General features: G+C 40.3%; 5 protein-coding genes across 11 annotated transcripts; 4 read left to right on the top strand and 1 right to left on the bottom strand.

Annotated features, from left to right (window-relative positions):
• Positions 1 to 37,488: 37,488 nt before the first annotated feature.
• RMI1 (RecQ mediated genome instability 1) lies at positions 37,489 to 42,432 on the bottom strand. Of its 2 annotated transcripts, none has more exons than XM_059833878.1 (2): positions 42,365 to 42,432; positions 37,489 to 40,260 (listed from the first exon to the last, which is right to left on the bottom strand). In XM_059833878.1, exon 2 carries the CDS (start codon positions 40,230 to 40,232, stop codon positions 38,349 to 38,351), a length of 1,884 nt encoding a protein of 627 aa, XP_059689861.1. In that variant the 5' UTR covers positions 40,233 to 40,260; positions 42,365 to 42,432; the 3' UTR covers positions 37,489 to 38,348. The 2 variants fall into 2 exon arrangements, with proteins under 2 accessions (XP_059689861.1, XP_059689862.1); XM_059833879.1 differs by lacking the exon at positions 42,365 to 42,432 and adding an exon at positions 41,334 to 41,370.
• A 169-nt stretch (positions 42,433 to 42,601) lies between these two features.
• Positions 42,602 to 62,879, top strand: HNRNPK (heterogeneous nuclear ribonucleoprotein K). 4 transcript variants are annotated; one of them, XM_059833780.1, is made up of 16 exons: positions 42,602 to 42,689; positions 45,478 to 45,556; positions 45,661 to 45,740; positions 46,536 to 46,633; positions 48,043 to 48,099; positions 49,577 to 49,620; positions 50,526 to 50,598; positions 51,191 to 51,304; positions 52,309 to 52,437; positions 52,931 to 53,238; positions 53,574 to 53,628; positions 57,312 to 57,362; positions 60,026 to 60,047; positions 60,125 to 60,207; positions 60,688 to 60,857; positions 61,648 to 61,747. In XM_059833780.1, exons 3-16 carry the CDS (start codon positions 45,692 to 45,694, stop codon positions 61,679 to 61,681), a joined length of 1,287 nt encoding a protein of 428 aa, XP_059689763.1. In that variant the 5' UTR covers positions 42,602 to 42,689; positions 45,478 to 45,556; positions 45,661 to 45,691; the 3' UTR covers positions 61,682 to 61,747. The 4 variants fall into 4 exon arrangements, with proteins under 4 accessions (XP_059689763.1, XP_059689765.1, XP_059689762.1 ...); XM_059833782.1 differs by lacking the exon at positions 42,602 to 42,689 and adding an exon at positions 42,936 to 42,974 and having other exon boundaries at positions 61,709 to 62,879; XM_059833779.1 differs by lacking the exon at positions 42,602 to 42,689 and adding an exon at positions 42,936 to 42,974.
• A 1,313-nt stretch (positions 62,880 to 64,192) lies between these two features.
• Positions 64,193 to 72,214, top strand: QNG1 (Q-nucleotide N-glycosylase 1). 2 transcript variants are annotated; one of them, XM_059833937.1, is made up of 4 exons: positions 64,193 to 64,530; positions 65,541 to 65,800; positions 70,075 to 70,270; positions 71,528 to 72,214. In XM_059833937.1, the coding sequence occupies exons 1-4, from the start codon at positions 64,194 to 64,196 to the stop codon at positions 71,758 to 71,760; spliced, it is 1,026 nt and encodes a 341-aa protein (XP_059689920.1). In that variant the 5' UTR covers position 64,193; the 3' UTR covers positions 71,761 to 72,214. The 2 variants fall into 2 exon arrangements, with proteins under 2 accessions (XP_059689920.1, XP_059689921.1); XM_059833938.1 differs by having other exon boundaries at positions 64,465 to 64,470.
• Positions 72,215 to 74,324: 2,110 nt separating this feature from the next.
• KIF27 (kinesin family member 27) lies at positions 74,325 to 103,787 on the top strand. Its single transcript, XM_059833862.1, has 17 exons — positions 74,325 to 74,634; positions 76,689 to 76,889; positions 78,225 to 79,183; positions 87,009 to 87,152; positions 89,526 to 89,732; positions 90,287 to 90,462; positions 90,842 to 90,975; positions 91,526 to 91,681; positions 93,882 to 94,087; positions 94,961 to 95,158; positions 95,516 to 95,629; positions 96,613 to 96,789; positions 97,305 to 97,520; positions 98,557 to 98,763; positions 99,554 to 99,752; positions 100,203 to 100,367; positions 103,324 to 103,787. The coding sequence occupies exons 1-17, from the start codon at positions 74,325 to 74,327 to the stop codon at positions 103,785 to 103,787; spliced, it is 4,233 nt and encodes a 1,410-aa protein (XP_059689845.1).
• A 4,109-nt stretch (positions 103,788 to 107,896) lies between these two features.
• On the top strand, positions 107,897 to 137,659 carry GKAP1 (G kinase anchoring protein 1). Of its 2 annotated transcripts, none has more exons than XM_059833813.1 (12): positions 107,897 to 107,927; positions 114,158 to 114,422; positions 116,596 to 116,739; positions 127,076 to 127,153; positions 128,761 to 128,890; positions 129,942 to 129,964; positions 130,422 to 130,574; positions 130,975 to 131,076; positions 133,059 to 133,122; positions 134,623 to 134,693; positions 135,465 to 135,542; positions 137,356 to 137,659. In XM_059833813.1, exons 2-12 carry the CDS (start codon positions 114,210 to 114,212, stop codon positions 137,401 to 137,403), a joined length of 1,104 nt encoding a protein of 367 aa, XP_059689796.1. In that variant the 5' UTR covers positions 107,897 to 107,927; positions 114,158 to 114,209; the 3' UTR covers positions 137,404 to 137,659. The 2 variants fall into 2 exon arrangements, with proteins under 2 accessions (XP_059689796.1, XP_059689797.1); XM_059833814.1 differs by lacking the exon at positions 107,897 to 107,927 and adding an exon at positions 108,393 to 108,422.
• Positions 137,660 to 143,206: the final 5,547 nt, after the last annotated feature.

The following is a 143,206-nucleotide window of genomic DNA, read 5'->3' as shown; positions in this document are numbered from 1 at the left end:
TCATGGTATTTGAACACCAGCACAATTACTATCCATATCTCTCTTAAAATAATAATGACTTCAGATGGTAGTTACAAAGTACATTACAAAGGGAGCAGCCTTAATTTTTCTAAAAGCATTAAGAGAACAACTTCTCAGTGAAGGAATGAGTGACTAGGGTATTTTGTGCACAAAATTGATTACACAGAATGAGATGAAAGGTGGATGTCACCCTAAGACAGTAGAAGGAAAGTGACTTGTCCGTGGGCTGAGTTACTTAAGAATCAGGCAAGACATTAAGAAGTACTAAAGACACTGACAACCTCCTTCATCTGTTGCTGCCTTTGTACATTGGGAATTTATAAATGTTGCTCTCCCTTTTCCAAATTTTTTTATCATCTAGCCCCTAGATTTGTGCTGGCAATGAATCCTATTTGGTACATAGGGAAAAATGTCTATAAGCAGTCATTTGCAGAACTGGGGCCCAAGACAATTAGATGCTTACAAAGAGGATCTGTCTCTCTCTTTGTTTAAAAAGTGCCTAACGAAGTAACTCCATGACTCTCTAAATGCTCTCTAAATGGCACTAAAATTCAAACATTAAATTACAATAATGTTATGGTAATTTCGGTGATCTAGTCTGTCTGTGTTTCTTTTTTTTTTTTTACATGCTGCAGTCTTGATAGTTCTCAGCTTAAGATTGGGAGATTAAAATTTTTAACTTTGTGCAACATTTTGATCTTTGTAAAGTCACCATTTACCAGTAAAATACATCCATAAATAAATAAATAAATACATACATAAATACATAAATAAAGAACATGTTTCCTTCATGATGCAGTATCAAATAAAAGGACAAGAAGTGGAAAGGTAGGTCAAGTCTGATGTCACTTTTAAGATAGTTAATTTTAAATGCTAGCCAAGACACTGCAACATTGAAAAATGAGATCAAGGGAAAATAATATGCAGAAGTTTCAATTTAAACCAGTATTTACTGATGTAACTTCATTTTTGCATATGGCTATAAGTATCAATTCGTATTTTTAATATGCAGGCCCTATGTACAAGCTGTCATGCTGAATTGATATTATTGCCTTTGAAAGTGTTATTCTCTGACTATCTGCAGAACAACAACTTCTTTAAGAAGAGCCTACATTTTACATAAAAAAGCTCATTATTTAGCAGTTTAATAACATCAGACCACGCTAACCTCTGTGCTTCTATGAGCTCAGAAATACCGTGGCAAAATCTGCTGTTGCATAAGGTTCTTATTCACTCTGACCACCTGCTTTCAAGGTCCTTTGCCAAAACTCTTTATAGTCAGTTTTCATCCCTGCAATGAGCACTAGTTAGCAAGCATCACTTCTTCAAAGAGTTTTCATTACAAGGTAGGGAAAAGAGTGTTTGCTGCCCCATGTCTTGATTTTCTTTCTTCATAGCACTTAGTACTTGCAACTCCCTTTCAGTTCACTGATACAATACCTGTGCTTACTTGGGCCTTCTTAAACCCAGGCCATCTTCACTTAGTTTCTTTCAAAAAGAAAAAAGGATTTAAGCACTATCCAGACAGACAGGTTTGAAGTCATTGACCACACCAGGTTGATTATTTTAATAGCAGGATTGAAACCCCACCAGTTTAGAAACTTGCAGCACTTACTGTTAGAATGATCTAAAACTGTTTCATGTCATAATGGCAATACCTAGCCCAAATGCCTTACTTGCAGTATTTCATCTTATTGCCAGACAATATCATAGCTGTGCTTCCTTACACAGGCAGTTATAGTTCTAAAAAACTTTGGAAAAGAAAAAAAATGTGTATTTACTCATTTCTGACTAACCCCTGTGTATATGACAGCAAGAGAGATCCATTTTCAGTGCTTGCATATCACTTAGAATAAACTGCAATCTACAGGGTTTCTGCTCCTATGATGAGGACAGAAAGATGATGACAGTGCTACAGTCTACTATACTGCTCAGCAAAAGAAACTTTAGTGCTACAAGCTCCTCTTTACATTGAAGTCAGTATTATTTTCGCATGATCTGCAGCGATGGCAGTATTTTGCCACTAGCAAATACAAATGCTGCAAAGCAAGGAAGAAAACTAATCATGGAAGACAACCAAAGAGGCAACACATAATGATCAAATCTTCAATTAATTAATCAGCTACACAATATAACCATATAGGGTTTTCCCTGCCATTTCCAGTAAGGTACATTAATAAATAGCCTCCCTTGAACAAATACAGCTAAGATGTACTCCAAGACTAATTGGATCTAGTTAATGAAAGAGAATGTAGTATAACATATGCATAAGAAGGTGCTCTTTGCACCTTAACAGTGATTTGAAATTGTCTGGTTCACTTGGATGTGTGTATTTTTTAAATGTCACTGGCGAAAGAAAATTTATTAAATGTAATGCTATAGTAAACAGGAGGCTGTTGTGGATGGGTCTATAGTATAACAACAGATGGCACAGGTTAAATCTATTTATTAGCAGTCACTTGGCACAGGGACTGAAGAAGAGAAAGAAAAGAGACAAACAGATGCCACGTGTAACATAGCGCTTGATATAATATTCCACAGCTTAAAACTAAAATACATTTCATTTTCCTGTCTCTCTCACTCAAATTTCCCTTAGCCTTCCACCAGAAACTGTAAAAACTTACTGTTTCTGACTAGGAATTTTTAAAAATCTGCACAACGCTTACTCTAGGATATTGCTGGACAGCTGGTTTTCTGCTGCTGAAAAACAGAAGCTTTATTATTACTCAAGTGGAAAATCAAGGACCAGAAGTAAGGCAAAGTCATCAAACAGTGATGGAGAGCTAGTTTGCCGTGGCAAAGATAGATAGCTTAACTGCCCGTCAAATATTTTCACATGAAACTCCCTCCCCTTTTTGTTTATTGTGCTGTTCTTTAAGAATTAGGATGCCATTCTTCACAGATGTTATTCTTGTTTTCTCTGTGAAGTTTCTGAAGGGATTAAAAAAATATTTTTAGTGTTTTAACTTTGTTTTTAGCCTCAAAAACCTAGTGGGCAATACAGTGGTCTGTGTGTTCAGAAGATAATTATCCTGTTATTGTTCCCTTAGAGCTCATTAAAATAGCAACGGATTTTGTTTTTTAAGGGGACAAGGCTGCTAACTCTGGTGCTAATAATATGGTGATCATCTCCCTGGTTTTTTTCCCCCTCTTCTTTCCAAGGTTTGGAATTCATGGGAAAAAGGGTAGCTTGGTCACCATTAAATCAATCTTACCTCATATCCTTTCATAAGTGTGAAATTAATTCTGAGTGATACTGATTATAGCAACTGTTATCCTGGCCTCGGTCAAACCTAATTACTATTTCATGTGGTGTCGCACTCCATTATTATTTCCAGGTAATGTGGCCTCCTTTTCACTCAGCAGCCTTTACAGGCAGCTCCTTGTTAATGAATAATAAGAGCTGAAAAAACCTACAAAGATTCTCAAATTACCTCTTTTGCATTGTAAAAAGATATGTGGATTGATAAATACACTAGGATGTGTTATTATCCATTATTCGGTTTTACAATTAGTGAACACCTGGCATGGGGAAGGTGAGATGGCTGTTTGCTTCCCATCAGTATTAATGTTGATTTCCAACGGGCACCAGAAAGCACATCAATTTCACCCTTTTAGAGGTGATAAAAATGTGAAACAAAAATAATTTTACCCAATATTAAGAGATACAGATTTAAATGTTAACTTTAAAGGTTATGGATTACATGCCTTTTCTTAAAGTATCATTTATATGAGGCTTCCTTATGGAGCTGAAATAAGACTAACAAGTATTGTGAAAGGTCAGTCTATTTCAAGTCTACAAAATAACAAGGAGATAGGTCAGGGAGGTGTAACACTGCAGTTGGGTATAGCCAGACAAAGAACATTTTGTTTTGTCTAGATGATATTATCCAGAAGAGCTGAATCAAGTTGATTTTCAAATACAATTTAAAAAAACCCTCTTCTGTAAATCGCAGATATGAAAGCTTGAAAATGTTTGTTTGACCTCTGTTGGCTGTTGATTGGTTCTGTGTCATTGGTCTCCAGATTTAACATTTTCCATTTTAATGTGTAAGCTACAAACTTCAAAGAAACGTATGGATACACGAGGCTTGCCAATCAATGGTATCTTATAAAAAAGAAATGTTTAATGAAATTAAGGGGAATAGAATATATGTTTAAAACAGCGTTTTGAACCTCCAGAAACTCACAGCTAAGACTACAAGTAAAACAAATGGCACAGGTGAAAATATTAATTTTACCTTTGACCAGTCTTCATGGAATAAAGGAAGATTTATGCACAAAGGTGTGGATTGTTTTTCTTTAATGTGTGCAGAGGTGTCTTTTTCTCAGCACTGAATGAATTTCTTGATGGTTTATACTAAAAGCAACATGACCCTCAGATGCCAAGTAGTATATTTATCAAAAGCGTTGATCTTTTGATCAATATATATGCAATGTAACCCAGAATGCTTTTCTAGAGGCAATGGGCAGAGAAGGAAGAAAAAAGCAAGGCTTATTAAAGAGTTACGAGGAAGAAAAAAGAAAGATGGGTTAAGGAATATGTTACAAATACAGAAAAAGTCTCATTTATAGTGCCAGTCCACATAAAGCCCAAACTGTCCAACGTGATAGTAAACAAGGAACAGTCAACCACAAAACACTAAGGCACAAAATGTTTTGTATAATAAGCATCTGTTAAAATGACAGTGTGAGAAGTTAGGCTAGAGTATTTCAATGCAACCTGAAGACTTTTTCACACCTGAGGATATTTCAGCTGACTTCAGTGGGCTGCTGAGATTTGTCATTCTGAGTTTGGGGTTAAAGGTGGTTGGTCATTAGAATTGGGACAGGGCAACAGAGGCATTGATGCTATTCCAGCTCATAAAATGTACTGACTAAAGTCCAACAACACAGCACTGCATTTATACCACCATGTAATAGGAGAAAGCATGTTTTTGTTTTCCTTCCCTGTTTCTGCCTCCCACTCTACCCTGTCTATACTATCTACAGGATGCATAGAGCCTGGCAGCCAGACAGAACAATGCCATAAGGAAGGGCAGGAATCAATGTCAGTGTCTCTGGCTGCCAAACTGCAGGATCCCACAACTCAACATAAGCAGGTCTTCCTTTTTTTACCAGGTAAAACATTTTTTGGATGAGGCTTTGAAAAACTCAATGCTGTCTTTTAAAGAACAAGTAGCAATAGCTGCTGTCTTCAGACATACAGTTGTATTTGACATGTACAGATTATTTTGTCTGCTGTTTTAGTGCTAGGATAAAATAACTAATACAAATATGTGAAGTTTTATTAGCCATGAAAGTCACATCTCCCACTGACACCTCAAATGCATACGCATTGTCAACTTTATGGCTTTGGTATCAATGCAAGTTCACAAGACACTAAGTTTTTAATAAACCCTTTTTATCAACATCTGTTCTACAGATCAGCTGGAGCTAATATATGTTTAGCAATGCTTCAGTATTTAAATGCTACCAAAAGTGTTATAGACTGATATTCGCTGACTGAAATTAGTTCTTTGGCAAGTGCTGTCCCAGCTTTTATTCGCAGATGCTTGTGTCAATGGAAGAAGTGTATTGCTGCAGCTCAAAGTAGCATTAGAACTGGGGAAAATGCTGCCACTTTTACAGTGAAAGCATATCTCTAGAGGTGAAAAAAATTACAGGACACACATATGAACAGAGTGAGAGGCTGTTCCTGTGGCTCAAGGAGGCAAAACAAGGCTAGTGAAGATTAGTTCTGTGAAATACCTCTTCAAGATACAGGCATTAAAAATAAATGTAGTCCCCAGACACTTGAAAAATTAATATAGTCATAAATTTCCTACAGACTGAGATGCAAGGTTGCAGGCACTGTTCTCCTAACCCTAAACATGCTTGCTGGGTCCTCAGCCTCAAATTCGTCTGAGGAAAGGCACATGAAGATGTTTGCTTTGGATTGGTCAATTAATAAGCATAATGCCTTAGATACAGCTAAGTGTACCAAATGCTGCCCTTGAATTAATGGGTGTGATTGTACTGAAAGTACGGTGCAAGTCAATAGACATCCATTTACTGTGAGTTCTGATGATCCTACAAGTGCCAGGAGGGAAACAGGAATGCTTCCTTTCCAGCCTCTGCAAAATTAAATAATGCTGCCTTTTAACTGCTCTTTAAACTTGTCAGGTCTGTTTGTGGTCATCTGTCTTGTGTATTACATTAGTGTCTGGGCATTTAGGTCAAGACTGGGTATGCACCTGCTAGGACCATACAAAAGCAAGATGGGAAGCTGCAGGCTGAAAGATGGTGCATCTATTTGCTGAAGTACAGTCCACTTTGAAATGACATTAGAAAGATGAAGTTTTCTAAAATTTTGCCTTTTCAGCATTTACTTGAAACAATAACAAAAAAACCCCATACCGTAAGACTGAACATCTCCTAAATGTGAATGCAGGGCTTTCCAGACTCCTTGAAACTACCTCACTAGAGCTGCTGTAAAGGTTTACGGTAACATAGCACATTGAAGTAAGTTCCAAAATAAGTTTTCTGTTTTGGGGCAGTAAGAAAAATAGTACTCCATCTTTTTAAAGCAGTTACAGAATTCACTTTGACATACCAGTCACTATTTAAAACTTGTTAACCTCATCTTGACTATCACTTCATTAATATGTATATGCATTCCTTGCTTGCTAAACACCAGGTCAATGTTTTATAAAGAGCATCTAATCGTCTAGTGTCATCTAATTGGATAGAAGTTCTGTGTTAAGGTAACATCACATTCCATAACTTAAAAAAAATTGTAGGGCTAATAAGGCTTTAGATGTTCTCTGGTTAATTATATTTGGTATTAATTAAAGAGCAGATGTCTCCTTCCCTATTAGTGCTGAATATACGGAACCTCAAGGGATAGGGACTGAGAGAAAAATGTAGTAGCTTCTCTTCTCTTTGACTTAGTGAAAAGCCATTAGTGTTGGAGGTTAAACATCAGCATTTAAATCAGTGTAGATGCATGTAGAGTCAGCTGGGACTTTATAGGGGTATACAGATTGCTTAAGCAGGGAAGAAAAGGACTAAACCAGACTAGAATAGAATAGACTAGACTATTTTAGTTGGAGGGGACCTGCAATGATCATCTAGTCCAATTGCCTAAGGGGGCTGAATCTGCCAACAGGAAGGGAACAGCAGGCTACCCAGCATTGTTTTTTTGTAAAAGATGGAGTGAAGGGTGCAAGACAGACTTGTACCAGTAGGTAACCAAAAATCAGAAAACCAGAAACTGGACTTCTGCAAAATAAAATTCTGAAAGTTTACTGAATGTTTTTATGAGGGAGATTCAGGACAGGCAAATCGGAGTTTCATTCTTACTGGTTCTATTGATTACAGTCTGGGCAACAGTGAGTTTAAGGATTCCTAGGAAAAGATGGGTCTTAGCAATAACATTTACAAGTTGCATGGCTATTCTTCTTAGAGGAGGTAGGGAGGAAGAGCCAGAAGAGTAACTGGCGCCACGTGGTCCCAAAGTTCTCCATCAGCAACTAAAGCATAGGGTGATTTCACAATTTTGTGAGAATACTGCGAAGCCAAATTATTAATAAGGAAAATAGATTTTGAAGGTGCTGCTGGTGAAGCTGCACAAGAACAAAATATGCCCAACAGAAAAAAACCAGGGTTGGTTTCTGCTACCTACAAAAGCAAAGATGAGACCAGCCTCTTCTGCCAAGCTGCTATATCACCTATAGATGACTCTTCCACTTCATTACATGGTTATTTTACAAGTGGCTTTTCAAAATAGGTCTTCCCATTGTTCCTGAATTCCTCGCCCTGAGACGTCTTTACTTTTCTGCCTACGATTAGCATTGCTAGTGTTGTTTTGCTAGGGTATTTCTTTCTCATTTTCTTTTGGTCCTTATACTATGCTGTGAGATTTTTCTTCTCTTCTGAGTCTCAATGCATTTCACCTTTTCATCTGGGATTGAGAACTTCTTTATGATTTGTTGCCAACACTGTCTTGCTTTATTTCCATCTGACATGTGTCCTCTGGGTGTATCCTGATCGAAGAGAAATCTTACACTCCCAACTTTTTACACAAATGTACTTCCTATTCCATTCTTTTTTTCCAATTCTCCTTTTAATGAGGATTGAAAGATTGTCACTCTGTTTACTACCAGGCCTGCTGTGTAGTAAGCATTACCTACTTCCATTGAAGCAACTTAAAGGTACTCCACTCATTTAAGAAGGTACTTAGAACTCTAAATTATATGTGCTCCATATGACTGTATTAATCTATACTCCAGCAGACAGACTAGATTAATAAAAATAGTATAACTACATGGTAGCACATCTGTCTGTCAGAATCCAGGGCATTTATAAGAAAGTACAAGTTCAGTTGTATGTATATTACAGTGCTACAAATAAGGCATGTTTGATTTTCAGTGATTTTTTTTAAATCTGGTACTAACATGGACAGAAGAATAAAATTTTGTAAGTAACTGTGTTAGAGAAAAAGCTCAAAGCTTAGAGGACAAAACTGAAAAGTACAGTATCGTCAAATTAGTGACAAAACTGGGAACAGACCAGAGGTCCTTCTGTTCCCAGTCTCAACCCTTATGCACTTACCCACATTACAAGACTGTGAAATGAAAGTGTTTTTTGTCTATAATAGCATCCCTGGCTTGCCTACATTAGTTAGCAAAAACCAGAGATAAATGGACCTTATCCACCTCTACTTTGAGCAACAAGAATTGTCAAATGGTACTTAAACTTTAAAGATGAAGTTGTGTTTTTACCACTAAGACAGTAACTTGGCATATTTTGATATGTGACACCTTTAGCAGTGGAAAATCCATATATACAGTTTAGAAAGGCCCTGAGGTTTACAAACTATTGTCATGAGCACCTCTTTCTGCTTAAGAAATACTTTAGTCATGGTAAGACATTTTAGCTACTGGTAGAGGAAGAGATTAGACTACATAGACTAACTGGTCTGGAAGATAACACAGACTCTTCATTATAGTAAGAAGGGTGGGTGAGGCTGTGTTGGGATGGGGTAGTTTGATGAGATTATCCTTAAAATGCATTTTGTTGAAACACTGTATAGGAAGTAATTCCTTCTTCTACTTACTTCCCTTGCCTATCATACAGTATGAAACAATTAAGAAATGCCTCATTAAAATGTTTGCTATAATTTAAAGCTAGCTCAATTTGGAAAAGATTTGACTCTTTGTCTTGCATACAACGTTGTGATTCATCTGTTTGCAATTCCTTCTTGTTTGTTTCAGTGTTGCCATAGCAATTCTTGCCTTTCAAGTACCAAGTAAATTGTTGAAAAGTACATCTTTTCTTGATTATGTAAACAGCATGCTCCTATAGAAGGAAATACTTTACTATTATGTGCGCTAACATTTCGTCTATTGTAGCTACAGTCCCCCCTTTCAATAGAAGTATATCCATTAAGGTCTTATTTTTAAATTCTTTTTTTATTGTGACTTCAAAAGTCTCCTCACAATCACATTCAAAATATTTGTTCCCCAAAAAGTGCACGGTAATCAAATTATAAATGTGAATATATTTCCTTTTTCGTAACTAATTTGTAGTACCCTTGCGCAAGCCAAGCACTTAACAACAAAAGTCTGCAACACATACGCCAGAATTCCAGTCTAGTATCTCTCTGTAAACGGAATTACTTTCAGGCATCTGAGCAACCTCCAAAACAAAAAGAAATGCATTAGAAGATACAAAGTTCACAAATGGTTTGGCATTTTCCTGCATATAAAAGCAATGTCTTGTCAGAACTGCAAATAAATGTAAAGAGAAAAGGAGAATGGATATTGCAGAGAGTAATGTCATTGGTCCTTTGGGAATGGGGGTTGGCAAGTTTTTGGTTTTTCAAGGTCATAGGATAATCTAGGTTGGAAGGGACCAAGGTCTCTAGCCCCACCTCCTGCCCAAAGCGGGGTCAGCTTTGACATTGTACAAGACTGCTCAGGGCTTTATACAGGAAAACCTTTAAGGCTAGACACAGCACAATCTCTTCAGGCTCCACTGCTTGGCTCTCCTCTTGTGGTAAATATTTCTCCTCACATCCAGTTTGAATCTCTCTTGTTTCAATTTATGCTTTTTGAGTTTGTCCCTCAACTTCCTGCCATGGACCACTGTAAAGAACCTGGCTCCATTTTCTCAGTGACCTCCCCACAGCTACTGGAGAGCTGCTGTTAGGTGCCCACCAAGCCATTCCTCTTTCAGGATGAACTAACACCAGTCCTGCAGCCTCTTGTCACAGGGCCTGTGCTCCAGCCTCCAACTGTCTTGGTGGCCCTCTGCTGAACTCCCTCCAGTTTATCAACATCTTTTCTGTATAGGGGGCCCCAATATCACTGCAGCAGCTAGATATAGCGTAACAAATGCTGCGTATTGAGGGGTAATTGCCCCCTCAAACTCCTGGCCCCTGTTCACACTGCCCAGAAGGCCGCTGGGCCTTGCTGCTGCCCAAGCACATGTCTTGCGCCTGCTCAGCTCACTGCCCATGAGATGCCCCCAGGCCATCTACACAGTGCTTCTCCCCAGCTGGCCCATTCCCAGCCTGTGCCATTGCCAGGGCCTGTGTCATTTCCAGAGTCTTAGCCTTCCCAGGACTCATCCCTGTTGAATTTCATCAAGTTCCTATTGATGGGTTCTTGCAGCCTACCTAGGTCCCTCTGGATGGCAGCTCTTCCCTTGAGTGCATCAACTGGTTCCCCCCAGTTTGGTGTCATACACCAAATGGACAAAAGTGATGATGGACACTTTTGTCCATCATCCCCTCCCTCACGTCACTGATAAAGATGTTAAACAGGACATGTCCCAGGACAGATCCCTGCTGCACCCTACTTGTTACCAGCCTCTGGGCAGAGTAAGATTTGTTAACTACTACCAATCATTCCACCATTTTTTATCCATCTGATTGTCCACCGTAATGTCCTAACTTGGATACAGAATTATTGTGGGAGACAGTATTAAAAGCCTTGTTAAATGTAAGTGACATCCATTGTTCTTCCCCTATCTACAAATCCAATCATTTTATTATCAAAGGCAGTCAGGTTTTGCAGGCATGATATATCCTTGGAAAATCCGTGCTGACTGTTCACGGCTTCCTTCTTCACCTTCATCTGCTCAGATATGGGCTGCAAGAAGAACCTGTGACTTTTCCAGGGGCCAAACTGAGGGTAATCACCTTGTAGTTCCCTCGATTGTCTTTTGGCCTTTTTTGAATATGGGCACACGTTTTGCAGCATTTATGTTTCTTCGTTTGTCAGAAACCTTTCCCAATCTCTGTGACCTTTTGAAGGTGACAGAAAGCAGCCTTTCAAAGAATTTGGACATCTCCCTCAGCATGCTTGGGTGCAGTCCATTGGGTTCCAGAGACCTCTGTGGGTTGATGCCTTGCAAGCAATTCCTTAATCAATCCTCATCCCCAGCTGGTAGCCCCTCTCCTCCTTGAGCCCTGTCACTACGCACGAAGGTCTGGCAGACCTTGCTAGTGAGACAAGGAAGGCCGCAAGTACTTCAGCTTTACCTGTGTACACCATCACTAAATCACCCCCACCCCCTCTGTCAGCAGCAGTCTCACATTTTCCTTGTTCAGTCTTTTACTGCCAATGTTGTGGTAGAAGCTCTTCCTGGTGCCCTTGACATCCCTTCCAAGTCTCAACTCTAGCTGAGCTTTGGTTTTTCTGATAACATCCCTCCTGCACAGGCAACATTTCTTAAATTCTTCCCTTGTAGCCTGGCCCTCTTCCCCTCTCCTGTACACTGCCTTTCTGAAATGAGCTGTGCCAGGAGCTCCCCACTTGCCCAAGCTGATCTCCCAATACATTTATTTGATATCCTGAATTTAGGGGTGGTCTGCTCTTGTGTTGCTGAATAAGCCAAAATCTGTCCTCCTGAAGTCCAGGATCTGTGCTCTGCTGGTGTCCTTCCTCACTTTTCTTGGGATCTTGAAAACCACTATTTCACGGTCACTCTAGCCAGGGCTGCCATTGGTTACCACATGCTTTATTAGTGAACAGCAGATCCAGCTGTGTGTCACCCCTGGTTGGCCCATCCAGTACCTGTATCAGGAAGTTACCCCTGATACTGTCCAGAAATTTTGATTGCTTGTGTCCTGCCAAACTGTCCTTCCAGAAGATGTCACGGAGGTTAAAGCCCCCCAGAAGAGCCAGGGTCTGTGACACAGAGACCTCCTCGACTTGTTTGAAGAAGGCTTCACCCACTTCCTCACTCAGACTGGCTGATCTGTAACTCACTCCCACTATCTTGTCAGCTTTACCAGTCTTTCCTCTGGTGCTGGCCTAGAAGCTCTCCCCCACCTGCTGTCTGTCCCACACATTGACGGCCCTTTCACACAGAGTGCATCCCCCTCCTCTCTTCCCTGTGTGTGCCTCCTGAAGGGCTTATGTCTGTCCACCACAGCACTCCAGTCATATAAGCTGTCCCACCTCCTCTGAGTGACCCCAGTGGTGTCCCAGCTGTGTGACTGCACATGGTGTGCTAGTCCCTCCTACTTGGCTCTCAGGCTGCATGCATATGTACTTACACACTTGAGATACCTGTTCCTTTGCTTCATTTTAACATTGCTGAGGCGTCTCTTCTTCTTGATCCAACATCTCCTCACTTAACTGTGGGTCGTTACCTCCTTTTTCCATCATCCCTAGTTTAATGGAACTTTTAACGTTTAAAACTCCTCAACAGTTTGGCCAGCCTGTTGACAAAGATGCTCTTGCTCTGTTTTTCTGGGTGGATCCCATCTCTTCCCAGCAGCCCTCAATCCACAAATTGGGTCCTCTGGGGATAAAAGCTAAATTCCTGCCCATGACATCTGCTGTGCAATGACGTGTTGATGGGTATTGATCTGTAGAATCCACCAGCTCCTCTCCAATCCCTTCCCCTGGATTAGCAGGGCAGATGAGACCCAACCTGGGCTATCATGCCCTTGACTCTCACCTCCAGAGCCATGCCATCACTCTTGATGTGCCTTGGCCATATCACTGGAGCCCACAGTGCTGAGCAGCAGAGGGGAATAGTCCAAGGGCTGGGTAAACCACAGATTCCCAAATCCAAGCTCCCAAAAATCAACAAACCTCCCTAGACAGCAAGTCAGATTAGTAGATGTGGGCCTCTGGAGTCACCCACTATTACTAGCTGATTCCTCCTGGTGGTCTTACGGGATTCGGGCTCTGATGCTTCTCCAGATGGCTTTCTGCCCTTTGCCTACAATCAGGGCCCTATGCCTACTATGCAGTTGCAGATTTGCAGGTGGAGCAGCAGCTGTCCTCCTGTGGCCAGAAGTCACAAGCTTCCAGCATTCCCCCTCACCGGAGTCTCTATGTGTCCCATGGTCAGCCACAGTCTCTGCCTGTCTCTCCTTGTGGGCAGCTGGCCACTCAGGCTCTGCTCTCTGCAGAGTCTCTGTGAAGATCTTGTCAGCACAATGCCTCCAACCGCCCCAGCCCTGGGACTGCCTGCAGCCCTGGGCACAGGGACCTGCCTCCTCCCTCCAGAGATCTGAGTCCAGGCCTCTGACATGTTTTACCCTCTACAGCTCAAGTAAACTGTTAGAACACCAAAGCAGGGGACAGTCAGTTCCAAACCCCAAAATATTTCACAAAAATTCAGCTGCATCTCTGTGTGTGAAACGTGTTGAAGGTGAAGGCCATCCTGCATCCAGTCTTCCTAGTCAAGGTATTACATACCTTTCCCATGAATGCAGTATCCAATACTGCAATCCATAGTATTTCCAATACTATCTGCCACCAGGTGGATTGGGCAGAATAGCCTTTTCCTGTAAGGCATCATGCTGCCAACCATTAAGGTGTCTTCTCACAGCAGCTATTCAGTCTGGTGTTACCTCTGGTGCATGTGTCCTGCACCTGCAACCCACATACGTGGCCCCACGTTGAGGACTGCACCATGGAGGAAGATCTTGATGCCATATTAGGCCTTATTTATTCTAACAATTGGCATGGACAAATAAAGTGGTCACATTCTGACCACCATAGTTTTCCACTCCTGTTAGCTAAAGCTCTAGTGTTTACAAGTGGTCCCAGCACCCAGTCTGAAGCCCAACGCCTGGTACCATGTTGTCCCTCCTTAGTTCGCACCCCTCCCACAGGGCAGTGGCAGCTGTGATTAGTCAGTGAATTTCTACTGGGCCCATATGGGCAAAGAAAAGCATAGCGAGACCTTGAAGGACTAATAAATTTAATCAGAATCTGAATTCCTTGTCACAGACCTGACAGAAACTTCTGCTGCCTGACCACCATCTGAAGTATTTATCTTCTCTTGGGTATGAGAGTAGCTCACAGGAAATACCAGACCTTTTGTCAGAAAAGTCTGTTGACTGAATTATTTGGAGAATTAATTTCCTGATGGTAGTTTCACCGATGTGTTCCTCCTTTTCCCCTCTGCATGAGAGAGAGAGAGAATGGAAAATACGATCCTTTCTGATTCCTACTCTTTCAGGGAGTGAAAAAGGCTTCTTTTTTCTGGGAAGACGCAGATCTGACAAGCTTTCCTACACTTCTGCCTGTGATGCTAGTGTGGAGGACTGGAAGAGCATGGCTGCTGTTCGGCTGCCAGCCCCTGTAACCTTGAGCCTTCAGCCAAGCCCTAATTAGTTTTGTGGTTTGGGAAGCAGATAAAGAGTCACAGACACAGAACCGCATTTGCAGTCACTATGTGGGACATAGCTTGGTTTCAGGCACAGTATATTGAAGTACATGGTAAAAAGCTGTTAATTTTCTTTACAAGGTGATATTAACATAGGATTGTGGCCGAGGAATGTAAGAAACAAAACATGTCACCCTTCCCAGAGGTTGATAGTCGCATATCAACAAACAGGTAAATAATTCAATTCCATGACTCTCCTGTTTTTCTGGAACAAATGGAAAAATGTACACATCTGTATTTATATAAAGATGTACACACCTATATACCTTCATGTTTTTATGTACAGAAATACACACTTTCATGCTAATAAATGTGGTGGCAGCTAAGCTAAGTCTACAACCCTATTTAATACAAGTTTCAAAAGATGTAGTAATGTTCTTCAAAGCTCCTATAACACTGGTACTAAGTCCTATTTTCTTCTACCTACCTACTTGTTTTTCTTAAGCTAGCTTATAATAAGCATGTCCAATATAATGTAGACTTGCAGTCTTCCACCCTGGTGCAAGAAATGCTAATATCACCTTATTCTTTACATTCCAAATTCTGTTTCAGCTCTAGCCAACCCCTTATCTGCACTCATAAACACTCACCTTTTCCAAATATTTCTGAAAAATCCCTTTCCACCCTCTTAAGCAATATAGTATCCTATCTGGAGCTGCAGGTGCACTCATTAAAGGACAGCAAACAGTATTTCTCATCTGATGTTTGAGACCCAAATTTGGAGGCTGTGTGATACAACAAGCAAGTACCATGAGAATTTTTTTTATAACACAATTGACTGCTCAGCCCACATCCCTTCTCCCAGCATTCTGGAGAACAAGGCAGACACATTCTCTGACCACAGCCAAACTTTGGGAATCCTGTAGAGCTCTAATAGCAACTTTTATCAGTACTAGATATGAGGTCTCCACAGACTGGAATCTGCTTTTTTTCCCAAGCCAGCTTTCACTGGCTGTGAAGATAAGTTTGGAAATGTATAGAAATTCCTGCTGTTTTTCTGGGTCACCTTCACCTAAAAAGACTAACTCACTATAAAGTCCCATTCTAATCAGAAATTTGCCCTATAAAAATTCCAGCACAAACTTTCTTTTTGATGGGGTTCAAGAGACTTCCAGTCTATATCTTTTAGCCTTAAAAATTCAATCTGGAAGTCATGAATTTGGATTTTTTTTCCATTACTTCCATGCTGTTGGCCAAGCAAACCCTGCAACTAAAACATGAATTTTGGTTGCCTGTATCCATCTACGAGTCAGAATGGAACCCGTTGACTTGCTCACTGCTCAGTTGTCTGGTGCCAGAAGCGATAATCTACCGCAAGCACTAAAATCCACACAAGCGATTTTCACACCTGCTGTACAGAATGATTACACTAATTTACTTCTTAAACAATTACAGAAGACATCTACCTATCTTAATGGACTTTCAACTTTCAAATACTGTTATTACATACCAATAGGAACATTATGATATTCTGAATATGATTTATTGGTGGTGCCACTGCTTTCAGCAAAATTAAAAACGGATATGGAAGCCACAGTTGAATAACCTTAGATCGTAACTTCTTTGGGAATGTGTGCAGGTACATTACAAGTAGGATATAATTGATCAGGAAATATTTAAATCAGTAAATCTGGTTGCAACATTTTCAAAACACAGTTTTGTGAAAATATCCCAATTGTCCAAGCTGAAATGTAGGAAAGATACTAACCTAGCTCTACCTTTGTTGAGAACGTTTTATAACATCCCAGATCAGACAGTTATTTCAGATGAAAGAGGACAAAATTTAAAATCTGAATATTTTATCCAGAAATTTATATTTCAATGCAATTTTACTTGTGAAAATGCTTTAAAAGTTTTGGTTTTACTCCAGTGCAGAACAGAAACAAACTTAAAAATCTTGACTGTTATAATGAAATTGAATTCTCATCTTTTGCCAGTTCTACTAATTTTATTATTTTCCAAAGGATTACAAAACTGGACTCAAAATATTCATTCAGACAACAGTACTTTTTAGTGCCTCTTTCATCGGAGGATCTCAAATGTAATTAATTAAGCCTTGCAATACTCCAGCCATACATCACGCCTACGTACTACAGAAAATATAGCACAGAGATTAAATAATTGCCCACTGTCAAACTAGTAGCCTGCCATGGAAATCATATCTCCTGACTCCCAGTCCTTTTACCTGAACACAATGATTCCGTCAAGTTATGGGAACTAATGACTATCATTAAACCAATCCAAAATATTACTGTCCACAAAGCAGAAGTCACACTCTAGGTCTCAGAGGAGACAAAAGCTAAAAAGAGTCTGTATTTAGTAAGTCACTTGCTATCTGTCAACAAGGAAAGTTCAAAATAATTTATTTTCTTTTGCGAAAAGCAAGCTATTTCAGTATTATTATCATCAAGCAATGAATCATTTATTTATTAAATAAGAGACCACTATTACATCTGAAACGTGGACTAATTATTCTAAAAGCATTAATCAATTTGTTATGAACTCTTCAGTAATAATGTAGTCTCTTTGTTGCTACCACAGTAAGATTCACCTCACATAACCATAATCTGCTTACTGATACAAATACCACCTCCTTTTACTTAATTTCAGGAAACATTTTAGAAGTGCTCTAGGCTGAAAGGGATGATAAATAATTTTTAGACTGAAAGTTGAAGTGGATTGATTAGGAGCAATTTTTTATGTTTTACACAATAAAAAGATGAACTACATGGTTCATGGAGCCAATTTGCAGAGCAACCTCTTCTCTATAATTGCTGCTAGACTAATGTAGAAGCATACTCCTAGGAAGTAGAGAAATCCATTTACCCAATCATGTCATTTAAGTAGTGAACACAAGCAGTGGATTTTTCCATTACCTTTCATATTAGCCTTGCTACATTCCACCTGTGACCCTCATTTTAAGAGTGCAATGCTCTTTCATACAATTTTGTAACCATAATAAAGGTCCACTTCAAAATTTTTCAAAGTAGACTAAGGACATTTTAAAAAAAACATAATTAGGGACATAACCAATCTCACTAATTCCTGGTAATGTATTGTAAAACCAAATCATTTGCTAAAAGGTTTAATAAATTCTCATCTTCAGGAGCAGAAAAGAACATTTCCTCTATTTCCTCTGGCACAAGAATCTAGTGACTATTCTCTTCTGACTACTTACTCTGCAGTTGTCCCAGCTACTGCAAAATTTATTTTAAGAATTGTTTGGGGGCTTTTTAAAGGGAAATGGACAAACTCCTATTTAAATCAAGATTTTTTTTTTAGTACTATTCACATGAAAATAGATAATATATTGTTGTTGGAGAGAAAAAAGGCATATCGTTAGCTCCGCCCCTTATAGCAAATCAGAGAACACAGAATAATCAGCTTTATGTTTCAGGTGTCTCCTCTAAGGACCATTTCTATTAATTGCTGGAACTGCATTAAAAAGAATAACATAAGTAAAACCAACCCTGACAGCAGAAGTTGGTTCTGTGCAATGCTTCCAAGTTTCTTTATTGAAATAAGAGCATGTTCTTGAAGTTATTTTCTTAAATACCTAGAAAGAAAATGCAAACTTGCTTGGAGAAAGTATTCTTCGTTATTTCAGAATAAAAGCAAACAACATCATTCATGGTGTCAGGTTACAGAAAGTTTCATAATAGACTGAAATATTTTATATAGTGTTTTCTGATCTTCGGATGAAATGTGTTAAGTAAGTGTGAGGTGTTGTGACACTGTTACTACAAAATATTTTCTATGTTATAGCAAGACTAAATTAAAGGAATGATTCAGGAATAACTGCTTTAATTCTGCATTACACACAGAGAGGCCCCCAAAATCTGAAAAACTGTTACAGCTTTTGCTATAGGATACAAAAGATCTGTACAGAGAAAATAGAAGGACTGGAAATGCCAGCTTATTTTTTTTAATGACAGCAGTGCTACTTGTAACACGTTAATACATCTGACAACATTCTCATTGCTTAATGCTCTGCTTTAAAACATAATTAGAGAAACTTGCCATTTCCTGAAATCTGTATTAACAACATTAACTGCAATAATTCAAAACAAATGTTAAATATCTGCTACTTGTCTAAATACTGATTTGAATTTATTATTTAGATACTATAACAGCAAGGCTAGCATGGATACATTTCTGTTGCAGGATTTACTGGTTTTTGGCAGTATCTGGGGTTTTAAAACAGGCCTCACAATGACCTGGTTGGGATGTTTGGGAAAAAGAAAGGAGTTAGTAAATGCATTTTTTACAAAGGCACATTTTAATGAACATATTGCACATAATGATAAAGACAGGGCATAATGCTTTTAAAATAATTAGCTTCTTGAAAAAGGGTCAGTAGTCACGGACCGCCTGCTGTGCGCGCTAGTAATCCCACTACAGATAAGGGATTTGCTAAAGATTTAGATAAAATGAGCTAAGTAACTCAATCTTCAAATAATATGACTTCTCCAGACCATACACAGCTCATGACCTATTCCAGGGAAACCATCGAACAAGTGAAAAATGGGCTATGATGTCCTATTTGAACAGCAGGAACTGAAATAGCAAAGGCTGTTGCAGCCAACATCTACAAGTTACCTGGAAGCACAGCAGCAGGTTCAGCTCCACCATGTAATAACAAAGTGGGATCTGGACAAGACGGATATAATTTTCTGCCTGTGAATTCCTTTTAAAGGCCCTTCTCTTTTGCTCTTTCCTGAGATCCTTCCTAGCAAATGTTTGATATTGAGTACGGAAAGTTGTGTCCTAAAATATTTACTGATTTTTTTTTTTTTTCAAACTCTGTTGTAGCAGCATAATTTCGCTGTCTTTTTCAGATTTAAAACTGATTTACATCAGTAAAACCGGGAAGCAAAGCAGGCAAGCATATTTACTTCACAGTAACATAAAAATCTTAAGCAAGAACAAACTTTGCTTTTAAGGTGCAAAAGGAATTCTGATAAGCAAGGTTTCAGACTTGCACAGTGTGGATAATATAAGCCTTTTGCCTACTGATTTTTTAGAACAATTTACTAAATAAGCAACATTTGCAAAATAAGATATATAGTGTTTTAAAATCAGATTGTGATTTTGAAAACTAGAAAACCTCCAGTTTTCTAGTACTGGAGGTAGTCATCAGCAGTTAGCTTCTTCATGGATTCAGTTCTGGATATCGCAAAAGTTTCCCTTTCTGTTACCGTGACCATATCTTCTTTACCATTTCTTGCTAATGTATCGCAGAGGGTGCAATCCTAAGGTTAAAACTACCCAAATAAGCCCAGTTAATGTGAGAGATGCCCTCTCTGTGTGAAGTGGTATGATTGCTGAGTGACGGGAGTTGGGCCAGCAGAAGTCCCCAGCATAAATAGGACTCTGTGAGAGACTGAACTGTGAAGCATTTGTCTCAAAGATTGCTTGTTTAAGGTGAAGGAAGATTGTTTGTTTAAGCTGGCCGTGGAATGCGATAAGGACAGCTGCAAGGCCACAGAAGCCTCTGGTTTGTGAAGCATCATCCTGCCCAGTTAAGCCATATGCAAGAATGCAGTCGTGTGAGCTGTGTGTGCATACGCAGGAATGTAGAGACTTGCAAGCACACCATTGTAGTAGAAAGAGCAGCCCCTGCATGGGGGGATAAAAGGAACTGTGGAAGAAAACTTCGTGCGATTGCCCACCAGGAAACTGTGATTGCCCACCGCAAAACCACCGAGAGGCGTGGAACCCCAGGACGCTGTGGATCCATGGTGGTGACTATTCTTGCAACTCTAGCTCAACTGCTTGCTTGATTTCTACCTTTTCTTTCCACTCTATCCTATCATTATTATTTTGCACTTTTGATAATAAAAAGCTGGTTTAGGCATGCGGCATTTGACCTCGTTTGTGTGTCAACCTCGCTCTTGGGATCATATCGAAACCTTCCCCGACATTGGATCGAGACAAACTCCACTGGCAAACCTGCATTAATGATTCTAAGTGGTGGATGCAGAAAGTATACAGCTGTGGATAAGCAAAGATGGCACATTTGTAGATCACATTCCACTTTTGTTAGGATAAAACCAAGCCTTTTAGGTAAGCCCACTTTTTCTAGCTATAACTGCATCTATCCCTGGGACAGCTTTATGAATATCTCAAGCGTTGGTACTCTTCAACAGAAAAGCACTCTGTATTGCAATCCTAAAAAACTTAACAGCTGCTTATAATTTTATAGTCAAGGAAAATACATTTGAAGGGTTCTACCTCTATTCTGTAGCTCCAAACCACATAGCCATGTTTAAGGCTTTCCCAGCTGATCTGGCATAACCTGTTCCTAAAGACCTCCCAGCCTTGGAGCCCACCACCTCCTCAGGTTCATGATAGATTTATTTGAGGTCTCTGCAGATACCGCCTTTAAGAATATTTTCCTCCTATCTAATCTCAATCTTTTCTGCGGTAATTTAAGCCTGTTACTTCTTGTCCTACTACAGACACACAGAACAGATTAATTTCTTTCGGCATGTAATAATCTTATGTAAAAATCTTACACATATTTGAAGGCTATCATGTTTCCCCATTCCTCCCTCCAATCTTATTTCAGATAAACAAATGGATTTCTTTCAACCCACCCTCACCACACATTTTCTCTACCAATGATCATTCTTGCTGCTTCTCCGGATTTTTCCTGTTTGGTTCACATCTTCCCTAGAGCGTAGTTCCTCAATCTGCATGGGGTAAACCTGCACAGACTTAGCAGTGCTGACCAGAGAATTACTTCATGCGTTGTACTGGTATTGCTGGGATGCAGTTAATTTTCTTCATAGCCCCTCATATGGTGCTATGTTTTGGATTTGTGACCAAACCAGTGTAGGCAACACAGAGATGTTTTAGTTATTGCAGAGCAGTTGCTGAGCAGCATCAGGGTCTTCTCTGTTTCTCACATTGCCCCACCAGCATGCAGGCTGGGGAGGCAAAAAAGGTTGGGAGGGGATACAGCCAGGACAGCTGATGCCAGCTGAACAGGGGGATATCCCATGCCACACAGTGTAGTGCTCAGCAATAAAAGTTGGGGGAAAGAAGGAGGAAGGGGGGACATTTGGCGTTACGACATCTGTCTTCCCAAGTAACGTTCACGTGTGATGGAGCCCTGCTGTCCTGGAGATGGCTGAACACCTGCCTGCCGATAGGAAGTAGTGAATGAACCTCTTATTTTGCTTTGCTTGCGTGCACGGCTTTTGCTTTACCTCCCAAGATGTTACCTCAACCACAGGTTTTCTCTCTTACCCTTCAATTCTCTCCCCTACCCCACTGGTGGGGAGGGAGCAAGTGGCTGCATGGGGCTCAGCTGCCCACCCCACTGGGCTTAGCCTACCACATGCATCGTTCAGGTTTTAACCCTTTTCATATTTCCCTGTCCGACACCTGTCATTTTCATAGTCACAGGAGGCTGAGGCTCACCCGCTCTGTGGTCCACTGCACCCCATAATTCCCTTCCTGAAGACCTGCTGCCTAACCGGTTACTGCCCACACTTAATTTGAGCAGTCTGTTGCTCCTCCTCAAGTGTAATACCTTGTACTTGTTCTGACTGAATTTCATTGTTGGTTGTTTTTAAACTATACATCCAATTTGCCAAGGTCGTTTTGAATCACGCTTAAAACATTCAAGTGCCATCCTAGATTCCTGCCCCAGGCTAAACTCAGAGAAATTTTAGCAGAAATGGTTGAGTAATTTCTGAGAAGAGGATGACAGAAAAAACATACAATTTTGGCAGTGACTTGAAGGATGTTTTAGAAATACTAGTGCATATGATCCCATTTCTCTCATATCTGTGCTCATAGGCACTATATCCCCAACCTGGCTGCCTGTCCCTTTCTGCTGTACCATCAAGCTTTTTTTTCCAGCTCTGCAAGTTTCCAGTGTCCCAGCTTTCAGCTTCTGCCCATCTACCATCATCTTACAGTTCATGCTCAGATGCTTTCCCACATGTATTCAAGTTTCTCACTTTACCTGTCCTGCCCTTTTACCTCTGCATGCCTTTACACACCCAAATTTCCTTTTTCTCTATCTACCTGACCCTTGCCTCCCTCTAACACGTATCTCCAGTTTTTGCTTCCTGTTCTTCTGTCCAGGTACTCAGACACTCCGGACTGTCCTCTGCCCCTGGACAACCCCTTACAAAAATATGATTTGCTGCATCTTTCATGTTCTTGCTTCCTCTAGCCTCTGCCTTTTACTTACTCACTGTCTTCTGAAAACTCAGTCCTCTCCACTGCATTTGCCCCTTTCTCTCTCACAGATGTTGAGGTCTGCAGGGCAGGAGAAACTCCTCTCCTCTAAGCTGGTGTTCTACGTGCCAGGGTGCCACTGGCAGCCGGTGACTGCAATTATAGGGAAAGTCCCTGTCAGTCTTTTCAGTTTTGAGAGGCAGCACACAACCTGCAGTACAGTTAAAAGAGAAAGCCTCTAAAGGGAGGGGTTGTGTGTGTAAAGTGGTTACCATCATAGACCCTACTTTTAATAGAGTATCTACAAATACAGGGGATATACTAGAGTGACACAACAGTGCTGCCTCCATTCCAGCTGTTATATGGTTACCTGAAATTATATAAAAAACAGAAGCCTTGATTTTGGAGGAAAGTGTATGCAGAGAAAAGTTTGAGAGTATGAATCCTCAGGCTCGAATATCAGGAAGTAAACAAAAAAGTCTTGATATTTTTGAGATGTAAAATTAAAAAAATATTTATGCCAGTCTCATGCTTCTTGGAGCAGAAATCCCTACTCTACTCCCACTATTGTTTTCCCATTGTCTTCTTATTCATCACTCAAAAGCCTGGAACAAGGAGGGAACATGATGGAAAAGTGCCACATTCTGATAATCTCCATCTTGTGAAATTAGCAACCTCAATTGTCTTCAGGATTGTAAACCGGAGGGCAGAAACCCAGCTTTTTCTGACCAAAGAATTTATTCTACTAGATTTCTTGTGTCTGAAAGAGCAGACTTTGGAGGCAACAGTAAGTTGCCTGGTGTACCCAGACCCTTGAGCTGGAAGACAGGGATGGGGAGCAGAATGAAGCCCCCATAATCCACGGGGAAATGGTTAGTGACCTGCTACACCACTTAGACACACACAAGTCTATGGGACTGGATGGGATCCACCCAAGGGTACTGAGGGAGCTGGTGGAAGTGCTCACCAAGCCACTTTCCATCACCTACCAGCAGTCCTGACTAACTGGGGAGGTCCCAGTTGACTGGAGGTTAGCCAGTGTGACGCCCATCTACAAGAAGGGCCAGAAGGAGGATGCGGGGACTACAGGCCTGTCAACCTGACCTCTGTGCTGGGGAAGATTACGGAGCAGATCATCTTGAGTGCCATCACACGGCACTTACTGGACAACCAGGCGATCAGGCCCAGTCGTCATGGGTTTATGAAAGGCAGGTCCTGCCTGACTAACCTGATCTCCTTCTACGACAAGGTGACCCGCGTAGTAGATGAGGGAAAGGCTGTGGATGTTGTCTACCTGGACTTTAGTAAAGCATTTGACACCGTTTCCCACAGCGTTCTCCTGGAGAAACTGACTGCTTATGGCTTCGACAGACGTATTCTTTGCTGGGTAAAAAACTGTCTGGATGGCCAGGCTCGAAGAGTTGTGGTGAATGGAGTTAAATCCAGTTGGTGGTTGGCCACAAGTGGTGTTCCCCAGGGCTCAGTTTTGGGGCCAGTTCTGTTTAATATCTTTATCAACGATCTGGACGAGGGGATTGAGTGTACCCTCAGCAAGTTTGCAGACAACACCAAGTTGGGCGGGAGTGTTGATCTGCTCGAGGGTCAGAAGGCTCTGCAGAGGGATCTGGACAGGCTGGATGGATGGGCCCAGGCCAATTGTACGCAGTTCAACAAGGCCAAGTGCCGGGTTCTACACTTGGGTCACAACAACCCCATGCAACGCTACAGGCTTGGGGACGAGTGGCTGGAAAGATGCCTGGCGGAAAAGGGCCTGGGGGTGTTGATTGACAGCCGGCTGAATATGAGCCGGCAGTGTGTCCAGGTGGCCAAGAAGGCCAACGGCATCCTGGCCTGTATCAGAAATAGTGTGGCCAGCAGGAGTAGGGAGGTGATCGTGCCCCTGTACTCGGCTCTGGTGAGGCCGCACCTCAAATACTGTGTTCCGTTTTGGGCCCCTCACTACAAGAAGGACATTGAGGTGCTGGAGGGTGTCCAGAGAAGGGCGACGAAGCTGGTGAGGGGTCTGGAGCACAAGTCTTATGAGGAGCGGCTGAGGGAACTGGGGTTGTCCAGTGTGGAGAAGAGGAGGCTGAGGGGAGACCTTATCGCTCTCTACAACTACCTGAAAGGAGGTTGTAGAGAAGTGGGTGTTGGTCTTTTCTCCCAAGTGAGAAGTGATAGGACTAGAGGAAATGGCCTCAAATTGCACCAGGGCAGTTCAGGCTGGGTATTAGGAAAAATGTCTTTGCCAAAAGTGTTGGCTACCGAGGGAAGTGGTTGAGTCACCATCCCTGGAGGTATTTATAAGAGGTGTAAATGTGGGGCTTAGGGACATGGTTTAGTGGTGGACTTGGCAGTGTTAGGTTAATGGCTGAACTTGATCTTAAAGGTCTTTTCCAACCTAAATGATTCTATGATTCTAAGTAAAAAATTGTTTTACGTTTTGTACTATGATATACTTAGAAGGTCCAAATGAGAGCAGGACCAACAATACTGGACACTTCAGTTAATAAATACTTAATTAAAAAAATAATACAAATCCTAATGAACTTACAGTTCAAGTAAAGAAAACTTAAAGAATTGGAGAAAAAAGTATTAGCAGTACACACATCAGGAAAGTGAGAAACTGGAAGACAGGACTAAATTATTGGTAAGGCTTCTGTGTGATTGAGATACTTGTTCTTAGCAATATAACTAGCTCTGCGTATTTATTTTTCTAACCTAATGAAGACTTCCCTTAGAATGGCTCTATCTACCCTCACTGAAGTTAACAGTTCTCAAAAAAATCTTTCAAAAGAATACAATCATTACCATTTCGTGTAGCATTGCTATGAATTCCAAACAACTATTAATTCATATTATGATGATTAATCTAATGCTACTTATAAATGTTCAGTTATTGTTTTAAATTAGTTGGTTTCATGCTTACACAGATTAACTTGTGTGGAGGTTTTTGGTTGTTGTTGGGTTTTTTTGGGGTTTTTTTACAGTTTAAGAAATATTGTTGATATGGGGATTATGGCATTAACTGTACTTCTATTAGTGACTGTAAGCATATCAGATTTTTTAAGACAGATTATTGTGATTAAGGCCTATGTTGTAACAGAAGGGGACAGCAATGCCAGCAAGTTAGGAATACATCACACTGACAAAATATTTGTTCTTTGAATATAAGTTTTGCAGTCCCTGAATCAGAGATGGTATACAAGAATCGTATTTTTAGCCAACATTTTCTATTCATCAAACCTTCTGCTGTAGGTGTAGTCCAATTATTGCATTTTCTTGATTTTCAGCAGGGACTATTAAGTGCAAAGATACAATCTCTGGCTGAGGAGGGCCACGAACCCGAGACTGCTCAAAGAATCAGGGAGGTAGCACCATACACTTGTCATGCTACCCTCTGCACCCAGTACTAGACATTCTCAGGGACAAAATACTGAATTAAATGGATTGTTGATGTCAACCTTTACAGGCTTCCTGTGGTTTTGTTTATAGAAAAAAATTTATCAAAAATTTCATATAGTTGCCTTAGTATTCCAACATAAGTTAATATTCGAATTCTTGTGTATGAGTTTATTTTGTTTACAAATGGTTTTCTACACACTGGAGGTGTGGAAAATCACATTTTGTGTTTACCATATCATTTATATATTTTTAGTAATGTATTCTGAGAACTCATTAGAACACATGGGTGGAAAATTCTCATTTAAAGTAGAATAGTTGTTAAGCAACTTTAAAATTTAATTAGAACCCTTTGCTGCATTTCATTATGAGGTTATTTCATAATTACTCAGCAGGTCCTAGGTATTTACTAATGCAGAAGTGACAGTACATGATACTGCTGAATTATAACTGCACAGCTGGAGAAGATACTTAGAGGAATAAAGAACAGATAGATGCATTGTTTAAAAAGCATCAGGGGAAAACTCAGCATTGAGCATCCTTCCCCACACCCACTGCCAGCCCCCCCTCCCCGCTTCGCCCTTTGTAGCTGTAAATAATGCCACAAAAATACAGTGTGCTTGTCTGTCTTTTAATGACTTAAGGAGCTGACAAAATAGAACCAGTTGGTTCTTCACTTACACAACTTACAGGAATTGGGATATTAGTACCTAAAAGAAAGCTATGCTCCTAACCAATGGAGAGATGGGCAAACTGGTATAATTGCCCCTGTACTCACTGTGTTGGATTTAGTGCAGTGTGTCAACAGGACAGGGTAGAATTGGATTCAAAATATGCTGAGACACACTAGGTTTTTTGTCTTGGTAAAAACACCCTAAATCTACAATTCCTTTTGCTTGAGTAATATCTGCATCACACACCCTCCCAAATTCTGCCGTGAAAAATAAAGTTATCACCATCATTCCAGACTACTTAAAGACTATGGTAATATGTTACTACCTCTCAGAGAGATAAAGATTATTATGCAGACATTATTTGTGCATTCATTCACAGAAGTACAGTTTATATTTTAACACTTCCAGACATAAGAAATTAAAGTTCAATAGAATACTTATGAGAAAATTATGATTTGCTGTGCTTCCTTTCTCTTTTGACTAGGAAAATTCCAACAGGAAACATAGTGTAGATACTAAAGCCCCTCAAATTAAGCAATTTCTTCCAATTATTTTGCGTATCTTCACTGGTATATTTAATAAGCATAAATATGTATGTCTTTCATTTTAACTTCTCCTGCAGTTAAATTGGGCTTTCTGCAATCACTTACTCTTTTTTAACGTCCTGGACAGCTTTGAATTTCCCTTTCTTCCCTCCTCCTTTACTTATTATTCTTTACTGCTCCTAACAAGGCCATTGTTAGAGTTTGAAGAAAACAGAGGATACATTAAGCTTTTTCCCATTGTGACATTCAGAGCTCTACTTCTTAGCTTCCTTCCCTTCTGTTCTTTACTTGGCCTCTTCCCATATTTTCATCCTATTTTCCTCCTGCTGGTTCTAAAGGATGCCTGTTGCTATCCATGAGCAGAACAGTGGCTGCGGCTGGAGTTTCACAGGCATTAAATCAGCATATGCAGCTCTCCATGACCCTGCCCCTCCTTCTTTCCACCCCTGCACCATTTCCTCCTTTGTACCTCAGGGAGCTGATTCAAGCTAAAATCCAACCCAGCAACTAAAGAAAATTTTTAACCCAGCAGCATTATGGTGATGTTTTTAATAGTTTTTAACCCAGCACAAAGAAGATGGTGTGCAAAAATGAAAATAGGGGCAGGAAAGGTCTAACAGCTTCTTTTAATGGCCAAGCTGTTCATATAGATCTAAAGCAAATGCAGAACTACCATATGGAATCATCAGGTACTTAATTTTTTTCAGTCAGCCAAATTCCACCTAAATCTTAAGGTGAAATACAGACACTATTTTACTAACTGGCCTTATTAAACAGGTTCTGCAAACTGGCACAAATTATACCAGTTCAAGCATCTTTATAACAATAACACAATGACCAATGATTGTCAGTCTGTGTCAACTGTATCATAAGCAATGCAGTTGCACTGAACCTGTCTGCCCTAAAACCCACAAAAACTCACTTTCTATGCCTGAAAGGCATCAGGTTACCCCAGACATCCGAATAGTTTGCAGGCTTCTTCCACACCACTAGTGCAACATCAAATACACCATATGTGTAAAGAACATTGCTTCCTTGCCTAGAACAGCAACCTTAGTTTACATACATTTTTCTACAGAAACCAAATCAAATTAAAACAGCAAATTATTGGTTTTAGTGTTGTTTTATTTAATCTTTTGCTTTTTTCCCTCTATATAAGTACGGAAACATCCTGCTAAAATACAGTTCCTTTAAGATATCTTTCTCACCAACCACCTCTTCCTTTTCCACTAACAAATTCTTCTCCTCTGACAATTTCTTACACTCCCAAAATTAAGTCAGAAATGCAGACACACAATTTCCCAATATCAGAACAACACAAAATCTTAGCTGACAAAATGTTAGAACATGCCTATGTCACAATAAAAATTTGGTTTGCTTACTTCCACCACAGAACTTCTTTCTTAAACCTTTAAATCCTTGGTAGAATACAATATGAACAAACTGACTGTATTTCTTAGGAAGATCTAAAGTGGTAAATTACACTAAAGACATAATATTGGATTTTTAGATTCAAAACTATTCATTTCATAAAAGCATGAGTCTTCATAAATAATGTCGAACTGTGCATTTAAATTAGTTTATCAAAACATTAATATTTTTTATCACACATTTTCATGTACCTGCAGCTGAAAAAAACTTTTAAAGAAAGCTTTCCTCTACAAAGGAGTGGCAACAGAGGCTGTAATAATATTTAATTCCTGTCTACAAGACAGTGGTTTTATAAGAGCTCCATCAATATATAGTATACTGTTGAAGCACATCACAGTCCGTGTCACAAGAATAAATTACTGTTAGAAAAATGTATTAAAAATGGATAAATACATAGCCATGCTGCAATTTGTACATTTGATTCTGTCTATGCAGACTGATTAACTCTACTTACATATGGATAAATAGTACTGAGCTGTGGGTATTCACAATTGTTTCACTTTTTAATTTTTGCACACGTGCCGAGGGCCTAATTTATTGTTTAGTATAACAGCCGCTATGAAGATATCATTAGATCAAACTAATTCTCAGTTCTGTTTTTTGAGTAGCAAAAATGGAAGAATGATCACTGAGTCGGGAGTTTAAAATGCAACTGGGAAAAGAATAGTCACCTAACTGGTATTACCTGACAGAAGAAAACCAGAATTTTTTTTTTTTCCCCTCATGATTAGTCACCTACCATCACCAATGCTAGAGACAGTAAATATAGTATTTTGCTAGAGATAGATAGAGGATTATTCTACACTGTTCGCTCTAACTTTACATTAAATAAGATTATAACCTATGTTCTACAACACTGGTATTAGAAAGTAGGAAGGTCATAAATAAAAGCTAATGTAGTTATTAAAAACATCATGTAGCATCAAACTCATGTCCTTTCATGAATAGCAACAGACCCTACAGGTAAGACATCTGCTTTTCTCATATTTTGGGTTTGCCTGCACTAACAAATGTGATCACATTATAGTATTTAACAGCTGATGCCTGTCAGCTTTGTATCTGACCACTTGTGAAACAAGAAGTAAAACTTATTTCAGTGTTCTTGCATATTTTAGCATATATTTTAAAGTGGTATAATATTTATTTTATATAGGTCCTTGTTGCACATATGTTTGGTAGCATAGTCTTGGCAGCTCAAGTGTATTTTTCATCAATATTTACATTTAAGTAACCAATTTGTAAGTAAAAGGTTCCAGGCAATACACATGTGTTTTCACAAAAAGGTATCTATTGAATGATTATTTGAATGTTTTAAATTACAAGTAGATCCTTATTTACACTTTCTATTTAATGGCATTTTCTAGTTTGGAGAAACTGTATGAGGGCAATTACACTAATAGCTGGTACCAGGGGGTAAATTATCTAAGCTTGTGCTTAGGTAGCCAGCAGTGCTGGGGCTGCTAAGTCTGTTTTTCTTTACAATAAATGCCAGACTTGTGGCTTAATAGCAAAAATGCTTGTCCATATTTTGTATACAGTGCACATCTGTTAAATTATGATTGTATTGTAATTGTAAATATTAAAAGAAATTGTCCTAAATGCAGAAAAGTCAGTTGTGACTATTTAGCTTGCAATTACATTTATTTCCTAAATGCTCTTAGTGGAATAGAACATTTCATTTTAATTATCGTAAATCACACTCTTTTCCATCACAGATTCTTTGAACATATGCATATTTTCACCTTAGCATTTTAAGATTTTTTTTTGACTCAAAAAGAATGCTGTGTGAAGGTTGTGATTCTGCCAGTACTTTAAAAGTGAGATCATATGCTGCAGTTAATGCTACCATTGCCTCATACTTGTCCTGTAATTATCAACATCATTAAAGAAAGCCCTTGACCCTTTATGCAGAAATAATAATCTGCTTTTTTTTTCTCCCTATAGCAAAGGCTGTTCTCATCCAAGGGCAAAATTCAAAACTACCAAAGATGCAAACACAAAGAAGCTGCTTAACATGTCAGGGTAGTCTATACCAGCCAAGTTAACTGTATAGGCTCTCCGTGCAGTCCGTGCAGGGAGTTAGTGCTTCTAAAAAGGCTAAACTGCTGGTCAGGGAGATGCTCATTTAGCTAGTAAGAAGCATTAAGTACTGAATGTTTCCCAGCTCCCACCTCCACCTACAGATAAGGTGCTTAACAGAGCTGAAAATTAGATGCTTTCAGCCACTTGGACTGAAATTCCTACTGCTTTTTGAGTAGCCACAGAATTGAGGCAAATTTCTTTCTTTGCCACAATGACCTTGTGAAAGGTCCCTCAGGAAATGGGGAAATACCCTTGTCCTGAAAGGCCTCTATCTTTAAGTCCTTCTATGAATGTATCTCTCAGTTCATCAAACTCAGTTCACCTCTCTGGTTCATGCTGTACTACCAGGCTGTATTACGAGTACAGAAGGTATTTGGGAAGCCTGCATTTTGCCCTTTTTCATATTAATGGAACTTTGTTGAAACCAATGACAGTTTTGCCCTTGAAAATAGTGTAAAAGTTAGATTTTTTGGTATTCATCTGCCACAAAACAATAGACTGTATATTGCCATTGCTTTTTAAGTAGTATTGTCTAGTCAAACAAGTTATGTTCTTCCACCATCCACACTGCCAATACAGTAAAAGGTATTAAACTATTTTAAAGTTAGCATTAACTGTGACTTGTATTACAACATGAAACCTATGATACAGTCCTTTTCCTAAAAATCTTAGAGCTTACACAGGCACTAGACATACAAAAAGAAGCAGATGATCGATGAGCAGATGACAGGAAAAGCTCTGTGGGACCTGCCACTCGTAAACAAGAAAGACCTAAAGATGGAAAGGTTGAGGGCAGTCCTGGCTGCAGTGATCTTGACATCGTGTTGTTTAAAATGCTCAGAGAAGTGAGCAAGTCAAATAACACATCTCTTCAGGAGATCTGACTGCAGCTGACTTAGGGATCTACTTGGATGCAAAAGGAGACTGACCCGGTAAGCAGAAAGGCCCAGGGCAGCGGGTTGCTTTTCAGAATAACCTCTTTGAAGCACACAAACACTGGGCAGTGCAGAAAACCAAGGCGGTGCAGCAGGAGGCCAGCACGGATGGGCAGGCAACCCCTCACTGAGCTGAGATGTGAAAAAGGAAGTACACGGAGGAAATTTCAGGAAGAGTATAGGGACACAGGTCAAGCATACAGGGATGAGAAGGGCAACAAACAGGGCTTCTGTAAGTGCATCCAGAGTAGAAGGACAACTGAGGAAAATGGGGCTCACTGTTTAGTGAGAGAGGGGATCTACTGACAAAGGACATGGGAAAGACTCAATGCTTTTTTTCGCCTTGGTTTTCACCGGTTAAGGCCTGCTTTCTGGCCTCCCATTTCCCCAAGCCTACTAACAGTATCTACAGAAAGGTAGTACCACCCACATCAGGGGACGGAACAGGGAGTGCAGCGATCCTGACCAGAAGAGCACTACACATGTGACGCACATGGTGGTTAACCTGGGCAGGCACAGCGTGGCCTTCAGGCTGTCAGGCCACGCAAATACGTTGGCCACAGGACAAGCTCACACAGCGTGTGGTGCCAGAGGAGCCGGCGGGCAGCTCCTGCTTGGTACCAGAGATTATGCCACCTGCGTGGCCTTGCCTTTATCCAAAAGTGTTAGCTCTAATAACTAGCATTTTAAATGGTACTTTACAGAGTCCGAGTGTCTTTCTTACTGAGATCGTATGTACCAGCACCTCCTGGTGAAAACGGAGTACTTTACCCTGCAGACACATACTACTCTCCATGGGACCAGACAGGATGCTGCCGAGGGCGCTGGCTCATGTCACCACAAAGCTACTCTCTGTAATATTGCAAAGGTCACAGCAATCAGGAGGTTCCTGATGACTAGAAAAGAGGCAAGTGTCACATCCACCTTCAGGGAAGAGGATCCAGGGAACTACCCAGTGGGCAGCCTGACCTCAGTCCCAGAGGTTCGAGCAAATCCTCCCTGAATCCATACTTAGGCACACGAAAGAGATGGTGATTAGGAACAGGCAGCATGGGTCTGCCAATGGCAAGTCATGGCTGCCCAACCTGATTCCCTCGAGGAAGAGGTTTCCGATTGCATAGGTAAGGGGCAAGCAGGGGAGAAGCTACCAGACATGGCAGGGAGGGGCAGGGGGAAGAAAAGGAAAGAAAGCAGTGCTGGGAAACCTGTACTGTATAGGCTGGACACATGGACTGGAAGAAACCTCCTCAAGTTCAACAAAGGCAAATGCAAAGTCCTTCATCTTAGCAGAAATAACTCCATGCAAGAGTATGGGTTGGGGGGCAACTAGTTGGAAAGCTTTACAGAGTAAGACCTGCATGCGCTGGTGAACAGGTTGAACGTAAGTCAGCAGTATGACCTTGCAGTGGCGATGACCAGCCACATACCAGGCTCAATCGAGCAGCAAGCAGGTCCAAGAAAGTGAGCCGCCTTCTACTCTCAGCACTTGTGAGACTGTATGTGGAGTACTGTGTCCTATTTAGAGTTCCCTAGCACAAGAAAGCCACTGACGTAGTGAAGCAGGTGACCAGCAAACGGCTGCCAGGGTGGTCAGGGAGCTGGAGCACATACCACTCCCCAGAGAGGATGAGAGAATGGGGTTTGTTCAGACGTAAGAGAAGGCTAAGAATGAGAAGCAGGACAAATTCTGACAGCAACACACTGCAATTTTGCCCTGTTAGAAAACCCAGTGTAAATAGGGAAAAAAATTCTCAAGGAAAAAAAGATTAAAAAGTGACACACTGATACAAATGTATGCTACACATACATTTAGATAAGAAGTTGATTTGTAGGAAACTTCTACCTCTTCTGTTGAATTAAAAAGAATTGCAATGCAGGCTGCCCTTAACCTCTCATTTGCTGCGATTACTGTTGTCATTCTGTTCCTTCTAGGACCATAACACAGAGAACTGGATCTGAAATGAGAGGTACTATTTACATTTTAAAATCCTTTTTGCCCTTTCCTCCCAGGTAAATACATTTAAGTTTGCTTGCCACCAGGTAACTTGGAAGTACTGTACTATAAATCACTCTTCCCTCCCTATAACAAAAAGCTTAAAGTTATTACCTTTTTATTCTAAACAGAAATGTTCGACATTATTACAACACAGAATCATTAAGGTTGGAAAAGACCTGTAAGGTCATCAAGTCCAACCATCAACTAACACCACCATGCCCATTAAACCGTGTCCCACAATGCCACGTCCACACACTCCTTGAACACCTCCAGTGAAGGTGACTCCACCACCTGCCTGGGCAGCCTGTTGCAGTGTTTCACCACTCTCTCAGTGTTAAGATACAGCAAGACATTAGGAAATAGGACTTTATATTTAGAACCAAATGCTATGTTTACTGTTCTATCTAACCAAGTTCCATACTCAGCTATTGAGAAAATTTCTCCTACGGATATGACCTGAAATACATAATTCTTTCAGTGTGAAGTCACAGTACCGGGGCAGTACAGCACACCCTTTAAGAAATCCCTTAACATTCCTAACTGATGATACTTTAAAATGACATTATCTCAACTAGCTGTTGCTTCTTTAGAACACTGCCTTCATTCAACATGAAAAAAGTTGCTGGGTTATAATGACATGCATCATTGTGGTGAAACTAGTATCTAGTAGGATTAGGCTAGTCCTCGAGCTGTTCTTGCCAGCCTAGTTTATTTGGAAACCTGCCACATTCTTCAGTCCAGCCACTGCCTTGTTCTGCAGTGCGAGAGTGAATACTTTTAAAGGAAGTAGGGCACAGCAAAGTTTCTGAGAACTTTCTTTTTTTCTATTACCTTGCCTTAATGACAGAGCCTTTAAATGGGCTATTCTGATGCAGATACCTGCTACCACCATAGCCAATTTGTTGTTTTCATTTTCTTTAATCACTGGAAGAAAGGCAGGAAAAGCAAACTTCCATCATTAATATAACAACATCCAAGTCATTGTGTGAGAACATTGTAGGTTTCATACTTTAAAACCAAATTAGCTGGAAGTTTGCATGGTGATCAGCAATAAAAAAATGCAGCTTATTTTTCCCATTAATATGAAAACATTCTGCACATTGCAGGTGCAGAAGTCTACTTAGCAGCTGAAAGAATGTTAGCAAGAAAAAGTGAGTTTGTAAAATAGCATGGAGCAGAGAGGACAGAAAGAGCAGGAACTGCTTTCTGCTGGAAGGCTACACGGAACTCGTGAGAGGAGCTGCCACAACAATTGCCTTCAGCAGCTCGTACAGGAATTCTGTTGCCCTCAGCAGGAGTGTGGCCGTATCTCTGCTCCGGACGACTACCGCAGTCAGTTGGGGTTGCAGCCCCTTCTCTGAATTCAGCCTGTAAGAACTCTGATTGCCTGAAAGACTACAGCATGCACCACTGCTTGGCACACTGAGGCAATATACACACACAATACTACACACAGCACAAAAGCGTTAAGACTAGTAATAGAGAAGATGGTTCTGAGAGAAAATAAAGTGAGTAAGGCATGAACCAATGACTGGTACACACAGCCACATATGCCATTTTCTGTTTGACATACTGCTTTTAGCTAAGCATACTTTCTCAAAATCACTGCATTTCATTCCTTTTCTTGTCTGAAAAACTATGCAATATTCATTAATTCTGAAAGCTTAAAACACAGATCTGGAATCATACACCAGAAAATTGCACTGAAATAGCTACAGAGCAGTCAAGCTGTAAACAACCAGCAGTGTTGTCGCAAAACTGGGGTTCGTTACCCGGTGTGCATCGCCCTATTTACACACAGAGTTGAGGTATTTTCTTTTATTACGTAAATGCACAGATACGGGTGCCTGGTCCAAACCAGCACACCTCCTTGTCTTAATCCCACAGCTTCTATCACACAATTAATTAGCATGCTTCAAAACAATTGGTTGTAAAAATTGCTGACTCTAATCTAAAAAACATAACACATTTGTGCATGCTCTAACTCATATACATATAATATACATAAAAGTGGGCTAGGATCTTTCTATTCTAATTAGCTATGTTCGCCTCAGGATACTATTTTGGCACTCTATTGTATTTTCCTAGAATTTGTCCTTGTGTTAATCCTGTTAGTTAGTGGAGACAATTTTTATCTTTAATATGTCTAAATATCAGATGCATTCATTACAAAATATCTTCTTTACATTCTTTCCATTCTTTTCACTTATTTTTTGATCTTGTGTTTCGAGATGTAACAGCGGTGCTGACATATACCTTCTTGCTTGCACTGGAGAACAGGTACAGGAGTAGCCTTCCAGGAAGAACATCCTGAAAATGAATAATGGAGGCAGGGGTAGAAGGAAAAGTCAGGCACATAACAGTGCCTTTAACGCGGGGTGGAGGGGGGGAAAGAGGACAGAAGACACATGAACTTTTTAGCAGAGATGGCTAAACCTTAACACAAATGCAGAAAAAGAAAGGCAGGTGTGACTTTATCAGCTGAAACAAAGACAACGCTTACTTGCTTTGCACAATTAGAGTAAAATCTGTGGATTAATCGTTTAGCTTGAACTTTAAGGACTCCTATCCTTTTACATGGTAAGGCCAAAACTTCAAAGGAAGTTGCCATAACTCATCATAAAAGAAATGTTGTCATAAAACTGCACTAAAGGTTTACAGTCAGCTGTATTACCTTTTGCAGGGATTACATGAGATGAAGTTTGGTCAATTTCCTACTAACAAGCAATTTTTTCTGAAACTGTAACTAAATCCAGCAACATAGGTTCCAGACAGGCAAAAGCTTTTGCTGTTACAGTTCCTAATGACGCACAATTCCAACAGACTCAGAAAATAAACCCAAAGATGACTCACGGGATTATGGTTTGCTCAGGTTCTCTTCAGAGTGGGGAGGGAAAGGGGAGGAGAGGAAGGAAAGGGCCACAGGAATTTATGCATTTCTAAACTGTATAAAATAAAGCCTAAAAAAGCTCATGCCTTGAGCCTGAAAAAGCTCAAGATTCCCCCTCCTCCACCTTCCTCCATTTTTACCTTAGCAAATTACCTCCAATTTTCCTTAGGTCACTTGGAGTCTCAAAGCACGCTTCTCAATTGGAGACAGGGCAGTAGGGCAATACTGACAGTCTCTCACAGCAATTCCAAACGGCCTAACCGACATTGTTCAGAGAAAGAAAAGGCTCTGAAAAAAGATACTGACAGTCCAATTGAAAAAATCCCTCTCCTGGCTACCAATTCTACATTCTCTGCAAACACTATTAACACTGCACAGACTTCTCCTGTCACTGGTCCTCTACCTCTGGCAGAATTTTAATTCTTCTAATTTCAAAGAAAAAAAAAAACAAACAAGAGAAGGGAAAAGTATGGGAAGAAGTAAAAGGAAGAACAAAAAAAACAATCAAACCATTTCTGATACTCTATACACTCAACAAGGTGTATTTTTTTCTTTTAAAGTGACTAAACAGTTTCCACCAAGGTTTAAATGAAAACTTTAATATATTCATTTTTATACATTCTAAAAGCAGAAATAAAAAAAAAAAACCCAAGCAAAATTAAGACCAACACTGAATATACATATACAACAGGTTTGTAGCACAAGTATTTGACTGTGCTGTGAAAAGGTTAGGCAAGTAATCGTAAGAGTTGATGAATAAGGTTGCCTGTGGGTTCAAAACTATTAGCAATGATTAACATTAACATGACAAAAAAGAGATTTCCCTTATGTTATAATCATTCTTTTCTCTTAATAAAAGATTTAAAAATATTTGGCTTTTTTTTGTTTGTTTGATTTTTAAAAATACACAGCTTTTAATCTCATTTATGTATAGGGTTGTTTTTTTTTTTTCCCCCTCACACCTGAACATTTAAAAGAAAATCTTCCATTCCTCTACACTTCAGGTTCTTGCACACAGAATATGTATTCGAGTTTTCAGGTTGGCATAGTCAGAAATGACTGCATTTAAACAATAATTCTTTGTTTAAATTTAGTCAACTGCTTTCCTCCAAGAAAAGACTGATAGTCGCCTACAGCTACCTTTTAAAAATCAGGCAAGGAATCATCTTTGAAAAAGTATAACGAGATGGTGTGTTCATTGTTATCCATTTCCTGACAAATTCTGCTACTCCCGATCAGCAGTCAAGGAGATGGAGGATTTTGCAGAATGAAAACAATACACGAGTATTTTAAATCAAGACTGAAATTTTTAAAGCTTATTTCAATACTATCACCATAAAAAACAATACTAAATTTCACTCCAACAAGTCATCCTCTCCTCTCATTTTTCTATTATTTTTCCTGATAAGAGACATACCATTTAACTTTCAACAGTCCTTCAGGGGAAATCTGACTTAAGTGTTTGCTAATATACAGTCTGCAAGTTCACACACGTTATTTATTCAAACGTTTCTTCAATTGTTCTAGATGCCTTGCATCAGCATCCTGAAGAATTAATACAGTGGCTTTAGACTGAAGTGGATTAAACTCTATAGTCATCAAACAACAGAGATCTATCAGTTGTTTTTGACATTTCTCTAAACCATCCTTAAGCTTCAGACGCAAAGCTGGATCCTTTTTCAGCCTATTCATTTCAGGCACTGAAAAGCCAATCAAACTTGTTAGAATATCATCAGCAAAATCTACTTCAAGATAAGCTGAACCATCAGAAATTTTTGCCTTTATACCCCAGGACCCATTACTACTTGTGAGGTTTCCAGTGAGAGTAACAATAAAACACTTAACCTTCAGAATTGTAACAGTTTCTGGTTTTTTTGCAAGGAGAAGGGAAATATATGTGAAAGGTGGAGAATCTAAATCTAAATATGCCTCTACTGCTCTGCAAGGAAAGGTCTGTGAATCATGCTTCTGCTGATCTTCTTCTGGATCCGTTTTTGAGAAAAATACAGGATCATCATTTAAAGGCCTGCTGTCAGAATTGTGCTGGGATTTACATCTGCTCTCATCCGGGTCTGTAACATTCTGCCTTTCCTCAGGAGGATTTTCCAAAGAAAAATTTACAGAACTGCAGGTCTGATGTAGTGTCTTGTGCTGTGAAAAGCTACTCATACAATTTCCATCTCCATCAAATACTGTTCTTCCAAAAGTCTTTTGCTTGCTGGTAGGTTCTACAGGCTTATCTCTCGCATTCACATCATCTTTTTCACAAGTGCCATTTAAAGATGAATTGCAGGACCTCCTAGATGTATGTGGAAGTCTCTCAGTAATGAATCTTATGTTTCTGTTCATGACCACTGGTGGCACTGCTTCCAGCTCTCTTTGCATCTCTTCCTCCAGTAGAAGGTCATCTTCTATAGGAAAGTAATTTAAAAAGCCATCAACATATTCTATGGGAGGTAAAACTTGTTCATCTGAATGAGGCAAAGGACTTCCAGATTCCTGTAGCAAAACATTTCCATTGTGTGCAGTCAGTGAACCTGAGGCTGTACTAAAATTGTTGCTTCTACTGCAGTATCCACTTTCTAAAGATCTTTCATTGTTTAAAGCAAATTCATTATTTTCATCAAGACTGGCTAAAAGCTCTTCATCTGAAGGGCCTAGAATTTGTTCTAATTCATCCACAGGCCTTGAAACAATTTGGTCGTGACCAGCTTGACCAACAGAATTAGGGTTTTCAGTTTCTCCAATTAATCTAGCAAGGACTCTTTCCTGAGAATACTCCTCCAGAAGAGCATCCACTTCACCCCCTAACAGTTTCACATTTTCTGGTTTAAGCAGAAGGACTCCAAGACGATATGCAATATTACCCTGTACAGTGATTTTTGTTCCAGGAGCAAGATTACTGTGGAGGACAGGCACTGGTTGATACTCCATGCCCTGAACTTGATGTATCCCATCAGTTAGTTGCAGCATCAGCATCCGAGTAGGCTTTGCTTCCCAGGGCTTCTGGAAGGCTTGAGTACTGGCTGTTACTTCTTCATTTACAGTATTTTTCCCTCTTAGCTTCTGCAACTGGGAATATGCTGGCTGGCTAACATCGACCAGTGAATCAATCTGTATGGAGTAGAAGCCTGACAACTCTCCTTTGGGAGCATCTAAGATGCAGGCAGGCAAAATGGGATATTCCAAATCTCTTAGATCAGTAAGAAGCCATTGCTCAAATACCTGCCTGTTAATCTGAGCTTGACCTAAGTTACTGCTACTATTTTCTTCCTGGATCCAACTAATACATGCTTCCAGCCATGTCAAGGGAACTTTAACATGCCACGTTGATGAAAGCCAAGTTTCCACTCTTGCTGCAATGTTAGATGTAGACATTTTCTTTTAAGTTAAGAGAGTGAATTCCCTAGAATGAAACCCAAAAAGACATATTTACTCCTCTGACAACAGCTAAAGTTACAAGTCTCTCACTCGTATTGTACAGAAATTTGCTCTCAATTCAAAGTTGCTGTTCTAAATATGACAACATAGACCCAATTTAAATTAAAAACATTTCTACAGATACTAAAAATAAACATGCACTTCCAATATTTAAAGTTTCAATCAGCATAAAAAGTATGTGCAGTTTACTCATCATGGAACATGAGGGAAGTAAGGAGACTTTTACAAGCAACCCTTCTTGGTGGCTTCTCCTTCTGTGTTGATTTAATTACAAACATACAACTGAAATCCTTTTGTTATGGATGGAAAGCAAATGGATGAAAACCCCCCCATAAGTAGGTTGTTATATATATGTTCTTTATTTTTTTTGGTTTTGTTTCTGTGGGTGCTGCTGTTAATGACCAGTTTATTTTAGAAATTAACCTGAGAAGTTATTTGCCCATTTCATCAGCACTGTTATAAACAGAAGAGACCCCATCTACCACAGAAGCAAACTGCAATCTGTCAGCACTAGTATCAGAAGGGTGACTTCTACACTGTAACTGGATGAAAGCTTTGAACCCACAACAGAAAGCTAGCTTGAAACATCATTGTTATCTATAGATTCAGGCCAGGGCTTGGCTGCAATAACACCAAGTCTTGGCAGTCATCATCTAAGGAACATCAATGGCTAATAAGCTCTAGCTTCTTCTTACTTTAGGAAGTAGCTATGCACAAATAGAATAGAACAGAACAGTTCAGTTGGAAAAGACCTACAACAATCATCCAGTCCAACTGCCTGACCACTTCAGGGCTGACCAAAACTTAAAAGAATATCATGAAGGTCATTGTCCAAATGTCTCTTTTTAAGGCAGCAGCAGGCTTGGGGCATCAGACCACCTCTCTAGAAAGCCTATTCCAGTGTTTGACCACCCTCTTGGTAAAGAAATGCTTCCTAACGTCCAGGCTGAACCTCCCCTGGCACAGCTTTGAACCATTCCCACGTGTCCTATCACTGGATACCAGGGAGAAAAAAACAGCACCTCCTTCTCCACTTACCCTCCTCAGGAAGCTGTAGAGAGTCATGAGGTCGCCCCTCAGCCTCCTTCTCTCCAAACTAGACAAACCCAGTCCTCAGCTGCTCCTCACAGGACATGCCTTCCAGCCCTTCCACCAGCTTTGTTGCCTTCCTCTGGATGCATTCAAGGACCTTCACATCCTTCTTAAATTGTGGGGCCCAGAACTGCACACAGTACTCAAGGTGAGACCACACCAATGCTGAATACAGTGGCATAATCACCTCTTTTGACCGGCTGCTTATGCTGTGTTTGATGCAGCCCAGGATGCGGTTTGCCCTCCTGGCTGCCAGGGCACACTGCTGACTGACACTGAGCCTGTCGTCCACCAGCACCCCCAGATGCCTTTCTGCAGGGCTGCCCTCCAGCTGCTCCTCTCCCAATTCATACTTGTACCTCTGTTAGAGGTGCAGAATCCGGTATTTGGACTTGCTAAATTTCATCCCATTAATCATTGCCCAAAGCCCCAATCTATCTATATCCCTCTGCAAGGCCTCTTGTCCCTCAAGAGAGTCAACAGCACCTCCCAGTTTGGTATCATCAGCAAACTTGCTAATGGTGCATTCAACTCCCGCATCCAGTCCGTTGATACGAATATTGAAGTGATATTAAGCTACCTAACTGTGTCTGGATCATGTTTAATCCCTCAGAAAGGATGACCAAGGAGCTCAACCTCCCTACAGAGCACAACGAAAACAAAAATTACTGTAAGAATAGCTAGGAAACACCATGTTTGGGGGTTTTTTTTGCCACTACAATTTGCAGCAACGAAAAACCACCCTGCCTCCAAGTTCTCCCCAAAGCCACACAACCCAGAAAACACCGTGCAGCTACTTAACCACAGTAAAGCGCCAGCCTGCCCCACTCGAGGGGCGCTGCCTCCGCAGGCCGGGGCCCTGACGGGCGCTGAGGGGAGGCGAGGTGGGGTGAGGGGTCGCACTCCGCAGCGCCTCCGAGGGACCGAGCCCCTTCCCCCCACCCTGCCCCGCCCCCCGCTGAGCCGCCCGCACTTACCGGGGCGAGCAGGCGGTGCCGGCGGGGTGGCCCCGGCTCCCACCACCGGAGGTTGCGGGGGGGAGAAAAGGGCGCGGCCGCTCTCCGCGCGCAGCCCCCCACAAATCCCGCGCGCCCCGGCAGCCAATAGGAGGCGCGCGTTGCGCGCGCTTTTAAGCATCGCGAGAGCCCCACCACTGCCCCCCCACCCCCCGGCGCCGGCTCGCGAGCGCAAGGCGGGGTTTTCGCAGACGCCATTTTCTCTTCCCACGACCGAGGCCGCTGTCGCTCTCCTTTGCCGCCCCCCGGTGCCTGCACCGCTTCCATTGCGGCTCCCACCGGGCAGGTAAGAAGACCAACCGCCCGCGGCGCGGCGGCGCGGCGCGGGTGGCGGTGCCTTCCTTCCTGCGGCCGGGCCTGTTTCGCCCTGGCCCTCACGGAGGGCGGGGCGGAGCGGGGCGCCGCCCCCCGCCCTGACGGGCAGCGGCCTTACCCAATGGGGCGGCGGCGAGCCCGCGCAGGGGGGAGGCGGCGGGGCCAATCGCCTGGTGGTGCTGGTGGATGTGCGCGTTGGCGGTGGGGGCTGCTCCCCTTTCTCTCCCGTACGCGGTGGGGCCGGTGGCCGGCGCAGGTACGCGCAGCCCGCGGCGAGACGCAGCCGGGGCCGGCGAGGAGGGGGCGCTGCGCGCGCGCTGCCGGGGGGCGGGGGGGAACGACACGCAGGCCAGGCCGGGCCTTGCTGGGGCCGGCAGAGCTGCCATCGTGCCCCTCTCGGCGCCACTGCGTGACACAGCGATGCGGGAGGCCTGCGTGCCCCCTGTCGTGGGGCCTCAGCCCCCGGGAGCCGCCGCCGCGCCCTGGGATTGCCGTGGGCTCTCGCAGGGACGGCGGTGGAATGGGGTGAACGCTGCGTGGAGAAGGAGGAGAGCGGGGTGTCGCCGCCTCAGCTGATGCTGGGTGTAGCCCCTCAGGCGCCTGGGGGCAGTCCGGGGGCCCCAGGGGCCTCGCCCGCCCGCCGCGAGGGGAAGGCGAGAAGGGTGGCCGCTGCCCCAGCGGGCGGCCCTGGGCCCTGTGGCCCAGCCAGCGTGGCTCCCGGAGGGGCGGTGCGGTGGAGGCCGGCAGCGCTAGCGGGTGCTCTGTAAGGGCGGGGGAGCGGCGGCGGCCGCCGCCGCCTTCCTGCGCCCGCCCTTGGTAACTCTGTGCCCGGGGCGAGTTGTCGGGAATTATGGCGGGCGGGGGGAGGGCGCTGTCGGCCGCGGCCTGTGCGGAGGCGGCCGCCAGAGTCCGATTGGGAAGCGCCCCGCGTCGGGGCCCGCCGCGCTCGCGGGCGGTCGCGGCGGCGGCGGAGCCCCCTCAGCGGCGAGGCTGTCCCGCTCCGCCGGCTGCGCTGCGGCTCGGGCCGCCGGGTGCCTCCTTTGTGTCTCCCTGGGCAGAGGGGGCTAAAGCTCCCTGCGACCGCGTGGTGGTGGTGGCTTTTCCGCTCCCGGCTCCGCCTAGCAGCCGGCAGGCGCCATTACAGCGGCCGCCATTTCTGCTGGTCCCCGCCGCCGCGGAGGTGAGGCCGGGGCTGCGGGAGTTATGTAACGCCGCCGCGGCGGGCGGGCAGCGGAGGCTGTGCTGGCGGCGCGGTGTGCGCCAGGGCCGCAGAGAGAGAGGCGGGCGGGAAGAGCCGCTGCGGCCCGGAGGGAGCGGGACTGAGGCCCGCCGGCGTTTCCCGGCTCTTGTCTTATGTCTGTGGTAGCTGGTGCCGCCGCCCGCCTTCCCTGGCCGCTTTATCCTTTCGGTGTTTATAGAAACGTGGCATTTTTCAGTTTAATCCCGCGAACTCGATTTACCCCGCAGAGCGCGGTAACTGAGAGCAACTGACGTACAGGCGGGTAGGAGAGGTTTGGCTAGGCAGGGAAATACACGCGGCTAGGGCAGACTAAGCCCTGAACAGTATATTACAGTTCACTCCCCGCAGCCCTAAAATTATTGGGATGGTTGGAAATAGAATAACCGGAGTGCGGAAGGGCTATTTAAACCGTGTAAAACTCTGCCCGGCCCCTCCCAACTCTGCCCTACATAACAGCGTTTTGGCAACGTCTGGCGGAGATTTGGCGATAATCAAATCTCTGTGTGTCCGTTAGCTCCTTTAAGTGCCTGGAGAGACCAGGGTGTGCTGGGAAGGCAGTGCCCGCTGTTAGCCTGTACAAGCAAGGCAACAATTACAAATTAGCAGCTGTCTGAGAGTATGTTTAAAAAGTTACACGGACCTCTTTTTTTTTTTTTTTTTTTTTTCTTCGTGGATACTGAATGAGTGGCTACCTTTTGTTGAGACAATGGAAATGACTAAAACACACGGGGGAAATATGTGATTGTTTGGCTGTGTTATCTGTAGAAACACATTTTTTGAAGATAGTAAGTTGCAAAATTATGTCTTTTGTCTAGACTTGTCTGTAATGTGACTTACTAGTATTCTGAGATCAGCTTATCAAAAGCAGGTCGCAAATATGATACCTGTGTCAGAAGATCATAGTGAACTTAAGCTGCTGTTGAGGTTCTTGGTGTTGTGTGCGTAGAGGATTATATGTTACTACAAAGGGTGGTATTTTTAAAAGATTCTTTTCCGGTGTTGCTAGAAGTTGTAATTTGTCTTTAGTTCATCTATTATACTTGAGTGGAAGGCATGCTAAAATGCCTGCTAGTACGTTGGTAGAGAATTTATAAAACTAGTGCTGACAATTACCATAATAGAGGGTGCGTTTTTTAGTTTAAATTGTTCAGAACTAAACAGCAGGAGCAGATTGTTACATAGTGTCCTTTAAAAAGTAAATCCAAGGCATGTATCATATAACACCTTTAAAATAGAAGCTGGATGCATGTTCACTTTATATATGACAATAATTTTTAGTAACTGTGGTTACTTAAAACTAGTATGTGCCCAAAAACTGTAATTCAGACAGTAATTGTTTATCTGCAAGTTTACAGACTTGTCTTTTATCTCCTCTTAGTGGTGTGTTTGGCCTTGATATGCTTTCTCTCTTACAAAGAAAAACTTTGCAGCAAAAACTCAGGTCAAACCTCTGTTTTTTGGCTGTAGTGAGAATCAGAGCTGCAAGTGAGCAGAGTTGTGATCTGTGCTGTTTTCATAGGCTCTTGACGCAATAGGCTGTTGGATTTTGATCCCGCCCAGACTACTTGAGCTTTTCTCTGCAAGGATATATAATAGCGGTAAGTTCTAGAAGCAGGCATTTCTTTTTGCTTTTTCCCTTTAGCACTATGTACAGTTTGCCTTTTCACAAAACAGATGTACCAGCTTTTTTATTCTTCAACAGGTTTTGCCTGTCTACCTAAGAAAAAAAGGCAATGGAGACTGAACAACAGGAAGAGACCTTTACCAACACAGAGACAAATGGTAAATTTTTTAAAGGACTATTTCTTTAGAAAGAACCTCTTTAAATTTCAGTGTTTCTAAATATTTTGTAATGCTTTAAGTGTATCAAGTGTTCATATCAGCAGCAGGTTTGCATTCTGCATTAAATATTTGCATTTTTAGTTGGACTGTATCATTACACATGCTTTTGAAGCAGTACCTGTGTGGAGAGCGTGAATATGTAAGAATACTATCAGGCATATCCATTAATTGCATTTTGTTTATTGCAGTTTTTACATGCAGTAAACTTAGTTGAAATAGCTCTAAAGAGCTTCATGAAAAACTACTGGGGCATAATTAGTGAGGAAGTTAGGGCATTAGTGTTGTTAATTCATGCCAGTTTTTTCCAAGGAGTATTTGAAGTGCTACTTTACTATTATTTTACCAGTATTTCAGTGTTGGACAAACTACATTTGAGCTTTTTGCTTGAAAGGTTTTTCTCAATTGTAGATTAGAAATACAAACTATGCGGCTGGTGCTGCACTGCTTTAAACAGCATGTCATGAATTTCTCACTGGCTGTGTGCAACATTCTTATTTAAACCATAGTTCATAGATTTTAAATGGATTTTCATTAGTTAATCGATACGTAAGCTGTTGAAGTAAAGATCTGTTCCCATGCTATGAATGCTCGGAGTAGGCGTCAATAATTAGTGTTGGGCTAATCGGAAAGAATGTGTTAAGAATACAGAGCATAAATTCGGCATGTGTTCCATTTTAATACGACTTAGAAAGTTAAATAAATGTTTGTGTTTCCCCCCTATGGACCTCTCTACAGGCAAACGTCCTGCAGAAGATATGGAGGAAGAGCAGGCCTTCAAAAGATCGCGGAACACAGATGAGATGGTTGAATTACGCATCCTGCTTCAGAGCAAAGTATGCTTTTTCGTTTTTACTGGTTTTGCTTATAGCATTGCTCAAGACAGTGATGACAAAGTATATATTGGGATATATGTTTAGAAAGAATATGTACTTTATTTCTTATGAGATAATGTATTAGGAATAATTTTAAGTGTGCGTGAATGGTAGTAAAAGTCTATTGCGATGGAATTATCTTCAGTGGTTCTTTAAAAGGGTAAGTCCATGAGGATGACTGCAGTTATTTTTAAAAGACATATTTCCTGAAAAAATAGAGCAATAGAACTTATAAGGTGTTCTTACATTTGAATGGAAGGTTGTTATTTTGAGGGGAATGATTGTGTATTAGCCTTTAGAAAGGAAGCAGTTTAGAGAATGATCAGCTAGTGATTGTAAATTAAATATGAGAGGTAAGATGAGAACTTCCTTAGGATTTTAGTAACTCTCCCAAACAGATCTACTAAACTTGTTCAAATATATCAACAGGAAGAAATGTGGGAGTAATGCTTCAGGGGTTGTAATGGTTTTGTTGACAAGTGTAAATAGTTACAGTGAAGTTGCTATGTATGAATTTTCTGTGGTGTTTCCAGTTACTACAGATGATTTGTACTTTCTGAAGTATCTCAGTCTTTTTGGCATGGGGGAATGTTACCTGAACTCTGCGTGGCATTTCTGACCAATAGTCAAGTTACGTGGGGTACCGCAATGTATTTTGCATGTTGTTAGCATAATGTATGATCTGTGTACCAAAAGCAATACTTCTGCATGTTATCCTTGAAATAACCTGGTAAAAATACCGTTTTGCAATTATTCCCCTTGACTATCTGCCAGTTTAATCCTGTTGATGTTAGAAACTTGGAAGTTAGTGGCTGTTAATGTTGGCTTTAATCTTTTTCAGAATATACTGCTCTAAGAAGTCAGTTAAGTTACAGAGGTATAAACCAAAATTAGCGTTTGAAATTATCAAGAAATATTTGGAGTGCAAAAGTGGAATTTGCAAAAATATTCCTTAAAAAAAAAAAACAAAACCCCTAAGGAAAGAAAGTTGATCAAATAAATTGGGGAAATCGTTGACCTACATTACATCCATGCAGTATATTTTTTTGAGAGCTATAATCTATGAGATTGCTTTAACACAGGCAGAATTGCTTAGAAACTTCCACTTAGGATTGAAATATTAGTTGCAAAATTGAATATCCTTCTCTTTCCTAAATTCAATGGTAAGAGCTGTTGGTCATTTTTTCCACGGACAAACTATATCAGTTTGTTCCAATTTGATTTGAACCTTTCGAAAGCAGTGCCTGCCTGCCCCTACCCGCCAGGCCAACAGGGTAATGCAAAAATAGGTTTACCATTCTTAGTCTTGAGTTCAAAAACATAGTCTGTGCTGTGTTGGCATAACATAACTTCTGAAAACTATTTTCCAGAATGCTGGAGCAGTGATTGGAAAAGGTGGCAAAAATATTAAGGCACTTCGTACAGACGTGAGTATATATGAGTTTGAACTAATTTAACACCAATTCTTTCAGAGCACTACATCGAAAGCTTGATTGCGTGCATTTCTAGAAATGGGAGCAATTCAACCCTTAAACACCAATAGTCTAGTCACAATCCATTTGTAATGATTGTTAGTTCTTCAACTTCTATAGTAATAAAAACCCAGCTTGACGCATGTAGGAGGAGAGGTTTATATTAAATCTCTTCGCTCTTGAATAGGATTCTGCTAAATTACACACTTCAAGTGAGTAGACATCTTAATTAGGAATATTGACAAAGCTTAAAACCCTTAATTCTACTGTTGCCCATATATGTGACTCTGTAGTCCTACTGAAACCATTGCAGGTGGCTGGCTTAACCCAGTGATAGAGGAATTCTTTAACTTCCTTTAAAAAAGCAAACAAACAAAATGGTCCATCTGTTCTTCAAAAACTTGCACATGAAGCACAAAAGCATTAATGTTAAGGTTGCTTGATTTAAATATGGGTATAGAACAGTAAAGGAACATTCTACTCTGTTACTTGGAAGCATTTTTAAATGGTCATGATTTACTTGCCTATTCACATTTTACAGTGGGTTGACTCTTGTGATTAGACACATGCTCAGTGTGAATGTTGTGTATTTATAAAACTTGGCAACGCTTCTTAAATTCCATTTGTTTACACTCCTGTACTTAACATCAGCTACAATTTCAACGGTTTTTCCAATCAAGACTCTGTTCAACACAAGATTTGGCAATATATCATTACAAATCAGTTCCAACTAAGTTCATAAACTACTGCAACTAGAATTGAGGTTTAAGTTGAAATGGTCAGGAATCATACATATAATCACTAACTTCGGCAGCTAGTTCGATTTTTTTTTTTAGGGTGGTTTTTTGTGGGTTTTTTTTGTCTTTTTTTAAATAAATCAATATGTCACCTAAGTCCAGACAATATAGATTGGTGTGGAAAAGTAACATTCCCAATTTACCCAAGGTTCTAGTAATACCAATCTCGACAGGTTTTGTGTCTACCCTCATGAGCCAGCCTGCTACTGAAACATCGTATGTTAAAATAAAAAGTAGTTTAGTCAGATCAAGTGACTCATTTTTAAGGTCCATACTGTTAAGCCACAGTCGGTGTAGCAATCCGTTATTGTGTTAGTCTTCAGAACAACTTAAGCTTGTTTCATTAATTGAGAGTAATGAGTATAGTTTGTATTAAATTAAAATTTATTGCTTTTCCCCCTTTTCCCTCTCCTTGTTTTTTTGGCCATATATCTCCGTTGCCCATGTACTGGATCGACTTGCCCCTGCGTTGCCCACCATGACGTTGGCCCATCCGCCCCTGAACGCCCATGTGAAAACCCTGGTTGGCTATGCCCAAAAATGTGCTCGTTGCCAAACGGGTACCATACTTGACAACTTCCGATTGAATACCCATGCCCAATGCCAACATCCACGAACGCCAATGACCAATGCAGTACAATGCCAGTGTTTCAGTCCCAGACAGCAGTGGCCCCGAGCGGTATGTCCCAACAGTTTATGCCTCACTGCCTGATTAGAAAGAGAGAAATGTATTTTATTACCTGCCTTTGATATAATTAAATAGTATCCCCTTATAGACGGTGTATTGTTTTTTTTTTTCAAGTTTTCTGTCTTATTTTCCCCATTAAGTCTTTTTGTCACTGAACTTTTACGTGAGTTGCCCACCCAAGCAATCCACTAATTTTATTTCAATGGAAGGAGCACAGCTTCAAGTGTTGCATATTTGCTGCATTGTAAATCAAATTGTTTCAAAATAGTCTCTCGCTCTGTCTTTGTGGCCCACCTTACTCCCCTCAACATTGCCTGTTCATAATTATTTCTGATGAAATGCTAACTCTGGTTCACTTTCCTTCACTTCTCATTTGTTTTGTCTTTTTTTTGTCTTGCATTTGTATTTGTTTTCTTGAAGAGCCCATTAGTAATCTGATTTCTAACTGGTCTCATAACCTGACTCCAGATACAATGTTCACCACTTGCATATCCCTACTTCTTCTATGAGAAGGTGTGCCAGTTTTTCCAATGTAATAGCGAGGGTATCCTAAATTAGTGGTGGCGGGGAACATGAATATTCACTTCTGCTTTCAGTTCTGCGTCAATTTCTTGCCCACTTAATCTGAGCCCTTCCAAAAGCCCATTCTGTCTTTCTTTCTCTCTCTCTACAAGATCTACCTAATCTTAAATTTATCATGCATATATATTGGGCATAAACAAAGATGCATGTGTTGTAAATTGAGCAAACAGGCTTACTTTAAATGGGGAATATTAATTGTAAGCTCTTCTGTGTACTAGATCTTGTTAGAATTTTGTGAATGATGGTGAAAAAAGTTTACTTCTACTCTTCTTTTCCACCTTCTCCATATTTTTTGGCATTATGGCATCGAACAGCATCTTGAGTATAAGTGCAGATATAGAGACAATTGGAGAAATCTTGAAGAAGATTATCCCTACTTTAGAAGAGGTATGTCTCTTAACGTTTGTTTCTTTTTAGATGTAAAAGATTAGCTTTTGAAACAAGCTCATTCTAGATGATTTACTGCTTTTTACGTACAGGAAATCAGAAAAAACCTGTTAGGTATGGCTCTCAAACTACATGTTGGCATTTGTTTGGTAGAGGACAGAGTCAGTCACTGTTAAATTAACGTCTCGAACAGCCTTCCCCTTTTCAAAGCACTTGCCTCCTGACTTGTTTCATCCCCATTTTGAAGTAGTTGTATTGTAACTTGTATCCTGTATTGGCTTTGTAAGTAAGTGTGTTGCACTGTTTGATATCTTCTTAAGTCTTTGTAGAAAGTTGTGCAATAATTAAATAATAATTAAAGAAAACTGATTTGACATCAGTTTACGTTGATGTGAGATGCTTAAATAGTTGTGATCCTATCAGAGGAAATACAGGTTTACAATTCAGTAATAAGTCATACCATTGTGTTGGGAGAGAAAACTTAACAAAAACCCGAATATTTTAAATTTTTAAACTTAAAAAAACCCCAAATATTTTAAATTTTTATGTGACTAATGTTTTATGCTTTTCCTTGTACGCACCTTTCTTACAGTATCAACACTACAAAGGCAGCGACTTCGACTGCGAATTAAGACTTCTTATTCACCAGAGTTTGGCAGGAGGAATTATTGGTGTCAAGGGTGCTAAAATTAAAGAACTCAGAGAGGTACTTGTTTCCTGTTCTTCTAAGATTTGGTTTTTGTTCAATAAACAACTTAGTGCTTTGTGTTCATAAGGGGCAACTGTAAGTATCCTCTGCAGTAATTCCTTCAGAACTTACTGCATATGTGATTTCAGTGTTCTGAGATGGATCTGTGAGTTGCAACTTTCTTGCAAACCCTCAGAGGTAAAATCGTTGGTGACAGAGCCTAGCATTTCTTATCAAGCTTCTAAGCAATATTTATCGTAATGTTTTCAAAGAAACAATTTTTTTTTTTATTAAAAAGGCATTCATCACTGCTTCTAGAATGAACTGCTGCATAGAGTAGATTTATTCGTGTGGTTGGACATGCAAAATGGTCTAGGGTGAATGCATCTCCGCGAACTTTTAAGATGATAATTCAATAGTTGTCTGAATGTTGCTGTAAAAGGGCTTTATTCTTACAATTTTTTTAAAATTCTACCTTCTAGAAGACCATTGTTTTCCTTTAGTGAGGGAATGAGATTTTAAAAAGCTAATAGTCTCTATGAACTTAAAACACCTCCATTTTCTGTCCTTTCTTGGCATTGTATCAGAAGCAATTTCAGGTCAGTTCAGGTATAAGCTGATACCCATTTGTACAGGTTGACAGAGGCAAGATAACTGGACGTAATCCTAGCAACATTGCTGTCTTGCATCCAAAGCATGTTTTCTTGACATGTGAAGGTTAATACAACCTGTAAGCTCGCAAGGGATATGTGGTCTTTTTGCTAGTATTTAATTAAATGGTGATGTAGATGAGCCATAATTGAAAGGAAACATACAAAACTATGTCAGGACAGATCTTAAAAAAAAAAAAAAGTAATCTTAAAATCAAATTTGTTGTGAGAACTCAGAAGGAAGCATGCACCTAAAATGGCTGGGAACTTAATTGTCTTTTTCTGTTATTTCTTTAAAAATGTTTCAATGGGTTTACAAATTTATTTAAAATAATTCCATTAGACAGCTTTGGAATTTTTTTTCTTCAACAGAACACTCAGACCACCATTAAGCTCTTCCAAGAGTGTTGTCCTCATTCTACTGACAGAGTGGTGCTTATTGGTGGAAAACCTGATAGAGTCGTTGAATGTATCAAGATTATCTTGGATCTTATCTCTGAGGTAATGTTAATTAAATTTATTTTATTATTTCATTGGCATTCATGAATGTTAGGGATCATTTGGATGAAAAAAACACTATCTTTCAGTTTCTATTTTGAATTCAGTGCGTCCTGCTTGCCCATTAACAAGTGATTGACTGTTACCACCTTTTGAAACTATTTCCGTTTTCTAGACTTGGGGTGCACCTTATGGGGGAGGGAAGCAATTTTTGGTACTAGTGGGCCATTATTCATGCTTTGCATATCATTGAGATGCAAAAATTGAAGAGGAAGGGAGACAAAATTTATTTGCCACTGATAAGTAACAGCAGTTTCTCTATCATAACTAAGTTCACAGGAAGCATATCACCATCTTCCTTTCTTATCAGCATTGTGAAATCAAGGATATGTTCCAAATACATAAATTCATACTTATACATTTAATATATTAATTAAATGTGCCAATTGTAATAGTCCTAATTGGGTTGGGGGGATTGTTTTTTTGTTTGTTTTAGTCTCCAATTAAAGGACGGGCCCAGCCTTATGATCCCAATTTCTATGACGAAACATATGACTACGGTGGCTTCACAATGATGTTTGATGATAGAAGGGGACGCCCAGTAGGCTTTCCGATGCGTGGAAGGGGAGGTTTTGATCGAATGCCTCCTGGTCGTGGTGGACGACCTATGCCTCCATCGAGAAGAGATTATGATGATATGAGCCCTCGGAGAGGACCTCCACCGCCTCCACCAGGTCGTGGTGGTAGAGGTGGCAGCAGAGCTCGTAACCTTCCTCTTCCTCCTCCACCACCTCCTCGTGGCGGGTGAGTTGTTGCGTGAATGCATTGTACACAACGTGAGTTTTGTATAATCTCCTGAATTGTGTCCATCTTTCCAGTGTTTTTGCATGCTTCCATGTTGGTCGTGATTATGCAGGATTGAGTGTGTATTAGACTAGAGTATTTTGAAAAGTACTGGAATTTTATTATTTGCTGCACTGTATTAATCTACCAAGGTTATAGTCAGTAGTTCTGAAACTTTCATGTCATTCAGTACTTGGCTAGAGTAGTTTGAACTGAAGTTGAATGTGAAAATTTAAGTTAGAATAGATAAACTAGTTTATAATGCAATTCACATGCTGCTGCTTTTTTTTGTTTAGAGATCTTATGTCCTATGACCGAAGGGGCAGACCAGGAGACCGTTACGATGGCATGGTATGAGTTTAAAATTTGCCTTGTTCTGTTTTGTAAGCGCAGTTAGCATGCTGACTGAGGAGCATGCTGACTGAGGATACTGTTGCTGAACACACGCTTAAGTGTGGGACTTGCATGGTTGTGATGATAGAACCAAAATGTTCTGTCCATACAAGTGTTCCTTCCTGTGGAGGAATGTTTGCGGTGTAAGTGGTATCTGAGACATGACCTGTTTTCTTTCTTTCCTCCCTGCCATCACAAATGATACAGAAAGTTTGACTGTGCTCTACCCTGCAGGTTTTCTTGCACTGACCGTCTTTTAGATTTTTCTAATCAGGATGACAGAAATAGGAATTGGTAGGCTTTTCAGATAAAGAAAACATGTTAGAACAGCGTTCTCTGAAATACTTTGATTCATACAAGCATTCTTAACACTAATGTTGGAAAACACAAGTATAAGTAGAATAATACAGATTATAGAAGAGTATCTATGAAGAGCTCTAGTTGAGCTGGAAGGTGATTGCTCTTTTGAGTCAATCTTTGTCTATTTGCTGGTTTCTCTGCAAAAAATCCACTGTAATTCCAAATGTTTTGGAGCTTGACACTGCTAAGTTGAACCCTAAATTAAGTTAGGTACATTCAGCCACATTAATGCTCATGTTGGCTGAGGGGAAAAAACTCTCCCATATGGAAGCTTAAGAAGAGGCTTAAAGATACTCTTCCATGTTGTATTCGGAAATGCAACTTCCCAGCAGTCATCTGCTGTTGTACTATATTCCTTTCCTGAGAAGAGAAATCATATGTGTCTGGGAGGTAAATCTCTATGGTAACAATTTTCTTTTCTCCTCTGGCTTTGTTTGGCACCTTCTTTAAGGTGACAGGTTTGACAAGATTTTTTTTTTCTTTTAAATGCATGGAAGAGAAAGGGGTGGAGAATAGCTATGAAATGGGCAATCTAAATGGGCTTTACACATTTCCTTCTTCTGGGGAGTAAGAGTTACTGGAAGTACCTATTGCAAAAATGTCACATGCTTACTAGAAATATTGAAAGATTTGCACACAGTTACAAGAAAAAAGTGTTACCCGTGCTACTCTACATGTTAAGAAACTGGAAGAATTGAGAAGTACACCTCCCAAGATTCCTTTTTTGTATTTACGTGTTTTCAGAGCTCAAGTTTTGTTTTCTTATGTTTGCAGTTAATAAAGCCAGTGCTAGAGTGTATTAACTGAGCACCCTGCCCTTCTTTGGGTATCTGGTTGAGCAGTCTTATTTAGTTTGACTCTTGGGCAGTAGCGTGTTCTATTTTTATTCCATTCCAGCTTGAATAGAAAATCTGTTGTGACTTCTTGTTCAGCCTGACTTTTGTCAGGTTGACCTTTGCTTTCTTGGCATGAGTTTCTACAAGTAAGTGGAGTCATCTCTGTTCATTTTTTTTGTTCCAAAAAGCAATTTTGTTTCCTCTTCACAGTGAAGCTGCTCATGGCTTTGGCTCTGTCACAACCAAGTATCATAGCCTGGTTAAAGTGAGGACTGCTTCCCAGCAAAGACTGTATTTAATTTCTAGATTAGTTAACCATGGTCCTGGTATCCTAAATTTCATAAGCAGATAGGAAGTCCTCACGTGGATTGTGAGGCTGGAGCTGGAAATGTCATGCCAGAAATACCTTCCTGTGCTACCCTTCATTTCATATAGAAATCGTTCTCTAGCAAAACATTTAAACTAGAGTAAACCAATGTCATTGTGCATTGTGGTTTGTGAACTGAATAATGCATAGGAAAGGCTGCTCTCAAGAGCAAGAGTGCTCTTTTTCTAATAGATTCTATTTACATAGATGCAATAAAAGGCAAGAATAGATACTTTTCTCAGATGAACATCTCAAAAATCATGGAAATGTTGAAGGTACAGAAATAATCTTTTTTTGTTTGGGTTTTTTTTGTTGCCAGTTCTCTTTTTCCACTGCAGGCAGAAAGATTGTGTAGTTCAGGACCGTGCTAAACTGTGAGTTTTCTGGAATTCTAGAGATATGACAGTGTTGACAGCCTTGTAAATGCTGAGATGAGAAAAACCCATTTTGATTTTAAAAGATAGGTTAATTCCCCTTGCCCATGCGGAGTCACCCACTTAAGATACTTGTCTGTTAGCCTGGCTTACAGTTGTAGTTTAATTATGCACTGCTATTGAAAGAGTTCATTTGGTTTATTACCTCTGTTCTGAAGCTTTTTCCTGAAGGGCAGACTCGTATTGTCTCTCTGTTAACAGAGCTATGTATTTCAGTGTGTAACTACTCCAAATCAAACAGTTGTGGACCATAAGAGCTATTCTGACAATTGAAAAAAAAATGAATGTATTACCAGTATTTCTTTTTCAACACCCTCATCCTCAGGGGTCTTTCAGATACATAAATGCACACAAATACCAGTGGGAGGGGTGGAAAATAAAGTGGACAAGCATATAAAGTAATTTTATCCCCTCCCCTCTTTTTTAATTAACTGATCAGTACTAAAATTTTCAAAGCACTAAGAATTTTAAAATCTGAGTGGACTGTCTCCTCACAGACTTCCGTGAGTGTCTTCAGACTTCTAAAGTGCTTTTGCTCCTTCTTAAAGTGGTTCCTAGTTCTTGATCTTTAACTTATATACGTATGTGTACATACATGTGTGTTTTGACATATAAACACTTGAATGAAGGTACAAACACTTGAAAAATACAAAACATTCTTCGTGTTTTAAGAGATGGGACATTAATAAGCATGTAAAAAGCAGTAAAGGAAGAATGTATGACACATCTTCTATTTATCCATGCAGATGCTGGAAGAAAGTAACAAAATTTCACTTTATTAGGTCACTCTGTTAAAAAGAGTTAAAATCATGATAAGATTACATTGGTTAGGACTGCATGTGTTTTCTTTCATTAGATGTAAAAGTTAAGCTCTTTGCCTTATCCAGCCTGTGTGTCATGTGGTTTGTCTTCTAGTACCAGTAGTCACTAGCACAAATGAGTCTATAGAGTAGAATATTCCGTTCTGTGTGTTAAGGTACCCCACCTGAGAAGCTAGTTTTAGAGTGCACAAATGAACATTGGTTGCTGAAATTGTAGAATTTTGAAAGAAAGAAATGCTATACATCCCACGTTTTAAAAACATAATTAAATTTCTAATACAGTTAGGCAACAGTAGATCGTTAGTCTAGTTACTGGCTATATGAGGTATATGGAAATGAATTGGTAGAACATGAGAAGCAGTGTCCTTCCTGCTTGACCTGCTGTTGACATAGAGATAATCACTGACAGTTACTTGTTTCAATCTTACAAAACCTTCATTTTTGAACAGATGGCAGAAACAAAAGATTTTGATGTATCATAGCACTTGAAGGTGTTCTAAAAGGAAAAAAAAAGCTTGTTCAAACTTTGCTCTGCCATTCGCTGTCTGACCTTCTTTGTTAAAGGAAAAAAATGTTTTCACCACAGAAAGAGGGGGGGGAAAAAGTGAGTGCAACCACTTACAGTTCCGTCAAAGTGAAATTAAAAGGGAGCAAGTCTTGAAAGTGGTCTAAACCACATACTTTCAAATCTTTGTTGTAGTATAAATGTTTCTCTTTATCAGTATGTATTGTATTTGCTTGCCAAGTTAGTGATAAGTCTGCATGATATAGACTTAATTTAGATTTGCTTCCTTTTTTCCTCCTGTTATGTTGTGTCTGGAAGATGATGCAGTGTCATGTGGATGCCTGTGACGACATGCAGCCACCAGAGTTGGTGAGTGTTCTCAACCTTTTTTGAAAACTGCTTTATTGAACAGGTTAAGTGATAACTGGGATTTCTTCATCTTGAATGTAGTCAGTGGCAATTTGCACCTATTGAAAATCATAAAGCTGTCCTTCTGACTCAGAATTTATTGGCAGTTTGCCTTAACAGTGTGTCCTGTGCAGGCAGGTAATGTTAATAGAAATGTGGAAGCAGAACAGCCAAAAGAGAGGAGCTTTTCTGTACCTCTTTTTGCCTCTTTTACACCCCATTTTCATGTTGTAAGTAGTAACTTTCTCCATAACTGATGGACTGTAGATGCACGCATTTAGAATATATATTTTGTATTCACTTAATAATTTTGTGTTTGCTTATATTTCAAACAGCAAATACTAAAAAAAAGTAGCTTCTTACTTATAATTGTGGATAAACTATTATGCTTTACTTATCAATGTATTTGAAAATACACCATTTGATCGGATGGGTTTTGGGAAGGGAAGTTATGGGGTTTGTCAGGTGTTCATGCTGCCTAGAAAATGGCTAAGTGCTGCCAAGTATTAAATGTCAGTTCTTAACGTACATAAACACAGCAAATATAATTGCTTGATTCATCTGCTGTCAAGTTAATTTGCTGTCCTGTAGTCTGGGGAGGCACAAGGGATCAAGGAAAGGATTGTTCTTTAAAAGAGATAAGCCCAAAAAGGGATCCTGTGGCAAATACCAACAGGAATAGGTTTGTGTGCATGCAGTATGCTGCTCTGATCAGCCTCTGAATTAAGTCTTAAGCAGAGTCATTCGTTCTCTTGTACTTTGGACTCCACTACAAGCTCTATTATGTTGTATTACAATCTGTATTGCTAAGTAATGTGATTATACAATACAGGTTGCTTAGAGACAGAGGATAAGCTGAACTCTTTGGTCTGAGTAGCTTCCGTTTTGATCTTCTAAAAAGGTATCAGGTAAATAGTATTTTGGGAAAAGTTGTTGCATTGCAACTTCTGCAAACAAGCAGTTGTGGTTGGTTGAACTTGGCTGGCTGACAGGTGCCCACCCGGTTGCTTTCTCACTCTGCCTCCTCAGCAGGATGAGGGGAGAAGTTAAGATGGAAAAGCTTGTGGCTCAAGATAAAGACAGGGAGTTCACTTACTAAATTACCATTGTGGCCAAATCAGAGTTGACTTGGGGAAGATTAATTTATTGCCACTTAAAAATAGAGTAGTGTGGTGAGAAACAAAGAGAAAAACTAAAAACACTTTTTCCCCTTCCTTCACTTCTTCCCAGGCTCAGCTTCACTCCTTCATTCCCTACTCTCTACTTCCTCTGCCATGAGTGGTGCAGGGGTGATGGGGAATGGCAGGTGGCAGTCAGTTCATCCCACTGTGTCTCTGTTCCTTCCTCCTCAGGCTGTTGCTCTGCTCCAGTGTAGGGTCCCTCCCATGGGATACAGTCATCCACAAACTGCTCAAATGTGGATATTTCCAATGGACTGCAGTTCTTCAAGAACTGCTCCAGCCTGGGTCCTCTTCATGGGGTGCAGTCCTTCAGGAACAGAGTGCTCCAGTGTGGGTCTGCCACAGGTCCTGCCAGGTGCCTGCGTGGGCTCTCCACAGGCTGCACCTTCCTTCAGAGGGTGTCTACCTGCTCCCAGCATAGGATCCTCCATGGGCTGCAGTGTGGCTATCTGCTCCAGGGTGGTTCTCTCCATGGGCTGCAGGAGAATCTCTGTTCCAGTGCCTGGAGCACCTCTTTCCCTCTTTCTTTGCTGTGCTGTCTGCAGAGCTGTTTCCCTCGCTTTTTTTTTCCCTTGCTCATCTCTCACAACTGGTGCATATTGGAGTTTTTTTACCCTATCTTAAACGTTACCACAGAGGTGCCGACAGTCTCAACTTTAGGCAGCAGTGGGTCCATTTTGGTGTTGGCTAGAACTGGCTGTCTTTTTTTCTGGCACAGGGGCAGGCCCTGGCCTCTTCTCACAGAGACAACCCAGCAGTCTCCCAGAAGTTGAATTCTGGAGAACTGTACATATTTATTCTCTGCTTCTATAGGAAAGTATAAAAATGGGGTCTGTAACTCATGTCACGATTATCTGTTCTAAGATACAAAGGATTGTAGCATAGACTGAATCAAGAGACAAGTTACAGAGCTATTCTTAAGAGCTTTGTGTTTTTTCCTGAAGAGGTAGATGAAGTAGGAGGATTGACAAGTCACTGGGTAAAACTTTTTGTCCCAAAACTGGAGACTTGGGTCTCTTCTGAGCTGTATTGGTAGCATTGATAAGGCTGTACTCTGATCTTTTCATTTGAGTGTTAGTTTAGTCCGAGGGTTGGGAGTAGGTCAACATCAAGAGCTGTCTATCAGTCACTGAATTAGTGAGACAGCTTGGTAAACTGGTAGAGCTGGATCCTTTATGTCATTTTATGCCTTACTCCTAGCGGTTTTGACAGGGTAGGATAAGAGGTTAGTGAGATTTCCCCCACCCATGCCTTTTGTTTCTGGTCTGCCCTCTTTGCCTCAGTATGCCTTTGATGGCACAACACTGTTTTATTTATAGTAAGGTTGGGGGTTGAGATTTTTGCATGAAATAGGCTCAAAGTTAACAATGTGATACTTCAGATGAAAATATGTTAATGAAGCATGGGTATTCACTATTTAAGTTTTTTTTCTTTCTCTTACAGTTTGAGGGTGGCTCTGGATATGGTAAGTGTTCATAAAGAACTTCTACATGTACTGCATTATGTAGTTATTAAAGGGCTTGATGCATACGTTTAAATCAGACTATTCTTATGCAGGGGGGCGTGGTTCATACGGAGATCTTGGTGGACCCATTATTACAACACAAGTAACAATTCCCAAAGATGTAAGTAAAGTTGACTTGCTTTCAACTTGTATTTTCTCTTAAAAAAAAAAAAAAAAAGTCACAGCCTTTTCTGATACTATGTAAGTAAATCAGAAGTATTTAGGGTGCTTGATAAGTACTTCTAATGTTTTTAAAACAAGTGTTTCTATATCACCAAAAGTCTGGGGTTTGGGTGTTCATTTTCTGTCCTCACTGTAGAGACACACTAAACAATTTCATTAATTGTGAATATTCAGTAATAGAGATGGTCTCTGTAACTTGTTTTTTGCAAATGAGCAACTGGTTGTCCCAGTTTTATCCCACCTGTATTCATACAATTAATATTGCAGGGGATGTTTTGAGGCTATAAAGAAGCAAGCTTCCATTGCAACTCTTAAAACTAAACTTGTGGAAGCTACTCAAGCACTGCTGTAATTTTCGTAACTGTTTTTAGAGAGAAAGTTGTATCAAGAAGTGAATGCTTTGCTTTTTCCCCCCTAGTTGGCAGGATCTATTATTGGAAAGGGAGGCCAGAGAATCAAACAAATACGTCATGAGTCAGGAGCTTCGATCAAAATCGATGAACCATTAGAAGGCTCAGAAGATCGGATAATAACTATTACGGGAACACAGGACCAGATACAAAATGCACAGTATTTACTGCAGAACAGGCGAGTTAAAGTTTCATGTCATCCCTACTGTCAACTTTAAACTGACCGACTTGCACATTCTAAAGCTGCTCTTCTCTGTGATACAGTTTTTAGAAGGCAGGTTTTAAGTAACTGTTTGAACCTAACTCCTCCAGTGGTAGTTCTGCCTTTATTCTCTTCTGTTCTCTATTCTAATTAAAATGAAGACACCCTCAAAACTAATCTTGCTGGAAGACGCCTTAGCCAAGCAGTCCTCTCATTTCTCTGGTGAAAACTGCTGCAAAAAACTACTTGTAATAAATTACATAGAGCCTGTAGAAAATATAGAAGATTTCAGTGGATGTTGGTCTAGTTCTGTGTGGAAGACTAGTGATTTTGTTGTTTTTAGATAACTAAATTGACAACAAATCACAGTCTGCCATATGGCACAGATCATGCCTCTACAGGACAAGTTGAAATCGATTTGGTGCTGTTATGCAGCATTTCACACCTTGCTGACATTACTTTGTCTTTTCTGCCAAATACTAACAGCTTCAGATTTAACTTGCTTAGTTTTTCTTTATTAACATGTTGGCTGTCATAGCAGATCTTAAATGTTTTAACTCAATGTTTGGCTTTAGATGACTAACATATAAATGTGCCTAAAATAAATTAATATACCTATATTAGCCATTAATATTTTTTAAATTATTTACTTTGAAATGTATTAGGAATTTGTAATTTAATCTGCTCTAAGAATGTCATTGTGAATGTTGATGCAAGATGTATGGTCCATCATTCTAATACATGCTTTTTTCTTTTTCTTTTATAGTGTGAAGCAGTATGCAGATGTTGAAGGATTCTAATGCAAGATTATTTTTTCTTTTTTATAGTGTGAAGCAGTATTCTGGAAAGTTTTTCTAAGACTAGTGAAGAACTGAAGGAGTCCTGCACCCTTTTTTTTTTTTTTTATCTGCTTCTGTTTAAAAAGCCAACATTCCTCTGCTTCATAGGTGTTCTGCATTTGAGGTGTAGTGGAATCTTTGCTGTCCACCAGATGTAATGTTTTAGTTCCCGACAAATATGGGGGGGGGGGAAGGGCGCACGAGATTAACACTGAAATTTTGAAGCAGCAGCAGCAGAGAGAGTGAATTTATTTTTGTTCATTGTTGGTGGTAAATCGTAACGTTTTTCTGTAATTGTTGTGAACACCCTGCTTTATGTACACTGTATTTTTTTGAAGGGGGGAGAATACTGCTAGTCCACATGTCCCTGGCATCCTTTGAGAGCAGTGTGCAGAATGTAATGCTCTTTTGTAAGAAACATTCTATGATTTTTTAAATAAATTTAGTGAACCTATTCTTGGTGGTCATTTTTCTTCAGGTACACATAAGGTAATATCTAAAATCGATACACCCTTTTTTTTTTTTCCCCCTACCAGAAAATGTATAAATGAAAGTTGCTGTTAAGCTTGCTCTTCTGCTTCTTTGATTATAGATGGAGTTATGTGGGGTTTTTTGACAAATTAAAGAAACTGTGTGAAAGCAATTACTCTGCTTCGCTGTTTGGGGAAAAAATGCAACAATATTCATGCAAATGTTGTGTAAAACTTGACATTTTTGCAAGTGTTTGGCCCTCTTTGCAGTACATATATATATTGGTGACAGTATATAAATAAAATATTTTAAAACTTTGTGATGTCACTGAGTAAACAGTGGTAAAGTACACCTGGTTATAGACAGCTTGCTTAATGCAGATAACACTGTTAGAAATGACAGTTGCTGTACCATTACGGAATGAATTCTAGTTGTTTCCTGAGCTTTCATTTGTATGAGGTAGAAATTCTTCTAAATTGGCCAATCGACGGTATCTAACTCTGTAACTTGTTTTTCATTGTATGCGAAACTTAAACTTGTTTGGTTTCCCTGTTGTATGTTGAATTCCATAGGAATTATTTGTGAGAAATTAAAAAATATAAAGCCTCTGGATATCTCATGTAATACCTTGGCATTTGTATTTATAGTTTACAACTTTTAATTTCACTTCCTGAATAAAAACAAATGTAAAAACACACGTGTGTTGCACATACGGGTACGATGGGTCCAGACTAAGAGTGGGTTTGGGGGTTTTGTTTTTCTTTTTTGTCCCCTCTTGGCTTGTGTCACATTTCACTTCGCTTTTTTTACTGGTGGGGGCTAATTCCTGTCCTACTGATCATCTACTCGCAAAATCTAACGGGAAAGGCCGGCGGCCTTGGCAGGGCTGGGATCGACCCGCCCAGCGGAGAGGCCCCCCCCGCCGTGCGCATTGTGCTCCCCGTGCCTCCATCCCGCCGCTGGCCTGGGAGGGGGGGCCGAGCGCAGGTGGGAGGAAGAAACCGGCAGCCACGGCCGAGGGTTCGGCCGGGGCGCGCGGGGACTACACCGCGGGTGCCGTTTTCCCGCGGGCCTCACGCCTGTGCGTGTGCGGGGGGGGCGGGGCTGCCTGCCTGCCTTTTGAACGGGGAGGCAAGCTCCGCAAGCGTGAACATGCCAATGTTTTTCGTTTGAGCGCCTTTTTTTTTTCCTTTTCAGCGGTGTGGATCTCTTGGAGAACTTCCTCACCGGGAAGCTGAGCACGTGCACGGCTCCAGCCTGGCAGGATTTTGGGGGGTTTTCTTAGAATAACCCTCCACGATTTCGGATGCGCCGCGGAGCTTCTCGCCGGCCAAGGCGCCCCCGCCCGCCGCTCTGCCCGCCCTGCCCCGCCTCCCCCCCTGCCCCAAAGGCCGCCCGACCCCCAGGGGGTGCGGGGGTACCCGCAGCCCAGGACCAGCTCAGCCGTGCGGGATCAACCGGTGTCTCCCACGCGGGGCTCCTCTTCAAGGGCCGCCTCCCCGCACGGAGGCGGCTGGGTGGGAGGCCCGGACCTTGCGGGGGGCGCCTTTCTCTACGCCCTGCCGCCGTCCAGAAGGTGGCGGCTGCGGGGTGCACCCCGCGGCGGCGGCACGGCCGAGGGCCGTCTCCCGAGTAAGTTCTCGCGGCCCGCGGACGCGAGAGGCCCGCCGCCCGCCGCGGCCCAAGCCCCGCCCCGCCCCGCGCGCCTGCGCACTGCGCGGCGGCGGCGGGGCGGGGCGTGAGGGGGGGCAGCGTCGCCGGCGGCGGCGGAGGCGGCGGTGGTGCTTCGCGCTGCTCCGGAGCGGGTGCCGGCTGCGGGAGCGAGGGCTGCGCCGGAGCCTGACGGCGTGAGGTGCGCTGGGGGGCGGGCGGCGGGGAGGCCTGTTCCCGAGCCGCTTCCTGTCGGCGCTCCGCGAGCGGGGCGGGGCGGGGCGGCGGCACGACGGAGGAGCGGGCCTTGAACGCGTGTGCCTGTTTCACGCCCCCAGGGAGGCGGCCGAGCATGGAGGTGTTCCCGTCCCCCCTGGAGTCCGCCAAGTTTATAGCCGGCAACAGCAAAGATGTCTCCGTGGACGAGGAGGGGGCGCGGCGGGTGGCGGAGAGTTTGTTTGACAAAGCCTCGGCGGCGGAGTTCGGGCTGGCGGGGTGGAAGAGCCTCCACGAGCTGAACCCCCGGGCCGCCAGCGAGGAGGCGGTGGACTGGGTGTTCCTGGTGGACACCCTCAACTTCTCCTTCTGGTCCGAGCAGGAGGAGCAGAAGTACCTGGTGAAGTACAAGGGTAAAGCCTACAGCGGCTACTGGTCCCTCTGCGCCGCCGTCAACAGGGCCCTTGACGACGGTTAGTGAGCGCCAGGGGAGCGGCGCTGCCGCCGGCGGCCGGGCCGGGCCTCGCCTCGCACGGTGGGCTGCGGAGCCCCGCTGAGCAGCCGGGCGGGGGGCGCGCGGATGGGGCGAGCGATGAGCATAAAATGAGGCGCCGCCTTAGAAACGGGATCTGTTTCTGCAAACTGTTGCTGGCTCTTCTGATAAACCTGTATGTGCAGGCCGTCCCGCAGAGCTCGGGGGAGGTGGCTGGAAGCTCTTTAACAATGCCTTGTACAGAAAATACGTAGCTCGCGGCTCTGCTTGGGTTATGTCTTTTCCACTAAAAAGAGTTTAAGGAACGTCTGTAGTCAGCTGCTCTCGACTTCTGTTATTTCACCTGTGTTCTTAAGATAAACTGTGCATTTCCATGACAAATGAGAAAAAGAGGCTTACACTGAGAATCCTCTGGACTAATGTAGGACCAAAGCAGCTCCAGTAAGCCTGAACACCCGTATGCCTCCAAAACCAGTATTTTAGCACCCACTCTTGTTGCTGTCATCAGGAAAAAAATGTAGGTGTAGATGGAAGTTTTAATTAATTTCCTACATATTCATTTGTAAATTAAGGGAACGTTTGCATTAAGGTACTTCTTGTACACGCACAACGTGATTATCAGCTAAGGGAAAACAGGCCTACGCTGACTATACTAAGTGTGTACTAACCACATTTGCCAGTGTGTTATGTAAACCCCACACTCAAAGATGAAGACTAAGCAGTTGGGAAAAATTACGTATAAAAAGTAAGAAATGTTCCACAGTTGCATGTTGGAAATTGTTATCTGTAGAAGGAAGCACTGTGTGCAAACACAGATTTAGTTTTAAGCAGCTATGTGAGTGCCATGATCGCTGAACACTCAGTCGATTTTAAGAGTTGATAGACACTTTAGATCTTACTGTATAAATGCTCTCATCTGCAGCAGGCCGCTGCATTAGGTCTTAGGATATGTTATGGTAGCCTAAACATCTTATCTTTACTTTTCTGAAGGGATACCTATTACCAGTGCATCGTATTTTGCCACCATGACGCTTGACCAAGTTAGGCATGTATTTCGCTCTGACACAGAAGTGCCCATACCTTTGATTGAAGAAAGACATCGGGTGCTGAATGAAAGTGGAACAGTTCTGTTAGAGAAGTTTGGAGGCTCTTTTCTCACCTGTGTTAAAATGAGTGAGAGAAGTGCTCAGAAACTACTACATCTAGTACTGCAAAATTTTCCTTCTTACAGAGATGAAGCTGTATTTGAGGTAAGCTAGTTCTAACATGGAATTTCTTATTATAAGAATTTACTCCTTACTGATTGTGACTTAATTTAAAAGATAGCTCTTAAGTTGTCTACATAATTTTTTCTGAGAGGGTAGTTCAGAATTGATCTAATATTTGTGAATTGTTGGGGTTTTTAATCCAGGAAATGGAAGGTGAACAGAAACATTTCTGTCAAACTCAGTGTATTCAAAAGTAGAATTGCACGGAAATAAGAAGGAAAATTACTATTGTTTTAGTATTTTTGCTTCAAATCAGTAAAGATATTGGTCTATAAAATGAAAGGAAAATTAGACTGTAAAGCAGTTGATCTTAATTATGTAAATTGCTATGAGCCATACAGATAGGGAAGAAGGTTTTTTAAATAATGCTCTTGGACCACAGTATACTTTTTTGTTAAGCTGTGGTAAAATTATTGAGATTTCGTTTCTCTATCAGTCTAAACCTCTGAAAAGAAAAATCACACAGTTCATTAACAGTAAAAGAATCTTGATTGTCTTAAGTCCTTAACTAGTCAGGAATGTATTTCTAATGGCAAGAGTAACCTTTTTCCCTGGAGGAGAGCCATTTTTTTAATGTGCTGTCTCCATCTTCATCACTTTGTTGTAATTTATTTTGGTACACTCCAAGTTACCAATTAGATTACTATTAATTTGTACTCCTTACAAATGGATAATATTTGAGATAATTTCTGCCTGAGAAATCAGAATCTTTTTTCCTTTTTTTTCTTGAATTGCTACCAACCCCCCCCACCTGCATGTCTTACTTCTTTTACCTTGAGGATCTCTGCAGCTAATGAAGAGAATGAAACTCTGATAGAATTGTGAAATGTGCAACTACTGGGAAATCACACTATAACTGTTGTTGATTCAACAGGCATTGCACAAATTACTCCAGGGTAGAATTAACCCATACTTTTGTCAGGGTTGACAGTATACTGAAGCTTTTTGGAGCAGTTTTCCTGAAAGAAACTGATGGGAAGTACACAGAGGCTATCTGGTATTTTCTGTGTCTCTGGTTTTGCCTATACAGGAGTGATCTTTATTTAGCATTAGTGACATATGCAGCTGCTCCTGTGCTCGGTTCCATCTGCAGCACTGTTCAGCTGTTACATGATTGTGTCCAAAAGACTTTGTTCTAGTGACAGTGCAGCCTACACTAACAGTCTGTGCAGTCTTTTCAAGGTAACTCCCTGGAACACCAGTCACTGGAGCTTTGAACCTATTGCATTTATCACTTACATCTGCCCTTCAGTAGGTGGCATGATTTTCTTTTTCTTTATTCTTTTCCTTTCCTTTTCCTCCGGCTATGTAGTAAGGTATGTTTACATGAAAAATCAGAGGTTCTTTCTAACTAATCTTTGAAGCTACTTGTTTAATTTATTGGGGTTTTTTTTACATATAAGGTAATTTTTGACTATTTTTATGATCAAAAAGGAAACATCTTCCAAGTAAAGTGATAAATAGAGTATTTTCTTATCTTTATAGTGACTGTATTCATTGACGTAATATCTTTCATGAGATGATGCTGAGTGCTTTAATAAAGCAAGCCTTCCTAAAAGCAGCAGCAGACTACAGAATGAAAAGATGTTCCAAAAATGATCCCAGACTGCAAGCACTGACATAGTAGTAAAGCCTGTTGCATGAATATGGAAGCTGTTTTTCTGCTTTCACTAAGCGAGATGTGTATTTTGAAGGTGGGTGAAATAATGTAGACCAAGTTGACACCCTACTTTTTTTAAAAAATAAAAAAATAGTGTTAGCACCTAATGCGAGGTGACATGGATCACGATATCAACATCATTTCTATCGCAGCAGGTTGAGCTCTCACAGGTAAGACTTCGCTGAAAAGTCTGAGCTGAACTGAACTGAAAGGACGGTGAGATGTCCAATAGCAAGCCAGTGCTTTTCAGTAACTCTCCATAATAGAAATATATATGATTATAAAACAAATTCTACAGTAGAATCACAGACTACTACAGCTAGTCTATGTTCTGACCTTCTAGAGGGACTCCTAAAATTAACAATTCTTTGGCTATATGTTTTTCCAAACACATACACAAGGTATTTTTTCATAATTACACATTACTGAATGTAAATGTAGAAGTTGACGAACCTTTTTGTCCTTGGTGGATAGTTCATATTTCACTCCTGTGCTGAGTTTGAATCCTGACAAAAGTTTACATATTAGACTATGTTATACTCGCATATCAGGGTTTTCATGTTCTGACATAAACACAGCGGAGTCCTTTCTGAGCTTCCAGTCACTGACGTTGCGTGTATTTGTCTTTTATCTCCCATCACGTAGAACTGAGATGATAAAATTCTCATGATCCTCCTATTCTTTGCTTGTTTTTTACTAGCTGTGCTATCACATTTTGCTCTTTTTCCAACACAATACACCTTCTTTTAATATCAGTAGGTCATAATTAGTTATATTTCTTGATGCTGGCTCATTGTATTGGAGAAGAGACACCAGTGTCCCTATACGTGGTAGCTTTTCCTGGAAAGTGAGGGTGTTGCAGGGAAAAAAAAAAGTAGTGTAGTTGTATTGCCATCTGGTAAAATGTTCCATTTTTGGATAAATGATGCTATCTTTGAGCCACAGTATCATCCACCTAATGCTCTCCTTCTATTCTATTGAAAAGAATGGTGGGAAAATTTACTGGAAATGCTTAATAGTCTTTTTCATGTTGAGAATTTTGGATAAACTTCAGAAGCTCTGTGCGGCATAAAAAATTAACAATAATTGAAAGAATGACATTAGAAATCCATCTGCTCAGTGACAAGTCCCAGACAGTATTTTTCTTCAAAATTAAATTGCAGCATGAGATGAAAAGTTCCATTTGAATTCTCTCTTCCGCTGCTCTTGCAAAATGGTGTGGTGTTGGAGATGATCAGTTCTTTACTATGTTGGAAAAATCTTAATGCTTTAAAAGAGCCATGTCCTTGGTTTCCATTAGCTTCGGGGCAGTAGGAACTATGATGGGATTGGTCTATTAAAACATCACAAGAGGAAGTAAATAATTAAGTGGTGTTTTATTATTTAACTTACAAAATTGTGTATGTTCTCTAGAAATAAGTTTGTGCATCAAGTATAGAATGAAGCACAGGGAAAGAAGGAGTTGTCAGGATGTTTGCAGAAGTTGTTCTGTGAAATGTAGTTGGACATCTGGTTCTCAGTGTTTTTGGAGAACAGCATTTAATGACAAAAAATACGCTTTGCTCTCAGGAATAGTAGCACCTTGGCAATAAAGTAAAATTAAATTAGCTTTAAAAATGCCATTTGTAAATTGTGGTGATATGAAGGGTGGCAGGATAAAATTGGAAATAAGTTGAATCGCCACCTACGTATACTTCAGATTAACCATTCCAGTTACGTATTGTTGTTTAGCATGCATTGTCAAAAGTAGAAAATCTCATCTAGCTATAAAGGGAGAAAAAAACCATAACCCACTAATACCTTTTTTCTTAAAGATGCGGATTTACATTCACACACTGTGGTCATCGTAGAGTGAAAACCTCAGCAGTGTACAGATCACAGCATATCTTTAGTTTTTCCCCTTGTGAGTAATCACAAAAGCATATCAATCTTTGCAGGATTAGCACCAGCAAAAACGTTTATGACAAAAAATAGAACCATGCATAGTATCTAAGAAAATGTATTTGTGAATACACCTTCTCCTGGAATTAATTTCCTCTCTCCTCTTTAACTAGCAAGATGCACTACACAACACAGGAGCATTCATTAAAGTTTTCACTAGAATTTTATTTCCTTAACATTACGGATAAATTGATTAACAAATTGTTTTAATTGTCTAATCCAATACATGCCTTTTATGCTTCTCTCCTTGAAATAAAAGGTTGGATGAACTCTAGGATTTCTGAAAGAATTAGCATGTGCTGGACTCCAACTACAGTGTTTGCCAAGTGGAAGTACACCAACATTAAGGTGTTCTGAGATCCAGGTGGAATCTAAACAATTTTTATTCCACTGCAGTGACTTCTACTATGTTTTTGTTTTATTTCAATTTATTTATTAGCATTCCATATGATAATTGTTTGTGGTTCAATATTGTTTAGATTTTAAGGTGTTTTAAGAGTGTTGCACTTTTATTCTGTTTTAGTTAACTAATATGTTTCCTTAACCAAATGGTAGTTTGTGTTTCATAAAACAATGTAACTCTCCCTGTACATGTCATATGCTGTATTTATTGATGTTTCAGGTACTTAAATAACTTGTAAATTTCTTTCATCAGAAAAAAAAGGTATCTTTCTACAAACGGGCACAAATACTTGTGGCTGATACATGGAGTGTATTAGAAGGCAAAGGAGATGGCTCTTTTGATGACATTTCTAGTCTGACTATATTTGCTGACTACAGAATTCCTCAAGTGCTTGTTCACTTAAAAGCAATGAAGTATTCTGAAGAACTAATGAAGAAACTACGTGAAGGTTTGTTCCTCCCTTACTAGTATTGAGTAATCTTACCTCTTGACATTGTAGATTAAAGCTGCTTTTAAAATGCAATGTTTTGTCCACATAAGGGTTACGTGTTTGTTTTTTTGGTCCAGGGAACAAGGACTTCTTATGTAGTGATGAGGTAACAGGAAGGAACTTACTGTCTGTCAGTGATCTTGAATGAGATCTTAAGGTTACGTTTTTATAAAGATCTAACTGTTCCTTGAATTAAACGTTGATAAGGGGGGGATTAAAGAGATACTAAGCCAGTTGATCTCTGAGTTTCTGAAGGGCTGCTGTTGCCAAAAACACTTTTCAGCAGGAGTATAGTTTTGATTTTTGAGGTTTAGATAAAAGAAGCAATGATTTCTTCATTAGTTCAGAGATGATGTAAAAGCATGGGGATTCCTCTCTATCTGTACTGAACTGCTAGTGGCAAGCAAGGTAGTATTACAAGCGTCCATTTAAAAAAAGATTGCTTTAAATCAAGTGAATTGCGTAAGACTACAGTCTCGTTTTTAAGCACGGTTCCATCTTCCAGTACTTAATATGAAATTCAGGGAATAAAAACATAAACCAATCCCTTTTCCACTGTAAAATGACGGTATTTAGAGGTAGAATTGCTATTATGCAATTTTAAAATTACACAGCAAGATAAACAGAAGAGTGCAGTTGTCCATGGATCTTAATAGAATGGCCATATATATATGCCTACATATATCTATATATTAAATAGATCATGTAGACAATTTATCTTTTCCGTGAATTCTAATAAGGACATTCCTATCCAAGTCATTTAACCAAATGGGTCCCTTTATATTTTTATATATATAGGGTTTTGGTTTGTGGTTTGTTTTGGGGTTTTTTTTTGTTTGTTTTTTAAATCTTAGAGTTATCCTGGCAGAAGATATACCATCTCGAAATTGTGTTTGACTATCCTTTTAGTCTCCACAAGCAAAGAAATAGTCAAGTAATGCACAGTATAACCCAAACAGCTGTTACTTTCTTAAACCACTCTCTTAGGATGTTGTTTTACTTGAATGAGGGGTAAACTTGTAAGTGCATGTGGTAAAATGAAAGCAATCATTAGAAAATGTATAGCAAGACTGTTAGCAGTTGTAGTGTAAGTCATGAAAACTGCATTCCTAGAATAGAATAAATGTTGAGCAGGGGGGAAAAAAGCAAATTCGGGCCATCCTGGGGCTTCTGTTTCTTGAAAATAATTGGACTGCTGCCTCTTGTGTCCTGCAGGAACAATTTTCCAGTCTGGAGATAAGGAGGAGGTGGAGATCCGTGGCTGTTCGATCTGGTGTTGTGCACTGATCTGTCAGCACCTGCTGGAGCTCTACAAGAAGAAGGGTCAGGACATGCGTGAGAAGATCAATGCGGTTTTACTCGACTATCATCTTTGGGACTATGCCAGGGATCATAGGGAAGAGATGAAAGATACTCCGTTCCACCGAGTGCGGTGTATATATTACTAAGTCCAGTCTGATAGCTATTGCACTGATGCGTTATCTTTTGAATCGCAGTTGTTCTTTTCATAGGGCGGTTTGTCACAGACTCATTTGGAACAGGCTGAATCAAACAGTCATTTTCTGATGATGTGTTAACAACTTGCTTTCTTTTTTCTCTCTGAATCTTTCACTTGCCATGACTGGAGTCAATAGTGTAAACTTTGCTGGACGGTCCACGTTAATTCAGGTTGTATTACTCCTGCTTTGAGTTCTGCGTCTGTGTACGTACACGTATTTGCACACGTGTATGTGTGTAGGGACCTGTCCCTGCGTGTTGTAGCCCTGCAGGCCGGCGGACCAGCCTGCAGGTACCTTCTCACTCCCCCGCCCGGGCCGTCTGTAGCTTGTCCTCAGCACACGCTCGCCTCTGACGGCCGCGCTGGGCGAGAGCTGAACTATGGCGTTCATTAATAAACGGTGCCGTGACATCAATCGCGTGGAGCGTATCTGCCTTTTCATTGGAGGGTGCAGAGCGTCAGCCCCCCGGGAGCTCCCTCCCCGCCGCGAGGGGGGTGCTTGCGCTGGCGGCGGCGTGCTCCCGCCCGCCGGCCCGCCCCTTCCCCGCCCTCCTCCCGCCGCCGGGGGGCGCTGTGGGCAGCGAGGCGGCTCCGCTCTGCCGCGGGGGCCGCCGCCGGACGTTGGCGCCGTTGCCTAGCGAGGCGCCGTAAACAACGGCGAGACGCAGGCCGCCGCGGCCTGCCGCCCTCCCTGCCGCGCCCCTCCGCCCGGGGACGGCGGCAGCAGCCGGCGGCGCGGTGCGAGAGCCGGGGGACGGCCTGGCTCCGCGGCCCCGCCAGCCCGGGCGCCTGAATTCCGCGGCCCCGGGCGGTTCCCGAGACCCAGGCGTGATCCCGTTCCCGGCTTCTCTCAGGTTTGGAGTAAAAGGTGCGCTTCGAGACGCGGCAAACATGGAAAATGTACTGGCCCGCTCTCAAAATACCCTTGCCAGCAAAAAGCCTTCCAGTGTATTTGCTCCTGCTTTCGGGCAGCCGAGGGCACACGATGTATCGACACCAGCGTATTTCTGTGGGTTTGGCAGACACTTACTTCATATTCCCACATTCTTTTATGAAATAGTGAATAGGATTTCGCACTCTTTTCTTTTTTTTTTTTTTTTCCCCTGTGACTTGGTTTAATTTTTTTTTAATATAGTTTTAAAAGGGAGGGGTGAATGTCAGCACTTTAAAACAGTACTTGCTAGGGGATAAAAATAAGGCACCTGGATAAATAGAAACAGAAATTGATCAAAACGTGTTTTGAATCTGTAGTTAGTAAGTTCTTACAGTTGTTTCTGATCGCCATGTCCTTTAGGATATGAGTCTGATTTCAGTCTCATGCGTGGCTTATTTGGTTTACTTTTGCTCAGTTGCTAAAAATTGGGCTTTTCTTTTTTCAGTTTCAGTTTCTCAACTCTGGATGGCTGAGTTCTCAAACTAAATGGAATAAAATGAAATGAAAAAACTCTTCTCTTTGCAACCACAAGACAACTGTTTAAAGCTGTTCGTTTTCAACAAACTTGAATTTTGGGGGCTTCACTGATGAGTTCTGCCAGTTTGGTAATACAGCTTTCTTAAAGGCAATGTGTGGGAGTTTAGCAAGCAGGAAGTTCAGCAAACTTTCTCTTGCACTGCAAAGATTCTTAGAATTAGCAAAAAAAAATAAATGTTTGGCATCCAGCAGCATTTGGTACCTGTGAGGACTTTTGAAAGTTCATGAAAGACAGCTGTAAAGAAAGGCTGTTCCTTGGTATTTACAGCTCTGCTACTGTGCAGTGCTTATCTTGTAAGAATGAATACGCAGGGAGCAGTATAAGGAACCATGGTTACTAAAATATATAATTAATACAAAATAATTAGCTATATGCTTAAACATGCAGATTAAAATCAGAGGAATGTTTTATGTGTAGTAATTAGATACATTTAAAATCACACCTCCTTTGTAGGCAACACAACTGCTTCCTTTGTGCTTGTCAATTTACAATGGTTGCTGATCCGTAAGTGGAAGATGGTTTTAAAACACATGTGTGTATACGTATAACTCTTGGAGAAAAAGGTTTTGTTTGACTGATTTATGTTGCCTATGCAGCATGAATGCAGGAATAGGAAAAATGAGAGGATTCATTGTAAGTATATGCTTTATCAACAGTCTTTCTTAACAAGCTCTTACAATTTTGTTGCTTCAAATGGCTGTGTTACATTCAAATAGAAAATCAGGCAACTTTCAGACTTAACCTTAAGTCTGCTAGCTTGGAAGTTAATAGAGGCAAAATTAATTTATGAATTGATTTAACAAATTAAATTTATTAATTTTAATACAGCTGTTTTTATATCAGGTACTTTTCAAGAGTGTAATGGTGCTTATGTATTCTTTAGGCAATGTCAACTTTCTACTTCAGCAGCAAAATAATTCTTATTTATTATACAAGATGGAAAACTTTTTTTCTTAGTTGCAGACAACTGCGAATGAGGTGAACACAGGAGTGGTAACAGATTTCTTGTTGACGATGTGAATACTGAATGGCGAGTACAGGGATGGAGTCTGGCATGGAGGAGATCCCGGTTAAAGTTGCAGTTCGAATCAGACCTCTGCTTTCCAAAGAAGTACTTCATAACCACCAAGTGTGTGTGAGATTAGTCCCAAATACACAACAAATTATCATTGGAAAAGACCGTGTCTTCACTTTTGATTTTGTATTTGGCAAAAACTCAACCCAAGAAGAAGTTTATACTGTTTGCATTAAGCCTCTTCTAGTGTCTTTGACTGAGGGATACAATGCTACAGTGTTTGCATACGGACAGACCGGTTCTGGGAAGACTTACACCATCGGAGGTGGCCACATTGGTAGGTTGTAGAAGGTTTGGGGGTTTTTTTAGAATGGTGAACAATGTATTTGTGCAACTTAAATATTTAATACCGAGCAGATGATGCTGCAGAATTTTTAAGGGCTAATGAAAAGAGGTATACTAAAAAAAAAAGCTTTCGAAAGTTTATGTGATAATTAAACTGTTCTAAACACAAATTCTCCATAAATTAGGCTGCACCAAAAATATCTTAAGAAAAAAAAATTTATAAAGTGCTCTTTCTCATTCCCCATTTTAACATGCAACTTAAACTAGAATTTCTTCCTGAAATGCAGTGTTTTGGAGATTCTTGCTACATTTATCTTACCTTGAAAATGTCTGAGTTAGGCAATTAACTGTTTGCTTGCCCGCTCTTTGCTTTTTCTTTTGAGAGACATTTCTATGACATCATAGAAATCTATGATTTAAGTCTTCCAAATGGATATAAATATATTATTCTAAATCTCTTGGTAGGTATTGAAATCTTCCTTTTGTTTAGAATCATAGAATCACAGAATCATTTAGGTTGGAAGAGACCTCCAAGATCAAGTCCAACCATTAACCTAACACTGCCAAGTCCACCGCCAAACCATGTCCCTAAGTGCCACGTCTACACGTCTTTTAAATACCTCCAGGGATGGTGACTCAACCACTTCCCTGGGCAGCTCGTTCCAATGCTTGACAACCCTTTTCGTGGAGAAATTTTTCCTAATACCCAATCTAAACCTCCCGTGGTGCAACTTGAGGCCATTTCCTCTTGTCCTATCACTTGTCCCTTGGGAGAAGAGACTGACACCCACCTTGCTACAACCTCTTTTCAGGTAGTCGTAGAGAGCGATAAGGTCTCCCCTTAGCCTCCTTTTCTCTGGACTAAACAACCCCAGATCCCTCAGCCGCTCTTCATAAGACTTGTGCTCTAGACTCTTTACCAGCTTCATTGCTCTTCTTTGGACCCCACCTCAATGCCTTTCTTGTAATGAGGGGCCCAAAGCTGAACACAGTATTCGACGTGCGGCCTCAACAGGGCTGAGTAAAGGGAGACGATCACTTCCCTAGTCCTGCTGGCCACACTGTTTCTGATATAAGCCAGGATGCCATTGGCCTTCTTGGCCACCTGGGCACACTGCTGGCTCATATTTAGCCAGCTGTTGACCAACAGCCCCAGGTCCTTTTCCACCGGCCAACTTTCCAGCCACTCTTCCCCAAGCCTGTAGCATTGCATGGGTTGTTGTGACCCACGTGCAGGACTTGGCACTTAGCCTTGTTGAATCTCGTACAACTGACCTCTTAATTCACTTGTCTTTCCTCTAGTAGTAGTTATTTAATGGTTTTCTAAGTACCAGTGCCAGCCAAATTCTTTAAATAGTGGATGTCACAATCTAAGGCTGTTCATAGCTCAGCAATTTTGGTTTTATACATACATTTACTATATGTATAATTAGATGTGAGCAACCCATTATTTTTTTGGTAAAAAAGATTCTTGGTATCCTCTCACAGATGAACAGTTTCCATATTCTTGAATAAAGAACACAAATTATTTATGAAAGCATTGTCCTATGCTGAATATTAAAAAAAAATAAAAACAGAGTTTGGCATTAGTGTTCCATATCTACTTGGAAAAAATAGGAAATTACTGTAAATGTTGGCCATAAGTCTTGTCTTACCAAGTTACTAATGGTCTTTGTTGTATTTAAGTGGAATTTATAGTTTCTCAAACCCTTGCAATGTCGTTGCCAGCCATAATGAGTAGGAATAAAGAAGAAATCTGTATTCTGAGGAATATAGGTTTAAAGCAGACTCCATATTTTTCATAACTTTCATGACTATAACATTATGTAATTTAGAACCTAACTTCGAATCCTTTTAATGGATGCAAACAAATATTCTGAACCCCAGAAAAACAAATATTTACAAGAATCCTTGGGAACACTGAGCTCTTCAGATTCCTTAGCATATTGAGTAGCAAATCTCACAGACTTCTCTCAATTTTCAGTCTTAGTAATTTATGCAGCAGAATGACTGCAAGCTTCCATGACATCTTTGCTTATATTTTAGCATCAGTTGCAGCGGATGAGAAGGGCATAATCCCACGGGCTATTCAGGAATTATTTCAGCATATTTCTGAAAACCGTAACATTGACTTCCATGTGAAAGTATCTTATATAGAGGTTTACAAGGAAGAACTTCGTGATTTATTGGAGTTGGAGACCTCTGTGAAAGAATTACATATCCGAGAAGATGAAAAAGGAAATACAGGTAGGATTTCAGCTCTAACATTTGGTGTTTGGTTTCAGTTGTGTGCCCAAGTTATTCTTGCCTTCTCTTGAAAGAGCCTGACAATTACTAATACTAGAAAAAAGTTACGTTTTCAGGATATAAACTCAGTTTAGCTGATTTGAAGCAATTTTGGATTTAGATATCTGTGAACGATATTAATGTTCCATCAGAAAGGGGAACAAATGATAAAGTAGAAATACAGTTACTGCTTCTGCAAATTCTGTCTAGAAACACAATAGTGTGTGATTAGTCACTTGAATAAGTATTTCAAGGTTAAACCTTTTCTTCTCCCTTCAAAATTATAATTGTTAAGCCACTTATACTGTAAATATCTGCCCCCCTTTCACTATGAAATGAGTGGAAGAGAACATTTCATTAAGAGTAGCATCTGATAGTTTTTGGAGGCTTTGAAATTAACACTCATCCTATAGTTCTTCTGTCCACTACATGAAAATGCTAGAAGAATCTACTGCAGAGATATTTTATTCTGAAACTGTATAATCTGGTTTGGTTTTTTTTTTTTTTCTTTATTTTTTATATTCTAATTGTTGTGTTTGCTCTAATGGTAATATACTGTTGCATTGAGCTGGCATGTCTTTCTTGTCTGTAGCTGGAAGAAGGCACTAAATTAGCACAAATCTTGCAGACAATATTATTGCTTCATTGCTTCAATGTATTTTAAACTATTTCTCTTCTTCAGCACAGTTTGAGTCAGCTTCAGTTGATTGTGCTAGGATATTTTCCATCCTTCATTAAAACAAAGGACAAAAAATATGCTTGGTAGGAGTACTTTGTAGAAGTACACTTCCACATTATTAGACTACTAATAGATACCTGTCCAAAAGGCCCAAATACTTGAGCTATATAGAATAGAAATTCTGTTCTTACCATAGGCTAGGAATCATTTCTACTACAAGCTTTTTTCTTTTTAGTCCTTTTTTTTTAACTGGCAAAATATCCTTTGAGCTGACTTTGCTCATACTTTTTCTAGATAGCACTAGATTGCAAACTGCATATGGCAATGTGCAAATGAGTAAAGCTGTGTATTGTCTTTAAGATACTGTTTCAAATGCTATGACACAGTACACCCATATACTAAATATCTGCAGGTTTCAGATGTGTTTTACCTCATGCTTTTCACATATCGATGTCTTATTTTTCTATAGCTATGTGCTATGACCTCATAATAATGCAGGCTTGTATACGTCTCTAATTTGTGTTTATAGTTTGACTGTTCCTAATTGCTGTAAACATTTCCTGAAGAGTTTAGAATTCATTAAATTATTCCTACTTTCTTTGGTTTGGTGTTTGAAGTGATTGTCGGTGCTAAGGAATTCCAAGTAGAATGTGCAGATGAAGTGGTAAGCCTGCTGGAAAGTGGCAATGCAGCTCGTCACACAGGCACAACACAAATGAATGAGCACTCTAGTCGATCTCACGCCATTTTTACCATCAGTATTTGTCAGAAACAACCTGCAGAGTCTCAGAAAAATACTGATGCTGACCAGGATTCATCTTGGAAATCAGTCCAGATGATTGCTTCAAAGTTTCATTTTGTGGATTTGGCAGGATCAGAGAGGGTGACAAAGACTGGAAATACTGGTGAACGCTTCAAAGAATCAATTCAGATCAATAGTGGTCTGTTGGCTTTGGGAAATGTCATCAGTGCCCTTGGAGACCCAAAAAGAAAAAGCGTACATATTCCGTACAGGGATGCTAAAATCACTCGTATTCTGAAAGACTCCCTTGGAGGAAATGCCAAGACTGTCATGATAACATGTATAAGTCCATCCTCATCAGACTTTGATGAATCTTTAAATTCCCTCAAATATGCCAACAGAGCCAAAAACATTAGAAATAAACCAGTTGTAAATTACAACCCCGATCAAGACCGGATTGATGAAATGGAACTTGAAATCAGATTGCTTCGAGAAGCTTTGCAGAACCAGCAAGTCAGTAATCAATGTTCACACAACTTAAATCAAGAAAGAACTCGTATAAGTTCACTTGAGGAGCAGCTCACCCGGCTTCAGGTTCAATGTTTCAGTTATAGAAACTGTGTAGATGAAGCCTTCCCATTTCTGGTTGATTTGAATTATGATGTTAGCTTAAAAAGAAGTCAGCGGGACAGGTTGCAGAGCTGGATCACTATGGTACAGGAAGTAAGGAAGGAAGCTCTCACCATGCAGGAAAGTGACACAGGGACTGGGACCAGCCAAGAGCCACATCACATCACAATTCTTCAGCTAAAGAGGGAACTAAAGAAATGCCAGGTATTTAATTATAAGTTGATGGTTTAAATAACTATATGAAAGAGCAGTCTGCTAAAACTTGAATTCAGTTTCAAAAGATGTAAAACTGTTACGCTTACCTGTATTTAATTTGACAGTTTAAATTTAATTCACAATCTTCTGTAATTTTGTTTGTCTAATCCTTGGGAAATAGCTTTATTTTAACGGATGATTGAATAGACAATCATCTTAATCATGACAGAGATAGGTAAAGTAATGTTATATTTTGGCTACTCAGTTTCAAGTTTCTGAGGCTGAGCTGGTTTATCTGTTAGATTTTTGTTTTTAGCTAAGCTAATGTGCTAGATTTGGCTGGGATGGAGTTAATTTTCTTCATAGCAACTAATAGGGTGCTGTGTTTTAGATTTGTGACCAATACAATGCCGGTAACACACTAACATTTTAGATCACGCTGAACACTGTTTGCACAGCATCAGGCCTTCTCTGTTTCTGCCTCTGCCCCCAGTGAATAGATTGGGGGGTGCACAGAAGGTTCGGGACAGACACACACAACCAAGCAGATGACCCAAACTAACCAAAAAGATATTTCATGCCATATAACATGTGCAGCAATTAAAAGGCAGAGGAGGAGGTTTAGGGAGGTTAGCCATATTTTGCCTGGGAACTGTCTGGGCATCAGTCAGCCGTGGGAGGTGGTGAGTGATTGCCTTTGAATCATTTATTTTCTTTTCTTTCTCTCCACTTCACCTTTACTTACTGAACAATCTCTATCTCGACCCGCAAGTTTTCTTGCTTTTACTCTTCCTTTGCTCTTCCCCCATTTCACTGGGGTTGCCGGGGGGAAATGAACAAGCGGCTCTGTGTGCTTAGCTGCCTGCTGGGGTTAGCCCACAACAGTCATTTTTGGCACCCAACATGGGGCTCAAGGCCTTCGAGATAATAACAGATTTGACTAGAGTGTGCTGGATCAAATTTCTAGCTGTTACACCTGTTTAGTTCAGTTGTTATTTGAGTGGCTGTTGCAGATCGTGATGCTGGCATATTTACTTTCAGTGCTGACTTTGTGTTTCCTTGAATATTCTGATGCTTGATTCCTTTCTAGCTATACAACAAACTGCAAGAATCATTAATGACTGTTTTCAGATTTTGCTGTTTAGTGTGTTGTTTATCACTTTGTTTTCCTTTGCTTGGGAGAGCTATGATAAAACCACTGGCTTTCAGCCTAATCTGGTATCTAGGTCTTACAGAGCTGGTGTCCCAGTACTCCAAGAACCATCTCATGGACAAAACTGGCAACTATGCCTTTCACCTTTTCTCCTGTGAGAGACCTTTTGTGGAGAGAGGAAAGAATGGCACCTATTCCTTTCTCTCCTCCAGGATAGGTTTTTATAGCCTTGATGTAATGGCTCCTCAGTTCCTTCAATATCCTCATGTAATCAGACTGTTCATACTGGTGTGTGTTGTGATCCTGATTTTCATTATTTTTCATAAGGTTAAACAACTAATTGGGCATGCTGCACAGGAACATGCTCTAAGACAATTGATCCCTGGGGTGGCAGGGTGTATGGAAAGAGTTGGACAGGTGCGTAGGGCCGTTATTGTCTCTGATAGCTTGGGATTTCACACCTGAACAGGCTTGTAAACCCGTCAAACTAATACACCATTTGAAGGAGGGGAGGTGAGACATAGTGACTTATAAGGCTGTGTTGGGACCTGGCTCATGCCTATCAAACCACTGTCCAGTGCCCTCAGAGATGCAAGAGGGTCTTCTGACCCAAGAGCCCACAAACGAGCACTGAGAAGGTCTCTTGCTCTGAGGCCACACAAACGGACACTAAACCAGAGACTGAACCTGCAACTGTAATAGTTGCTCCTATAGTCAAGACGAAACAGTGGAAGCAGAGGTTAACTCAGTTAATAAGAGAAGTAGCAGCTCCTCCTGAGAGGGGGAGAGAAGAATCAGAAGAGGCAGCCTATTCTGCAGCAATATGGGGAGGAAAATGATAAAAATTGTAAGAGGTGGGAACTACCCGGTCCCTATACATGACCAAGCTGCAAGATAGGCAGAAAGATTTTGTCCATCAGCAAGATGAGCAAATTGCTACCTGGTTGCTCCAGTGATGGGATAGTAGGGCTAACAGTCTGGAACTGGAAGGTGGGGAAGCACAGCAGCTGGGATCCATTGCTAGGGACTGTGGGATTGACAGAAGGATGGGAAGAGGGGTAGCCACCCACAGCCTCCAGAAGTGGCTTTTATCAAGTGTGAAGACAAGGGCCTTCTTAAGGAAGATATTGTAGCCAAGTGAGGCAAGTGGACTACCACAGAAGAAGGCATCCAGTGTCTGAGGGAGTTAGCCATGGTTCAAACCCACATGGACATAAGTCCATTGAATCAGTATCAGAAAGAGGAGAGGGGTCCTCAGTCCACCTGTTGCATCTTGAAAATTGCTCAACAGCAACTGGAGCAGTCATCTTCCTGGAAGGACCCTTTTTAACAGCTGCTTTTTCCCACAATTCAGGTACACAGACTTCCAAGACCAAGGTAGGTGCACTGTCCCACTTCCTCATATCCTCCCCACAGTCACGCAGACAGAAGAACCACAGGGTGACACACAGCATGTGCCCACGTTTCCCTTTCCTTTGAGCAGAGAAAGGCTGACTTGTGGTAGCTGAGGTGCTGGCCTGCAGGGGCAAGGAGGGAGTGAGATTATCCACGTTCTCTTCAAGTTGCCAGACCTTGTGGAACAGTCTTTCCACAGCTGAGATGCAGGCTCATAGGAGGGAGGGGAAATAGAGATTCTCTTTGAATCAAAGGAGCTGGCAGACCAGTCTATACAAAGTTGGTACCTCGATGTCAGCCCAATCCATCCCTGCTAGGTTGCTGGCGTGTGAAATCGGTGCGTTCTGTACAGACTTCTGCCACACAGACCATGTGCGCTGTATGCCATTCAGATCTTTGGGGGCCTGATTATTGTCCATGTCACTCTACCCATCATGCAACCAATGCTATGTGGAGTAAGTGAGTAGCGCTAATCACACCGTGGGCCTGAATGGGGAACCCCAAGGGCTCTGGAATCCTGCAAGAGATCATGCACTAGCCAGAAAGAAGAGACTTCGGAGCATTGTCCAAGGAAGTGACTCATGCTGAAGAGGCCTTACTATAATAAATTATCAGCAAATGAGAAACAATATGCTCTGTTTACTGATGGGTCCTGTCATATTGTGGGAAACCACTGGAGGTGGAAAACTGTTGTGTGGAGTCCCACATGACAAGTTGCAGGAACTGCTGAAGGGAAAGGTGAATAGAGTCAATGTGCGGAAGTGAAAGCCATCCAGCTGTCCCTAGATATTATAGAACAAGAAAAGTGGGCAGTACAGTACCCATACCACGACCCAAAACACCATATGGTACCCATACCACCACCCGAAACACTGTCCTGGGCCTTGAAAAGCAAGTTCTGTGGTGACATGGTACCCAGGAAGAATTGAGTCAGACAATGGGACTCATTTCTGAAACCATCTCATAAGCACCTGACCAAGAAATATGGCATTGATCAGGTGTATCATGTTCCCTATCACACAAGCCTTCAGAAAGATTGAGCGATACAATGGACTGTTAAAGACTATACTGAAAGCAATGGGCACTGGGACATGTCAGCAGTGGGATGCAAATTTAGCAGAAGGCACTTGGCTAATTAATACCAGAGCATTAGCTAACCAGCCTGGACCTGCCCAAACAGAACCCCTCTGTATTGTAGAAAGAGATAAGGTCCCTGTAATGCGTGTAGAGAACTGGCTGGGAAAGACAGCATGGGTTGTTCCTCTCTCAGGAAGAGGCAAACCTGTTTTTCGGACTGCTTTTGCTCAAGGATCCAGGTACACTTGGTGGGTAATGCGTGAGGATAGGGAAATCTGAGGTGTACCTCAAGAGATTTAACCTTGTGGGAAAATAACCCATGATTTGAGTTGCATATTTTAGGAAGTACTACAGCAGGAATCACCTAAACCAACAAAAAGCAAGCCTTGCAAAAAGCCAGGCAAGTGCAGCAGTGACGCAGCCTGAGCTGGTCTTGATGTCTGATAACCGAACACAACATGCCTCTCCTGTTCTGAGTGACCACCATAACAGACAGAACCCAAGGCATGGACTAAATGAACTCAGTGGTCATTTTAGCAAGATTTTGCGGATATTTTACAGGAATGGCCCATAGACTAAGGGAATGATATCTGTGTATAAACCAAAAGAGGAGAGAGGGTATGGTTGCTGAGGTTGTACTGGATAGTGTGGGACTTGAGCATGACATAAATGGTATGGAATATGGAGTGGAGATTGTACTGGGTCTGGCTTGGATGGAGTTAATTTTCTTCATAGCAGCTCAGAGGGTGCTGTGTTTTAGATCTGTGACCAATACAATGCTGAAAGCACACCAATGTTTTAGGTCTTGCTGAACAATGTTTGCACAGGGTCAAGGCTGTCTCTGTTTCTCCCTCTGCCAGCCCGGTGAATAGACTGGGTGGTGCAACTGAGGGCAGGGGGGCACAACCAGGCAGATGACCCAAATCAACCAAAAAGATATTTCATGCCATATGACATGCTCAGCAATAAAAAGGGAGAGGAGGAGGGCTTAGGTTCGTTAGCCGTCTTTTGCTCAGGAGCTGTCTGGGCATCAGGCTACGTGTGGGAGGCGGTGAGTGATTGGTTTTGCATTAATTGCCTTTGCATTACTTGTCTTGTTTTCTTTCTCTCTTCTTCCACTTCATCTTCACTTACTGAACAATTGCTATTGCAACTCACAAGTTTTCTTGCTTTTGCTCTTCCTTTGCTCTTCCCCTGTCCCACTGGGGTTGGCAGAGGGGAGTGAGCGAGCAGCTGTGTGTGCTTAGTTGCCTACTGGGGGTTAACCCACAACAACTACTTTCAGTTGTCCTGTAAACTCGGAAATTGTTTGGAATCCTGCCAAATAAATTAGTCTGTCAGAAGCATTACGGATATAACTACAATGCAGATATTTTCACAAATATCAGTGTACTTACAGATAACCCATAGGCTAAGTTTTGCAACTTACATCTAATATTATCTAATACTGTGTATGTGGCATACTAGTTTATCTAATACTATGAAGTGCAAGTACCTCATCTATTATCATTAAGTAATTTCCTAACCTGTATTTCTTCAGCAATGTCCTCACCCAGAACTCCTGCGTCTCCTTTTCATTATCATGCCTTCAGCTAACTGAGTTTCCAAACTATTTACAGATTTCTCTGTCTCATCACTTTTCTAACACTTGCTTTTGTGTTACATATCAGCTTTCTGCTTTTTGGTGGCATCATGCTTCTTTACAGTTTTCTAGCTGAGAACTTCAAAACAAGATATGGGGTTCTTAGTATGCAGATGTCCCATGAGGATCCTGTCATGCCAATAGCTCTGATTAGCTTTCTCAGATGGCAGATAATAGTGCTAGACAATGACCTATGGAAAAGCTCTCAGCGTTCTCAAGCATGATAATGTCTCCTCAAAGAACTGATACATGATCAGATAAATAATTCTTTTTGGGAACATTGCCTTATACATTTAGGAAGTGGATATTTTGGGTATATTGAGTTAAAATGTTGACTATGAATGACAAAACATCCAAAATACTGCGGATCAGTGTACAATAAACAGAGCATCAAACAAAAATTATTTTTGTTACTTAAAATACCTCTACACTAGTTTGAAACTGAATGAAGTTCTGATGTAAGATGAACAGCTCAGAAAAACTAAACTGAGTCTGTCTTGTAGTAGGAGGCAGTGCTCCAACAAGTTAGAATTTTATAACATCCACCCATTTTCAGTTTGCAGACCAAACTCTGATAAGCCTGTAGATTGTTATCAGGCAATTGCATATAAAAATTCTGTCCTTTCTTTGTTCTCAATCCACATAAATTACAGCTTTTTTGTTACTTCTTGATTTTCTTCTGTAGCTTTTTTTAAACCTCTGTTTCCCAGGTTCAAATAAATGAGACAGTGCAGAGTCTAGAGCAGGGCTTGCATATGGACAGATTTAATAGCTAATAGTGAACCTAGTCATGTGTATACATACATAATTCTTTGCTAACAGCTATGATTGCCTGGATAATGCTGTCTTTCTTACACAAAATAAAAATACTGCCGTAGTGGGTTAGCCATAGCTAACAGCCAAACTCCTACCCAGCCATTCATTCACCCCTCCATCAGCAGGACTCACGGAGAGAAAATAGGAAGAACAGGAATGAGAAGGCTTGTGGGTTGAGATAAAGACAGGGAGATTGCTTACCAATTAAAAAACAGTCTTGAATTCAGGAAAAATTAATTTATTGCCAATTAAAAAAAATACTAATTACTTATTTGAGTAGTGGGGAACAAAAAGACAAACACTAAAACAACACCTTTCCTCCCGCCCTTTCCAGGCTTACCTTTGCTCCTTGACTCCATACTCCTGTTGCTCACTGCCGAGTGGTGCAAGGACATAGGCGGGTGGTTTATGGTCAGTACATAGTGGTTTGTCCCTGCTGCTTTTTCCTCCTCTCACCTTTCCTCTGATTCAGCATGGGCTCTGCATGGGCAGCAATTCTTTCAGGAATATCTATCTGCTCCAGCACAGGTCATCCTTAGGCTGCAGTGTGGGTATCTGCTCCACCAGAAGGACCTCCTCCTCTTGGTGTTTCCTCTGCTCTTTCTCTCTTGGTTCCCTCCTCTTCTGCCTGTCTGGTATTTTATGCTCTTTCTTAAATATGTTATCACAGAGGTGCCACTATTTCGGTTGAGGGGCTCAGCGGTGCCCTGCAGTGGGTCCACTGGAGTCATCTGGAACCGGCTGTGTCCAGCACGGGGCAAGCCTGGTCTCTTCTCACAGACGCCACCCCTGCAGTCACCCCCACCAAACCCTTGATGCCTACACCCAATACAACTGAGCAAATAGATTCTGATTTTAGTTATGTATGTTTAATACAATATGGACAATATGCCATTTAGTTTTCTGTAACTTCATCCTGCCCCACTCTGTCACCATACTAACATCTGTGCAAGCTTCTTTTTTTTCTGTAGTTGGCTCAACTCTGCATAATGATACAGCACCAGTGGGGGACAGGATACACTTGTCAACTACGTTTAGTAGAAACATTTGCATTGGTACATAGACTTTGGAAAAAGTTCTGTTCTCTAAAGAGACATCATGTTCTTCAGTGCATTCTTAAAAGCTATTAAGAATTGTCTTTTCTTGGAAGAAAGATTTAGGTAAGCTAGTGGTATAGAAGTATCCAGTTTTAGAACAATAAGACATGACGTTTCCATACTTCATATTTGGCTTCTACAGGCTTTCTGGAAGAGTAACAACATTTGGAAGTCTCCTTCAATTGGTATTGGATTATTTATCCACAAGAACATCTGAAGAAGCATTCTTATGGTTTCTTTACTCTTTAGCCTGTTATCTGAGTTGCAGAACGAGGACAGCTGTCCTTGTTTTTTCATTTGAGAAGTGTATTAGTCTTATGGTTCATGCTGAGATCTTGTGGCTACATCTCACAACACCCTAAAGAGAATAATTGGATTTAGATATCTACTTCAGTAAAGTAGCTTTGGTTACGGGTACATTATTCCCTTTGGAAGAAAGAAACTTGTCAAAAGAAAATCAATAGATGAAAGAGAAGTGCAGAAATAACTGGTAGAAACCACAGATAACCACTTAGACAATTTGCCGTACATACCTCAAAACTTCGCAGTTCTGATCACATCTTTTAACAACAAATGAGGGTTGGGGGTTTTTTATTTCCAACTGCAAGAATAACGTTCCCTTTTCCCCAGCTGAACTTTACTTTTATTATCTAGCAGGCTTTAATTATGGATGAAGAAGTATTTAGCCAGAAGGATCATGAACTGCAGGTGCTGCAGAATCAGATAAAGACATTACTACAGGAAAATGAAGAACAACTGGAATCTTTAAAGAAGGCTCAAGAAACACATAGATTACAGGTATTTTCCTCTGGTACACATTATATATCTGTATTGAACCATCGTTCCGCTGTATGAATGCATTCATTATTTCAAGACAGGTCGCTCAGGATTTTTTTGGGCATAACTACCTGTCAATCTTATGGGCATTTTGTTTGAATTATAGCTGTATCACTTAATGAGTTGAGTTCATCTAGTGGATGAAGCACAATAGTGTGATTCCTGAAGTTTGTGTATTAGCCTAGCTGTGCCTCAGCTTTCCTGTATAACTTGAGGTGAATCATTCACGCTCTCCATGCTTCCTAAAGCATAACATGCACCCCTCTCCCCAGATGTGTATTATTCCGAAGTAGTTTCAGGTCGATTAATGAATTAGGATTTGAAAGGCCTTTGAAGATTCTTTAGAATCTAAACAAGACTATAAAGATCCTGTAGAATGCTTTAATTGAAAGGTTGTATAGAAACATATTTTGTTATAGCTTTATTAAGAACTAGAGTATTGTTCCCTTTTGACTTTATAAGACAGAATTTCATCCTAATTTTCTGAGTATTTCCTGTAAGAGAAAACTGAGTGTCATAGAGGAAACACTGCTTGCCTCCTTCCTTCTCTAGATCTTGTGCTTGCTAATGAAATTATGATGGGCAGTAAATGTATAACATCTCAAGATTCAGGAGACCATAAATAGAATAATTAATATTCTCCTGGTGCTGCCTGTCATGTGGATGATAGGTAAATTATTATCTGACTTTTTAAAAGATAAAAGCATAAGCATAGCTAGCTAGTACTCTTCTCCTTATTCTACTTTTTCTCCTTTTTCCTCTTCTTTGCTGATGGCTTGGGGAGAGTCAATGAATGAAAAAGGTAAGTATACTAGTCATCATCTTTTTCTTCCCTCTGTCACTTTCTTTCTTTTCTGTCACCTCTGGCTAGATTGATTTATTTTTTTTTTAACATGTACAGCATAATGTCAACTTGTTACACTGAGATAATGCTTATATAAATTCAGGAGGATACATGGTAGAGGTATTGAACAGAAGCAGTCACGGTGTAGGTAAATGATCATGATTGTTTCAGTATCAGAGACAGGAGAGAAGCTTTAGAGCTCTCAGGCACCATTTTGGTACTTAATCCACTAAATTGCCACTTTAGTAAAAAAAGGTAAGTATAATAGATAATAAAAAAATAGGTAGAGTAATGAAAAGCAAACACTTCTGTCAAATATTTTAAGTTGTATTCACAGGAATATATAATTTAGTGATACATGATAGAATAAGAACTTTAAAAGTAGCATGTACGAGAGATATTAAATCTTTATACACATAAGTATTGATGTAACAGGTGTTGCATTGTGGGGTTGTATGTACAAGGGTATCGTGGACAAAGAGTCTTAAAAGGGTTAAATAATAGCTTCAAGGTGGATCAGTTGGCCTTTACTGCTTCCAAAATCATAACAAATATGGTATTCATATATATATTCTATTTCCTATGACACAGGAATATTATGTGTTACATTCCAACAAAATGTCAATTTGCAACGCATTGTCTATGTGTGTTTGGAAGGAACTTGCAGTCTAAGCAAACAAGATATAAAGAATGAATAAAAATGTATTATTCCAAGTAAGAGAATGCAAAATATCTTTCATTGAATAGTTTCAGTTGACTATCACTAGCTATATTTCAACTTCCCTGTTGTTGCTAGGCCAGACTTTAAAGGTACTTTGAAAAGAATTGAAAGGAATAGATCGAGTTGAAAATGGATATAATCTTGGCCTTACGGATGTATCAGTTTAGGTAAGATAAGTAGTTTTGAACAATGTATGAGACTGCTGTAGGAGAAGCAGATAAGTAAGTTCTCCAAACTAGTATTACCAGAGAGGTTGAGGCTGGGTACAAAAAAAGAAGTAGCCCATACAAGGGATCCGGGGATCATGTACATGGTTATGTTTATTAATACAAATAATCTTTAAAGTGGAACTGCTCAAAGAGGAAGAGGAAGCCTGTATACATATTTAATTAATGTGTTTCATGTGAACATTTTTGTTGAATTCCTATTTTATTTCTCCATAAGCACACATATAAAGCAAGCATGGGCTCATAAGTATGTCATCTACTCTTCACTAGATGCCTAGATAAGCTAATGTAACTTACCTGGGATAGGTCTTCCTGGACAAAAGTGTGTCTAAAATTTATTTGAGTTGGGGGGTGTGTGTAAGATTAATGATATGTCATAGAATTTTCAGTTTGTTGCAGAATTTGCCTGTGCACTGCAGAAGAATTTAGGGTCAGTGAGTGATTTACAAGATTCATGACCTTTGTAAGGCATTTAGAAATGGTGAATATGATACAGAGCTCATAATCAGCAACAGTTTTGCTTTGGGTTTTTTCCCCATGAGAATGAGAAAATGGTGGAACAGCAAATGCTTATCGATCAGCTAAAAGAAAAATTAGAGAAGTTTACAGAAGTGAAAACTTCGGACCTCTCAAGTGCTTGTGGAGACAGGCCAGCTGTTGTGGCATCTGCAAGGAGGCCATATAGTGTCCCACTCACAAAAAATCTGCTACACTCCCTTCACCCACCTTCAGGGACAGACACCCGAAAGGTAAGGTCTACCCCAATTTAACATTTTTTTTTCCTTTACTTAGTAATGGTTGTAGTTCAATAATTAGACTTGATACGACAAATGGTGGTGGCTTTCTCAGATGCTATTTAACTTCCCATTGAAGACTCTGAAAAATTACTTTTTACTGTCTTGCAGCATATGCTATGTCACAATTGTCCAAAATGTTCAGGCTTAAAATTATCAGTTACAAGTGCTAAAACTGTAGTCTTTTCTGGTGTTTTCCTGGGGTTTTTGAGGGTTCAGATATGAAGCATTATCAAAAATGAATTATTATTCTTACCAATATATTGAATACATCGGATAATAGGTTGCTAACAGTGCCTTCTTTCACATTTGGAACAAATGCTCTAAGCTCTTGCAAACCTTTTGTTGCAAAGGTATTCAGAGTTATTATAGAAAACCTCTGTAATTTTGCTTACAAGCTCAGGTGATGATAGACTTTTAAATTGAAGTGTTTTTTAAATGTCAGTAAAGAATTGTGAAATTGTTGCAAGTGTTTTTACCCATCGCTTTTTTTGTGTGCTTTTTGACAGGTCTATACCAGCCCCGCTGCCTTCTCCATTGCCCGGGTAATGGCAGAATTCCATGCTCGCAGCCAGATGATACTGAGCAACATAGAAGATCAGGATAAAGTCCTTCACTGCCACCTCTCTGATCAGAGCGATGAAGAGGAAGAAAATACAGGCCACAAAAAGAAAACCTCATTTAAGTAATTTTTTTGTTGTTCTTTAATTTTTGCTACAGACAAATGTATAGCAAAGGTAGTATTACTGCCTAATCCTGCCATAATATGAGACCATTTGTGGTATTACTTCTGGTAAACTTATGGGACCAGCTGGGCATATTACAAAATAAGTTTAAAAACAGTAGGTTTTTGATTCAATAAGACTTGTATAATCCTTGTTTTGGGGCCAGAATCTACCATGAAGATCGGGGCGGGGGCGGGGGGGGGGTAGATGGGAAAGAGAGTGCAAATGCTTATATGAGTTTGGGATTCTTCTCTGTTAAGATCATGTACTTTGCATGAAGCTTAAAGAAAAAAAATCCCTGTGTGTTTGGAATGTAGCATGTTTTTCATTCTTCCTTAGGCATTCCATAAACCGAACATGGACACGAAAACAGGCTTCTCTGTGCTTTCTTCCTGACCTAAGTGGCATGAAGTGTCAGGTAGACAAGTCTGGTTTCTTCAACAAATCTGCGCTACAGACTGACACAACCACAGGTAAAATGGAAGTCATGAGCACAAATCTTATTACGGTATCAGAATATAAAACAATGTCTTTAGCACATGTAATTACTTTTCCCAGCAAATTATTTGTATTTAATACAAATATTTTTTTTTAATTATAGTTCAGTGTAGGCTTTCAAGATTCTCTTCTTCTTCCCCTTTCTGAAACTGATGTCAGTGACCTTAATGTTTAAGCAATAGTTATTAGCCAGAAAGCACATCACACATCAAAAAGCTGTTTAGACATAAATCGGTAGTACTGCTTCAGTGAAAGAAAATAGATGCTGTTATTTTATCAGAGATGCACTGAAATGGTTTCAGGAATATTTTTCCTCCCACTTAGGATCTTGAAATGCTATAGCATGCCATCCTTTCTTTTCCTGTTCAGACACATGGCAGGGAAAAGACTCTGTGATAGTCTCTCCTTTTGATTCTTTTACTTCATGTGGAAGAACTCGACACATACCATGTTCCAGAGCACTATCTTTTGGATACAGAGTTTATTCCAGTTTTTTATCTCCATATTGCTTTGTTTTCTTTCAAGGTGAAGAGATGGACAGCCTCCAGAAAAGTCATGTTTTTAACATGCAGAAGTTAAAGAATTCAGAGTTGAGACTCACTGAGGCTGAGCAAAAAATGAGAGAACTTGCACTTAACATCAAAATGAAAGAGGAACTTCTTAAGGAATTAGTAAGAACAGGTAACTGGCTACTGTAGGGCAAATTAGAATGAAGAAGTTCAGGAACAAAAGAAAAGGCACAAAACTTCTGAAGTCCTGCATGTCTTAGTTTTTATGTAATTATCTTACGCAAGAATGCTTTTAATAACTTAAGGATTCGTAACTTTCATTAATTACTTGCTGTGACTGCACTGAGGGCTGTAAATTTTGATTACAGCCTATTCTGCTATGATATGCAGATATATTTGTTAAATATTTTTTGTGCTTTGCTGATTATTGCTTTTATCCACCAATAGTGTAATTTTTCATGTATGCTTAGTGCTACTGATCTCTTCATGGACATGTATTTGTGTCGTGGTTTAAGCCCAGCCGGACTAATCACCACACAGCCGCTCACTCACTCCCCTTCCTCAGCTGGACAGGAGAGAGAAAATATGAGGAAAAGGCTCGTAGGTCGAGATAAGGACACAGGGAGATCACTCACCAATTACCATCATGGGCAAAATAGACTTGACTTGGGGCAATTAGTTTAATTTATTACCATTCAAAATCAGAGTAGGATAATGAGAAGTAAAGCCAAATCTTAAAAAACCAACACCTTCCCCCCACCCCTCCCTTCTTCCCGGGCTCAACTTCACTCCTGATTTTTCTACCTCTTCCCCCCACGAGCGGCGCAGGGGGACGGGGAATGGGGGTTGCGGTCAGTTCATCACACATTGTTTCTGCCGCTCCTTCCTCCTCACACTCTTCCCCTGCTCCAGCGTGGGGTCCCTCCCACAGGAGACAGTCCTCCACGAACTTCTCCAAAGCGGGTTCTTCCCACGGGCTGCAGTTCTTCACGAACTGCTCCAGCATGGGTCCATTCCACGGGGTGCAGTCCTTCAGGAACAGACTGTTCCAGTGTGGGTCCCCCGTGGGATTGCAAGTCCTGCCAGCAAACCTGCTCCAGCGTGGGCTCCTCTCTCCACGGCTCCACAGGTCCTGCCAGGAGCCTGCTCCAGCATGGGCCTCCCACAGGATCACAGCCTCCTTCAGGCATCCACCTGCTCTGGCATGGGGTCCTCCATGGGCTGCAGGTGGATATCTGCTCCACCGTGGACCTCCATGGGCTGCAGGGGCACAGCCTGCCTCACCATGGTCTTCTCCACGGGCTGCTGGGGAATCTGTTCTGATGCCTGGAGCACCTCCTCCCCCTCCTTCTTCCCTGACCTTGGTGTCTGCAGAGTTGTTTCTCTCACAGATTCTCAATCCTCTCTTCTCCGGCTGCCTCATCCCAGTTTTTTCCCCACCTTCTTAAATATGTTATCACAGAGGCGCTACCACTGTTGCTGATTAGCTCAGCCTTAGCCAGTGGCAGATCCGTCCTGGAGTCCGCTGGCATTGGCTCTGTCAGACATAGGGGAAGCTTCTAGCAGCTTCTCACAGAAGTCACCCCTGTAGCCCCCCCTGCTACCAAAGCCTTGACACACAAACACAATACAATTTGTCGCATGGTGTCTGGGATAGGAGAGAAGATACATCACTGTGCTGGGAATGTAAGCATTCCCAGCACTGCAGTAAAGAAGCAGGAGTCAGAAGCGGATGAGGGAAAAGGTCAGTGTCCCTGTTAGCCTACATCCCTTACACATCTGTGCTGGTATATATATGCCTGCCAGAAGCTAGCCTTATGATGACAGTAAGGATCTCTTTGCTCAGCCCCTTCAATCACACTCTTCTCCTGTGCATACCTTCTCTTTGGGTTGTCTTTTGGCACTGAGAAAGATTCTGTGCCCCCAAAAATAGTACTTTGGGAAAGATTACTCAAACAGGGCAAGTCAGAGAGTAGAAACACAATACAAAGTTGTTTACTGATTATTAAGCTGAAAGCTGAGTAATAAATAAATGGCATATTCTTCTGGAAAAAGCAAAATTTATGAAATACAGGCGAGCCATTTTGGCAAAAACTACAGTAGGCAGAAGAATTTCACTTTATTTGGCACTCAGATGGCATTTTATTTGGTGACATCAGGTGACTTATGAAGAATTCAGATTTAAGACTCCTTCCTTTATCTCTATTTCAGAATTAGAAAGGAACTGTATGTTCCTTTAGGGTTGGAAAATGTCTCAGAAATTATTTGTTTAGCCAGACTGACGTAAGTAATGATTTAACTACAGAATTATGTATTACATTTCAAGTGATTATTCTGCTGTTTTTAAACTATTTGGATATGGTGTCTTTAAGGTAAAGATGCTCAGTCTGTAAGCAGGCAATATTCTTTGAAGATAACAAAACTGGAGCAAGAATCTGAGCAGGCCAAAATGGAACTGGCTGAAACACAAAAGCAGCTTCAGGAGCTGGAGAGTAAGGAGCTGAGAGACATTCCTGAGAAAGTCAGGTTACAAAAAGAGTTCCGGAAGAAGATGGATGCAGCTAAGTTGAAAGTGCAGGTATTTCTGATCTGACCATTAAGATTTGCAAATCTCTGTCTCACTATCACCTTTGAACCTTAACACTGCTTGTAAAACTCTCACTAGTTTTACACATCGGAAGCTGGTTGAAGTACCTAATGGGAAACTTAATACTATTATACTCAGAATGCTATTTAACATACATGTGGTTAGATACATACAGTATTTTCTTCGTAGATATGAAACCAAGAAAGAAGTAGGTGATATAAGATGCTTATACACCACTGTATGTAGTACCAAGAACCTACATAAGAAGACTATTACAAGTTTATTACCTGCCATAAATAAAATCAATTTTTTATGAAAATACTATGTAAATTCCAGCTCTAAGCAAATCACTGTGATAGTTTGCAAGACCAGGCCCAATACAGTCATATTTGTTTGGCACTGACCTTCTACTTTTAAGTTCTGCTATACCTAAGTTTAAATTCTGTATAGGGCCATCTTAGGTGCTATAGGCGCTCTGTGCCTCTCAGTCCTAGAATGGTGGGTCAGACAAGCACTGTACATAAAGAGGTAGCTGCCTTATTGACTTGAGCTCAGGACCAGCATTCTGGCGCCATTATGTCTCTGCACATTTTCCAGAGCTGTGATTTCTGTTAAATTTTACTACTTTCATTGTATTGCCAGGCATGAACAGTATCTTTACCTTTTCACGTTGCTTGAGATTAATTCTGCCTGTGCTGACTTTACCAGATAGCTCAGAAACCACAGAAATAATGAGTGATTGTTTAGGCAGAAGTTAGTAAGTCTTGCTGACTCTAAGAATTCAGTGAAATAAAGAATGAAGCTGAGTCATATTTTAGTTTTAAGTTTTCCTGCTATTAAGCTGAAATTTGCATGAACATTCAGGCCTTACAGAAGAAGCAGCAAGACACTAAGAATCTGGCTTCATTATCTAACCAAAGTGAGAGACAAGCAACAGAACTTGAGCAGAACGTGGCTCAGATGAAGCATCAGCAGACCCAGCTACAGAAGAGACTGTGTGAGGAGAGTGAAAAAAAGAAGCAACTAGAAGCAGAGATTCAGCGGGACCAGCAACAAATTAAAGTAGGATTACTCCTATTTCTTTATGACAAAGAATGAGATGAGCCAATTTTGCCTCTGCTTTCCCAAAGACAATAAACGATAGTGCCAGGCTTTCCATAATTTTAAGTAATGGCTTTCTTGACAAATGCAGTGAAGGAATTGTCTTTAAACATTTTCACAGAAATCTTCAGTTTACCTTTCTCTTCAGCTTTTTTTTTTGTTGTTTTATTACATGATGTATAGCCCTGAATTGCAATTTTACATGTAAATTTAGGGTCAGTATTTCAGATTATATACTTGTGTGGACTCTGACATTAAATGCATTTTAAAAACAGACTGACTGAGACAAGAAGAATAGGGTTTTTTGTTTGTTTATAGGAACTTCAGCTGAAGATGGAGCAACAACAGAAGATCCTTAAACTTAAAGATAAAGAGATTGCTTCGTTTAAAGAGAAGAAAAATAACTCAATGGGAACTTCACTGAAGCTACAGGTAGCTAATCTATTCCGAATCTGTGTGGCCCCTGACAAAAACATTTCTTTCTTCATCCATAGTCATCTTTTTAAAGTGTTTGGAAGAAGAGTATTCTATCATAGTTTTGTCTTCTTTTTTGCTGGAGCAAAAATTGGGAATATAGTCTAGCAACTGTTGTACTCTTTTTCAATGAAGGAAAGAAGAGGCTCTAATGTCTCTTCTTTCTATGGTTTGTCAAAGATGCTGATTCAGAGACCTGAGAATTCAACAGGTTTGGTTGTCTGGTAGGTTTAAGGGTGATCCTGATGAGCTCTGTTATAAATGTTCCATGATTTCTTTGTTTTTCTGTTTTCCCCTCTGATATAAATGACAGAGGTCTATGGTTTTGGTTGTTCCGAACAGGGTTAGAAAAGTAGGTGTCCTACGCAGCAGTGCCACCTAGATTATTTCAGATGTGGACATTGGAACATAAAAGTTTCATGAGTTACCCAAAGTCTCTAAAGGTGAAAAGAAATTTTAAAAGCTAAATAAAGGTAGCGTTTTAGCCTTACCAGGAATATATCCACTGATAAACTGTGGCTTCAGAATAAATTCATAATGGACTGCACTACCAGGATCAGACCTCTCATTTACTGTCTTTCTTTCTGTCAACATCATAATTTCTTGTCACTTAATGTTTTTCCACAAATAGCTGGTCTGGGGCAACTATAATGCAATGAGGATGGGTGAGCTGAATTCTTGTGGTACATTCCAAACCTAGTTGCTGTGGTTATACAGAAGACATCTATTTATATAACTGTTCTTAGAAAAAGAATACATTTCATTAAAGGCATCTGATACAAATTTCTTTATACAAGATGTAGCAATGTAACATTGCTGAGCCTTTTTTTAAGTCAGTCCAATTTCTGTATCAGTTATTCTAAAAAAGGAAAAACATAATCATAAAATTCTGACCCAAAAAGTCCTAGTTAATGCTCTCTGGATCTCTATTTAAACTTTAGAAATTAGAAGAGCAAAAGAAATGGCTGGATGAAGAAATGGAAAGAATTCTCCAACAGCACCAACAGTTAGCAGAACTAGAAGAAGATTTAAAGAAAAGAGAAGCCATTGTAGCCAAAAAAGAAGCACTATTGCAAGAGAAAAGCCACCTGGAAATCAAGAAACTAAGATCTAGCCAGGTGATTTAAGAAAAAACATGACACTTAACACAGTTACAGTGCTGACTGGAAGACTGGGCTTGAGGGCAGATAGATAGCAGAAGAGGCTCAAGGCATGTGACCTGTGACTCTGTCACTGCCATGAAGTTACTGTGTAGCTTGGGCAAATCAATATTTAAAATGTGAATAACGCAGAATGATAATTTTTATTCACTTTTTCACCCTAAAATTCCAACAACAAAATAAAACAAAACAAAACAAAAAAATATGAACTGTGGAGTTCTGTTATGGCAGAGCATTAAATAATATATCTAAAAATTTCTCGGTCCTTTTGCGAACTAGAAAACATGACAAAGAAACATTTTGCATTATTTATGTTTTAGTAGCAAAAGTGAATAGAAATTGAAGTATCATTGTCACTTATAACGAATAGCCCCTTTAACTTTTGGTACGTAGAAGACTGCACGTTGAGCAGTTTTGTTCTTACTGGAATTACTATCTCAGTTTTATATCTATGGTTGCTGTGGTTTTTTTAGGCTTTAAACAAAGATAGTATGAAATTGTCTACTCGCTTAAGTATGCTGGATCAGGAACTGTGTGATAAAGGTATGCAGCTTCAGGGCAGCACCACTGAAGATAAGACAGACATTCTGGAAAAAATTCAGGTTCTCCAGACAGAAAGGGATCAGCTGCTCAGAAGAAGAAATAGTGTGGATGAGAAACTGAAAGATGGTAAAGTGTTGTCAACTGAAGTAAGTAAGCACCTCTGAGATAAATACAGGTTTTCGGTAGTGTTGTATAATAAAGCATTCCAGTCAGAACCTAAAATGTCTACAAATATTAGGTAAGCTAGAACCAAGGAACTGAGGTTGGGTACTTTCGTACATAGCAATGTTAAAATACTGCTATGATAGCACTACTTACACACTCGTGAACAAAGTCTATGTTCAGAGGGACTTAATTCAGCTAGTGCCTTGACAGACTCCACTGGTCTAAGGATCATATAATCAGAAATAAGGGAACTAGAAGTTCATCTGTTTATCACAGGCAGATATTTTAATGTTAGGACATAGAACAAGGCAATGTATTCGCATAGTGATGCCCTGTGATTTTTTTCATAGGATTTTGAGAAAAAGCAAACTTCCTCTGAAGGCCTACATATTTTTACAGTGAAAATAAGTCATATTACCTGGATGGTCCACACTTGAGTTGATCAGTGTAATTACATTGAAGATATAATAAATTTATGTAAAATGCACAGATTATTTTCAGGTCTTGGGAAGCAGCATGGGCATGTGGCTGAGGTGATAATGTGCCAGAAAAAACCCTACTTGGCTCACTCCTCAAAGTCTTCTGCAGTACTTCAGGCCATGCATTTCTGCCACTTCCCTACACAAGTTATGGTCACCAAACTCCTTACTGACCTGATTCATTCATTAATCCAACAGAAAACTAGCACAACCAAAAAAAATAGTAGAAGTCCAACTGTGGGGAGGATGAGAGAAGGATAAAAAGGGAAACATGACTTCAGTTTTTGTGATGAACCATTTGATCAACCTCTGTATCATGGAAGGAGTACTATAGCAGAAAAAGACAAATGTTCTAGATTTGTACTTTACCTATTATTTTTCCCATTCTGTACTACTACTAGTTTGTCTTGCCTTTAAGTTTAGTTTGCCCTTAAGTTTAGTTTCGCTCTTGAGAATGAAGTTAAGGAATGTCTTATGTATAGAAAGATTAATTCTACACTTTTTCTTTTAAAGATCTCACTCGTGTGTCTCTCTGTAGGAAGAACATGTCCTTTTCCAGCTGGAAGAAGGAATTGAAGCCCTGGAGGCTGCTATTGATTACAAGAATGAAAGTATTCAGAATCGGCAGCACTTGCTTAGGTCATCTTCTCAGATTCTTTCACAGAGCGAGAATAATGTAATAGGAAAACTAGTTTCCCTGTCTGCTGCAGAGCTCAGAGCTATCCTTTTCAAATATTTTAACAAGGTTTGTTTTGACTAATGAATAATATTTTATCCTACTTTCCGTTACTGTTCTAGATAATGAAAGGAAATGGTGTCAAGAAATAAAAATAAATTTAACAAGTTTTGGTGAAAATCTCTTCAGGTTACATACATCTGCTATTAATTCAGATATTTAAAATTTTTACATTAACCTAAATAGGAAACTTGTGTGTTAACTTTGTGTATCTTGTTTTGGGGTCATAAGTTTAAAAGGTGCTGCAAATCTGGAGATTTTCTTGCTCCTTTCCCATGCTTTGTGTTGCTAACTTTTGGAGCAGCAACATATTTAAATAGTGGTGTCGTATTGAAATTTTTCCCAAGTGCAGGCTTCATAAAGCTGAGGCTAGTATTCCTATTCTTTTTCTAAATCCAGTATAAACTCTTTTTGCATACACTGCCTGCAGTGTGTACAGCCAAATACTGAAGAATCATTCTGACATCTGGAAACATAAAAATGAAATTCATTAGGACATGGTGTGTCTTTGTGAACAAGTTGTCTGTGGGATGCAAGTTGGAAGTTTTCCAGAATCAGGAAAACACTGTTGTTTAAATTCTGCACAGGGTGTTAAAAATAATCCACTAGTCCATGTGATCAAAATGTACAGAGCTCATTTCTAAAGTGGGAACTTGTAGTAGTAGGCAAGACTGTTTCCAATATAAGCTTATGGCTTATAGAGACCATTGCTTTTGTATGCTTTAATCTATTAAGCAGAAGGATAAAAGCTCTTATGAAAACGGATTGATAAATCAAAAGAAGTGTATTTGTTTCTTAGATTGTTGGCCTACGTGAGTCTGAACGTAAATTACAACTGCAGATTGAAGAACAAGAAATGAAGCTCATAGACCAGGAAAACATAACACGTGAATTAGAATCTGCACTTGAACATGTCAAGTTGCAGTGTGACAGGCAGCTTACGCTACAACACAAAGAACATGAGAAAAAACTACAGTTAATACTGCATCATTTCAAAGGTATTTGCTTCTTGGGGGGGACTGTACAGCAGGTATTATCTTCAGTCACTACTGAGAAATACTATATTCCAACTGAAAAAAAAAGAATAAGGTTCAGAGATATGTTTTGGCTGTCACTAATTCTAATGTTGTGTAGGACACTGAAGAACAGACACATGGTGTCTGTATGAACAGAAAATTGAATATTTTTTTAAAGCAGTATCAGAATTGTTGAATTTTCATGCTGAATTTGCTGATATTGGAAAGTTGAAAGATACCGGTACTGCTGATCTTGATCTTCTACATACTCCTATTAAAACTGACAAGCGGGTTTGGCATGGCCTTTTTGATACTGTGTCATACTAGTTAAAAGCAAAGTGTCAGCAAGATACAAGATGTATTCTGTCTAGTTGGGCATCTTCATTTTCGGCACAGAGATATTTGGTTCTTAAACTAGTTTTCTTATCCTAGAACAAGATAGTGAAGGTATTGCAGAAACCTTGAAAGGGTATGAAGTAAAAGTCCAGCAACTGGAAAAAGACTTATTTTTCTATAAGAAAACCAGCAGAGAGCTGAAGAAGAAGTTGAAGGGCCTCTTTGGAGAGTCATCCCATCAAATATTGGCATCCACTAAATGTAAGTATATTATCTTAAAATATTTATGCAGCTGTCAATAGACCATTTGAAGGGTGGTGAACACAGAAGTATACCAGATAGACATAAAAATCCTATTTTTACTGAACTAACTGCTTTCCAGGAATATATTACACCTCTCCCCCAGTTTCAAAGGAGAGACAACATTGGTTTGTAGCTGTAGCATTGGTATACCAGTGGTTTAAATTCTCACTCTGTTTTCTCTGGTTTTTAACATAATTTCACCATCTACAACCTCAAACTGTTGTGGTTAAGAAAAAGGAATTTTACTATCTGAAGGGGTCTGAATGACGTTGTAGCTAACAGCTTTGTCACAGAATCACAGAATAATAGGGGTTGGAAGGGACCTCTGGAGATCATCTAGTCCAATCCCCCCTGCCAGAGCAGATTCACCTATAGCAGATTGCACAGGAATGTGTCCAGGTGAGTTTTGAATATCTCCAGAGAAGGAGACTCCACAACCTCTCTGGGCAGCTTGTTCCAGTGCTCTGCCACCCTCAAAGTAAAGAAGTTCCTCCTCATGTTTAGATGGAACTTCCTATGATGAAGTTTCTGCCCATTACCTCTTGTGCTGTCACTGGGCACCACTGAAAAAAGACTGGTCCCATCCTCCTGGCACCCACCCCTTAAGTATTTAGAAGCATTGATAAGATCCCCCCTCAGTCTTCTCTTCTCCAGACTAAAAAGACCCAAGTCCCTCAGCCTTTCCTCATAAGAAAGATGTTGCAGTCCCCCAATCATCTTTGTAGCCCTTTGCTGTACCCTCTCCAGCAGTTCCCTGTCCTTCTTGAACCGGGGAGCCCAGAACTGGACACAGTACTCCAGATGCACCTTCACCAGGGCAGACTGGAGGGGGAGGATAACCTCCCTTGACCAGCTAGCCACACTCTTTTTGATGCACCCCAGGATGCCATTGGCCGTCTTGGCCCCAAGGGCACATTGCTGGCTCATGGTCATCCTGTTGTCCACCAGGACTCCCAGGTCCCTTTCCACAGAGCTGCTCTCCAGCAGGTCAGCCCCTAACCTGTACTGATGCATGGGCTTTTTCTGCCCCAGGTCATGTGCCATGCTTTTAGATAGGCTGCTCCCAGCACTTGATTTCATAAAAGTTACTTACTGGGAGATTTTCAGTGAGGAATTCCAAACTTTCAGTTACTAACTTACTTTAGATACCTACTTACTAAGGCTAAAAGAGAGGATTTATACACTTGTAGGGAAAAAAAAGAGCTTTCTAATGTGATTCTGTGCTTTGACACAAAAAAAAAAACGAACAAAAAACCCCAAACCAACAACCGGCTGCTCCTGTAACTTTTTAGTTGTTCATGTCCTACTTGCCAGAATCCAAACCTACAGTAGAGCTATTCAGGTGGAGGAAAAAAAAAGGTTCCATTTCTGTCACTGTTTTGCTTGTCTCACACCTCTCAATGCCATCGCCAATACCTCACGTGCACAATACAGCCTTCATGGCCCTGCGTTTCTTTTTAAGGCTCAGCATGACAGCATTGCACCTCGAATACTGTGTTCAGTTTTGGGCCCCTCACCGCAAGAAGGACATTGACGTGCTGGAGTGTGTCCAGAGAAGGGCGACGAAGCTGGTGAGGGGTCTGGAGCACAAGTCTTATGAGGAGCGGCTGAGGGAACTGGGGTTGTTCAGTCTGGAGAAGAGGAGGCTCAGGGGAGACCGTATTGCTCTCTACAATTACCTGAAAGGGGGTTGTGGTGAGGTGGGTGTTGGCCTCTTCTCCCATGTAACTAGCGAGGAAATGGCTAGTTAGAGGAACTAATGAGAGGAAATGGCCTCAAGTTGTGCCAGGGGAGGTTTGGACTGGCTATTAGGAAAAAATTCTTTACTGAGAGAGTGGTCAAACATTGGAACAGGCTGCCCAGGGAGGTGGTGGAGTCACCATTACTGGAGGTGTTCAAAAAACATGTAGACGGGGCACTGCAGGACATGGTTTGGTGGACATGGTGGTGCCCATGGTTGATGGTTGGACTTGATGATCTTACAGGTCTTTTCCAACCTTAATGATTCTGTGATTCTGTGGTTCTTCCTCCCAATGGATGCTCCTGTTTCTTTCCACTCGGGCAGTGCTATGCCTTCTTAACACATAGGTGCTGATCACATACCTGCTGCTCCCAGAGTGAATTAAGGCTCAGCCCTTGCCCTCTAGGCAGGATAATGAGCCAACACATTCATTACTATTAAGTACACTGTCAAACTGTGAACATATATTTTAGAGGTTGGTTTATAAATGAGTGTGGAAAAGACTATTCTGTGTCTAGTATACAAAGCAGCGTGTAGTTCAGGACATGTATCCGTGTGAGGGAACACCCATCCTAGGCAAATTGCAGCAAGGATAAGAAGGGAGAAGATCCCTGTGAATTTCCAACTTTTTCAAATACATATGTTCGTAAGTTTTATAAGAAATACTCTGTATTTAATTATTTTTCTTCTCAATACATTTTGAGGCATGCTGCAATACAATGTAATAAAAATACTTTATAATTTGTTGCTGAGCTTTATAAAGAATAAAAGCCCTGTGTGTGCATTACAGCATAATTTGCAGAATGTGTTTTGTGTGTTGTCCTAGTGTAATTGCTGACTGGTTTTGAATATATGAATAATTTCATATTTGACTGCCATGGTTCAGTTGTTTTAAGACTGCCTACTAGGATACATTACAAGTTAGAACAGAGAGGCTTGTATTACCAGCACCTAGTCAGAGGAAAGTAACAGCTAATACCTCTGATGTTTTTGTAGGTGACAACCTTTTTAACAGAAAGGACAAAGCGTGAGCTGCTTGTAATTTTTTACCGTGTTCACACTACAAGTTACTGATGCTGTAAAACAGTGTTGACTAACTAATATGTCTTGACAGCAGGCACTCAGAAGAGTTGTAACTTTTAGCTATTTATCTCCTGATAAATTTCATTTTAGATAACAGTGCTGGTGACAAGGCATCCAGTCAAGATGAAGCAGAAGTTGCTTCTGAAGAATTCAAGTTGACACTTAACCCTGAAACCAATTGTCGACCAGGGAAAATAAAAGAAACAGACAGAACAAGTATTTTGAGAGCACAACAGAATACATACAAGCTTGGAGAAGATGTTTCAGAATTCCTGTGCAACAAAGAATGTTTGTCGAGAACTAGTGATGAAAAAACAGGAACAGATGAAGCTCAGCCCTCAAAATCTCATCCTCAGCTACCTTCTGTCATCCAGAGAAGAGAAACAGTAACACAATTTCAAGGAGTAACTCCAGTAAAACTATCTCGCCGAGAGCTACGTCATATTCCTCCCTCTGAATTATCTTTGAGACGCTCAAGCCTTGGAGTTGGTGTCAGTTTTGTTGCTCCAGATTCCATCGAAATGGACAAAAAGTCTAGCGTCACTAAGACATAGTTACTCTTCGTTGCATTTTTAATAGCTGTTGCTATTGAAGCAACTGTATTAGATTTCTTTATTTATGGTCTTGTTAGGTATCAACAATGCATAATTGAGTAAGTGTTCTTTAGTTCTTATTGCTCACTGTCAAGTCATTAGCTGTTATGCTCACACAGTTTCACTGAATCTGAGATGGATTTTAATTAACATGGTATCTAAGAACTGTCATTCAAAGGCCTTTTAACATTGAAGAAATTATTTATATTGGTTTGGGTTTTTTTGCAGTAACTTCAAAAAACATCAGTGTTTTTCAAAAATTGCAGTGTGAGGTGCACTGCACTTGTGTAACTTAGGTTTCCTAGAATAATACTGTACTTCACTTTCTTGAGTCACAAACAGTAATAAACTATTTCATTTATTTGGATATATAGTTAGAAAATTTAGTTGCCAGACTGTCACATAGTATTGATAATGACTGGCTTCTCTATGCTTTTTATCTGAAAACATTTTATACGAGCCATGTTTGCGATCAAAATTGGTATCTAAAGATAAATTTGTTCCTGAAAAGGAACACAAATTACTTACTTTTATTTCTTCTTTATGGCTTATTTATGAAATTGAGAGAATTGCTTATTTCCCTTTGTGTTTTTATTTCTTGGCTTTTAAAGAATTGCACTTGGCAACTCAAAGTGTGGTATTTATTTCTGTACTACTAAAATGGAAAAAAAACAGAGGACCAAATTCAGCATCCTCTAGGTAAGCCAGATGGACCAATATATTATTTTATTTGTACTAATTAGTCATGTCCTTTCACAGACAAATTATTCTTCTGGATTCCGTATCTGCTTCAGAGCAAGGACTACACATATCCTTTGGTTTACTGCTATACTGTTGTCGGTGATGCATTCAGGATGAAAAGCAAATCTTTTTTGTAAGAGACAGTGGTCACTGAGAACCGTATGCTTAACAGCTGCACAAACTTGAAGGCAGAGACCAGAATGTCTGCATTTAAATGAGATTAACATTTCAAACCGTTAACTCTCTCCTCCATAAGAAGTAGCAGTACTGAAAGTAAGGTTAGTTTTATTTTGGTGGTGGACTTCAGCCGGTCATGTTTGAAAATGTTGTCTTAGATTATTAGGTGTACTTAGGACAGGAATTTTTGGCTTTCTACTATTGTTGAGGCGAGGTCTTGTGTACCGCACGTGTGGCTATAGGTATAAAAGAGCTGCATTTTTCCACACTGCAAGCATACTTCAAATCTGTCTACCTTATGAAGATGCTATCTTCATAAATAGCACGATAAATGGACCTATGGTCTTGTGGCACATTTTAAAACTTTCTGAGTAGACTGCAAAAGATTTCATTCTAATCAGATAGATAAACCACTTACTATGTCAAATGATTGTATCTTTCACAGTTATCCCTAATTATTACCTATTGTTCAGCTGAATTGTGAGGTAAGGATTGGAGTCTGTCTTGATTGTTATTGGATTGGGCTTGACTGTTTTTACTGTCATGGAAGTACTGAGCCTTAACTAATGTTAAGTTTAATATTAGTGTGTATATCATTCACTTAATGGTTCTAGTCAAAAAGCAATAAACGGAAATGAGTAAATACAGTTTCAAATGTGTGCTTATTTACTACATCTCGTATTAAGTGAAGGAATTGTTGAAGGCATTTCTTCTCAAGATAATACTGTGCATTATCATACACCTCGTACTACACTATAAATAAACATAAATTCCACTTCTTTTGAAGCTTCCAAAAACGAAAAACCTGTTCTTTATGGATGCAAAATAAGCAAGGGAAAATGTAGGGAAGTACAACTCAATCACTAGCAGATGTCAGTGGGTGCTCTGGAGGTTTCTGTAGCTGTGACACTGCAGGTTAAGTAGTTGTTCAAACACTGGATTCTGTATGCCACGCATACCCATTTCAAGGCATAACTACAACGTCACCTAATGCTAAGGCAGGTAAGTACATCAGATACATTGGTGATCTCTGGAGAAGTGGGAGAATTGTTGGCCATGAGAGGGACCTAACATAAGCAAAGCAATGAGAGAGGCCAGTGAGGCAGTCACCTAGGGAAGAGAAAAGTAAACAGTGATTTATGTTCTCATTTATGTAACTCTTAATAGATCTAACAAATAAAATGGTTTTACTTCTTTCAGACAGTACGTAGCTCCTCTTATTTCTACTAATTTAAACCAAGACTTTACCTGATAGGCTTTTATTATCGCTTTCTTTGTTTTACTTCCTTGATGTTATTCATTGGCATTTACGGCCCTTGTTGACATTTAGCTGATGTGCAGTATGGGGGTAAAAACAATATGGAGCTAATTTGCAGTGATCCACCATGCCATTATTTCACTTATTAACAGCTATTTCTCCTGCTATGTCCTATTAAAACTAACTACGAAAAAAAGCCATGTGTATAATCTGTTCTGTTGTCTAGCTAGTAACTGTGAATGTAAACTAACTTTACATATGATCTAAATTGTTACGATTATCTGAACACTGCATTGCTGCTGCATTGCTAGAATAGACTCTTGCCCTTCCCATTGCTGACTCCTCGCTTAGTACTGCACGTTAACAGTGGACCTATCCGATGAAAATAGTTTGCAGAAGTTCTCCGATTCGTGTAAATACTGATTGCATCACCTTTGAGAAGCAAATCTGGCTCTTAGTAAGTTAGTGGAAGTTTTGCTCCATCTATACCAAAACAAAGTTTCATTCTTAGCAACTTAAAGGTAAAATTTAAGAGGTATTGAAACTCCAACTACATGTGTGAGGTGAGGGACCTTTTATCCTGGCAAAGCAATTTTCAATCCGACTGCTCTGATGGTTCCAGCTTGAATGCACCTCTATTGCATGGCCAATAAATAGCATGTCAGTTCTGATTTTCAAGATCAGTGTGCTGATTAAGCAAGTTACTCTATGTAGGGCTTCCAAAGGATCTGAAAATATTTTGTAAGAAAAGCTGTTTGCAAGGCATGACTTCAACAAATGCATGTTTTATGCATTTCTAATACTACATAATTTTTACTCGTAGTGAGCAGTCAGCACAATACAGCAAACTTTGTTATACTGCAAACGGTAACCTCGTTAACCTGGGTTATTTATGCTACGATCTGTAACCACGCAACACACGGACAGTGCACTAGCTGAAAGTAGCAATGGAAACGAAGACAGGACAGCGGTTTTTTTTTTCCTAGCCTGACTGGATGCCACGGTTACAGAGCACAGCGGTGTAATCTGCCCCTGGTTAAAAACCTTCAGCAGTGTCCACCGCCAACAGTTAGTTCTGCTCCGCTGGAGCTTCCTGCCGGAGGTGAGCGGCCCAGCTGGCCGCTGGCGCTCGTGAAGGGCCGGACTTCAGCGGAGCTCGAGCAGAGAGCTGGCACTTCATCGCGGCCGGCACAGGTAGGATGTTCGGCGGTTTGAGAGGGCCAAAGGGGAACCGAGGCACCCACCCGGTTGCTCTGCCGCCAGCCCTCCTGCCGTGCCCCTCCGCTCCCAACGCCGCGGCCGCCCTTCCCGCCTCCCTGCTTTGCCAGCCACCCCCGGGCGGGTCCGGGCGCTGCCGGCCCTCCAGCCCCGCCGGCAGGAGCGCGCCCTCCACCCGCCACAGCGGCCTCGGCGGGGGCGGGCGGCCGCGCACCGACGGCCGCAGCACAGCTCCGCCCCGGCGGACGCCGAGGTTACGCGCAGCCCCCTGAGCAGCACGGGGCGTCCCGGCTCGCCTCGGCCTCCGACGCGGCGCCGGGGTCGGCGGCGGCGCTCCCGCGGTGCATGGCGGGCAGCGCCGGCCGCCCCGGGGGCCAGGGGGAGGCGGCCCACCCCGCGCCCCGCAGTTGTTTTGATCCCGGCCGGAGTCCGTATCGGCCGGCGGCCGCTGGGCTACAGCCGTAACGCCTCTGTGACGCAGCGCCGGGAGCGTAGCGAGCGCGCGCGCCCCAGCGCCCAGCCAACCAGCGGGCGAGGGACGTAAACAAACTCGCGGCCCCCGGCGCGCGCTGCGGCTGCGGCTACGGCCGCGGCGCCCGCCCCGCCCCGCCCCGCCCCCGCCGGCTCGGCCGCCCCGCGGCCAGTTACAACCGCCCGCCCAGAGGCAGCGGTGCGGCCGCGCGCCTCTACCTGCCGCCGCGACCCGAGTGAGTGTCGCGCGGGGGGCGCCCGCTCGCCCGCCCCCCTGCTCGCCTCTCTGCCGCTGCCCGCCCCCGCTCCCACCTGCTGAACGCTTTCCGCGGCGGTCGGGGCTCCGCGCCGCCCTGCGCTGCCCGCGGTGGGCCTGTGGCGGCGGGGAAGGAGGGCGTCCACCCCGGGCCGGGGGCCGTGCCCCCTGGCGGCCTCTTCCGAGTGAGCCTCGCCGGGCCCCGTCGGGAGCGCGGCGCCCCGGCACAGGAGGGCGTCGCGGCGGCAGGTGTCGGCCGCGGGGCGGTCGAGCGGGAGCGGCCGGGGCGGGCGGCTCCGCGCGGCCAGCGGGGCCGCAGGGCTGGGGCGGCTGTAACCGCCCGGGCAGCGCGGAGCGCCGGGGAGGCGCACTGCCGCTCTCGCTGCGCTGTCCCGGTCTAACTTCCGCGCCTCGTCCCGCACGCTGCCTTGGCTGTTCGGCGTCTGCACGGAGCCGCCGTCCTCTCCGGCCTCCTGTACGCGGTGAACGTGTCGGGCTGCGCGTCCCCCCGTGTAACGCGGGCGAACTCGCGCGGTGCTGGAAGGGGGCGGGGGGGGGGGGGCGAGTCTGCCCGACTCGGGAATACAGGCGCCTCTCCCCAAAAGCGACTTTTTCTACCTGCTCGTTATCTTCGGTGGCACAAAAAGGGCTGGCTGCTTCTGGTTGTGCGTTTTGAAGAGGGAGGTGCGTTAATGAAAATAATTCTGCTGCAGCAAAAATGCTGATGGTAATTACAAGCCAAAACGTCATTGGGACATAGTATTTACTGATCACTGGTATATCGCGTTCTTTAAGGTTACTGATACGTATTGGTATCTAAGAAAGCTAGTATTTTCCGTTGCGTTAGACTCGCACAGTAAATTGAGCATGAAGTTTCAAAGTGTTTAGCTAAACGTTCCTAACTTTAAAACTTAACTAATTTCCTTTTAACTTTTTTTTTTTGGCGGGGGGGAGGGAATCACGGGAAGAAAAGCAAGGGAGGTTACACTGTCAGTCAGCATCCTGTGCTCAAACTGAAGTCAGACTTGCCTGGTCGGTTTTACATTTTAATCCTGAGTTTGAAAAATGTTTTAAAACCCGATCTTCCTCAAAAACATGAATTTTTCCAAAGCACAGCAGTAAATTCACCATATTCCCCTTTCAAACTGTGCGAGGCCCTTTACCTGCCAGGGGTTTATTGCTGCTGTGTATGCCAGTGCTGCAACTCTCAAGCAGATTTCTGAACCAGCTTAGGGGGTTTTTTGGCTGTAAAGTTACTTGTGAAACTCAATGACAAGTTGATGACTTGACTTTAAGTAATTTTAAGGATTTAGAGCAGTTTAATGCAGATTTATAGCTTTTGGTCAGATGGCATGAAACAAGAGCAATTGAAAAGGAGAGAGCCGGTCCAACTGGGAGGACCTCCTGCACAAAACTTCCTGTAAATGCGCTGATAGAGCAAAGTAGATTGAGGTTGCTGTGGTAAATGTATAAACGGGCAAAGATCAATATGTAATGGGCAGATGGTTTGAAAGTTGATCAGTGCCAGTAGGGAATGGATGTGTTCCTTCCTTGACAAATGTATATTGTGTATTTTAGTGTTATTTCAGGTTTATAAGCAAGTACTGAAGTCAGTCAATACTTAAGGTGTTTGCTAAGAACATATCTTGATGGTAGATTATCATAAATATGTATTTTAGTGGTATAAACAGGTAGGTTGTATGTAGGAAGAAGCTTTAGCATGACAACACCCTATTTTCAAAGTTTTCTAAAATCCAATTCTTCATTAGCTTATTTGACAATGAAAGTGGTTAAATAGGAAATGGGTTGTAATTTTTGGCTCTTCAGCATGTTTTCCTTGAAATAGTGAAGCCTCGCATTTAAAGCTATGTGGTTATTTCGCAGATGCTTAAAGGCGTACTACTAGCATAGGACTAGAGGTTCCGAAGCTGTGATGTACTGTTCACTTCTCAGAGGTGCTGGAACAGTTGCCAGTTAAGCAGTAACTCATGTACATGTGCAAAGCTGCACGCAGGCCAGGAAGCTGCTGATGATCAAACAAAATAAGCTTGTGGATATGTGTTAAAGTCTTCTAAGTATACATATTGGACAGTTTACAGTAGAGCTTTTAAAACTTAAGTGTTTCAAAAGCTAATTCACCTGCAACATGTGGCTAAATGTAACTAACTTCTACAAAAGGGATTTCAAGTTACGGTAACACCAGATGACTGTCTTACTTTCATTACTGCAATCTTTGTTACATCATGTCTAAAATGAGACTGAAGCTTTTTAGGGCATCAACTGATCTCATGTCTCTGAAATAATACTTAGTACACTTCAGGGAACTGAAGTTAAAAAGATGCCTTTTTGGTCACGTCACAATTTAACTTTCTAAATGTCTCCTTGTTCACTAAGAACTTGAGGCAGAGTAAGCACTTTGTGCTGTATCAGACATGTTAAAGTAATACATTATATGTTTCATAAATGGGACCAACGTGGTATAATCTATTGATTTAGCATCAAATTCCAAAATAATCTGTTCATGTAGGCTGACATGATTGATAGAAGAGTATGACCTAGGAAAGAGAGCACCAAAAAAATCACTACTTGCTAGCTATAACAAATGCTTTTACGTTGCCTTGAAATCATATGGTGTATCATGCTTATCTTATGTTGATGATATATGAATGGGAATAATATGTCATTTTGGTTGTAGGAACTCTTTTCACAAACTTTACAGTTTGAAATAGATTAAAGAGACAGTTGAACTAATAGTCTGCTAGTGATTTGCAAAGCAGAAGGCTTTGAAACTGGGTCATTTATTGGTGCCACCTGAGTATTGATGCGATAGTGATGTTGCAGTTTTGAAGTCCATTACCAGTGATCTTTCCATTAACATAGAAGTGGAGGATTAGTTACTTTCTTGGTACATTACAGAAAGTCATCTCAGAAGCGTATGACTAGCGCTAATGTATGACACACATGGAAACAACTCTTAAGTACTGATGTTTGTTTGTTGGGCTTTTTTTAATTTGCGGTCTCACTTGTATTAATGAGCTGTGTAGATGCCACGAGCATGCTTTGCTTCCATTTACTCATCTTGGAGATTATTGCTATAGTCCATATTGTAAGGAAAGGAATTTTCTTGTATTTAGATAAATACGCTTTGGCCAACTGACTGTTACAAATGCATAACATTTCTCAGACTGTCAAACTCCTTCTTGAAAGCACTGTAAAGGTTTAAATGATTTTTCAGATCCTATTTTGATCTGTGGAATTACAAAACACTCTGTGGTATTTGAATGCTTTTTTGTGTGATCAAAAAGCCTCTTCAAGCACAGCCTCAAGCTCAAGAATGTCAATGCTTTAATTTGCTAAGGCTGTTCATATCTATAATAATAAAAACAACACAAATTATAATTTTCTGTTAAAGGAAAAAAAATCTTGTACAAGGGGTGGCAAGCATTTATGCTGGAGATCAGTCCATTGGTTTCCTGGGGGGGGTGGTGTAAAATCTTGGAACTGAAATATCAGGTACTTGGTAAAATTTGGCTGTCAGAATTGTAGGTGTGGTATTAAAACGTGAAGCATGGCATGGTGGTAGGCCTCAGTGAATCACTGGATCTGTCTTAAGTGTTGCAGAAGTGGGATGATTAGATCCTGCTGTATTATAAATAGCTGTATTGAAATGTCCTGCTGAGTCAGCAATGTTAACAGCTTTTCTAGACTTACATGAGGTTATAGATTATTTTTCATTTATTTGCAGTTTCCTCTACAAGCTCATTACTTTCCATTTTTTTTCTGTTCTGTGAAAACAAATTAATTCTCTAATAAACTTCCATAAATTAATTTCATGTTGTCACTGAAGTATTTCAGTGAATTATAACAGCAGAATTCCATGAGTAGTACTTGCTTAATGTGCTTGTCAGCTGGGCACATAATTGCATTCCAACTACCATTGGACAGCAAAAGTATACCTGTTGTATTTTTGTTGTATTTGTTGAAAAGGGAGAGAGGAGTTTGCAGCCTTATTTCATAGTGATGTAGAGCTTCAGCTGCTATGGCTAACTAAGTCCAACCTCTTTTCATCTTTCCTTATCTGTTGTTCTAGAGTGACTAATAATTGCATCTTGACGATGTTTTCTCTTAAATTGTATTTCCAAAGGATCTAGTTGTTATCACTGCAGCTTGAAAATATGAAATGTTTTCAAATTGTTTGGGGACAAAGAAGTATTTGACACCATTAGCAGCTGACAACTTAATAAAAGACTGTGTTGTGCTGTTTATCTATATATGAAAACCAAAATATATCACAGTAAGTAGACAGAGACTAGAAGTGCCAAGCTTTTGACTGAAGAGTCATCCTGCAGTGCAGTAATTTTTTTTTAAGCCAAATACAGTAGAGAGTTTATAAACTTCCAGTGTTAAGACTGTTGTACTCTGGTGTAGTGCCAAGAGCACCATCCAGTGTTACAAGTTCATGTTACAGCATGACTGAGCACTTACCTTTGGTGCTATTTTTCTGTGAAGATGTATCTTTAATCTTTTCTCTGATTTTCAGGTTTCAACTTAACTGTATGTTCAAGTAGTAATAGCACAACATCTCTCACCTGTAACTAAGCTCCTAAGCAGGATAACTATAGAGTTATTGAGTATTAAAACCAGGAAAATCCAAACTCACCCTGTTATTTATTCATTTAAAGATCTTAACAATTACTAATTACTTACGGTGTTTTAGCTGTGACTTATGTGGGTTTTTTTAGATCCATGGTTGTGGTCTGATCAGAAAGTGAACATCAGCATCAGGCGGATTCACAATTTGATGTCACGTTTGTTTTATTCTTAGGATACGATCAGCTTCATTTTCCTTTTTTGAAAGAAATAGAGTAGGCTAACTTTTGTATGAGAAGAATGCTGTTCACTGTAACCTCTGTCTTCGGTAAACTTGAACAGAACAGTACTAGCTTACTTGCTCGTTCTCTTTCACCTCTGAGGAATGAAATGTTCTATTCCATTTCAATAATTCTTTTGGGTAATGGTCACAATGGTGACCATTTACCATAGCATTGGTAACATAGCATTGTTTCCTGTTGATATGTCTGAGCATCTTTAGAGCACCTATACAGTTTTGTCCTTGAGAGAGTCTGGAATTTAGCGATAAAAGCAAGCTCTTGAAATTTCTGTAGATTCTCATGTTCTTCTGTGATAGTAGTTAACAAGGAACACATTTGTAGACCATCTAAGCAGACGTTCAACATCTTATGTTTACAGTTGTCAAACTGTAAGGATTCCTTTCAAACAGTGCTTTCAAAAAGTATGTATTATTTCACGGCACCTCTCTGTCACAGTACATCAACATAGCTAGATGTCTGTTTTCTATGAAATCTATAATCACTGATGAAATAACATCACTTTCAGTCTTCTCCTAATTCACTAAACTTTGCATGGAAAACTTGCAATTAGACAAATATTCCTATGCCAAACATTTAACTTTTACACTAGATAAATGATTTGTACTTTGGAATTGTGTCATGGGGATATACACATTGGTTATAGCTACAGAGGCCAACTGAAGGCTTAAGTGTGTTTCCCAGTTCAGCCTCCCCCCAATACATCCTCTGTGTTGTGCTGTAAGAACAGGTGAGCCTAATGTTTGAAGAGTACCAGCCATGATGCTGGACTCACCCTCCTGGGGAGAAAACTGCTTGTTGAATCTCCGGTGGCTTGGGAATGAAATGGTAGTACTTGTAAAATAACAAATAAGGCTGCTTAACCAAAACTGGAGCCTGCATATCATAATATCTACTTGCTTTCTTTTTCAAACCATATGTTTGTCAGGCTCCAAGGAAGGCATCTGAAACAGTTTTGGAGCACTACACTATTCCTGGATCTTTTTTTTCCTATCCTTTTTTTTTTTCCTTTCTTTTTTCTTTTTCCCCTCCAGATCATGAAGGCCAACTTCTTTTAGAGCCTTCTGCTTGTTTTTTTCCATCAAATATAATCTCTCAGAAATAAATGTATTAGCCTAAAGTAACTGTTGTTTTATAGATTATTCTTTCCTTTTGTAGTTCTTGTTCGAATACTTAAGATAATACAACTTAGTAAAAATATAAAGAAATAATACTGAGTTTGGGGTTTTTTTTTAATACTAGTCCTGCAGCTAACAGATAGGAATTATTGATTGTTTGGTCAAACATGATTTTCATTCTTACTTCTGTGCTGTTTTTCTAGGAAACCTCATAATTAAAAAAGAAGCCAGCTCAGTTGAATTTCAGATGTGGCAATGGCATCTACTGTAATCAGTTCAGTTCCTACTACTGCATCTCGTTTTGCTTTACTACAAGTTGAAAGCGATACTGATTCGGAGCCTGGAAAAGGAAGAAGTGGCCAAGGTGCCAGTAAATCTCAGGCTTCCGGGGGAAGATCATCTACAAATGAGAAAAAAAAAAAGAAAAGGAGAAAAAAGAAAGAACAGCAGCAGAGTGAGGCCAATGAGGTAAAGGAATTATATTTTCAGTAGTGTGTAAGGTTGTTATCTGATAAATAATTTTTGCTGTCCCTGACAAGTCATTGTTTGGGATTTTTTTATGAAGCAAATGCTACTTGGTCACAGAGACTGCATTTTTTTTTCTTGCCTTCATTAAGAATTCTTTATATAAAAGTAGGATATTCCCTACTATACAAGTTGAAAATTTTTAATGAGAATAAATTGCTAGGTTTTACTTTTTTGACAGCACTACTTGAATAATTAATTTCTGATGAAGGGAATGACCTTTCTAAAAAGTGATGGCTAGGAAACAACTTGTTTTCAGATGTTTGTAGGTAGTCAGTACTAGTTGCCTGCCTTGGACAGCCAGCGTGCTAAAATTCAAAGATGCTTTCAAGGTTTTTTTTCTCTTTAGGAGATAGCTAGACCTACCTACTCTGTCTGAAAAGCTTTAAAATCTGGTTTCCTAAGTTGTAATTTTCAGGTTTATCCATCGCTCCAGCCCCTTAATCTATTAAATCCAGAGCGCACTCCCCCCCACCCCCGCCTCTTTATTTCCCCGTATGAATTGGGGGGCGGAGTGAAGAACAGTGGTGATTTTTCTGACACTGGGATTCTTAAACCTCAGATGAAATGGAAATTAAGACATGAGACAGAAAGAATTGTTTCAGGATTCTGGGAACTGGAATTTTAGATTGCTGTGTCTAGCTGATCTGAGATAATATTTCTGCCTGAAACTGTACACATCTTTTACCTAATTTAGTACGTAAAACAAACAAAACACCCAAACCCATCTTTTTTTCTTTTAGTATCTATTAAACTTAAAATCTTTGACATTTCAGTAGTTGCAGTAATGCTAAGTAAAGTGATTTTTTTTTCAGCTTTGATGCTGTTCTTTTTATATTGAAGATTAAGTTTTCAGTAAGCATACCCTGATGTTTCTTTATGCCTGCCTTAACACCATCAAAACTTTTAACGCCGTCAAAATAATTGTGTGTATGCATTGCATATAACTACAGAAATTCATCTGCATAGAAATCATACTTACTCCTGTGATGGCAGAGACAAGTAAGGGCTGACTCATTTTCTTCACCTCAGCATGTACTATGTCTATGGCTATACTCCACTGAAATTATAAATCAGAGTGGTCTGCACCAATGTTATTGCCAGTACTGTAATCTGAAGAAGGAAGCAGGGGTTGTAGTGCTGGTGCAGGCAGCAAGAAAGGCAGTAACAAAGCAAAAGGCAGTATGGCAAGGGACTGGAAGGCAAGGAAAACAATTCTGAAGTATCTGTATTATTGCCTGATTTTAAGTAACTTCAAGCTAAGGTGAGCTGCCATTTTAAGAAGGAGTCATGACACTCAATAAACACGCATTAAGGAGAACACTGTTATCGTACTTTGTTTCTCTTTGTTTCATCTTTCATCTGATAATAGCTTCTTTCTCCCTTCCAGGAGCCTTTATGTTAAGGAAATCCCTGTCTCTAAATTGATAGTAGATTGTATTGGTGTGGGTTTTTTTCACTCCAAGTAAGGACCCAGAGTGTCGGTTAATGTTTAAGCTTGAGCAGTGAATGTCTTTGAGCTGCCAAATTTGCAGGTTACTTGTTCACTATCAAATTTTATAATGACGTAAGGTATTTTTAAGATGGCACTGTTTTATCCATATGGTGCAGCAATTAAAAATAATTCTTATTGCAGGTTCTTAAAATGTGACCAACTTTAGATCGTTCACAAACTGTAAGGACTGTCTACATTGTTCTTTTTCTACCTGAACCTCTAGTTCCTCTGTTTCCTGACGCCAAATCTGTGTATACCACCTTTTCTTTGGCATTATATTTAATTTGGGTCAGATGTGAGCACACCGCAATACCTGATCCAGCAGGAAATCTGTCAGACACAGTTATCTCTTTAGTTTTGTTGAAAGTATTTTCAGCTGGCAAAATATATTTATTTTTTCATTGGTTTATGTTATGAGGCTGTGGTGTTTCTGATCCACAGTTTTCCATGATTTTACATTATGGTGTGTCCCATAAATGATTAAACAAAAGTGATCCCATACTACAGACTAAGGTAAAGCACATGCATGTCTATTTGCATATGTGTCTTAATGCCTTTGTTAGTCCATTAAGACTGTTTCTGTCAGCACTTTGATTAATGTTAAAAATAACTGTTTTTCAGCTCAGAAACCTTGCTTTTAAAAAGATTCCTCAGAAATCCTCACATGGAGGCTGTCTGTCTCAGCATGAACGAAAACTGCATTCTGCAATGCAGAAGGACTCTCAGGAAGAAAACTGGCAGGAGTGGAGACAAAGAGATGAGCAGGTACAGCTTACTGTATTTAGTTGTCTTTGGCTTTCCTGAAGTATGTTACTCCATGAAGTTAAATCTCATGGATAAAGAGAGATGGTTGGAGAGGAAGCAACAAAATACTGCCACACAGAAAGAAAGGTTCCAGTGGAAATGCAAGCCACACCTTCTGTCAAATATACTTTAGAGCCAGCACATGCTGCTTTTTGCATGCCTCATAGCTGGACTGTGAATACTGGAGTATGGTAAGAGGAATTTATATAATTTAGACAACAAGTAGAAGCACTACCATGGAAGGATGGTGAAATGCTGTGGTGGGAGCAAAGCTGGGGATGTTTTGATGGAGCAATATATGGATATACAGTACAGATTGATAGTAAACCAGGCTTGGTAAGTTATGTTGGGCAGGAAATAAATAGTTCGTTTCTAGCTAACAAAGAACACTTGAACTCTGAGTGTTGACTGTCCTTTAGCACACTAGGGTAGTCCTATCAGTGTAAGAACCTCTGTTTTTTTTAATGTCAGAACATCTTTATGGTAATAATATTCTTAGTAGGATACATTAACACTTGAAGAATGCAGTAGAGATAAAGCAAAGACTGACTGTGCCTGTATAAAGGCCACTATAAAGTTTTCACAGTGTTTCTTCTTGCCCAAGCTACCACAAACAGAAATTGCAAAGCAAAATGCACTTAATCCAAAACAGTAAAATAATCTTGACCTTGAACAAAACCAATAGTTTGCTGTCCATGTGATGTCAGTTAGGAAGGGTACTTGCAGCTAAAATTAGCCTTTTTGGTTCTTGACTTGAATTCAGCATTTAAAATACTCCTTTTTGATATTGAAGAATGTCGAGTGATTTTCCTGTATGGTGTTTTAAATTACATGAATCACAGAATCACTAAGGTTGGAAAAGACCTGTAAGATCATCAAGTCCAACCATCAACTAACACCACCATGCCCATTAAACCGTGTCCCACAATGACTCATCCACATGTTCCTTGAACACTTCCAGTGATGGTGATTCCACCACCTCCCTGGGCAGGTCATTCCAGTGTCTCACCACTCTCTCAGTAAAGAAATTTTTCCTAATATCCACCCTAAACCTCTCCTGGCACAACTTGAGGACATTTCCTCTTGTCCTGTCACTCATCACTTGGGAGAAGAGACCAACACCCACCTCTCTGCAACCCCCTTTCAGGTAGTTGCAGAGAGTGATAAGGTTTCCCCTCAGCCTCCTCTTCTCCAGGCTGAACAACCCCAGCTCCCTCAGCTGATCCTCATAAGACTTGTGCTCCACACCCCTCACCAGCTTCATTGCCCTTCTCTGGACATGCTCCAGCACCTCAATGTCCTTCTTGTAGTGAGGGGCCCAAAACGTAACACAGTATTTGAGGTGCAGCCTCACCAGAGCCGAGTACAGGGGCACGATCACCCCCCTACTCCTTCTGGCCACACCATTTCTGATACAGGCCAGGATGCCGTTCGCCTTCTTGGCCACCTGGGCACACTGCTGGCTCATATTCAGCCGGCTGTCAATCAACACCCCCAGGTCCTTTTCTGTGGGGGAGCTTTCCAGCCACTCATCCCCAAGCCTGTAGAGTTGCCGGGGGTTGTTTTGACCCAAGTGTAGAACCCGGCACTTGGCCTTGTTGAACTTCATACAGTTGGCCTGGGCCCATCGATCCAGCCTGTCCAGATCCCTCTGCAGAGCCTTCCGACCCTCCAGCAGATCAACACTCCCGCCCAACTTGGTGTCTTCTGCAAACTTGCTGAGGGTGCACTCTATCCCCTCATCCAGATCATCAATAAAGATATTAAACAAGACCAATCCCAAAACTGAGCCCTGGGGGACTCCGCTTGTGACCGGCCACTAACTGGATTTCACCACAACTCTCTGGGCTCGGCCATCCAGACAGTTTTTTAACTAGCGAAGAGTGTACCTGTCTAAGCCACGAGTCGCCAGCTTCTCCAGGAGAATACTGTGGGGAACAGTGTCGAAGGCTTTGCTGAAGTCCAGGTAGACAACATCAACAGCCTTCCCCTCATCCACTAGTCGGGTCACCTGGTCATAGAAGGAGATCAGGTTGGTCAAGCAGGACCTGCCTTTCATGAACCCGTGCTGGCTGGGCCTGATCCCTTGGTTGTCCTGAACGTGCCCTGTGAGCGCCCTCAGGATGAACCTCTCCATAATCTTCCCCAGCACCGAGGTCAGGCTGACAGGCCTGTAGTTCCCCGGATCCTCCTTCCGGCTCTTACTGTAGATTGGCGTCACATTGGCAAGCTTCCACTCGTCTGGGACCTCCCCCGTTAACCAGGACTGTTGATGAGAGAGTGATGGAGAGTGGCTTGGCAAGCTGCTCCGCCAGCTCCCTCAGCACCCTTGGCTGGATGCCATCAGGCCCCATACACTTGTGAGTGTCCAGGTGGCATAGCAGGTCATTAACTGCTTCCTCCTGGATCATGGGGAGCCTATTTTGCTCTCCATCCCTGTCATCCAGCTCAGGGAGCTGAATACCCTGAGGATACCTGGTGTGGCTATTAAAGACTGAGGCAAAGAAGGCATTAAGTACCTCAGCCTTTTCCTCATCCTTCGTGACAATGTTCCCCCCCGCATCCAGTAAAGGATGGAGATCCTCCTTGGCTCTCTTTTTGTTGATAATGTATTTATAGAAGCATTTTTTGTTATCCCTCACGACCGTGGCCAGATTGAGCTCTAGCTGGGCTTTTGCCTTTCTAATTCCCTCTCTGCATGACCTAACGAGGTCCTTGTACTCTTCTTCAGTTGCCTGCCCCTTCTTCCAAAGGTGATAAATTCTACTTTTTTCCCCCCGAGTCTCAGCAAAAGCTCATCATTCAGCCAGGCCGGTCGTCTTCCCCGCCGGCTCTTCTTACGGCCCGTGGGGCCTGCTCCTGCGCCTTCAAGATTTCCTTCTTGAAGAAGGTCCAGCCTTCCTGGGCCCCTTTGCCCTTCAGGACTGTCTCCCAAGGGACCCTCTCAACCAGTGTCCTGAACAGGCTGAAGTCTGCCCTCTGGAATTCCATTGTAGTGGTATTGCTGACCCCCCTCCTTACTTGGCCAAGAATTGAGAATTCTATCATTTCATGGTCACTAAGCCCAAGAAGGCCTCCGACCTTCACTTCTCCCACCAGACCCTCTCTGTTTGTAAACAGCAGGTCAAGCAGGGCACCTCCCCTGGTAGGCTCCTTTACCAGGAAGTTATCAGGAAGTTATCTTTCATACACTCCAGGAACCTCCGGGACTGTTTTCTCTCGGCTGTGTTATATTTCCAGCAGACGTCTGGTAAGTTGAAGTCCCCCACAAGAACAAGGGCTTGCGACTGTGAGACTTCTGCCAGGCACTTGAAGAACGCGTCGTCGGCTTCTTTGTCCTGGTTGGGTGGTCTCTAACAGACCCCCACCATGATATCCACCTTGTTGGCCTTCCCCCTCATCCTCACCCATAAGCATTCAACCCTGTCGTCACAGTCGTTGAGCTCTATACAGTCAAAACACTCCCTAACATACAGAGCCACCCCACCGCCTCTCCTTCCTTGCCTATCCCTCCTGAAGAGCTTATAGCCCTCCATCGCAGCACTCCAGCCATGTGAGTCGTCCCACCATGTTTCTGTGATGGCGACCACGTCATAGCTGTCCTGCTGCACAACGGCTTCCAGCTCCTCCTGTTTGCTGCCCATGCTGCGTGCATTGGAGTAGATGCACTTGAGCTGGGCTATCGATTTCGCCCCCAACATCGGCACATCACCCCTAGGCTCATCTCTAGGTAGCCTGATTTCATGCCCTTCCCCCTTCAAATCTAGTTTAAAGCCCTCTCGATGAGGCTCACCAACTCATAAGCGAGGATCCTTTTCCCCCTTGGGGGTAGTTGAACTCCATCTGCACTCAGCAGGCCCGGGGCTGCGTCGACCACCCCATGGTCAAAAAAACCAAAATTGCTCCGACGGCACCAGCCTCTGAGCCACGCGTTGACCAGGTTGGCTTTCCTGTTCCTTTCAGCCTTCTTCCACGCCACTGAAGGGATTGAGGAAAACACCACCTGTGTTCCCGATCCCTCAACCAGTCTCCCCAGCTCTCTGAAGTCCCTCTAGATGGACAAATAATTTGTTGTAGTGCATGTGTTTAGTCCGGTGCTTAAAGAAATGTTTTGGTACGCTTTTTTCTAGATTCCCGTTAAATAGCTGTCTGCTATGCACTCATTCACTGTGGATGATATTTTGGGCTGTCCTGTTATGCTTGAAGATGCCCTTCAGAGATCTAGCTTTGCACAAACTTTTTCAAGGCAAATTGCTAATAAGTGACACCAACTGGGGTGAAAAAGTGTTTCATGAAGCTGTTGAAATTCTATATTGCCGTCTACTAGGATGTTATTTTCTTTTAGAAAGAAATTTTCAACTTATGTTTCACCAAAAAGATGGTATTTAACTGCTTCTGGTTCTAATTAAGACACATTACTGAAAGCCATATTGATGAAAGACTGAGACTTGGATACTGTCCTTGATGTTTTTGTATGTTGCTAATGCTTTGGTGTAGGTGCCTCCTTAAACAGAGTATAGCCATGTTCTTATACTTTGCAGGCTTCTAGATGGTTGTCCTAGCGGTAGAGTAATTATCTAATAATCCTCTTGAAAATTTCCAGAGCTAATTAACTTCAGAATTACTTTTTAAGGTACAGATTTGCTTTGTTCAGTACTTGCAGGTTTTCTATGCTGTGTAGTACGAAGAAATTTCAGGTAAAAAAGAATTTTATAGTCTAATTACTGGGTTGTGAAATAGACAAAGTAAACTCAGTTATAAACAATCTATTCTTATTAATTTTTATCTTACAGACATATAGCCTGTGAAGCTACCTTGGGATTCTTTTATTTTAAAAATAACTTTAGAGCAATTACCATAATTGTCCTATATGATAGTTACAGTTCTAAAGACATCCCTGTCCCATTTGTATGAGAAAAAGGAATAGCCAAATGCTGTCACAGTTCTTGAAGTTGAAGAATAGACTGTTTGGCACCACAGTTACATTTTGAACAGCTTTTTGTGGTCACGGTGGACTGAGCATAAAGAATGGAAGTACAGTGTAGACTGTGAATATTTTTCCAACAAATCCTGTGTTAACTTTTCTTTTGCTACACTAAACCTTTTGTGAAATGGTTGACACTGGCATGATCACTGTTAGATTGCAGTGTTGATATTGTGTAAATATGAAATAATTAAACTTTGTTTCAAGTTATTGGCATGACTTTGACATTACAGGTTTTGAGACAACCGTAGAGGTTACAGTGAACTTTTTTAGTTCATAAATGGTTTAAAGCATTGGGTTTTAGACCTCAAAGTGCCAAACAGTTGCCCAAACTGCTTTAAACTTACTTTTACCTTTATCCAGAAACTCTTACAAATGTGAATATTGGAATCTGATGGGTGGAAAAAGAAATTACTACTTGTGATTCCTGTCTTAAAACAACAATCAAAATGTTTGCCATAGCTCGAAGTATATAACATGGAGTGCATTGCATATCTTGTTAGGATATTCTCAATAAAATATGCATAATCAATAAGATTCCTTTTAAAACTGTTATTTCACTCTTTGTAGATGACACCAATGTATTACAGCACTGGCAGGCATTGAATTAGCTTGTTTTTTTCTTATATGAGGGGAAAAAAGGATACAAGCGAAAATGGTGAGGAATTTAGTTTAATTATAGTGTATGCATTTTTAGGCTCTTAAGGAGAATTACTAAAAGCCTGTGAGTCCCCACTGATTTCCGCAGTAGCCTACTAACAAGGCAGTAGAGGACTTGTGACCCTGAAATAAAAATTAGTAAGTAAAGGCCAGTGTCATGCAAAGAACCATGAGCCTTCAATATCCACAGCTATGCTTTATTATTTCTACTTGATATTATCACCAACAGTTTCAGTAATAACTTGTTCTGTTGTCTGTAATCTTGTTGCCCAAATTGTCTTAACAGTTCCATTTCAGGATATGCATTCAGTGTTACTGTTTTGAAGTAATGAGTTACAGCGTTTGTGTATTACATCCATTAAATTATTATTTGTTATGTTCTGTAAGACTATAATTTGAAGACTCCATGGATAACTCTGATTTAAAGAATTGTGATCTTAGGGTAAATTTGGTTACAGATGCAAGGTGAAAGTGTTAGAGACTTGATGCTTTGAGCATAGTAATGAGTGGGGAAAAAAAAAGCATATGCTTTGGAGTAAGTCTGAAAAGGCAAATCTGTGCAGTAACCTGTCTAGTCAATCTGAGCACAGGGACTCAGAACTGATACATTACCGAGAGCGGCAGGGAGTTTTTCCTCACACTTGTTCAAAACTTGCCCCATTCGTTCGTATTCTGTAAACAACCCTAGAGGACGTGGGGCAGGCATTTGTCTAGCTTGTGTGTAGTTTAATTGTTAAGTGACTTGAAATAAAATTTGGAATGTTCAAGCTCCAAGCTTTTCGCTTTCCCTTCCTATGGCTGTACCAAAAGCATGACTGCGGAGAGATTTACATCTGCACCCTTCCATCCCACTGAAGCTGCCGTGGTTTTATTGGGGGATGTTGCATGGTACACATGTGCATGCAGGGATTACCCTAGCCAAGTCATGTGTCTTAGCCATTTAGCAGTGAGGTCCTGCTCCTCTCAGCCTATTGAATCTTGAGTTCTGACAGAGAATGAAGCCTCCTGTGGAGTGTGTTAAAGTCGTTATCAGCTGTTGCTCATGTACTGGCTTATATCATTACCACCACTTTAGGAATATAAACTTGATAGGGTCTGTGTATAGCTTTTTAAGAACAAGTTGTTATATTAAAGGCAGATACAGAGAAAAAAGGTATAGGAAAGAGAGAGAAGCCATGCTTATGTTGGTGTGGTATGTATTAAAGGAAGAATCAGTTACTGTCTTGAAGCCCACAACAGCACCACTCTTAAAATTATCAAGAGATAGTAGTTACAACTTACAGGAGGTCCCTGTAATAAGAAGAAGAGGTAAGGTATTCTTTTGAGATGAATATGAGAAGTGTTGGAAGCTTATGAAAAGTCTGAGTTTTGTTATGGGAAAGACAGAGGAACAGCTGCAGAGTGGGTTCAGCAGACTTGAGAATGCAGAATTCCCAAACAAAATGTCATTATTCCACATCTATGACAAATTTTTTTTGAAAGGTTTGTTTGACAGAATACCTTATTTAGTCAAGGTTGTATCAAATGTTGATCAGTGCTTTGAACTGTTCTGCTGTCCCTGTGTTGTTTTTTCATAAAGTCGTGATGACTGTATCATAAGATTCAATAAAAGCATCTCTTCTCTGAGTTGGAGAAAATGATTGGCAGGAAGGTTCAAACTGCAACTGGCACATGATCATCTGAGAGGAGGGACATGAGTTTGAATTCTTCAGATTCAGAAGGCATGAAATCCTAGCCTCTCAGTTCTGTAGTTTCCCTTGTCCGGTAATACAATATTGATGACAAAGAGGTATGTTTTAAATGGTACACTGCAAGGGATGGCAATATTCAGCATTGGGTGAGAAACAGTGTTTCCCTGCTTCCACAGAGGTCAGCTCCACAAAGAGCATCTCCCAGTTCATGAAGAGTCCCTCTTTTCATATTTACCCTCCAAATTACCATACTGCCTGGCACTTTCCTCTTAAAGGCTTGTCACCATTTGTCTTAACTATGGAGCTATTATGTGAATAGCATGGTCTTTCTTCAGCAAAGCTTTTAAGAGAATCACTGTAAGAGCTTTGTGCATGGATCTCAATTTCTTACAACTACTGGGTGTACTCCAGAGCTTGCCCATTGGATGTGCACTCCCAGTACCTAAGCAAAGGAACCCGCAGTTTTTAGATTTCTGGGTAGGTTTAAGTGGTAGTGAGCCTATAGCTAACTACCCTGAGACAGTCGTGCTGTGCATAGAAGCAGGACTGAAGGTGCTTGGTTAACTATGGGGGAGATGACTGGCTGTAAGAATATTCAGGTCTAAAGCGCTCAACCCAGCTGCTGCTTAGAAGTAGCAACCTTTGTATAGCCAGCTTCAAACACTCAGTCTTGGCCTGAATTTAATGACTGCTAGGTAAGCAAATTATGATAGGGTTATTGTTGTACTAGAGATCCCATAATGCAATTTTTGTGCAGTTGTTTAATAGTTATAACAATATTGTGGTACTACTAATGCTTGATAATGCTTTAGGTGCTTGTGTGCTAAATTAGCACTTTCAGACACAAAAAGATAAAAATCCTAAGTTCATCTTTCTTCTGAGTTTACCTTATTTATGTATGTTAATTGTTCTCTTTTTGGTAGTCTGGTTTTTTTAATCCCTCTGCTCTCCTTTTTCATTATTTTCATGTTGAGTTTTTCAGTGTAGCGGACTACAAGTCCTAATTTTTGTTACATAACTATTATTGTCAGACGGGATTCAACAGTTGTGGGCAAAACCTGTTCATTGATTTTTGGGGAATTTCAGTCAACTTTATTTACTGACAGTTATCAAACCTCTAATTACTGATTCTGATACTGAAAGACAACAAATGCTTAAGGGAAAAAACCACCCCTTGCCGCTGCAAAAGCCCTCCTCCCCCCCCTTCGCTCCCCAGTGCCCTCGCTGCAGGCAGCGCAAGAGATGGGGGTCCCTTGTATTTGCGGGGGTCCCTCCACCGGTAGCGCTCTGGTGAAGGATGTCCCTGCCGGCCGCCACTCGGGCAGCCACCCCGCTCCCGCCCTGCCACTTGTTGCTCGTGCATGCAGCCTTTCGGGGTTCTGAGGCACCTCCAGCCTGGCTGCCGCGGGGGGTCCGTGGCCCTTCTCCACCTCCCCTGCTAGAAAAACCTTACCAATGAGGCCCAGTGCAGTCAGTCGATGCTGAGCTTGAACCACAAACCAAACGCAAAGCTAGGAATGACAGCACCCCGCAGTCTATGTGAAATCTTGTAGCGATTTATGCTGAGAGCGCTGTTCTACTGTGTTTCAAATAACCACTCAAAAAGGGCTGGTTTACTGTGGTAAAAACTAGAAGCCGCTCTTTGGTTTTCTCTTATGCGAGACTGATCATATGAATTGTTAAACAAACGATTAGGAAGCATGTGTGTGCTTTTACACCCACCATATAATAAATCACTTTTAGGCATATGTAAAGCATATGAGAACTTTTAAGGTTTTTTTAGAACGTGGTTCCTATAGACAAAAAAGCTAGTGTATGTCACGCAGCCCAGTTTGAGCAAAGTATGTTAAGACCACTTAAGTAATTTATTCACTTTAACAGCTATTGTAGTTTATTCTGGAATGAATGAAAAGGACCTCAATTTGAAAATCAAAGAACAGCAAAATGATGGTTAAAGTAATTATTTTTACTAATTAATATTTCAGTTAAGGGCATGAAAAGGAGAGCGCTACGATGAAGAATAAGGCTTCCATTTGGCAGAACATCACACAGGGGACTGTAGTGATTCCTTACGACAGTAGACCTCAAAGGAACAGAGTTTTGCATTCAGAACAACTTAACCTTGGTTAACTTTGCTGTAAACAGTAACATAGGTTATTAGTTGTTTATACATTTAGATTATCCACTATCTACCTTGACTATAGCATCTATATCCTCTAGGTAAATCTCTTGTGTCCATTGAGCTGTTGCTGGTACTGGTCTTCTCAATTCAGTCCTTCAACCTTCTATGCAGCAGGAGCTGGACTTCCCTGCACTTTCCTATCTTCCTATAACCCAAGAAAAAAGAGATATCCTATTCTTCATTCCTGTTGTGTTGTTCCTAGATGTTTTTCTTAATAGCTCACACCTAGAAAGCTTCAGATTTTCTTTGCGTCTCCCAAGAAGACTCACTTACTTCCTTTCCTCAGAAAGGAAAGAGAAAACATCTTGAAATAATTCAAATTTTTAGTTCTGCTCTCCTTTGAAGAAAAAAATAAAGCGCACTTAATCTAATCTTTTCTATGCCATGGATGAGCACTTAGATTTTCTGGTGGTCTGCAATGACCATTTTCATCCTTTGACATCTTTTGGTTTTCATGTTTCGGACTAAAAATAAAAACTATTTTAAAGAAATCTCATGTAAACAAATCATCAAGATGGTGACTGTATTACATAAAGATGTGCACAACTTATTGTATGCTTACATCCATCACAAAGTTTCCTGAAGCAAGATATTTTATTACTTATGGTACAAAAAGATATACTAGCTGTTAATAATGCCGTATGTCACATCAGTGAAACGTAGCTTTTTTGCCAATTGTAATGATATGTGTATTGAAACTGAAATCTTAGCATCTTAGTGGTTTTGTCTGCTTTTTTTAACAATGTAGTCACATGAAATATGTTTATTTTATTTCTTCAGCTGACATCTGAAATGTTTGAAGCTGATCTTGAAAAAGCATTGCTGCTAAGCAAACTGGAGTATGAAGAGCACAAAAAGGTATTTGCAGGATTCATCCTAATGTAAAAGCTGTACAAGTTTGAGACTTGAATTTTAAAAAAGTAAAGCAAAAAACCTAGAAGTACCATTTTCTTGCTGTAAATTGTTTGCTTCCACTGTTCAGATGCTTAAGAGTTCAGAGAAGTATTGTGGTTGAAAGAAACCATATATAATAGTATTAGTTGTAGGATTTGTTTTGTGTTTTTAATTGGCCTGTAAAGGTGGAAAATTACTTTTACTTTTTCAATTTTCTGGCATATAAATGCGCTGAATTTTTTTAAGAGTACAACAAGAGATCCTGACCTCCTTCAGAAAAAATCCAGCACACTTGAAGAGTAAGAGAATCAAAGCACTGACTTCTCCTTAGGCCTTAAAGTGTTAGTTATGGTTGAATCATTTGCATTTTTGCTAACATCTTTTCTCTGTTTTGAGTGTAAATATTTTAGTTCTTACAAGCTGTACACATTTTCTTAGCTGGTCAGGATGCTGTTTTCTGAGTGGTTCTTATGGAACACTGACAAATCGTTCTGAAAAAGTATGCTTAGATGAAATTTTTATTTCTAAGAGGAAGTTGCTGCTTATTTGCAATAAATCAGGAGCCAAAGTAATGTTATGAAAATATGTAAATTTAAATATAATTACACGTCATAAAGAAATTAAAATTGCACATGCATTTTTGTGCCAATATCTCTGTACAATACTTCAGGTTTTTGAGGGGGAGAGTACCATAGTTCTTGAAAACCAAGGATAAATTTTTAACTTGCATACTAAAAGTTCTTTTTTAAAGTGAAGACAATCCTCAGGCATAGTAGCATAGCATCATTTGCAGACTTTTTGAGAATTACCTCTGAATAATTTAAAATATATACAGTACGTGAGTATGCTGAACAAATCTTCTTTCTATGGAAAGAGAAGCACTCCATTTCCATCTTTGCTTTCTATATAACACTTTTTTTCTTAAGATTATTTAACATTTAAGATATAAAATAATCTTAATTAAAATAATTAATTAGTATTTAAGATTATTTTTAAAGAACTGGGACATTGATAATTTGCTATGAATGTTAATATAGATGTGTGGGGAGGTGGGACTCGAGTTCAAGTGGCTATCATGTACCAGGCTGTCTGATTTCAATAGGTGTAAGGTCAATTTGTAGACCATTGCTGCACACTAATAGCTCTCTGACTTCTACAGAATGAGTAAGCGTATTTTGAGAATAAAAAGAAGGTGCAGTAGACCTCTGTTTTTTAAAGAAAGTACTAACCTGCATTGTGTAGCACTCTGCCTTCCTGCATTTGACTACCATGTGTTCTCAGTTTATGAGTTTCTGGATAAAATTTGATGTAGGTGATTGTGGAAGTGGAAGTATGAGGCTGATAGTTCATTTGCTGTTTAGTGAAAAGCAATGCTCTACTTCAGAGAACAGAATCGATGCTTAATTGCTGATGTGTTTTGCACTCTTTAAACCAATCTGAAGCCTGCAAATTACTGTTCAGGCTAAAATCTCCTTCAGTATATTACCACTATTTTTTTTCCTTTATAAAGCTTCAGGAAAAAATATTTGGGTATTGAAGAAAATTATAGCAGTGGGACTTTATTCTTCTAGGAATATGAAAACGTTGAAAATACTTCACCTCAGTCAAAGTCTGTGAATAAGAAAGAGAAAAAGAACCAGCAAGGAAAAGACAAACGTCTCACTGTGTCTCTGAAAGACTTTCAGTCAGACAGTAATATAGGTATGCCTTATCATACCATATGAGCTGCTCTACTTGGAATTTTCATAGTGTGTGTGCTAACAGCAAAATGCCCTTCTGTCTCTGTTCATTAATACTGTGTTTAAACAAACACTAAATGAGTTACAGTTAGTGTGTCCTACCAAGTCTGAAAGCTAAGTGCTCATTATATAATAATGGGCTAGTTAGAGTAGCAGGAAAAAAAAGAAGAGGTTAAGGAAAACATAATTGCATGTAGTATCCCTGGGGTGGGTGGTGGACTCAAACACTCTTAGTGTGACTTTTTTTTTTAAATCTAAGTGGGTTTTCTTGTTTTACTAATTTTGCACTCCTCAGGCAACTGGCTTTCTCTGTTTCGTGGCTAATAGCAAGTCATTGTTTGCCTTTCTTCATGATACTGGCCTTTATTAAGATGAGTAAATACTGAAGTAACTTATGCTCACTATATGCATTATTTATATGTTTTAAATTCTTTCATCTGTGTCTGTAGAGCAGAGATTCTGAATTTCAGTGTAGAAATCAAGGTAGATGCTAGAAAAGGAAGAAAGCATTTGTTTTCTAAGCGTCTTCTTTTAAGGATGTTTTTATCTAAATCTACAGTATTTATTAAACACATTATTTCCAAATAATCTGAATAGAGGAAAAAGATTGAAAGCCCAGCAATCTGGAAGGCATGGAAGGCATTCAGGTATACAGTGAGATACGTGCTATAAAAGCCTAAATAGACCTAAAAAGAAACAAACCAACAAATTCCTTAGGTGTCTGTACCAAAGACACTGCCTTCCACTTTAACAAAAGCAAATGAATATGGGATGCTACTTTTGATTAAACACGCCAAAAGATCTGGGAGAAGAGGAAAATACAGGGGATTGATGTAATACATCTTGGCTTCTAATGCTTTAGTAATGACTTTTTTTTATTGTGACTTTGAGAGGACAGTTGATGTTGAAGAACTCCAATAGATGGAGTTTTTCCCAAAATGTCTTGTTTCAATAGCCAGCTGTACAAGATTTGAGTAACTTACTGACATCATTTTTTTTTCTATTCTTTTCAGATAACCTTGCTAAAAAACATGAGGTAAGTCTTATTCAAAATAGTTTATTACAAAAAAAAAAAAAACCTCTTATGTTTAGAAGGTAATTATTTTGGCACTTTCTGTAGTGGCAATCACTTATACATTCTGAAACTGACTGATTTCTATTTGGAAAATTTTTACAGATGCAGATTTAACAGAGATGTATGTCTGCAGTTCTTGTATCTTGAGTACTTAGTTTTGGCTTTCTTAGAACTACCTCTTGCTTCTTTAGTTTTCAGAAAGTCTTTGATGCAACTTGCAGATTTAAAAGCATGTTAAAAAATACCAATTGTAGTACAAAAAGAGAAGCAAATTAGATAAGAAAGTACTGTGATGCTACTATGGTGTGGTGCAGTCCACAAATATTAAAACTCTTCTAGAGGGAAGAATAGTTGCTTTCTAGCTCATTATTAACTTATATGTAAAAGAAAGATATGTTAAAGTACTTATTTTTGACAGGAACTGAGCTCTTCCCAGTCTTCATTGCATGACGGAGGATTTTTCAACAGGCTGGAAGATGATGTTCACAGAATACTTGAAAGAGAGAAAAGGAGAGTCCAGCTCACTGATTACAGTGAAACAGATAACTGTACATCTCATGAACACAAGCAGGCATGTAAAACAGCAGTCATTCTGAAGTGAAGAAGTTTGCCTAATGAAGCTTATTCAATGATCAGAAGGGAGCACCTGAGTAGAAGAAAGCACAAATCAAAAGCATGATAATCTTACAGTGTTGTGGGTTTTTAAATTCTTTAATATTTTTATCTATCTGAAGAGATATTTAAGTGACTTGATTTTTTTTTAACACAAAACACTTGGGATTGAAATAATTTTTGCTCCACAGAAAATGCTCATATTTATTACTGCTTTTCTTATCCTTTTGGTATCTATTCACATATACCTCTTCAGTTTTGATCAAAAATTCTCTTCTCTAACAAACAAATAGTTGCCGCTCCCAAGAATCAAATTCATATGACTAAACTACTAAGAAGTGATGTTTTCTTGCTTATAGGAGAGTATTTTAAAAGATGGAAAAACAGAACGACTAAAGCTTGAGCTTGAAAAGAAAGATGCAGAAATTGAGCGACTGAAAAATATAATAACTCAGTGGGAGGTATGTAGCTGATAATACCTTCAAATAGTAGACAAAATTTTAACATTATTATAAATTTATTTTAAAATGTGACAATCTGTAGAGACGCTTTACACTGTCCACAGATTATGTATTTACAAGAGCAAATTATTCCACATGAAGCAGTCTTTCTTGGTAAGTAAGTTAAGCATCTAAAAATAATCAAAAGAATCCAGACAAAGCATCCAGAAATAAACTTCATTTGTGGTGTATCAGTCACTACTTGTTTTCTAGTATTGCTGTTTTCATGGTCAAAAAAATAAAGACATAATCTTAAGACTAAGCAAGATCTTGAGCAATCTGATCTGCTTAGGAAGTTAGCTGTGCTTTGAGCACGAAGTTGGACTTTCTTGGGTCTTTTCCAACCTATTTATTTTTTAAATTCTACTAATTTTTTCTTGCATTTAAGAACTACATATTGTTGGGATTTTTTGTAGATTCAGTCTGGTATTTGAAGTGGTTAAAGAAATCAGCGACTATTTTGTCAGGTTTAAGAGAAGTTCCTTTAAAGCTGCAGTGTAACAAGAATGGAGTCCTTTATCTTATTATATCTTTTCCTATTACATACAAGTGAAATTGGAAATCAGATTCACCATATGCTAAAACAGACAAGGAAAAAAAGATTTGTTCGTGAATAATTACATGGTATTGCTATATACCAGAGCAGCTAGGGAAAATGTCTCTGTCTTCCTGTTTTCAGTCCATGTTAGCATTGTCTGGGTAGCATCTAAAGCAAAAAAGGCAACATTTCTATGAGGAACTGGCATTGTAACAAAATACAGTAAAACAGCATAGAATTATTTTAAATTATTTTATAACTAGTTTTATTCATTGCTTACAGTAGACTGAGCAGGTTGACAGATTGGGAGTTTTGTGATGCTTCAAAGAAGTACTTCTACACGCAGTAATAAAGACATGAACTTTGTTAACAGCTGTTTTCATTGTTTGCTAGAGTTGGAGTCCATTCTTACTTACCACTATCAGCACTTGATCGCATTTGACAGAATAAACACAATGCACTAGAATACTGGTTGGTTGATGGATGATGACAGAGCTGTTCAATTTTATGAACTTGTCCAGAGACCTTAATACAGTTTTATATGGCCATGAAAGGTCTGGCTTAAATGTAAGTTAATTATCCTCAAGGACTGGTGTCATACTCAAAGTGGAAGACAGTAGCTTCTTTATTACAAAAAAAGTATGTCTGAAATTAAACTTTTTTCAAGAGCCTACAAGAACAAACTGTATGAAGAGACCTGTGGCAGGAAAAATAAATTTACAGCTAAGATACATGGCTAGAACTAACATTGGTGGCCAGTTAAGACTGACTTCTGAAGAAAGTGTGGTGATACCGGATTGATTGGAAAACCCAGCAAAAATAGGTTCTTGAGTAGTAAACTGTAAAGAGTTGAAAAGGAAAGGAACTGTAATGTAATAACAATAACTGCTGAATAAAATAATCTGTAGAGCAGCAGGATCTTGTCCTATTTGCCAAGTAATATAGCAAACTATTCATATTATCTTTGTATCTAGAAAGTGCATTATAATTGTTGTGCATTATAATTGCAATTTTTCAGGGACAAACCACAAAGCCCTTGATGCAACAGGCCTATATACTTCAGGCAGACCTGAGTGGTGGTTCCTGCACTGTAAATGCACTGACGTAACTTTCTTATTTTAACTTGCTGTAAGCCTTGTGCTTGCCTTTTTTGCTCGACTCTCAGTTGTTAATCCACTTCTCCAGTTGTGTATTCCTTACTTTGCCAGTGGTTTAATTAAGACATAGATGATCTTAAAGGTCTTTTCCAACCTAAATGATGCTATGATTCGGTGATTCTATAATTAGATTCTCTGCAGAAGTCATCATTTTAAACTGTAAGTCTGACTCTTAAGTCATGCTTAGTTTATAGAATACTTTATTTTTAGTAGGGTATATATGTAATAATTCAATCTTTTTAATACAGGCAAAGTATAAAGAAGTAAAAGCAAGAAATACACAGCTTCTGAAGATGATGCAAGAAGGTGAAAGTAAGAGCTTTATCAGGAAATTTAAATGTTCTTTTAAAAACTTGGAACTTTCAAAGGAGCTTTTTAAAAATAACTTAACTCAGTGTCAACTATAAAGAACTAAGAAGCTATTAATTTGCAGCAACTCCAGTGAATTACAGAATTCGGTGGGCCACACAGTACTGCATTTCTGTTATATAATGAAATAATCAGTTGCATGTTGAGATAATTCTTTGAAAAATAAACTGTTCAATTAGGTTTTAGGTACAATGATTCTTTAAGTTAGACTTTCTTTTGCTAGTGACAGTTACCTGTTCTGGACTGATCTCATGAAATACCTGTTTAGACACACTGGAGGAAACTGTTCAGTTCTTGCACCTTTGCAAGCTGTGCTTTGAACTGTTGGAAACATCATTCTACACCTAAGCAAGTCTTTTGCCACACAGTGAACAGGGATAGTGAAACCACAGGATTATATATGCAGCTGTGTGTTAATTTTCTTCTGTTATAATACTATTCAGAGGTTTTATGAGTCAGAGTTTGTTGTCAAAGTTTGGGGGGAAAAAAAATACAGTCGTATATATGTAAATACCCTGGTATCTTTATACTTGTTATGCATAGTTATGCTTTAATATTCCTAATCTTGCTTGATGAAGTTGTTTGAGTCTGTGATGCTAGCCACACTGATTTTGTTACAAAACTGCCTTTACTTTTCAATTTCTTAATTTAGCTCTTGAATGTAGTTTTTTCTCCAGGCTATATTTGCAGCTAAAAAAGAGCTCAGTTTTTTTTCTTCAAAGTATTTTTACAAAAACTATGTCTAAGCTAGTTAAAATGTTCATAATGTGATTGATAATTGGAAATTTTAACTTGGAACTTTATTACTTCAGGTCAGTGTCTGAGCCAAAATGAAATATTTTCATCTTTAGAGGAAAGAGATGTAGTTCTGAAGGTTTTTCTTTGTTTGTGGAAAAGTAACATACTGTAAACCAAGCAATTTTGTGGGGTTTTTTCTACAGTCTGAGTATTTTGTATTTTGGGGAGAAGAAAGTTCATGGCAGAATTGAGCCTTGAAAATAATTCATTTCTCCATACTGAGAATTTTAAGTTGTCAACAGACATTTCACAGACACTAGCTAAATAGTTTAAACATCTCTGTATTTGAGTAAATAGAAGTTTCCATAGCTATGTCTGAGCTCTTATGTGAAACTTACGATCCCAAAATCTTGATCCATTGCCAATATTCAGTTTTCTGATGGACTTTGTTCACAATCCACGCTGCTTACGAGGTTAAGTGTGGGGTAAGTAGTGCAAGGTTGAGGTTTAATCTCCGGAACTTTTCAAGCTGCTGCTAATGGCACTGGTAGCTAGTGGTTGGTCTTGATTTACAACATCTACTGTTCTTTTAGCAAAGACGGCATTTAAAGGTAAGAAAACATTGAAATAAAGCGATGTCACAGTGCTGCAGATGAAGACCTGTAAATCTAGAAAAATCCTTATGCTGTATCTTTCTCTCTGTAGTGAAAGACAAAGCAGAAATACTACTACAGGTTGATGAATCTCAAATTATCAAAAATGAATTGACTGTACAGGTAAGCAAGAATTTGTAAATGTAAATTTCATGGGTATTTCAAAGATGCTATTTATTTAAGCAGTGTTAGTGGCGGGGGAGGGAGGAAGCTGAAACAAAAACTTATTTGAAGCAAAAAATGTTACATTTCATCCTTAGCCCTGCACTGTATGTGTCAGAGGACATGTATTATGTAAAACTCCAGTATGACTCACTTAGAACTCTTTCTGGAAAGACAGCAGACCTCAGCATGCCTGAAATGATTTTGCCCTGAACAGCACCTTAGGAATATCATTCTCTGGTAACCCAAGCTAGGAAGCTCAGAAGGGTGCTTCAGAAGATGATTCTTTCCTGGGTGGCTTTTTGTTTTGGTTTGGTTTTTTTACTTATTTCTAGTCTCAAGTTTACAAAGACAATTACTTATGACATGTTAGTTGGCAAGTCACTGTAGTGGAGAGCATGCAAGATTTTTATGCTTAGTTTTTGGTCTGCACAGCAACTGTTTGTTCTAAGCCCTTGATTTGTCCAAATGTCTTACATACAACACAGTACTATTTTTTTGAGGGTAATGTAGTAAGCTTACCTGTGTTGCATAATACTACACCAGTTAAGTGTTTTATGGAATAAGCTAATGCAGAGTCCAAAAATCAGAAGAGTTTCTACCTTTATAGCTTTTCTATATCATTATACAGGTAAACTAGTAAATGTTGCTTGGGAAATAAAAGTCATTAAAGTCATTAAAGAATATTTTATATAAGGATATTTTATAAATTCATATTCTGTATTTTTTTAGGTAACTGTACTTCATGCTGCATTAGAGCAAGAAAGATCCAAAGTGAAACTACTGCAGGCAGAATTAACAAAATATCAGGTAGTTATTTTCTGTGTTTGTAAGCTTACCTGTTCTTGATATAGCTGAGACTATAATGAGGTTATGTGCTCTGAACTGACCTATTAGCTCTAATTTTTCCTGTTAAAAAAAAAAAATAGCAGTTCATATTGTAGGAAAAAAAACAGTAGCAAAACTAAAGCACGGTTTTGGTAAGTTGAAGTCTACCACTGTTGAGTACTTTAAAATTTCTTGAAGTATGCTAGTCAATAAACATACTTAAAGCAACAAGTTGGTTTCACTGTCTATATCTAACTGTGTGTAACTGGACTACCTATAGACTTCATGGCTTTTTTTGCCACATTCTTTCTTTGGTTCTGTATCTTAGTCCTGTCTCTAGACAAATCATTGTAGGAGATTCACAGCAAGTTGTGTTGAAATATGAGTGATAAGATCAGTATCTTGCTGACTGTGCATATGCTGTTTTGTTCAACTTGGCTGCTAATGCACCCCATGTTAGTAAATTTCAGTTAACTTTTGCATGAAGAGTATGCTGCTTAACATTCTGACTTTTTTTGAAGAGTGGCAGTTTTTGTGAATATGGATTTGTACTTGCGCATGACTTGACACATTTGGGGGGGGTTTGTTTTTGGTGGGTGTTTTGTTTGTTTGTTTTGACTGTGACCTTTTGCATAGGTTACAAGGGGAGCCTGTAGTATATAACGGAAACTTCTAAGGTAGCCATGCAGTCTTTGGCAAGCTATCCTATTTCAAGTTGCAGCACATTGTGTTGGAATACTGTAATTTTGTGAAAACTGGCTCATTAAGCCGTAATTACTCTTTCTGAAGCAACAAATCTTTTCTGATTACATCAAATTCTTTGGCTAGTATTACATGGGGTCTGTACATAATCTCGTCTTTCTGTTGTCTTTTTCTCCTTGTCACTTTACCGCAAGTGAGCAAGTTCCTTCTTAAAATTGTCTTGCAACAGTTGACAAATATATATGCTTGTTCAGGCCCTTACAGACAAGCCGAGTGCCCATACCACTAATTAAAACTAAAGTAGATCTCTTATCGAATTAATTGACATCACTGCTCTGACTTAAAACTTCAGACTTTGTTTGTTTTCCCCTCCCATCCATGCCTTTGCTAATGTTAAGTATTTTTCTCTGTAAATAGAAATTTGTGAATAAGATAAATTTATCTTGTGGTTAATTGTAATAAAAAAGATTAAGAGAATAACAGTAAAAAAAATAGAAAAAATGGTCTTTGTTATATGCTCAGAAATTACTTCAAAGTCACCTATTTTGTTGCTCTTTTTCACCTTACCACCCCGTGCCACATGCCCCCCCCCCCCCAATCTGCCTTGCAGGGATTGTTATTTCTGCTTTTATTATTCTCTCCTATAATCTTGCAGGCTGACCAGGACAACCCCTCTTACATTACTACTTTTTGTGGCATTGTCTGTGATAACATAAGACCCACTATTTTTATGGAATAGTGCTTTGAAACATAAGGATGCCTTTCAAAATAAAGTAACCAAAATCTGTGGATAAAAACAAAGAAATAAAAACCAACAACAAAAAAAAGCAGTAAACCAGTGTGTTTCTATCCCTAGATGTTAACATCTCAGTTATGTATCCTATAAGTGCTTTTACTGTTTTGATTTATATAACAATATTTCGTGTTCAGATGAGTTTGCGGCCCATAATAGTTGTATAATTTAACAGAAGTATGCAACTTAACTCCTGAGGTTTTTTCGTGTTAATTTATAGTTCTTTATATCTGCATTTACTTTGTATATTAAAGTGTCATGTCTAGTATATTAACTAAACATTTGTTTTAATTCTTACAGAGTGGGAAAAAAGGGAAAAGGCACTCAGAATCTGACCAGTGCAGGTGATCTTCTCTGCCACCAGATTCAAAGCAAAAAAAAAATCAAATCTTTTTTCAGGGTTTTGCAAAAATTTATATATTTGTTGCACAACTGCTCAACTACGCAGCTTTTGAAGATAAATTAACAATTACTAGTTTGTTTAACAGTCTGAATAATTAATTTGTTATTAATTTGTTGCACTTTCTGCTACAGAAAAATTAGAAAACTAGTATTCCAGCAAAGCTGAAACTAACTGTAATGCCATTAGTTTTTCATCATTCAATAAAATTTACTCTTCCATTTCTGTGTTTGAATTCTTGCTTTCACAGAATTTCTCAATTAAGAAGACTTAATTTAATGACTGTCAAGATCCAAATGCAGTAGTATGCAAATGGTCAAGTTTCACCAAATCAAAACTGAAAATGAGACAGCTCATGCAAAAGCATCTTGCTGTTGCTGAATCCAGAGCTGTTTAAAAAAAAAAAAAGTCAACAGTCATTATTTCCCCTCCCTGTATAGGACATCACGAGGTTCAACAAGGCCAAGTGCAAGGTCCTGCACCTGGGTCGGGGCAACCCCTGGTATCAATAAAGGCTGAGGGATGAAGGGATTGGGAGCAGCCCTGCAGAGAAGGACTTGGGGATACTGGTGGATGAAAAATTAGACATGAGCTGGCAATGTGCACTCGCAGCCCAGAAAGCCAATCGTATCCTGGGCTACATAAAAAGAAGCATGGCCAACAGATCAAGGGAGGTTATTCTGCCCCTCTCCTCCACTCTCGTGAGACCCCACCTGGAGTACTGCATCCAGCTCTGGAGTCCTCAGTACAGGAAAGACATGGACCTGTTGGAAGCAGGTCCAGAGGAGGGCCACAAAAATGATCAGAGGGATGGAACACCTCTTCTATGAGGAAAGGCTGAAAGAGTTGGGGTTGTTCAGCCTGGAGAAGAGAAGGCTCTGGGGAGACCTTCTTGCAGTCTTCCAGTATACCAAGGGGGCTTATAAGAAAGAGAAGCTTTTTAGCAGGGCCTGTTGTGACAGGACAAGGTGTAATGGTTTTAAACTGAAAGAGGGCAGATTTAGATTGGACGTAAGGAAGAAATTTTTTACAATGAGGGTAGTGAGACACTGGAACAGGTTGCCCAGAGAAGTTATGGATGCCCCATTCCTGGAGGTGTTCAAGGTCAGGTTGGATGGGGCTTTCAGCAACCTGATCTAGTTGAAGATGCTCATGGCAGAGGGGTGGACTTAGATGATCTTTGAAAGGTCCTTTCCGCCCCAAACCGCTACTTTGATTCTAAGATTCTATTATCTGTATCCTTTTCATATGTACATGGGTTTCAGCTGCAAAATGTAGAAGCTGACATGTGAAACTGCCATGTAAAAGAGCTTCCCTACCTTTTATATTTGAAAAGTGCCCTATGTCATTCTTCAGAGCTTGCCTAGTAATAAACAATTCCTCTTGAGCTAAGAGACAAAGCTCAAACTTTTTTTTTGTCCCATGTTAACTGTCAGTGAATGCAATATGGCTATAAAAATGCAGAACTGTTTGTGCAGCACTGAATGTAGTACTAAATCCTGGGATCTTACTTATTTTGGAATAGTTGTCAAAGTGAAACATTACAGAAGTACAAGTAGGAGCTGGCTGACTAGAAAGAAGGTAGAAACTCGCTGTCAGTTACCTGGGAAATCAGCAGAGAACACAGAAGTTGGAGGGAAAGAACCACAGAAGAGACTAAGGAGAGGAAAAAGCAAAATACCTGTACATCTAAGAATAGAAGACTTTTAACTGAGACTTTTTTTTGAACATGCTGTAGCACTAAGCAATTTCCAAAGCAAAGTATTTGCAAATACAGCACTTCACTGGGAGGCAGGAGAGGAAAGTGGGACAGAAGTCTTTATCAATAAAGGTACGATGAATCTGTAAAGCTCTTGCAGTTAGCAGTGACTTCTGAAAAGTAATACCATGAAGACACTAACAGTGGAATAAGACTTTTCTAAGAAATCAGACATTATAGCTAATAGTCCATAATTACTCAAATTTCATAATAATACTGGAAGTCTTACTGTGGCTTCACTGATTTGTTTGTCCTACCTTTTCTTTGTTTTTTTTTGTTCTCACCAACTCTTTGAAAATAATTTCCAAATACCGCATCCTCAGGACGGCACCGATACCACTTTTTCAGAACTGTGAACCCTGTGATCACACAACTGCAGCATCTTATCCTAACAGATAAAACAATACTGGGTGGAACAAAGTAATCTGTCTTGTTAATAGTCAGATTCAAACTAAAAGCCCTTTATCTGGGGAGGTGGTACGTTTTTCATTATTTGCTGCCCCACAGGAAATATTTACCAGAACAGAACCAGGACTTTTTTCTAATCAAATCAGTGGTGCCTATAACTTTAAGATGTGACTTCTTCTCCAATGTGTTCGTATTTGTAAGCAATTTTGAATTAGGAAATCCAGAATGTACACCTGTTCCCAAAATCTAATCGGTCTGTTTCAAGGTGTCATTAAATTGCTAAATTATATTTGGAGAGAATAATTCCAAGTTCTATTGCTTCAGCTGTCTAGAAGCCAAAGTCCAGAAGACTGGCTACCTGCTATCCTACAAATTTGTCTTCCTGTAAGTTTTAATTTGCCTATCTGTCCCTATTTGACATAGGGATTTTTTGGTTTGTTTTGTTTTTTTCTTTCAGGATGGTCAGTAAAAGCTTTCCCCCACCACCACCCCAAACACTGTACAACTAACCTGTGTTCTTTTTTTATGCTATTGAGTTTGACATAAACGAAAATTAGTTTGTATAATGGTTGCTGTTTAACAACAGAAGGAATTCTATTAAAATGAAACAGAAGTTGAAGTGTGTGTTGTTCATGTCCTCAGAAAAAGCTCATTCTGTTTTTAAGTGCTAAAGAAATAGACACATTTCTAGTTTGGGCAATGGTGAATACAGTTCTCATTGTTCACCACAACTCCTTTCCCTGTTCACCACTTGGTGTATTAGCTGGTCCAGTATAAATTACACAGAAATTCTTCCATCAGCTGATTTGTTCTCCACTATGTTGCTCTTACTTGTAGATTATGACTCTTGGAGGAAAAAAAAATTGTATTTTCTCATATCTATTCCTTTTACATTTATAATAACTGAATGTTCATAAAGAGAAAGCTTTTTCTATAGCTGTTGCAGACTGTTTCAGGAAGGATACTCCCAGTATACTTTCTTCTGAAAACTCAGCAATTGTCTTGCTGTTACTTTCCCACAATGAGTCACTTTGGACTGTGAGTGCATATAACTTGGCAATAGCCAGTTTCATCATTCTGGTTTCCTGTACAAATCTTCAACAGTATTCTGTATCTGTCCTAGTTGCTTTAAAATAAGCTGTAAATTATAGACATAGCAACACAATAAACCTTTTTTTTTTAAAAAAAAAAAAGGCTCATTGTAAAAAATAAAAAATAATCAGAATCTCATAACCAAAGGTGAGGTGAGAAAGCCAGAATAAATAGAAGGAAGAGAAAAAGGCTCCTATTTACTGAACATTAGAAGGAGTTTAGACTGCATAGGTTCTGTACTACCTTTAAAGCGGGCGGTTAAAGCAATACTACAGATACAAGCTTCCCATGCTCAAATTAGGAATGCTAATGAATTTTGGAGGAAAAAAAATCTGATATTATTGGAACTGAGGTGTCTTTGCCCAAAGAGATTAAAACCTCCACACAACAGAAGTTAGGGAGACCAAGAGGCTGTTGGAAAGACCAAAGTACAGGGTACATGTAGAGTGGAGCTGGAGAAAAAAAATTGCTGGGAAGGATATGACTAAATACAACTACAAAACTTTAAATGTGATTTTTGTGACTCAAACTGACAAAAATAAATAGGGATAGGGCTTAGGTAGTAGAGTACAATTGGAAAAACCTGTTAACCAATCAGGATAATAAAACAAATTACTTTTTTTTCTAGACTTCTGAGTGTGTGATTCTAGCTAAGAACTACCAGACACAGTTCAGAAGCTCACGGCTCTACTCCTGTCTAATGCTACTTTTATGAAGATCTTTAGTGTCTTCCAAAAAGTAAAGCAAATCCCACTGAACGTGAGACAACAGCATTTCATTTATTAGAATTACTGATGAGCTGACAAGGATGTTGCCCTCTGGTTCAGATCTAACAAGGCATTGTTCTCGTGGTTTGCTACACTAAAGGCAGAGTATCAACAGCAGAAGATAATTGTTGTCTATCCAGTTACACTTCAGCATGCAGCTTTTTTAATTTAATCCCTTTAACTGTGTCTAAAACAAAGAGTCCTAACCTTTGTTCTGACGAGTCAGGAATGGGAAACAATATATAGAACATCTTTTTAAGGTCATATGAAAGTAGAAGTCTATACTCTTCCCTTATACATTATGGATAAATCACAGGTGTTTGTGTTATGTTTTGGTTTTAATATTCAGAAATATAAGGAATGTTATGCATTGTTTATAGCAAAACTTGGGAGATCTTGCATGTAAGTTTTACTGTCATTAAATGACCTAAGACCTTGTCTAAATTCAAAATTGCGTCACTAACTTCAGGTAAAACACTAAACTGAGTTTAGCCAAACTGGTTCAATACCTTTTACTGATATTCTTAATTTGGTTCAACTTGACCTGGGCCAGTATTTTCATTTTGATGCAAAATGCTTTCTGGTCACTGCATGTTCATTTTCAGTTTGTTTCCTTCAAGCCAATTTAAATGCCTTTGCATTGGTTTAAATGAACTACCTATGGAAAAAATACCAAACTGAAGATGTCTAGTCAGAGTTGGGAATTAAGTTGAACTTCTGCAGTAAATACGTAACCGTGAGTGAGGAAAACGCAGTGGCATAAAAATGAAGCTGCTCTCTCTAATATTCTGAATTACATTCTTTAGCATCAGAAATTGATGAAGAAAAGTTGCACAGATGGTTATAGAAGGGGGAAATAAAAGCACAGGTGGAAGGATGTGAGAAAGAAAAGAAAAAGCAAGAGAAAAGAAGTGTTTAAAAAGCCATCAGCCTAAGGAGGATTAAGAACGCAAAATTCTTTGCTGTATCATTTTGATTTTCCATGCATTGTGTATAAGCTGTGTTCTCAACTATCAGATTGTGAACACATGTCCTGTTTTAGGGTATTTTCCATCTGGATGCTTCCACTACTGGCAAATGAGCTCCCATATCCCTGTTATCTCTACCAAAATTAAGACAAAGAAACAACCATTCTTTGCTGAAATTTCCTCTTTGCTTAATTAAGAACTGCCGATAGCTTTCAAGTTATTTTCTACAGATTTTTAGTATCCTTGTCCATTGTAACAAATATACATCAGTAAATAAATATACAGCAGTAAATAACACTAACGAGTATTTGTCTAACTTGTCAATTTCCACTAACCATAACCAGGTAGCAGTTGTGCTACTCCAGTACAAACTCTACTCAAGTAACAATACAGTCAGCATGAGCTGTATCTGTAAACTAAGAACAGCCTGGGATGAGGAACAGCTCCTTGCACTTTGATCTGAGCGATTTCTGCTTGAAATCACTGCTTGATGGCAGTGCAAAACTTTACTTCATTATGTCCCTCACCGTGCCAACTGATAGGACAGTGTAGCACTGGCATGTGTCGAAGTGCTCTGCTGCAAGCAGAATTCAACACCTTGTAGGGTCGTGACTAATGTGGAGAAGGAACAAGTGTGACCAAGGAAAGGCTTAGTGGTTAAATATGCCTGGAATTATTTTTGCCTGCAACAAACCAAAGCTCTAGGAGAGGCAAAACCTGGAATTGCCTTCAGCCAGTCTTTAGTATTCCTATTTTA

This window comes from Gavia stellata, chromosome Z, assembly GCF_030936135.1.
Source record: "Gavia stellata isolate bGavSte3 chromosome Z, bGavSte3.hap2, whole genome shotgun sequence".
Taxonomy (NCBI): Eukaryota; Metazoa; Chordata; class Aves; order Gaviiformes; family Gaviidae; genus Gavia; species Gavia stellata.
This window is presented reverse-complemented; position numbering and strand designations above follow the sequence as displayed.

Excerpts from the sequence above, each read along its gene's own strand:
- RMI1 (XM_059833878.1), bottom strand. The coding sequence starts at position 40,232 with ATGTCTACATCTAACATTGCAGCAAGAGTGGAAACTTGGCTTTCATCA.
- HNRNPK (XM_059833780.1), top strand. The coding sequence starts at position 45,692 with ATGGAGACTGAACAACAGGAAGAGACCTTTACCAACACAGAGACAAAT. Across the intron at positions 48,100-49,576 it reads TTAAGGCACTTCGTACAGAC|TACAATGCCAGTGTTTCAGT; the intron begins GTGAGTATATAT and ends TGACCAATGCAG. Across the intron at positions 49,621-50,525 it reads GACAGCAGTGGCCCCGAGCG|CATCTTGAGTATAAGTGCAG; the intron begins GTATGTCCCAAC and ends GGCATCGAACAG.
- QNG1 (XM_059833937.1), top strand. The coding sequence starts at position 64,194 with ATGGAGGTGTTCCCGTCCCCCCTGGAGTCCGCCAAGTTTATAGCCGGC. Across the intron at positions 65,801-70,074 it reads GAGATGAAGCTGTATTTGAG|AAAAAAAAGGTATCTTTCTA; the intron begins GTAAGCTAGTTC and ends TTCTTTCATCAG. Across the intron at positions 70,271-71,527 it reads AATGAAGAAACTACGTGAAG|GAACAATTTTCCAGTCTGGA; the intron begins GTTTGTTCCTCC and ends TGTGTCCTGCAG.
- KIF27 (XM_059833862.1), top strand. The coding sequence starts at position 74,325 with ATGGAGTCTGGCATGGAGGAGATCCCGGTTAAAGTTGCAGTTCGAATC. Across the intron at positions 90,463-90,841 it reads AAAAAGAAAACCTCATTTAA|GCATTCCATAAACCGAACAT; the intron begins GTAATTTTTTTG and ends ATTCTTCCTTAG. Across the intron at positions 95,630-96,612 it reads GAACTTCACTGAAGCTACAG|AAATTAGAAGAGCAAAAGAA; the intron begins GTAGCTAATCTA and ends TTTAAACTTTAG.
- GKAP1 (XM_059833813.1), top strand. The coding sequence starts at position 114,210 with ATGGCATCTACTGTAATCAGTTCAGTTCCTACTACTGCATCTCGTTTT. Across the intron at positions 130,575-130,974 it reads CATCTCATGAACACAAGCAG|GAGAGTATTTTAAAAGATGG; the intron begins GCATGTAAAACA and ends TCTTGCTTATAG. Across the intron at positions 131,077-133,058 it reads ATATAATAACTCAGTGGGAG|GCAAAGTATAAAGAAGTAAA; the intron begins GTATGTAGCTGA and ends TTTTTAATACAG.